This window comes from Morchella sextelata (assembly GCF_020137385.1).
Source record: "Morchella sextelata strain SCLS chromosome Unknown scls_28, whole genome shotgun sequence".
NCBI lineage: Eukaryota > Fungi > Ascomycota > Pezizomycetes > Pezizales > Morchellaceae > Morchella > Morchella sextelata.
Genome location: NW_025408643.1, coordinates 1 through 127,336, shown reverse-complemented (window position 1 = coordinate 127,336; position 127,336 = coordinate 1). Strand labels below are relative to the sequence as shown.

Sequence of the window (127,336 nt, the reverse complement as noted above, 5' to 3'; positions counted from 1 at the left end):
ATGAAGCAGAACCCCTAACCCTTCGATATCAATGCTCAGCCATCCATAGCTCGATCATATTTTTTTCATTTCGGATCATAGCCATGTGTTATTGTAGAGCACGTCTACCGAAAACTATGCCATGTCAGACTTTTTCCGTAAATAGAAAGTTAATTAATCGAGAAAGAATAATCCCTTTTAACTTCTTCTTTACTAGTTACTACTACGCAGTAAGGAGGCTTGGCCGACCACATCCCTTCGTTCGTTGTAGCAAAAACGGAGACATATTAGGCCCACGACGGTGTGGTGATATTCAGGAAACATAGCTACCTATAGACTATGGAGACACCGAAATAGGTATAGGAGGGGTCACAAAAGGTGATTTCACAGCAAAAGAGGTTCACAGAGCGAGGGTTAGGTTTACTACTGAGTAAAAGTTGCCCTCTAGCGCCCGGTCGTGAAAATACACGAAGGGATGTACTTGAGAGCATTATTATTGTCTAATTCTACAATTCCAATGCTTGTAATAGAATATCTAGTGGCCTTCTTTATTAACGGTTGCGAAGAGCGCAAGTCAAGCTGCATATATGTAGAGGTTATGATACCGAGTGATATTTCATGCACCCAAATTAGCTTTCACCAGTCATCACTCGATCAACACATGACCCTTAACATCCTCACCACCAACGTCCCATTAGCTTACGTCTTGACCATCCATCCTCATCAGTCCAACGTCGACTCCCAGCCACAATGTCTTCCCCACCAATCCAACCCACTTCTCCCAAACAAACGATCTACGAAATCCCCTCCACCGCCCCCCGCCTCTCCCTCCGCAAATGCATCGACAAGATTGCCAACTTCCTCAAAGTTCATGATATTTGCTGGGCCGGAATCGAGCTCGAACCAACCACCGCCAACGGCCAACTAAGCCCCGGGACCGGACCATCTGCCCCAGCGGGGAAGGTTCTCAGGGTCTATGCCTACGATTCTGAGGATCCGGTGGCGGTGAGCTACTTGTTCCAACAAAGCGGCTTCGTGAAGGAGCAGCTACCCGAGGGTATTGAGGTGGTTGAGTTTGTAGGGTTGAGTACTGTAAGGGATTCCAAGGAGAAGCGGGCTGGATAGGAAGCGGCCCTCATGGCAAGATTCTATGTGATTTGGATTATGGTGTTCAATTGAGTCATGATTATACTCTTTGAGAGTGCGTTTGTACGCGAGTTGACAGATCAAACTAAAATGACTGTCTTTCTTGAAGGTACCAGCCAGCAAACAATTGATACCTTCAAAACCCCTCTCACTCAAGGTTTTTTGCCGAAATTCGGATAAGTACGAGCCCATATGGTACTATTCCATAGAAATAGAACGCTATTCGACTTATGTCTCACTGAAGGTACTTGTTGGATAAGTTTCTTATATTATCACTTTCGCCCATCTTGATCATGACTGTGAGTGATATTATATGATTGAGATTTTACTTACCAGCCTACACTAGTAGATAGTTACCACATTGGGAGTTTCACAGTCCGAGAGAGACTGGGATTCCGAGTTATCAGCCGGACCCAGACCTGGCTCCAGTCCTCATGACACATTATGGACAACGATCACATTATCATGTTTGGGTACTTAATGGTGACTTTCTCTCCATACCACATTAACTGGAGAGTGAATTTCCGATAAGACGTCTAAACAAAGTGTGGCGGGAATAATCCATTGAGAGCCGATTCTTTTTGCCACTCGCTACACTAAGGAAAATATTTTTCTCTCCTAATTTGAGGGCAGAACCAAATTAAACAAATTAAGCGCCTCGCCACTTCTTATTTCAACCTCTCAACAATTCTCGGACTCCCAGCTGATGCGGGACAAATTAGATTAAACACCGGTGGAGAGGTTGTTGCTCAACACCGCATACCTTCCGGCCACACTCACATGAGCGCGGAGTCCAAAGCACCTTAGCAGGCAAGCTTAAGATCGATTATTTACTGGAATAGATCTGATCACCACGTAGAGTACTTGCACAGCTACTATGAGCTGCAAAGAAAGATATGAAAGCTTGAACCGGAAATCATGAATAACCCCAGAGTTATTAGAAGCTCCGCGCGGGAATCATGTCGACAGACTCCACAAATAAACCCGACAAATTGCAGCTCAGTGTCACCAACCAAAACACGCCTTTTTGCATTTGGGTAATTGTTGTACCATGGAGCGAACCTAACTTCATTAATTTTGTCGTTATTAGATGGTATCAGGCGCAGTCTTAGCATTGCCCACCTATTGCCTTGCCTACTACTACTTCTACACAAGGCCAGGCGGTGGTAGTTCAGTGATGTATGTAGGTATGTGTACTACTTGTCTTTTATGATTAGTAGCTCAGTAATTTTCCTTTCTTTTTTCCCTTTCCTTTTTCTCCCGTTCCTCCACTTTTCTTTCTGCTTGGCCTACCTAGCTATTATATTATTTTCCTTTCAGGCTCTTGCGGCATCTCACTCAATAAGTATCCATGTCTGATTCGAGACCAGGTTTTTTTTTCTTTCGTCTCTAGCACTTTGCTCCTGTGTCCCCGTCCGTCATGAAATAATGTGGGGAGACGTACGTCCATGCAGCTTCATGTCAACCTACATACGTCTCTCCAACTCAAATTATATTGCACTGCGTTGCGGGATATGATATGATATGATATGATACATTTATCCAGCTGGCCGCCGCCATACCATCCACAGCTTAGCTGGGAGAGTAGAGTATGGGGATGGATGGTGGGAAGGACCCTTGGTTCCGCAAAGCCGGCACCGCACACCGCACATCACAAAAGAAAAGAAAAGAAGAAACAAATCATTCACTACATATTTATTATTGTCATTTTTGTGGAGTTGAATTATATTTCTGTTTGTTTGGTTTCGTGCAACGCCCGTATGTACTCCATCTCCGGCTCTTTTTTTCGGTATGGTATTTATGTGTGTTGCTGCTGATACTTTATGTTCGCGACACCTGAAACACAAAACGTGAGCGATGCGCGATTATCATAATTAAGCCCTCTCTCTCTCTCTCTCCCTTCCTTCACCCCCCGGCACCCCCGGGAAATGGTGATCGTTACGTTAAACTAGGTCCGTGCTAAAAAATGGCACAGAGTACTTTTTTCACAAACAAGAAAAAAAAACTGACAATCCCTCCCCAAAAAAAACGCAAACCTATTTTTTGATAGAGTGCCTGGGGTTGTGGTGGTGGTTGTGGTGCAGGGGTACGGTACAGATTTCAAAAAGGGGACGGGGGGGGGGTGGAGGATGTGGGTAGGTAGAGTCACCCATCATCAGCATCATCATCTTCGATGGTTCCCTCAAAGTTTCGATGGATCGATGGTCGATGGTGCACAGCTTTTCTCTCGCTCTCTGCCCCTTCCAAAACAACCAAAGCAAAAAAAAAAAAGAATAATTCAAGATAAGCAGCCTGTCAGTACCACCTCACAGCTGTCAGTTGAGACAAAAAAGCCAGATGTTTCAGTCCCGTCCTGAATTCCTGATAAACGGAAGATTGTCTGATAGGACAGGATAGGGATAGGGGGGAGGGAGGGAGCCGGGGGCAGGGGGGGGAGTAGTAGACTACAGGACCGAAGCTGCCGATATTAATCCGATCCCCGCCGTTCTCTATGTCCGAGGCAGTAGGACAGAATTGCAAGCTGGACTGGGCTGTTACGTATGGGTACATGAGCGCTCACTCACTCACCTCAACTCACTTGAGCGTTTTAGAGTACTCAGATGGATGGATGTGCACACCTGCCTATTTGGGGAGTTGGCCTCATGGCGAAAGGGAGAAACCACGTTTCAGGAAGAAAAAAATGTCTAGATGGCTATTATTGAAAGCCTTGTTAGTCAATGTCAAACGGCGACGGCAGCGGCGACGGAAAAACTTGTTTAACAGCTACAGCTGCAGATACATCTAGATCTACTCTACTCGGGAGGTTTAACTGTTTGGGTACAGATAGCGCAACAACAACGACTACACCTTATCCCAATAGTTAAAGGAGTAGGTACATAGAGTATCTACAGTCATACGTAGGGTACCAGCAGCTTCTTCTTCGACCGGTACAGAACGTCAAGTACCAAATTGAAGACTTCGGATCGGACCCGGACCCGGCGCCGGACCCTCTGAGCAGAAGATAAGAATATGGGCTGCTGCCCGCGCCAGGTCCATGGCCATCAGATCATCAGATCAGCCAGCTGTTTGTAGGTAATCTAGTACGAGTCTATTACTATGTATAGCAGAGGTAGAGTACTTCTACTGTAGATGCTTCTAGAGTAGAGTAATATCTATCTCTCTATCTATCGGTATCTCTATCTATCTATCATACCCAGATAAAGTACATACCTAGGACACAGCGTCCCTCTTCCCCTGCCGAGATTGATTCCAGGACCAACCATCCTCCCTGGCCTACCAATTGCCCACGCGCGGTGTCTTCTGTAACTCTGCCTACATCACACGCAGAGTACGTAGAGTTATGTATCCCATGTAATGTATCTATGTGCTGTTTGAGTCCCTCCTACAGTAGGTACAGCTCTACACAGGTACAAAGAAAAGAAAAGAAAAGACGGAACGTTCCGCGCGGTGTGTATGTGTACCTGATTCGCGCACCCTGGTCACCAGCGATCCTTGCTGGCCACGGTTGGTTGGTTGGAACCGTAGTTGCAATGAGTAGAAGAAGTACAGTCAGTCAGTCAGTCAGTCAGTAGGGTGGCATATATGCACACCTATAGAGGAGTAGTTGGTAATATTGCCTTACCATACCCTACCCTACTCTGCGGCAGATATATGGCTATGGCCTGAACGTATGGAGAGCGAGAGAGTGAGAGAAGGATTATGCAAACCGTGTTTTATCGCACGCCTTATGCATGCTAGTCGCAGCCTTCTTACCTACACCCCCGTCTGTACTCTACGAGAATTTATATCAGCGACCCCAGTAGGTACCTATGTATACTCTATATCCATGGCCGAGTGAATATCTACTCTGCCTATCACTCGCGCGGGAACGGAATGCAGGGCATGGCGAGCGAGGGCATAACAGCAAACATATCGCCCGAGTCGAGTCCAAACACCCTCCTACAGCTTCATGGCTAGGGTAAGGTGTCATTAATACATACATAGAGCAGAATATAAGGATTAATAGTTACTCCGCTACTATACCATACCATATCTTTTTAATTACGGCCCGCACACCCCCAATCCACCGGCATAGCATCACATAGCATAGCATCGCATAGCATAGCATTAGGGGGTGTTTTGATAAAGTATCTTACTCTACCTTGGTTGGGCGCCTCCATGGTGTAAAAAAAAAGCTGTAAGTGTATCCGATACCGCGGTTGGGTGGTGATGATCCGCCCGCACTGCCGTCATATTGGATAATTACTTGTACCGACATATCTCTATCGCCCCCGTTGACAGATGCAAAGTGGAGGCTAGAGAGAGGGGGGGTCAGGGTTCTGGTTGTATGTGGGTAGGGCGTTCCCGGAGCCTTGCGGAGGATTTCGGGGGTTGGGTAGGGTAGGGTAGGGCGTGAGTGATAGAGGGTGAGGTGAGTGATACGGGGTGAAGAAGGGTCCAGGAGGGCTAGATACACTAGAGCTAGCTACGGTGCTGTACTCTGCGTGCTGCGGCCTACGCGCGGGCCGGGAGCGGGAATCGTATCTTGAGATTTGAGGTTTTTCGCGATTTAAATTTATATATATCTATGTAGATCCGGTCGGACCCTCCTCCCACTCTCCTCCCACTCTCCCACTCTCCCACTCTCGCTATCTTAAATTTCGCGGGTCGTGAAATCGAATCGTGAAATCGTGATCCAGCAGCGGCAGCTGGCTGTGTTTTAAAACCGCAAAAACAGAAAAAAGAAAGGGTTTTAGAAATGGCCGGGGTCGCGTATCGATATCGCTATCGGTTCCGTTATTTCACCCTCAGCCAGAATGCTGTCAACAGTACTGGCATGTAACGGTTGTTTGTTTTTCTGTTTGTTTCTCCCGCAATTGTTTACTCAAGTGCAGTGCGGTGCAGTGCAAACCCCCCCCCCCCCCCCCCCCCCCCTTAACCCCTGGCACCGATCTGAAGAATTAAAGAGCGGATTAACTGCGTTGCTGCGGGCTTTTATCGCTGTTGTTGCTGTGTCGATGTTTCCATCCTTAGCAACACAACCCCCTCCCTCCCCTCCCTTCTCCTCCCCCCGGCCGCCCGTCGATCCCATCCCATCATCATCCATCCCTCCCCATCCATCCCGGTGCGCGGCGGGAGGGGGCGATCGCACACGCAAAAAAAGAAGGGTCCCTCCCTCCCGGGAGTTTCCAGAAAAAAATGACGCGAGAGCGTGGGCTAAAAAACATCATCATCGGAGATCAAACATTCCACTCCGCACATCCACCAACGACGATCATGTTCAGTTGAAACGGAAGGGGGGCGGACCCACATCAACGATTTTTTTTTGAGGACGCGGAAAAACTTTTAGGATGGATGGATGGCGGGAAAGAGGTTAATTGGAAAGGGGAGACCAGAAAGTTGCTCAAACGGAACGCACTTGGACTTTGCATGGACTTTGGACTGAGCGCATGCTCATGTTCCTCACTCGCTCGTTGTGAGGCTTGAGGGCTTTGTTAACGTTGCCAAGGCTTCCGGAATGTTAACAGCCAGACCCAACGGAACCTGAGCCTCCATCTCCTCCCTCGTATGTAGACCTCCCTTACACTTCCAGACCTCATCAGTATCACCATGGCCACCTCTCGGAACGTACCAGCGGTGACCCTCTAAAAAAAAGTAAACAAAGAAAGACCCTCTCTTCCGCAAAATCAATATCCCGCCCCGAAATCTAGATCCCCTCCCTACCTCCTTCCTCTCGCACACACTCTCACTCTGGTTTCTCCACACTTCGGTGGTGGAGTAACCGAAAATACATTTTTTCTTTCTTTTTTGCCTTTTTTTTTTTCTTTTCCTTTTGAGTGGATGGATGGGTGCGAGGGTGGGCCATGGGAGGGAGACCATGGAAGAAGGCTAACCAAACTGACCCTCGACAATTGTGGAGATGGATGCAATGCAAGGGCTGCTCGTGCTGCTTGCTTGGTGCAACGATAGAGGAGAGCAGTCTAGCTGCTTGGGGACATGACATGCTCTATTCTTGTGCGACGACCCTGGGTTGGTAAGAAGGGTAGAGTAGGGTGCTGTAGGTACTCTACCGAACTGTAAACCCCATCTCAGCCTACAATTCATATCCGACGATAGACGCTCAAGACCTATACATACTCAAAAGAGAGGGTGAAGGTGAAAGAAAATAAAGTTCATTTTTTTATTTTCCACCACTAGGGTACGTGCGTGTATGTACTCCGCTTTCTGCATTTCTTTTCTAGCTGCAGTCAGCGCGCAGCGCAAATATGGAATTCAATGTATTGTCTTTTTGGCGCCGGTAGATATTTTGCATTTATTCTTTTGCGTTTTCTGGAGCCGTACTCCAGAAACGCAACGTAAACAGATGCGCATATCATTATGCCATGCCATGCCATGCTTCCTCCCGGCCCGGCGCCGGCGGCCTTATTTCTACTCTTTCTCCAGGCCATAGATACTCAGATGCTCTGGGGTGCTTTACACAAGGACATCTCTCACCTCACATTCCTACCTAGAGTAGAGTACCTGTACCCCAAATTGCAGAGTCTGTACGTACGTTACGGCAGATTCTCGGTAGTGTAGATATAGAGTGGAGTATCGTGAACGGAGAATCCGGAGATTCGCGAATCAAAAGCAACACAGTGCCCAAAATATGGTGCTGCCAAGCTGGCAATAAGAGCCGAGTTTTTGAAAGAGAAGGAGGAGGAGGAGGCGTTTAACATACTCACCGCAGCGCAGTTCACGATGATTATGGTATTTATGGTTTTGATGTACATATATATTACCATGGCCTGGTATGGTATCGTGTACCACATTGCAATGGCCCAATTGCAACCGGCCAGTAGGAGTGTAGGAGATGTGGCGGCGGGCGTGGTCGAATCTAGAATTCGAATTGGGGTAGATATGATGACAATTGTGAGGGAGGTGAGTGAGCGATCATGAGTAGACAGAGAGGGCACCATAAATAACACCTAAAGTAAGGATTATTCCATCGCTATCTGGCTTTTGCAACAAAGAAGGAGGAGGAGGTCGAGGGATTTCGTGAGTGTCAATGACAGATTAAGGCGCCGGTCGTGGGTCAATTGCGTTGTGTGGTGGTAGTGGGTGGTGTGTGGGGAACACACCCACCACCACCACAACACTCACAAAACCCACACCTAGACAAAAACTCACGATACCTCCCTCACCCACTCCCTCTACCTCTAGCCTAACCAGCCAGTCCAGCCAGCCAGCTGTCGGTATGAAACCAAAAGCGGTGAGTGGCATAGATTGATTTCAAAGAATTAGGGGGGGCGTAGGCGTAGCCTCTAGCTGTGCGAACACTCAAATCCCGACTTCACCCTCGGTGAATATGTTCAACACATTAATTTGTGTGCATCACTTTTTTTTCTCCTCCTTATCCCCGAACGAACAACAACACACCAAAAAAAAAACATCGTGAGATTTGCTTTTTCTTAGTCCACCCCCTCATATGGGCCACCAAATATGGAACCAAATATGGGGCCGCGAAACTGTACTCGCATATCCCCCCTCCCTTTCCTTTGGCCTTCACACCCCCGCCGCGAATTGCCACGCATGAGCTCCAGAGAGAGAAAGGGCATGGCATGGGGGTTTCTACTTACTCTAGAGTGATCTAGAGTCTAGAGTAGAAGTAGTCTACATGTACCTACCTACTGCGTTCGTATTATAGAGTACTTCTAGGCAACATGTCGACGGAGAGATAATGGATACGTGACCTACCACGTCCCCCCCCATGTTCATGGTTCGTTATACTTTTTAAATGGTTTCAGCGCACGGTATTGTGGTGGGCGGTTCGGCCGGCCGTGACCGTACGTTACTGTACGTGACGAAGAAAGGACAGCAATTGCGCTGGCTGGGCTGGTGGTCGAACTGCCGAACAAAGACAGTTCAATTGATTGATTCATGATCAACTCGGGGGTGGCCGCGCCGGGGTTGGGGGAAAGGGAAAAAGGGAAGTGGAAGGGATGGGATATTGGGAGGGGGGCACGAGAGAGGCCATTCTGGGATATTCGTAATTGCCTGTTGCCTTGGTCATTCACCGCCAACGGTTATCGTGAAAAAAAGTAAAGCAAGGTTCACGGAAAAAAAGGCGGCGGGTTTCTTTTCTTTTGGTTTGGTTTTGGAGGGGGGGGAGAGGAGCTAAGCGAAAAACACATACTCGCCCACACCCACTCGCACTCACACACACGCGCTCAGACAGTGGAGAGGTAGACCAGAGAGCAGGTATGGCGGAGTAGAGTAGACTCGTAGAGGAAGAGAGTAAATGAGAAAAAGAATGTCCGTTTCTACTCTACTGCTGCGCTGCAACTTGCAATAAGTGGTCCGATCCCTGCAGCTTGCGGCTGGAGTAGAGTGAGAGCGAGTGAAGGCAAAAGGAATTATTATTTGAGAAACAGGGCAAGGCAAGGATTGGGATTGGTTGAGAGTAGAGTACCCCGTAGAGTACTGCTACTCTACAGTAGAACTGTAGGGGGGGAACCAGACAATTGCGCATAACTGGCGAGCAAGACCTTGAATTCTCTCGGCATGAGTTTCGCGGCGGGGGGTTTCTGGTTGTGCTTTAATGCCTCCGAACCGAGACAGCTACATTCCTCCAGAAACGCCCGCCGCCGCCCCGCTGTTCTGTTCTTGCTTTTGCTCTGCTTATCCAAGAAACAGAAGCAGAAGAAGCACAAGTACATGTAGGTAGAGTAACGTTATGTACGACTCTAGATCTTTCAAGCTTGAGTGATATGCCAGCCGCCAAAACCGAGCCTCAATCGCCGAGGCGTCGCTTATAGCGGGTCGGTCTCCGAGCGGTTTTTGTTGCTTGCGTGCTGTGCGGCAACTACGCCGGCAAGCAGCTCTACAGCAAAGCTTCCATTCCGAGGAAACGGAGCGTCGAGCACCGTAAATCATAAAACCTAGTAAAATGAGCGGCACTCGGGTCTACCGCTTCCATCATAGCTAGGAGGAGGTAGAGTAATAACATGCCTACAGGTACAGGTACTCTGCCTACTCTACATGTACCTACCCAGACCTTTGCCCATCGGTGGTAGGTAGAGTAGGTAGGTAGAGTAGAGTAGTAGGTTGTAGGCCGGCCATGTATGTAGGTGGGCAACTCCATCGCTCTTGAAGGGGATCTGCGAGGGAGCTTTTTTACTTGCCTGTTGGACCAATGATGGGCGGGCATCAATTGCCAAAGGAGGACTAGAGTGGTTCCGACGAGTTATTTCGCGCATACAGCAGTGGGCAGGGGAGAGGGGGTTGTTAATGTGCAGATATCTTGGCTTGCGTGGGTGGTGTGCCCCAAACGATTTGATCGGGATTTCGCCCCCAGCGTTTCGAACCTCTTTTGCGCGCAGCAAGGAAAAGAGAGAGTGAAGGAGTGAGAGAGTTGGATTGAGAGGTGGAGGAGAGATGAGAGAGATAGAGAGATAGATAGAGACACACACACCCACTAGATATGATGCCACACACACACGCAGCACGCACGCAACGATTGAGAGGAAGGAGAGACATCGCTGACGAATGCTGAAAACGGTTGGGGAAGGGAAAAGACGCTCAACACCTCAAAGCTCACGATAATTTTTGGGAGGGGGTTGCTATCTGCGGAGAAGTACTTACTGCAAGCAAAGCAGTCTTTTGTGAAATATCTCTCTGCCGCCCGCGGGAACATAATAATATTTCCTTTGAACTAATTTTTTTCTTGTTTCACGGCTACCTTGACCTTCTTCGATCCTTCCTTCCAGAGTGAATTAAGAAGACTCGAGGCTACGTAGTTTTTCTCTTTTCTTGTTGCCACTCCACTCACACCGCTGAGGGCTTAACTTCTGAACTTATTAAGGTATCGTCGCCATCTTAATTATAACAATACCAATAGTGAGCTTTCAGTAGTTTGCTGTTGTTGTTTGTGCCTTTCTTCAACTGTATGTACTCACCCTACGGCTCTGTATTTCTATCTCTTTCTGTCTACCGAAATTGTTCACAACTGGCTGAGAGTTAATCTTGCTGTTTCTTTCTCAGTTACTTTAACTACTCATAACTTGCTTGTTCACTTTCTACCCTAGCCCGCAGATACTCCAGAAAAGAAGAACCTCTCCCCTTTGTATACATACGTCTCCACTCCCTGTATCTCTTGTTCGGGGGAAGAAGGAGAAGGGGCCCACCCCATCCACTAGCACGGCGGCTTTCCGCTTCCACTTCCACATTTTCACACATTTCAAGTCGAACACCAACGCCCGACTGACCAAAAACTCGCTTCCACAATCATCGTGAGAGTGTCTCACCCGCCACCACTCTCCTCCGCTTATTTGCCCACTCACCTACAGCTTAAACTCCGTTCCCTTTGTCTGCCCACATACTTTAACATACCTTACCTTACCTACCCACTCTATCCCGTCCTTTTCCTTGATTACCGAACTCCTCATCCTCCTGCTCTTCCTGTACAGACACACTCTTACACACACACTCACAGTACTCACACACACTCTCACACACTACTCACTCACATACATACTCATACTCTCACACCACATATTCCTCACTCACACATATTCCCTCCCACCCCCCTCAGCCCAACCTTACTACTACCATCACCACCACTCTACATACCTACTTCTCTACATCTACCTGCGTCCACTGTTCCACCGGTCGCACCAAAGCTCTGTCTCCCGTCTAGTCCGCCTCCACGGCTAACCAGCTAACCCCTCTTTCGCTTCCCCCAACCTCTATTCGTCTGATCTCTCCCCGTACACCTTCCGAATTCCATTGCCCCCCGGGAATAGAATAGAAAGGAAAAAGAAAAGAAAAGGAAACCCAGGACCCTTCTTGTAGCCCGTTCATCCCCAGGATGCCATTGACAAAAAGGGCATCACGATGAGTTCCCACATTAACAACCCCCATCATAATAACAACCATCCTCCTCTGCCTTCACAGCAGCAGCAGAATCACCATCAACAACAAAGCCATAACAACTCAACACAACCTTCATCCTCTAATACACATCATCCACAAACTGCTTCTCGGGCATGCCACGGTGAAGACAACTCGCCCTTGTATGGCACAATGGATAACTACAACTACTCAAATAACACATCCGCTGCAACATCTAGGCATACTTCTACAGCTTCTATCTGGTCACTACATAATCACATCACAGGTCACAGCCGGAATCCTACCCCCCCGACACCTGTCTCATCACCGAGTTTATACACACCGCCTCCTCCGGAGAACCCGCGGAAATATGAAAATGGCCCGCATCTACACCCTATCCAGTCCCAATACCGGCAGCAGACGACAGAATATGCACCAGCTGTCAAGGAAACACATGTGCTTGGACTTGACTTCGACCCGGTCTCCGGACGCAAGATTATTAATCACTACACGATAATAGATGAGATTGGCCGTGGAGTGCACGGCAAGGTTAAGCTTGGGACAGACATCGAAACTGGCGAGCTGGTAGCGATCAAGATCGTCGAGCGGATGCAGGGGCGTCCTCGGCTTGGCCGTCGTGGTGATGGGGAATCAGAGAAGAAAGTCCGGAGGGAAATTGCAATCTTGAAGAAATGTCGCCATGAGAATGTCGTTCGGCTCCTTGAAGTTATTGACGACCCGCAAAGCAAGAAGGTTTACCTTATTTTGGAGTACGTTCAGCTGGGCGAGATCATTTGGAGAAAGGAAGGAGATCCGGATGTTCTGAGTAGGGAACGCCGGCGGTTGCGTAGGGAATTCGCAGACACTAGGAAGTCAAGGGAGTTGGCCCAAAGAGGCGAGATGGCAGCGATTGACATTTCCAAGAAAAAGAAGCGCAGGAGAAGGAAGACAGGGCAATTCTGGTCGTTGGAGTTTGCTTCCCCCTCGGGGGATTCTGAAGAGTCCGAACAGAATTCCCCTCCCCCGATGCTACCGAAACTCCCGCCTACCTCTTCGGCCGATTTACCTCCTTTGGATTCGGAAACCGAGCAACTACCCCCTTCTGTGACCGGCTACTCCTCCGACAGTGACTCCGACAGGGATAGTGCAGATGACCAGCGTTACATTCCCGCATTGACAATCGAGCAATCTCGTAGTACATTTCGCGACACTGTACTTGGTCTTGAGTATCTGCATTACCATGGTATCATTCATCGTGATATCAAACCGGCCAACCTTCTATGGACTAAAGATCATCGTGTCAAGATTTCCGACTTTGGTGTAAGCTTCCTTGGAAGACCAATTAGGGATGATGACGATGGCGAAAGTACCGGCGCGGATGAAGAGCCTACAGGTTTGGAACAGAACGATATCGAGCTTGCCAAAACTGCTGGGACCCCGGCATTCTTCGCTCCGGAGTTGTGCCATATTGGTGCGTATAACCTTTTTTCTTGATTTGGAGTTTTTCTTTCTCTTTTTCCTTTCCAGGCAGCTATTTCTTAATTTGCAGCATCTCCTAGCTGCACGGATGGTCTTGTTATTTTCGAGTCTTATTTTACAGATATCGTCTTTTTACCTTTCTTCAGGGGTCTAACTTTGATTACTTACAGATCCCACGGGGCCACGCCCTCAAATCACAAGCGCTATTGACGTGTGGGCTCTCGGCGTCACTTTGTACTGTCTACTGTTTGCCCGCTGTCCATTTATGGCGGACAACGAGTTTCAGTTGTTAAAAGTTATCGCCAAGGAGGAATTAATGATCCCTAATCGCCGTATTCGGCCCGAGAAATTAAAACGCTCTGGAGCCCAATCATCCGCACCGTCCGCCGAAGAGCTTCTTGAGATGGAGACTGAGCCGGTTGATGAGGATTTGAAGGATTTGTTGAAACGTCTTCTCATCAAAGACCCAGCAAAGCGAATTACCTTGAAAGAGGTTAAGCGACATCCCTGGGTTCTTCATGGAATCACTGACCCCTGCGCATGGGTGGATGACACCGATCCAGAGAGGATCTCTGATGGAAACAGAATTGAGGTCACTGTTGAGGATGTCGAAAAGGCCGTGTCCAGTGCCGGTGTTCTTCACCGTGCTCGCAGTGCCATGAAAAGAGCTGGGGCATGGTACAGGGGGCTTCGCAAAAGGGCTAGCAGCACAGCCGATGCGGCTTCAACCACCTCTTTCAAGGATTCGAAGGACAAAAGGCCTGAGCGTAAATGGGACCCGGAAGATGCTCAGCAACACCTGCAAGGTTATTATGCATGGAAGGATGACGAGGAAAAGGAACTGCAATGGATGGGTGGCGCTCCGACATGGAATGAGGAGCGTCGTCCATCAATGACAACTTTTGGAAGCACTGCATCTACTGATACCGTTCAGCCGCCGGTTAGTCATGACAACAGCTCCAAAGATACACCAAACCCTAATGCGAGAACTAGCCCCGGGTATGAGGGACGCAAGCTACGGCGAAGACCATCTATCAACCTTCTCGCTACGCCTAGACGTCATGCGCATAGTGAGTCGGGATCTGGTCATCGTTCACCAAGTACAAGTTCAACTTCTCGGTTTAGTGATATCAAGGGTGAAAGTGCACCAGCTATTGCGTCGCCACAGCACGGAAGTGGGGGACTCTTTAGGGACGTGAAAAGGATTGTGGGCAGGATGAGAAGTGGTGGATTATCTTCTGAGAATGGAGATAGAATGAAGGATCCCATTAGCAGGGAAGGGAGCCCGTTGAGGGCTAGAGATGCACTTGCTGGACATTTGCGTGGCGATCATTCTTTCTATGCATATGCACATCATTCGTTGCAAGTGCAGATTCCTCAATATAGACGGCACTCATATACTTGCGAGCAAATCGAAGCCACAGTTCCACTAGACTCATCGCCTCGTTTTTCACCGGGAGGAAGCAGAATGAGCCGAGCAGAGGAAGTCAGACGTAAACTCAGTTCTTTAGCAGTAGATGATCAGCCTTGTCCTCCTAGCCCCGACGATAATGTTTCCATGGAGAGTATCTGGCGTCGGGACCAGCAGAAGCGGATGCTTCGAGTTGAAGAACGGGAAAGGTACTCGCAACCGAGCTCTGCCGTTGCACCTGGATGGACAAGAGAGAATTATTACTACTCAACCACGGATTCCCCAACACCACCTATTGCAATCGATGGTAAAGTCCGGAGCGGCTTTTTTGACGATAATGTGGCCCCATCGGTGCTACCGCACCATGGAAATCCCGATAACCATCTTGTGTCATCTTCCAGTGAGGAACAATTCGCAACAACTGCAGGTTCCAGTTTGACAAACTCGACTAGTTTCCCCTCAGTACCCAGTGTTCTTTCTGAATCCAGCTCCATCAGCAGTGATTACTACAGTCGATATTCCCGTAAAAATTCAATTGCCGGTCTAATGGAGGAAGAACCCATGAGCGAAAACGGCATATATGAATACCTACGCAGAGAGCGTCCAGGAACCCCTTATCGCGAAAACTTTAATAACTTCCCAAATTTCGATATTGATGAGGAGGCAGACGAAGCTGCTCATGAAGATGACGATGGTGGTGACGAGGGCGAGGAGAGTGACGGGGACGGGGGCTTTGTGATGCCGCCGCTTAAGGCCACCAAGCCACGTAGCGGAAGCGTCACCGTAGCTGAGCTTTCGCGGAAGCCCATTGACCGTCCCGCCGAGACTCCTCCACGTACCAGGAGGAGAAGCCGAAGCAGTAGTGGCACTGTGAAAGAGAAGAGCTCGAGAAGCGGTCAGCGAGGAAGGACCAAAGAGAAGACAGTGACCGAGTGATACGACAACATACATTTCTTTGATTTTAACATATACCGATATTTGCCTGATTCACGGGCTCGTTTTTTTTTTTTTGCTTTGCATTTGGGATTCTTTGCATCTTGGTACTATAAGGGTTTTCTTTTTATTTATTATTTTTCTGCTTTGGGGGGAAGGTGGGAAGGACTTTTTTTGTGTTATAACTGGGTATGTTTGGTGGCATTTTGTCTTATTTCTTTTTTCTCATGACGAAGGTTGATGCATTTTCATTTTTTATCTCTTCATGACAAGGACTGGATCTACTTGGACTTTCTTAGTGCATAATTCTTCTTTTCCCATCTGTCTCTGGGTGTTTTTTTTATTATGTTTGTTTTTACCTTTCATCTGGCCTATGGGTATAGGAGAAGCTTTGGTGTAGTAGGGTGCGTATGGGGTTTGTGAGGATTTGTATTTTGAATGATCATTCGCTGTAACTATTAATTTTTCCCTTCTTGTGTCATATTTTCTTTCATTTAGGGGTATATACTCGCGTGGAGTTTCTTTTTCTTGAAGGTCGAAGGAAGGGGGGGTTATTGAAAAGTGCGGGGAAGGGGGAACAAAGGTACCTTCGGCTCTTTCCAAAAAATCATGGTCCATTCTTTGCTGCATATGTCTCTGTCTGTTATGAGGAATGATTGGGATGATTAGCTTTGAATTTTGCTTTGATTGTTTTACTTGGCTAGATTTCTCACCTTCTCGAATTTCTGGGCTTTCTTCTCGAATCTCTTGGCTTTGCGGAATTTCTCTCGGGAGTATAAAATTGTGTGCTTTAATTTACCTATCTTTAGATTGGCTCTATTAATTCCATTCTTTTCTCCAGGGTTTGAAATATGCTTCATTAGGTTGGTTGGTTAAATGGGATTCGGACTGATCCCGGGATTTGACATGTCATCACAACTCATGTACTCTTACTCCAGTTACGTGGGAACTGGAATTGTGATGTCTTGGGAGGTATCAGAACCAAATAAAACTTGCTGTGCTGATAATTTTTTGTACCGAGACACCTATCCTAGCTAGGTTGTTCCAGTTCTAGGCAGCGTACAGGAGTACTGGCTGGTACTGTGCCATCTCTGCGAATTAAGTGGAGTGACGATGCGGCGATCAAAAGCAGCCACCCGCCGGGATGGCGTGGTAATGACAATCATACCATGTTTGGGGTGGCCTTCCCGATGCCTCCAGGATTAACTTTACAGTTCGAATATCGGCACTCCGTTACCGTACGAGTAATAACCTGTCCACTCAACACATCAACTCGCCGGCCGAAAATTAGAGTAAAGGAAACAATTACCGGATACGCAGAAAGGGGAAATCCTTAGCGAACCAGACAATGCTGCTTTATGACAGAACAGTCATCAATCCACACCCCCCGGCGATCCTTGATGCTGTACCTAGCGCAACTCATTGTTGATCCTGCGAGCGGGCGGATGGGATATGCCGAGTGAGTTGAAAGGAAACACCCCAACACCACCGTCATAATCCTGGAAGATGATTGCCGTTTTTATCGACGTTTCGAGACAACAAATTACTATTTGGACGGGTTAATGATTTGTTCTTCGGTTAGGATGTCCATTTCAAATATTTCCGCATATTCACCAAGACTTTGTCTTGTCTGCCTGCCTCGTAGAGTGTAGTCCCTCAATCATTGACCGGATACTCAACTCCGGTCAATTTCTAATAAACCTTCTTCTCACCCCGCTCGCCCGAGGGAGAAATGCTCATCAATGTGAAGTTCCTACAACATACGGTCATCCATAGGTCCTTAGTACCCACCACCACAAGCAGGGGATAACGCAAAAAGTATATATCGAACTACAGGCTCAGTAGTTAGCTCCTTATCACACAGATATTTTTTGGACTTTTCCACCCTACATATCTCTCAATTGCTTTTTCCCAGCGTTTCTACCAATTATCTGGCGATATATAACTCAATTCAACGATCGCTGGCATTATTTCCGTATATACTCACGATTGACGTCACAACAACGCCGTGGTGTTCTTGGTGCACACAAATTTCCAAAGGTCCTAGTAATCCACTCCCAGGATCATTGGCACACGCATTGCTAAACCATTTCTGGTCTAACTCATACGTCTCTCTTATTTGCCAAGAAATGACAAGTAATTGAGTGCATTCTTTTCTGGCCCGTTTGCCAAGAATATTTGAGCTTTCAAGCGCTCCAGCCGTTTCAGAAAGTTAGTAGATGCCAGGAGCCGGCACGGGTAAGACATCAAGGAGGAAGATGGCGTTGGTACTTGTGTAGTTTTGTGCATGATATATCACTCGACCCATAAACCTGCAGGGAATATTTAAGACAGATTATCAAACCAATCGAAAGCCACATTAATGGCGTAGAGATTATCTCTACTCTGATTGAGATGTTTGAGGAGTAGATAGGCTCGTGCTAGTTAGACCTGTGGGTGAACGGGTTCAGCCCTAGGTCCTACAGGATCGGAGTAGATGAATCAGTGAAAGTAGCGGCACTTAAATCATGCAAGGGCCTCAACGACTTTGGATCATTGGTGCACTTAACTTCATCTCTTTTAACATCCTCCTACTTATAATTTTTGGCCTTGTGTCCATCGTGCCTAGGAATTAGCTCGATATAGCAACTGTTGTTTGCCATAGGGCGCGTGGCCTTGCTCAAGCTTCTATTTCGACGAGAGTCAAAATGTGGGGAAATTACTCAGCGAAGTAATAAAAGTTTGTATGAAAGAATAGGAGATGAGGAAAGATAATTTTTCTCATACCTGTCCTCGAGGGCCCCATATTGTAATCTATCCCAACAGTTGCTCGAATGTAGAAGGTCTTGTAAGTTCACGAGCGCTGCAGAAGGGATGAAAGCAGCCAGAAAACTAGAGGCTGGAATCATCTATCTATCCTAGAGACGTCAGTGTCCGAAATAGTTTGTCCATAAAAGAAACTATGATGGTACCGAGAGGATACCTACACATAGTGCTTTGTGAAGGGACTTCATACTGTTAAAGCCAATCAATCGAAATCATCTTACTTACTGTTTATTAGATGATATCAAGATGAGTATGGGGGTAGAAATTATAACCCAGCAAGAACCGTCTCTGCTGCTCCGGTGGTGTAGAGAGATGTGATTTAACAATTGATTCAACTTCTGTACTATTAAAATTGATGTGAGTACACACTGAAGCTAGAGAGAGATAAGTGGATGAAGTACTTGATGAAAATTTGTGTTGGAAAGGAGAGAAGAAGGATGTGGGGAATAAGTGTCGGGTATAGTTGGATGGTCAAAAGAAAAAAGGTTAAGTGTAAGAAAGATGTACATGACAAGTGTAAGTAAGTACATGTACCAGCTAAAGTATCGCAAGTTTTCATTCGACATCTTTCCATAGAATTCTATCTTTTGAATGAATAACAAGCTTCACTGGTGATTAATACAAATAACCGAATCAAATTCTTTTTCAAAGTAGTTGGGTAAGAGAGAGATCTCGAATATTTCATTTAAGAAGAATGTCTATTGTAAAGATATCTTCTAACATTGCCTTTACTGCTGCCTTCATTGATCACATTCCCATAGGATTAAAGTTATCCTCTTCTCATTCTTAGTCCCTCCTGACGTAAGAGAACGGCTCGTTAATGGTGGGAACTAATACTAAGTTACACGTAACCTATCCTATCGATCCCTCAACGGGTAATGTAATAGGAATGAATTAAGGTTTACTAGCTTGCTTTCCTACGTTCAACATGGGAATTCACTTCTTTTATTCTACCAAATTATCCTTCCCCCATGCCCCATTTTCTGACTCCAACATACCTAATATTATGTCCGTCATGGCTGTTTCTACCACCTACAGCGCATACTAAAGAAATACGCCAATCAGTTACAGTCTTATATTAAGTCTTGACTTATTGCTTATCGATAGCTAGTCGAGGATATGATTAATCTATCGATTTTAGCTAGAGGATAGCAACAGTAGCGTAATAGAGTCCGTGATCGTTAACTGCAGAATTTTCGGGTGGGCTACCTAGTAAGTACTCGCGATTAATTCTGAAAAGGCATCAAGAAAGCTTTCTGTAAGTGTGTTAATTAGAAAGAAGGGATCGATAGATACATGCCTTTGCGCCTTAATTTCCCCAGACATTTTTTGTAAATGAATTATCTATTCAACGCCTTGAATTTTGTGGCCATAGCTACTTGTAGCAAATGCCTTCATTGATTCATTTTTATAACTAGCAGTCACATTCGTGAATTGAAAAGCACCCTATTAAAAGCGGGAAAACCTCCCCTCGATCTCGTAGAAATTAATCGACCAACAGCCTTTGTACATTGATCCTCAATCCTCATGCCAAGCAGGGGCGCCAAACGTCAAAACCGAGTGATAATTGATGTCTAATGGTACGACCACAACGGTTCTAGGCTAATTGTTTGATTTATTGATTGATAGTTCATTCGTGTATACGGTTCTGGGCTCTAGCCCATCCGCAAGCACTGCCCACTCAGTGGCCACTCTTACTGGAACCAGATATGCTGAACATCGCTGGCGCTCCCGATCCCAGGCTAGAAAGCAGATGTGGACCCTTTCATTTTATATCAATCCTTTTTAGCTATACTCTTAATATGAGTCCTAGAATTAAGGATCTAGCAGGTTTTATTTAACTCCTGTATATGGTTATCACATCTCAAGCCATGATATACATGCTTTCCGAGCTCCCTAGCACAAGCAAGAGATCTAGGTTGTAGATCTAGACAAGGCCAAACTGGAAGTTTGTTTATCTGTGATTCTGAACCCTTAGAACTATGAAGGACGTACATGTCTATGAAGATCTCTTGATACAAAGTTGTTCTTCCGTTGCCGAAGAAGTGTCCAGCAAAGCGCGACAGATACTATAACAATGATCTCCGTAATACCAATAATTATCTAGACTAAGGCCCAAATAGTTCTTTTCTACCACCGTTAGTACCTGCTTTTATCCTCGATTAGTGTTTTGATACGCAGGGAGGTGCCGCTTTCGTTTATGATCAAGCTCAGTCAGCCTAGAATTAATTCGAAGGTACGAATAGACTGCCTTTCACTAACGATACAACTCGACTTCTCGCTAGGATATGTCTTATTCCTCTGCTTAGATATAGACCCGCTGGACGTTTCCAACAGTGACGATATGTTTATAGGTCCATAGATCCACAGCTTTGCTGGCACGCTTAGCTATAGGCCCCAATAGTTTATAAAGGTTCAACGCTAATGTCAATTCTATAGCATAGGCCACCTAGGACAACCCAAGTCCCAACGGCATCAACGAGCGATATCGACCGTGCAAAAAGCATGCTACTGATGATTTCTATTTTGCTCAAAATTACCTGGGGCAGGATTCACCAAGAAGCAGTGCTCAGCAATTAACCGGGGAAACTATCCGCTGAAGTAGAAAGACCAGTTATCTGTTGATGAGTGAGCTAGGCCGCCTGTTTTCTGCCCTGCCGTTAACTACTCCGCCCGGTCAACTAGGGTAGAGGGCGCGCCCCAGTTCAGTCTGGATAGAAGGTGTGGTTGACGAATGGTTTGAATCTCCGTGTGGTTGGGAAAGTAGGTGATAGTTAAGGCTACCGCTGCCTGCGTGAGGGCGTTTTGCTGCTCCCTGCGTGAAGTTGCCTCGAAGTTTAGACCATAGCTGTCAACAGCCAACCCAGAGCTCACAAATGACCAAGAGATCTTATTTGCAATCAACCAAGCATAACAAGTGCAAAAACCAACTGCCGTCCCCGATGGTTGCGAACAACTGAACTCTCAAGGCGAGGGGGTTATAGTGTATCGAACTGGCGGGGAATGTGCCCGTGCTGTCTCAAGAGGTAGAGCGTGATGGGCCATGTCCTGTGTAGCATGTTGGGTCTGAAGAGCTATGGTTCCAAATGTTGCGGACAGTACGTCAACGGGGGTAGAGACAGCTTGAGCGGTTCATTAACGAGCCGGGATGATAACTAGCTCTGTTTTATAGATAGCTATCAAAGATCGATCAGACCGTTCAAGTTGATTGGCAGAGAGATGGGCTAAAGCACCCGCCAGGGTCCTGGAGATGATTCCATTAGGCTAGTCCTGCTGGAACAAGATGCCCGCTCGCTCCTGCTGGTGCATAGATAACGTCCTTAGGCGTGTCAGTAGAGTATAAATGGAGATGATCGATAGCCTAGCAGTCAAATCAGTGCAGTTTATTGGGCGTGAATATCAACTGTCGATCCGTTCAGCACTCATGGCCACGGGGGGTTATGGGCCCTTTAGTCATTGTAGGGCTCGACATAGTGACCTGGCAGACTAGCTATAGAGGTATCGGTATCGGTATATGTAGTTACTTAAGTATGGAGATCCCGGTAGCTGTCTCTTAGAATAAAGTTGTAGGCCAAGTATCCAAAAGCCCGCCTCTGACTGACTCTAAGTATGATGCCCAGCGTGTTCGGATAATGTTATTTTGTAGTCTTTTCTATCTGTCATTAATATTAGTACTGTGTCAAGGGTTGTCTTGATAAGACGTGTCTAATTACAACGTCTTTGTTCACTATAAAAGGAGCTTGTTCCTTCTGTTCTAGCTCGTTAATAATTATCAATCATACAATGCGATTCTCTTCAGTCTCTTATAAAACCGCGACGCCCTGAATAATAAGATCTATATTCTGATTAAGGTTCGTAATTAAGATTTCTCATGTAGGCAGAGATCCATCACTGACTACATGTAGGTAGCCATTTAAAAATTTTCTATGGAGTACTTGGTTGATCACCGCACTGTCAAGAAATTTCAGCCTACACAAATGACAGTATGTGGAAGGCAAGGCCCTGCAGCCAATAAGACCGCAGCATCTGTCTCACAACTCCCCATGAGCCCTGGACTCTGGAGCCTCCCCCACTCAAGCCTCAAAGCTTGGCCTGCAGCACCCGTCCAATCGACACCAGTGACAAAGGAACAGTCGCAGCACGTGATTCCAGGCTGTTGCAGGTGGACTCATATGCTGGCCGAACGAACGAAAGGTCCTGTTTCAAAGTGGATGGGCCTTGCATAAATCTAGTCACCCACACACGGCGGCGCCGGGGGGATCCCTTAGTCAGTAGCAGAGTGTATGGTTTATAAAAACCACGACTTGATGCTTTCTTCTTGTCCCCCCAGTAACCGTATCCGCAAGGACCTCTCAAGTTGACGTCAACAACAAGAAAGAATGTGTCTCGAAAATAAACACAAGCACGCGCTCGAGGATGTGTATCCGGCGCTGATGCCGATTATTGGTAATTGACTAGCTCCCCTTTGCTCGATCGATGGGGTTTATTCGAGGTTGTTGACGGGCAGGACCGTACGCGCGCACTACAGCTACGATATGGAAATGCTGCAACTGCAGCAACGAGGAAGAGATGTCGACGGTTGACTGCGAGAACTGCGACCACCAGCGGTGCGGACAATGTGCGAGGTGGTGATGGGATGGGATGGGATAGCGCTCTATAGATGGACTTCTACTCTTCTACATACTTTACTCTAGCCTCCCACCCATCGATCCCAGCTGCCTAATGTCCGGATCCATCCTCGAACGAACGACCCCTGCATGTAGGTGTAAGGATGCCCACCTGCTTGCCTGCGTTGAATATGTGGGGTCATGTAGAGAGCATGTAGGATCGATGTACGACAGGTACTTATGTATACTAATCTACTAATTCACCGGCCAACCAAGACGGAGTGATGGGCTGTGAAGAGAAGACACAGACACATGCAGCTGCCTGGATATAGATATTCATGTAGCTATGGCGATCTCTTGTCGTTGAGCCTCGGCACAACAGCCTTCACACGCTCTCTTCTCTCTGTCTCTGCCTGCGCACTTTACCGTGTGTACCGACCGTACCTTCCTTCCCCACCTTCAGCTAACCGTAAGCGACGCTTCCCGCTCCCCATGTTTCTTTTTTCACCACACTGGTCCTCACACACCCCCGCAGATTCGGATGCGGCCAACCGAGCCTGCTGCATAAATACATGGAGCTACATAGGTATTCGCTGTCTGTCCTCTTATCGTCACTGCTAGTAAGACTAAGAGTACTTAGTTATTTCATAAGATACTGAGCATCATCTCTCCCTGCTTCTTCTCTCAATCTCCAACGTACTCTCTCATATTTTCCCTATCGATATCGATATCTCTCTCTATATATACCTCTGCTGCTATCGACCTTATCAGATCTAGAGGGTATCTAGCGTTCGTTCGCACGACCATCAGTAAAATATCTACACACCTTTTACCTGTCACAATGGCTTCAGGTCCAGCTCCCGTCTATGTCCTTGGTGTGGGCATGACAAAGTTCATCAAGCCCCGTGGAAAAGTCGACTACCCAGAGCTCGGATTCGAGGCTGGCATCAAGGCCATGGTAGATGCCGGGATCAACTACGACGACGTTGACCAGGGCATTGCCTGCTACGCCTATGGCGACTCGACATGCGGCCAGCGCGTATTTTACCAATTCGGTTTGTGCCTTGCATTCCCAGAAGCCTCAGCTTCATAGTAGGCGGTGCCTAATACTGCCACACCAATGATAGGAATGACACAAATCCCCGTCTACAACGTCAACAACAACTGCTCCACCGGCTCCACGGGGCTGCACATGGCGCGGCAATTCCTTGCCTACGGCGCCGCCAATGTCGCCCTCGTCGTCGGCTTCGAAAAGATGTTCCCTGGCCCGCTGCAGAGCTTCTTCAACGACCGCGTGTCGCCGTTGGACAAGTCGTATATCATGATGCACGCCACTCGCGGGATAGAGCCCAAGAAGCCCGGTGCCGCGCAGCTGTTTGGCAATGCCGGCCGCGAGTACATGGAGAAGTACGGCGCGACAGCGGAGGACTTTGCGGAGATCGCGAGGGTCAACCATGCGCATTCGGCGAGGAACCCATATTCGCAGTTCCAGGACGTCTATACGCATGAGCAGATCATCAAGTCGCCGGAGATCTTTGCGCCGCTGACGAAGCTGCAGTGCTGCCCGACGTCGGACGGTGCGGCGGCGGCGGTGTTGGTGTCGCATAAGTGGCTCGAGGTGCATCCGGAACTGAAGGCGAGAGCGATCCTGATCGCGGGGCAGTCAATGAACACGTACGCCTAACCCACCCCTATCCACCGTATTCTTACCACGCAGTGTCCGGGCAGCACCACTAACACACAGCATGCGCAAACAGCGACGCCCCCTCCCTCTACTCAAAGTCCGCCATCGACCTCATCGGCTACGACATGACCAAGCGCGCCGGCATCACCGCGCTCGCCGAAGCCGGCGTCTCCGCCTCCTCCATCAAGCTCGTCGAGCTGCACGACTGCTTCTCCACCAACGAGCTCGTCACCATCGACGCCCTCGGCCTATGCCCGCCCGGAAAGGCCCACGAAATGGTGCGCAGCGGCGACATCACCTACGGCGGCCGCGTCGTCATTAATCCGTCCGGCGGCCTCATCTCGAAGGGACACCCGCTCGGCGCGACGGGGCTGGCGCAGTGCGCGGAGCTCGTGTGGCATCTGAGGGGCCAGGCGGGAGAGCGGAATGTGGAGGGCGTGGAGACGGCGTTGCAGCATAATTTGGGGCTGGGAGGCGCCGCCGTGGTCACGGTGTATAAGAGGGCGGATGGGGGAGCGAGTAGGAGGATGAGGGAGGGGGAGATGAGGGAGGTGGAGAGGGTGGGCGGGAGGGGGTATAATCCTGCGGTGGAGGCGAGAGGGTTGACAGAGAGCGAGGTGGAGTGCGCGAGGAGTAGGAGGGCCGCGAGTAAGTGGATGGAGGCGGAGGTGAGGAAGGAGGAGGCGAAATTGTAGATTGGGGAGTTTCTTTTTGTGCGGGAACGGGTATGGTCGTTTTTTGTATTTTTTTGTTTTGTTTTAGCAATTGGATATGGGCTGTATCAGTCACTTGTCATTGACCGGCCGGACAACACACTGCCGAACTTGCCGTCCTATTGAGGGATATTGTAGTAGTGACTTCTGTAGGGGAATTGTCACTCGACAACGCCCCCAAAACAAGTATTGGAAATGATGATGTGAATTGTTTTTATTGTAAGATATAGGTATTAAGAAGGACTTGGACGGCTGGTCTGGATTATGCTAAGGATGGTCATATTCATATACAGCTACCGCACTGCATATATAGGATGTCTTATGGGAATCTCTGGCTTCTCGTAAATTGTCCTGTAGGCAAAGTATTAGCTATGAAAACCATTCACCAAGCCTCCCAGGGCTGTTAGATTAGCAAATAATCAGGGCGGTATGTGGGTATGTACGTGTTGTTGGTTTTCGTTGAGGTCAATGATCGATTTGCGTCCAAGAACTATAGGTTTAACGCTATCCCTTGCTTGGATGGGTGAAATTCGCCTAGCGGCTTGTCTCTGGTTTGCTAGGGTGTTTGAAATTGGTGAAATAGATGCTAGATAGAAAAGAAAAAAAAAGAAGCTAACGTACTAAGACTATTCTCAGATTCCCTAGTTTTTTGTGGTTTGGTAGAATTAACCCACTAATTGAGTCATGAATGATCAATCGTAGTGATATGGTAGTGATGATGTAATACAACATTGGAAATATGGCGCCATATATCTGGAGAGGTGTCCTTTAATGGATGAGGGGTCATTTGAATGAGGGGTCAATTCAGACGAACAGATCCACGGGATGGATTATAGTAGACGTTAGGTCAGAGATATAGACAAGCTGCGTACGCATATGTTGTGAATGACACGCGCATAACCTTATTGCTTCATTCAAGAGTTGCTTAGCGGTTTAATTCTGAGTTTCTAGAAAATTCGACAAAAAAAGCCCTATATAATGTGCCTGCAGATAGGAGATGGATTGCTATCTATGTGGTATCTACAACCCGGGGGGGGGTAGTGGTAAGTCTGTTGAATGACAGTGGCCGTGGTTACAACAGTTCAGATCGCTGTCGATAGACTTACAATATCTCTATCTACCCCCGCAGTAGTACTGCTTACATGTAGGTATGTACTCGTTAAAGTCATGATGAGGGGAAAAAGTACACGTAATTACTGATAAGGTTTGATAATTAACCTGGCTAGACACAATTGCTTTATTGTGTGATCGCCACGAGTGCGCCTGTGTGCACGTGGGTTAATAAGTTAGAGCTCGAAATATTACCACAGTTACGTTTGTCTGATCTTGCAATTGTTCATGATCAGTTCATGATGGTCAAATAGTACAACGGTCATATAATTTATGTAGGAATAAAAAGCTAATCGACCTTCACCGTCGTGTTCCGTGCGCATCCCTCTCTACAATAATGGTACTTTATATATAATTATACATGTACATATATACCCCCGTGGTCTGAGCTCTGAATAAACTACATGTGCTTAATATGTGTACCTGAGTAATTGGTGTACATGTTCATGCATACATGTAGTACGTAATTATTAAGTTAGAGTTTAGTAGGGAAATATGTCATACGCAGTTACATGTAGTTAGCTTGTCTTTTGATCTTAAGAGTTCACACTAGGTAGCATGTAGCCAGAGAAGAACGCCAGAGTCGCAACTCATTGTGCCGCGCGGAAATTGCTACCAAAACTACGTCAACATCCGGCTTTAATATATACGTTGCAGGTACCGCCCTTCTAACGGTCAGTCTTATTTTCACCCCTACAGTCGAATCATATGAAGTTCAAGTACAAAATCTTTCCCTGTTAAACAATGAATTTAGCAACAACAAACAATACAGAATTACAGCTACACAACCAGAACGAAGATAAGGGACCACCTTCAAGACCAGACACATTGACTGATCTATCGCCAATTGCAATGGTTGATAGTGATAAAATTGAAGTTGGCGCCGGCGACGATTATCTTGAGCTCGGGCAAAGGCCGGCCGGCAGCGCCGGGATGACACCGGAAGATCGTGATCCTTTTGGAAACGAAGGGGGAAATGACATAAAGTTCAAGACGATGACTTGGTGGTAAGTCTTGTGTCCTTATTTGTGAGCTGTGCGGTTTTTTGTTTGTTAATGCGGGCGGAATCATCAAACAGGCAGACAGCCATGATAATGATCGCGGAAACCATATCTTTGGGAATTCTCAGTCTGCCTTCTGTTTTGAAGGCCGTTGGACTCGTACCGTAGGTGTTTCTAGGAGGATATCCTCGTCACTTAATTACGGTTTTGTTGACATAGATTCCCTGTGTTCTATCAGAGGATGTATATTGATTATCGGACTTGGTATCATTGCAACATACACTGGCTACGTTCTTGGCCAATTCAAACTGCGATATGTTTGTAACCCCCAGTGATTCAAACTCTGAGAAAGGAGACTAATATAATGGTTGTCTTTGAAGCCACAAGTTCACACTTTTGCTGAAGCCGGTGAAATTATTATGGGCAGTTTTGGTCGCGAGCTTTTTGCAACCGCCCAGGTTTTGTTCCTTGGTCTATATATCCCCTACTGAAAAAAATCTTCTTGTAATCACTGACTAATATTTTTGCAGTTTTTGTAATGGGCTCTCACATCCTCACATTTTCCATCATGCTGAACGTCGTAACCGGACATGGAGCCTGCACTATAGTATTCACTATCTGTGGCTTCTTGATATCTCTCATCTGTACTTTTCCACGCACTATGAAAAGTGTATCTTACCTTTCGATTGGAAGCTTTGCAAGCATTCTTGGCGCCGTGTTTATCACCATGATTGGTGTTGGGGTGTCAGGTAACCGGCCAACACTATTCGTGGTACCTGAAGACGGAACTCCGTTTTATTTAGCATTTGGAGCCGTTAGCAATATTATCTTTGCATATGGTACAATTACCCCTGATGGAGTGTTGGGCTTATTTAGAGTGACCACGTATTAACTGATGATGGGAATAGCGGGACATTTGGCATTCTTTAGTTTTATCTCGGAGATGAAAGACCCACGCGATTACCCAAAGGTATTGGGTTTCATGATCTTTTCACGCATTACGTTTTTCTAACTATTGTTTAGGCATTATGCGCTCTACAAATCAGCGATACCATTCTTTACCTTACCGCCGCGGTTGTGATTTACCGTTACACTGGCGAAGATGTCACCAGTCCTGCCCTTAGCTCTAGCACAAAGCTACTAGAGAAGATTGCCTATGGCATTGCGATCCCCACTATCGTGATTTCTGGGGTCATCAACGGACACGTTGCTGCTGTTTGTATCCTCTCACCCCCCCGACCTGTGGTTCTAGATGCTGATAGTATGGCGGTACGTTAGAAATACATTTACGTCCGGATATTTCGAGGATCCGATCATCTTGGAAGTCGTAGCTGGTATGCAACTTTTGTCTGGCTTGGGATTATCACGGTTCTTTGGGTGGTTGCGTGGATTATTGCGAGCGCGGTGCCGATTTTCAATAACTTGCTAGGGTTGATTGTGAGCTTCCTCTTGCATTTTTTGAATCGCAAACGATTACTAATGGGTATTATATAGAGCGCATTGTTCGTGAGTTGGTTCACTTGTGAGTAAATTCTTACCCCTTGCGATGTTTTAGGTTGCTGAACTTGCTTTAGATGGTGTAAGTGGGTGGTTTTGGATCCATATGAACAGGGGAAAGCTGTTCTTGAACAAGAAAAAAACCTTCTTGACAATTGTCAATGTGGCGATAATGTGTATGGGTGGTACTATCGTAAGTGGTTTCTTCTGCGCACACTAATAGGCCATCACTGAAAGTTGTTTAGATGGTCTGCGGTCTTTACGCTTCCGGGAAAGCAATCCACGACGATAAGAGTGGCAAGCCGTTCTCATGCGCTGATAACTCCGTATAGTCATGAATGAGTTATATTGCTGGGCTAAAGTTTGGTTGAATTTGTTTATATCTGGGCGTTTAGGTGGGGGGGATAACTCTAGAGTGCAGTTTCCTCGTGTGCTTTTTGTTACCATTGTGTAAGGGTGCCAATTGTCTTGTGTTGCTTGGACGGCAGCCATGAGTAGTGGAGGTAGAGTATTACTCTACATGTACTTATCTATATAGCTATTTAAGTTTTAGTTCGTAGTTGATTGGTGTCCACGTGTATGTGGGCAGGCCATGTAATGGTAGATGTGGTACGTACTCTACCGGAACGAGATTATTCTTGGGCAGTGAGACATCATGGCTGCGAGTTATATGTAGAGTAAAAGTACGTACACGGTGGTTGCGTATAGCCCGTCACGTTATGTATGGCGAGGGGTGGGTTCTAGAGTTAAGTAAATCAGTACTTAAACTACATATATGCGTCTCTTATAGTATACTCTATACAATTAAGGAGTAGTCAGTTTTCAGTAGACAACCATAAATGTAGGGCAAATCCTTTTCTGGGGTTGTGGGTCCATCGTTACCAGCAACGTACATGTATTTGACCAAGTACTGTTAGACTTAGCTGGCCTAGTAACAACCAAACTTAATTTTATCACAACCAAATTTGTATACCAATGACCCGTTTCCCAGTTTTACACGGTACCAGGTTAAAACGTATATCTACATGTACATGATGTAGGTCGTCAATCACTCTTCCAGCAGCGGCGGGACAACCCCTAGAACTTCATATAAAAGCAAAACATTCTGTCAAAGCATATGTGCATACCGCTTATGTAGAGGACTTCTCCTCCGTACCTCGTCCAAGGTATTTACCCAAAAAGGCACGAATAGTACTGCGAGTGAGGGGCTGTGATGGAAACATTTGCCAAGAAGAGTGTCTCGGATATCGCTGATTATTCAGCCGACACCAAGACTAGCTCATGCTTCCTCACTCAGCCACGCCCCAAACGACTGGACTGCACACACACACACACACCACACACACCACACACACATACATACAGCATACATACACTAGTACACATCATCGACACTTTCACTACCGCTGTCATCCATCTCCAGCACTCCCTTGCTGCACCACACTGCTCCTTCCGCTGTGACATCCACAAATACTCCGGTGAGATCGCTATCAGTCTCTTGCATCGCCCCTTACTGGCCCTCCCGTCGTTGGCCCCTGCCCGTCCCGTCTACGGGAGTTCTAGCTCCTCCGCTCGTCGCAAACCAATATCACACCACCGACTGCTGGCTGGTACCGTACTCTCCACCCGCGTCTCTCCCTCGACGGTGTCGTTGCCTATATCGATACACGTCGATATCTCTAAGAAGAATCATCATCATGACTACTGACGTTTCTCGACAGCTGGCTCCTGCCACGGAGACTAATGTTGTAGCTGGTAGGGTTCACTCGCTATAGACCTCACTAGTGGTAGTAACTAATGCCTGTCTCTTGTTAATAGGAAATGCTGAACGCCGCAAGGGTCGCAAGCCATTCGGCTCCCTCATGAAGCGCCTCGCTTCTCTCAAGAACCACACCAACAGTGCCTCCTCTTCCTCCCAATCACGGACCGCAAATGGTCTCTCAACTGCCTGTTCTGGCCAGTCGGGATACTCTGCAAACTATCCTTACAAGGGCGGAAAGTCTGCGAGCGGACCCCCCTCTACATCTGCCTCTGCAGTGGCTCCCTCTCATATCTCTTTCGGCCCAAACCATCACGGGTCTACTCACTCTTTGTCTAGCACGGCATCGGTCTCTTCTAGCACATCCGGAGATCACTCGCTCACGCAAACCCCCTCGGAGAAGTCCCGCGGCCGCCCCGCACCATCCGCGATAACTGCGACAACAGCAACTACGTCTGCGTTTTCCTCCCCGACACCGTCTGTCCGCTCACTCACCACAACACTCACGACAATCCAGTCTACCGCGCCAGGCTCCATGCTCGATCCGTACCCGCATTACAACCCGCATCCATCCCACCATCATAATCCAAATGCCCCGCCAATGCTGTTCCAGCACCAGTTTCCCTCGTCTCCTAATGGCAATCCGCCAACAAGCCCAGGACCAGTGATGGCCATGAATAATGGCTCACTCCACCCTCTCAACTACTCCACTGCTACAGCAGGTGGTCTCCTGACTGATAATGCTTCAATTCTTACTTTGGCCTCCTCATCCAAAAGACAGCGCCGCCACTCCCTGGATACCGATGCATCGGTGCGCGCCCTTGCGCCATCCTCGCTCTGGGGTGGGTCGCGTGAGTCGCTCCCACTATCGGTGTTGTCGGGAAACTTCGACACTGGGAGGAGTATAGCTGGAGACAGGGGAAGCATTTACGGATCCACGTCTTTCACCACTGCAAGGGGAGGGGATGCAGCGAGTATGAGTTATGCAGGGAGCATGAGGGATTATGCTGGCGGGAGCGGAAGCATCATGGGCGAAATCTCGGGAGCAAACCCGTTGTGTACCAGCCCTCACGCGGGAATGACAATTATTGGAAACAGGGAGAGCGTCAATTTGGGAAGGAGCAGCAGAAGAAATAGTGCTTGGGTTAGGGGCGAGGAGGAAGAGGAGGAGGAGGATGAAGATGACGATGCAACAAATAGGAGGAGGAGCATGAGCGCAAACGGAGATGCGGATGACGGCGAAGGAAGAGGAGGGGATGGGGCAAGCATGCGAGATGGTAGTAGCAGTGTGGGTATCTGGCATGGTGTTTATGGGAAGCGTGAAGATACGCGGGAGAAAGGTAGAAAGGATATGGAGAAGAACTAACGGGCTGTATTGGGCGATTGCCAGGGGTGAAAGTCGGTAGTAGCAGTGGTAGTAACAGCAGTGCTGGTCTTAATAGGGCCAAATTATTTGGGTAGAAGGAGTGAATTTTCACAAGTATCTTTTTTCCGTTCTTCTTTTCCTTTGCTCTTTCTTTTCTTTTTCGCAGGAAGCATCGTAACTCTCTAACTATTTATCTAACTCTTTATTCGTTTTTCTTGCGCGGTTTTTTTTCTTACTTCTTTACTGGCCTGGCTTGCTTTAACTGTTTTTTTTTTTTTTTGGTTTCGTTCTTGGCTGCGTTCGGCGGGTGGGCTTTGCTTTTCTCTCTTTTTATCTTTCTCTTTTTCTTTTCATGTTTATGGAATCGAGCTGTGTTGAATTTCATGATCGAATGGTACGTTTTATTTTTAGTTTAGCTGCGGACTTTTTTCTTTCTCAATCTTTTTTTTTTTCCCCAGAGGGAGTGCTTGGTGGCTTGGTGCATGGGAAGTATTGTGAGCTCTAAGTTCAATTGCGCTTGGATTCTGTTCTCATACCCTTTTTTTTCTTCCGCAATCGGTTATACATGATGTTATATTAGCTGCGCTTAGTGCCTTTTTTTTTTCTTTCTTGAGGGGGCTGGCTGTGGTTTGGTGCTGGCTAGTGGGGTTTGCAATTGGGATCGAATAAGAGTTGGCTTATTTTTCCTTCTGTGCATGTAGTTTTGCGGTGTGAGAGTCGGTGAGACGTGCTTCTATGTGTGGGCCGTAGTTACATGCAGGTGATTATATATATATTATTTCTTGCTATATAATAGAAGAAGGGCCCGGGAAGAGCCAGTGCCATTAGTTGAAAAGGTTTGGTGTAGGTTGATACTGATCGCGCCAGCTGTGGTTGGTACTTTGATGGGTTGTTGCCTGGGCAACGAGTCATGGTTTATCACTCGCTATCTGGATGAGTTCTTCTGAACCGCAAAATATAGTGGACTTGATGGGTTGGATTTGTATATGTGAATGGGTACCAAATCGGCTTTCACACTAGCTACGCCCTCCATGAAGTGGTACATACAGTTATACTTGGAGTGCGCTTGTGCTTGCTTCATGGCTTCTCACTCGACGCAATGTTCGTTAGAGGCTTTGCAGCGTTGAGATCAGTCTTGATGTGTACGTGTTTCTCGAGATACAGTGATTGTAAAAATAAATAGAAAAACCCCACATTCCTCCGGTCAACCCCCCAAAAATCCCGTGCAATTAATCTTGGAAATAAAAAAATGAAATAAAATCGAATGCTTCAACAGATATATATCGACGAAACCCCAATTCAGACTGCGTCCGGATGCACTGAGCCTACTTATATGTTACCCAATTAGCTCTTAGTTAGGACCGAGAGGGCTACAGCGGATTCTATAAGGGGGAACTGACATGGCGTGATCACTCCGAAAGGCTTTCTTCGTCTGAGGTTTGCTCTGTTTCCGAAAGGCTTTCTTCTTCTGAGGTTTGCTGTGTTTCCGAAAGGCTTTCTTCGTCTGAGGTTTGCGGTGTTTCTGAAGATTGGGTAAGCACCTATCTATTACTTATACGGATGGGGAAAGAGGACGATCTTACCATGTTCATTAGATATTGCCCCTCTGGCCAGCAGCATCTCCACGATCTTTTCGTATTTACTACGGGTCGCTGCCTGTAGTGCATTACGATAGAGACCACCCTGAGCGTTTACATCTGCCCCTCTGTCCAGCAGCATCTGCACGACCTTCTCACGCCCCAAGGAGGCCGCTGCCTGTAGTGTATTGCCATAGAGACCACCCTGAGCGTTTACATCTGCCCCTCTGTCCAGCAGCATCTGCACGATCTTCTCATGCCCGTTGTAGGCCGCTGCCTGTAGTGCATTGCCATAGCGACCACCCTGAGCGTTTACATCTACCCCTCTTTCCAGTAAGATATATGTGACATCTTTGTGCCCATATTCTGATGCTAAATAGAGGAGTGATATATGAAGCGGATTTTTAAATTCAGGGTCTATATCTTTATCATCCCATAAATCCTTTATATTCACTCCGAATCCAAATATCGAGGCGGCACAGGATGGAAGAGGTAAAATATCCTTAATCCTTTGACTATCTCTGTATCTCCCCCCACGCAGTGACGGAATTGTAATGCGATCCTGGTAAACTATAGTACTCATAAGATTATCGAAAACCTCTATCCAGCAAGTATACGCCGCACTGGGTTTCTGGAGTGGCCCAAAGAAAACGCGCAGCAAGTCCCAAATCTTATTCTCGGGACTTTGCTTGGAGCATCGTTGAAAATGAACCATCCAGTAAAATGTTGGATATTCCTTTGTGTGTTGGATGGATTTATCCAAATCGCTCAATATAGAAAGAGATGCCTCTGCAACCATGGTATTGGCCTCAAGTAGAGTAAAGAAAGTTTCCTTTTCAAGAAATTCCTGGACAGACAGGTGAAAGAACCGTATGACATTGAGTTGTTGATCCAATTTTAAGAAGTTGTGGCACATGTCCAACAAAACATCGATGTCGATCGTGGGAATGTTTGATTGTAGGGAAATCATGGCAGTTAATTCTTCTGGCGAAAGTGGCCGACAGGAGCACAGAACCCACATGAGTGCGATTTTGCGATCTTGGGAGCGGTCCCCTTCTTGCGCTGTATACGCTCATAGATATCTTTATATGTTTCTTCGAGGGAGCTTGGAAAGTTGTCCAACATTTCCCTGACGTCTTTCTCGAGACTCAGAGCACAAAGTTCTTTAATCTGCAGCTCTACCCACAAGAACCTATATAGATAGTATTTAGTAAATATAAACCTCCTGGTATATAGATGGCCTTTCTGGGGTAAAATACATTCCGCGAGCCTTCTCGAGCAATTTGGAGATTATAAGCTCCTTTAAAGAGCCCTCAACTTTACCTCGCAACAACCTCCCACCTGCAATGCACCCACTCAGCTCTTCATTGATGTACCGTCTAATATCCATGGCGTTATCCGTCTCCTCTATATAGATATTCGGCGCACTTTCAAACCGAATTTTGATGTCGTCGTCGTTTCTACTAGAAATGAAGATTTTGACTAAGCTTGAGGAGTCATCAAGTATCTTTTTTAATCCGTTGAATAATTCATATCGGCTCTCGATATCACACTCATCTAAAGCATCAATGACGATAGTGGTATGTAGATTCGAATTGATGAGAGTGACGATCAAACTGACGCATTTTTAATTCCTGGTCCATCATCAAGGGTCTTTCCAGCTGTGCTCTTCTTATATTCTGCAACTACAGGTTCCTGTAAAGCATTTTCGGGGCCTTTGAAAGACAATTGTCTTAATATGGATCGCATGATTTCTGTTGGGTCATTTAACAAACCCTCGCCTCGTTTGCAATAGAAGTAGGCAAGGTTTTCATCGCTTCTCGACAAATTTTGTTTTTGATCTATGGTGTCTACCACCATTGAGCTACAATTATGTCTTAGTATGAATCATAGGTGATTGGGAGTTAGAATCGGAGAATTTACGTGAGTGGTGTTTTCCCCGCACCAGCTAGAGACAGAATCGGATTAGATATCAGATATCAAAGAGATTTCCGTAGGATATATCTTACGATCACCACGTAGCCACAGAAGACCCGAGGCACTTGAAGACTACCATTGGTCGAATCTATCGCTCTCGAGAAGCCACTCACAAGTTCCTTCCGTCCGATTTTTTTTTGCAGTTCGATGATATTTTGTATATGGAGTTTTCGATATCCAATCGAGTATCGCTTTTCGTTTGGAAACTTGTTGGACATAACGTATTCGAGTCAGAGAATTAGTTGAAGATTCCGTATCTTATAACTAGAACAGCGAGATTTACCTTCCAATCCATCGACAAGAATTTCCAGATCTCTTTCGATCCTTACAATAGGCATTTTGAATTCATTCAGTAGCATCTGAAGTTCTTTGTACCTTTCTAAAAAATAAAAAATAGTAAGAATATTGATTGCCACAGACCAATCTCGATCCTGAGTATAATATAGAACCTTCAGCTATCATGTTTGCAGCGCTCTGATCTGTGTAGCAATGCTCTCTTGTTAGCGCCACTATGCTTATATGAGATCGTCAATCAGTAGCTTATTTCTAGGTCAGGAAGTTTACTTTTGGCTCCCGCGAGATGTGACTCCTCAAAGACTTTAGACTCTTTTGCCTGAAGTGCTGTCAAAGCTTCTGCTGGTCCATCGGTATCTAAAACACCCCATGCAATGCGGACTGTTACGTAACTTAGATATGGGCCGGGATTTGAATATTTCTTTGTAAGAGGCTCAAAGAAATCTTACCGATAGTATTTTCGGCATAGTAATGCTTAGCGTTGATCATATAAGTCAACATATCGGCATATAGCGCAACCAAGGCTTCTTCTACCCGTTGTGCAGTATCGAAGCTAGTCCCGAGATATAACTCCTCGTATATGGCACATCTTCCCATAAGGTTCGTAATTACCTCGATCCCCACTAACATCTCGCCCATCTTTTGGTGGTCCTTGATAATAAACTATCATGTCATCAGTTTCTTCGTCTGATTATGAGGGTAGCGATCATGGAGGAACAGGATATATTATTGAATACAATCATTTCAAACATCGAGCTCAAATCTCAAGTTATTGGCAGGCTAGGAACACATGTATTTAATTCAGAATCATGAAAATCTTGATTCTTTATTAACATCGGCTGCCAAGAGTTCAAAACTTGAGCTTGAGATTTGAAAAGAGTGTGGCCAATGCATGTATAAATCATTGAACAAACCTCTATGAGATATCTAACTGGTACCCAGGGTATCGCAGCATGAACTGGATCGCCTTGAGCAATGACATTTCCCAGTGTCTTGAATTTATTGACCCATTCAATTGTCTTGTCCGCGATATCTCGGAGGACAATATTCTTTCCTTTCCACGAAATTTTCCACATTTTCTCCTGGCAGGTCTCTCTCGCTGTGTTAGTAGCTTTCAAAACATCATCAAGGACCTTGAGAAGACCATCCGAATTATGAAAGTCGAACTCTTTTTGACTTTGGGCGGGCAGTTTTTCGATTGCTTTTTCCCATGGCGAGGGCTTATTACTATATTCCATGTAAGTTCCTCGTACGGTCTCAGTATTTAAAAATACTATGGGACTCTTACGGGGGTTTAGAAGGGCTTATAGATATGGTATCTGGACTGGTAACTTTGGTGATTACTGGACCGGTACCCGTAAGGGGTAATTTCAGTATGCTACGCTAATTTCTAGAGTCCTTCGCAGACAGCACAATACTGGGAGCAGTTTGTGTATTTGTATCATTGAGGATTTTAGGATTTGCCGCGGGCATAGTAACACGCACGTTCGAGGGTCCTGCTACAACTGGGGAGGATTGCTCATCTGGTACAGTTTGTGATGAATTTATAGGGTTTGGCGATATTGACCGAGCAATGCCACTCCCCCATGCGCTTAGTTTGTTGCGGAATCTGGATCTTCTTGACGTATCTAATTGACTTCTGTATAAGCTACGCCTGAACACTTAGACAGCCCACGCTATGAAAGACCATGCCCGATTTTTTGGTCGGGTCCTTTCCACCGGAAGACGACATGTTTATCCAGGACTATGATATTAGTTAACACACAAGAACCCCGGGACTAGACGTATGAGTACTGAATGTATTATATAGGGCCAGGTAAATTGGCTAGTCAATAAAGCTTCAAACTCGCGCGCTAGCGCGCGTACGGTAGTGTTTGTATATTGCAGTGATATTGTAGTGGGAACCCCGCTCTTTACTGTATGGTACTACATACATGTACCTACTCGTTAACCCCCCCGGTACATAGTGTGTTACCCGGCTTCCAATTCACCCACATAGTGGCTAGCTAGCTAGCCACAAAGCATTCACGCCCAACGTCTCGCATCGAATTATAACACCAAGACACCAGATCCCATCGCAACTTAATATGTCCGGCCGAGCTCTCCGCAAGGCTCTCCGCCAACGCGAGCTTGCAGCACTCTCACAGAAGCCCGAGGATACGACCCAAGACGAAGAAGAACAGGACGATGACGCACCCCCGCCACAGAAACCAAGCCTATTTGCCCTCCTTGACGGAGAAGACGAGCCAGAGGACGAGCCAGAGGACGAAGACGAAGAAGAGGAAGTAGCGGTGGAAAAACCAATAATACCGAAGCAGGAAGGGGCGAGTGCATCCTCAAAGAAGAAGAAGAAGAAGAAGAAGGGTAAGTCCAAATCTGCACCACTGGTGCAGGAAGCAGGCGAGGATGAGATCGACGCCGCACTCAGGATATTGAATCTTCAGCGCAAAAACTCTGGGGAGACGCCGGATGTTCGTGTCGAGGAGAGTAAGCGGTTATCAGAGATCCTACGGGTGGATCCAAGGAATTTTGACGCTGCAAATGAAATGCGGCGGCTTTTTGGCCGGGTGGCATTAGATGGAGCGGAAGAACATGGGGCAGGTGGACGTAAGAGAGCTGCTGTTCCTGCGAGAGGGCTAACAGGGAGGAAGAACACCTTCGTTCAGGCCAAGGAAGAGTGGCCGGTTGCTAGCAGTGGAGGGTTAGGGATGGAGACGGTATCGACAGACGGCGACAATGTTACAGAATTCAGGTTTGTACACTCTAGAGCATATCAAGACGTACAAAAACAGTTTATGATGTGTGTTGCATCAATGGGTATGTTCTTCTTTATAAAAAGGCACCTCAGAAATTATTCTGACAGAAGGCCCAACAAGACCCGAACCGTCTGATACAATTAATGCAACACAATCCTTATCATGTCTCTACTCTACTACAAGCGTCAGAAATCTTTGCCCAGCAACGAGACCACACAATCTCCGGCGACCTTCTTGAGCGCGCCCTCTTCACATTCGGCCGTTCTCTCCACTCCACATTTCAGTCGAAGATATCCGAAGGAAACGCCCGTCTCTCGTTTCTCTACCCTGAGAACCGTGAGTTCTGGCTTTGCTCATGGCGTTATCTGCGGAATCTTCAGATGCGCGGGACCTGGCGTACCGCCGAAGAATTCGCACGCTTACTCCTAGCTTTGGATCCGGAGGGAGATCCATATCAGATGAGATTATGCATCGACTTTATTTCCTTGAAGGCTCGCCAGCCCGAGCATCTCCTCGCTCTCGTTGAGCATCCCATGTTCAGAGAGCTGTATACTAATCTCCCTAACATGGCTTACTCCACCGCGTTGGCATATAAGCAACTCAACCAGGACACTGCGGCAAGGGAGTATCTGGCGAAAGCAATGACGAAATTCCCATGGGTTGTTACCCGCCTATACGCTGAATTGAACATTGAGACCGATATCCCACCTGCCCTCTGGGGGGCACTGCCACCAGAGGGAGATAAACTGCAGCCTCTACTGGCGGAGCTATACGTCTCCCGCTCGCAGGATCTCTGGAAAGAGTCGGGAGCAAAACGCTTACTTACAGACGTCGCAAGCACCATCTACAACCTCCCCAAAAAGTCCCTCCTGAAACCACAGAAAACAGAAGAACAGGAGATCATCGAGGGCGTATCGCTGGATATTGCGCGACATGTCCTCATTGCGGATATCCCAGGTGTTACTGCGCTGTTGCCACGAGGGTTTACAAGCCATGGAAGCCGGGGGTATGATCTATTGCCGCCGCCCGGCGATATCAGGAGTTACTCGGTGGATATACCGGATACTGCGCCCGGTGCAATAGAAGGCCACAGTGCCGTGGGGGCTGCGGGATTGTTTAGAGAGCTTCTGAGAAGCTTGTTCCCACATTTGGACCACGCTGCGGGGCAGCAGCCGTCGGATCAGGAGGTTTTGGCCGCGTTGAGGGAGAGAGGGATTGATATTGAGCAGGAGGGGTTGGGGGTCTGGATGCCTGATCAGGAGGAGGAAAGAGACGGGCCCGAGCGGTGATCGTCAACCAGTTTTATTTTGTGATAATTGTTAAACTACATATATTGTGAGTGTTTAATTCACATGGTGTGATAGTCGTTAAGTCCAGGTCGAGTGATGACTCGTGAATCAATCTGAAGCGATCAGTGCTTATAAACATGTATATAGAAGATCAGTTTCTTGTGGCTCTCTACTACGAGGATTAATGAATCAGGGAAAATCGCCCTTTTTTTAATCAGCGTAATGTGTAATGTAAATGCAGGCCTCAAATGTATCAAGTAATGAACCACTTCGATTTATAAATTTAGAGAATTTGTATGTCGAATGCATCGGGGAACGAATCGGGAAATAAGCTTTTTATGCATCAGGCAATGTGTGGCAGAATGTATGAGGGAACGTATGAGGGAATGCATGAGGAGATGAATCGGGTAATGAATCGGGTAATGAATCAAGAAGTGTAAAGGCATCGCAAAACGAATCATGTTTATTGAGAAAAGAAAAATTAAAGTCACCGGGAGTTGAACCTATGACTGATGATATGTTTTTTGCCCTTATTCATCTGTGTTAGTAAACTGTACCTAAAATTAAAAAGTCGGTTTATTTCGTTGGGTAATGTGTTCTCCAAATTGTATCCTATATTGTATTAAAAGTCGTAGAGGGCAATAGTGTATTCAATTGGATCAATTGATTCATTTACAACAAGTCTCGACGGTAATTGCATCAATCGGGGCCCTCTACACCACCGGCCTGTGTGGCTAATGTGCTTATTGATGCATTACCTCCCGTAGCAGAGGCTCAATGCCTTGATGTTTAGAATAAACACATGTATATACTTGTAATAGTTAGATCTAGAGCCTTTCTATGCAGTACGTAAGTATAATATGAAGGTGCAATATATGAGGCTCAATGACTCTCTTTTCAAACCGGGCACCTGATAGAATAGCATACTTTGTAAAAGCAGGATGTAGGTATGGAATATCATATGCTCGGGGTATTTGCCCGGGCCTATGATCTTTATGATCTTGCGGGAAGATCGATGCATAGAGCATCCCGGTATTACCTCGACGCAGGTTGGTTCTGCAGGGAGCCGAAAAAAAGCACTGCAACGGAGAAGGCCGAGTTGAGGAAGGAGGAAGGGCGATGCTTAGGTTCCAGTCGATACTTTCTCTACTCTACGCACGTGCACACGGACGCGGGGGTGCTGCGGGACCTGGCGGGTGCGGGTGGTGCGGGGGAGGCACTAGCGAAGGCGCGGCGGTTGGTGGGGGAGACCCAGGCGGGGCTGATACATCTGAATATGAGGTGGATGGGCGGCGTGGCGTAGACATAGGCGTCGCACCTGTATTTGCCGGGGGTGCTGGTGACGACGCAGCCGCATGGGCGGGTGCGGAAGGAGGCGTGGGGTGGGGGGCACGACGTTCACGAGGGTGCTGAGGAGCTGCGAGTCGCGGGAGCTGGTGGCGGAGTTGGTGGAGGGGGATGGCAGGGAGGGGTGTGGGTTGTGGGCGGGTGGGCGTGGGATGGGATGGTGCTGCTGGAGGGGTGTGTGGTTAGTGCGATGAGGGTTGCGAGGGACTTTGGGGTTGAGGTGGAGTGGTGAGGGGAGAGGAGAGGATGGAATGATACCCCCGGCGGTCTGTGTAAATATTGTAGTGGTAATTAAACATATGGTCTGCAATTAATACACGGCATAACGAATAGAAACAGTAACTAAACTACATAAAACAACTACTTGGAAAGTGTTCTGGATGGAATCCATACGCCAAGTCGATCGCGCGTGGGGGCCGAGTGAGCGAGTGTGAGTTACTGGGTGAGTGATATCTGGTGCTCCAGCACATCCATGGCCATACATCCATATCCCTGGACAAGGCAGACTACTGTACATATACTTCACATGGATCATCCCAACGGCGATCACTGCAAATAGTAATCCACACACATCTAATTAGCATAGCTATCGCTCGGGCGGATGAATTTTGTGCACCACTTAGTAAGGGAATTACATAACCTTGCTCTTTCCAGTTGCTAACAACAGCAGAGCCAATCACGAAGTTACAATAATTACCACAGAAGGCTAGTGAGGGAAGTCGCGAATTTGACAACAGTCATCCGCCCGATCGAGCGATACCGAGTATGCAATGTGTATTGTATTTTAAAGGTTTCGATTGGCTGTGTTTTGGATGTTTTCTTTTTCTCGAGCTACTTATTGATATTTAGGCCGGTGGTGAGTCAGCTAAAAAGAAAACGTTATGTTGGAGGTTATGTTATGTTAGGTTACCGTTTCTTTTTGTTTGTTATTGATTCTGCTATTCGGTGGTTTTGATATGTTTTGTGTTTTGTGATTTGAGATGTTTGGGATTATGATATGTTTTGGGATTGTGATATATCAACGGTATACCACTTTAGCAGAGCAGAGCAGAGGCAGCACACCTCTCTGGTGACACTCTTCACTATTCTTTATTTCATTATCCTCACCGGCCAAAGGCCGGAACCGGCTTGTACTCTATATACGCTTTGGAAGTCGCTTCACAAGCAAAATATAGGCAATTGAAAATGTAATGGGTAGAGACGCTTCATGGCATCTGACTCGGTCGGTCAGTTTGCGCCGGGTCAGAGTTGATGATGATGATAATTCATTACCGAGTCAGAGCTGGTGTCTGGTGGGTGAAGGTATGTAGGTGTTTATATACAGAAGCATCAACTACCACCCTCTTCACCAGACAATATCTAAAGCCCATAGATCTGAACCGAGAGTCGTCTAGCAAGCCCACGTCCCATATCCCACATCCCACATCCCACATCCCGCCCCAGTACAAAACCAAAGCAAAGCAAAACACCCAACAACAACAACCCTCTATTCTCCTCGTTCTATATACATATCTACACCACCTTCCCCGCCTCCCCTGGCGCAGCCCCAGCAGCGTCCCCGACCGCATACGGACTCACAGGCTTACACGCCTTGATCTCCTCCGGCCGCGGCATCACCACCGAGAGTACCACGTTCTGCACCAGCGAGTATGCAGCCGACGTGGCCCAGTAGAGCGTCAATGCCTGTTTGCGTCTTCGTTAGCCATCCGTCCATCTCTCCCCACACAGAAACAAAAGTAGAACAGAGCCATACCGCTGGCATATCCAAGATCAGCGGCAGCGCCACCAGCGGCACCACCCGCAGCGTATTCGTGAGCACCCGCTGCGTGCGCGTGGCCGGCGGGTGCAGCGCGCTCTGCATCTCGATGTTGGCAAACATCAGGAACGAGAACGCCATCGGCAGGATAAACAGCGGGTCTGCGTCCAGCAGGTCCGGGAACCAGAGCGCGCCTTCGGTGCCGAAGCTCGGTTCGACGGGGATTAGTCTTTCTGCCGCAGTGACGGTGTCGGTATCGAGAGTGCCGGCGGTGTCGGGGGCGAGGGCGTCGGGGGAGGCAGCCTTCCCGCGCCACCACTCCGGCAGCCCGTCCCTCCCCGTCATTCCACGCAGCGTGACCGACGCCGCAACCCACACGGGCAGCTGCAACAGCGGTGCGGCGAACGCCTTCCAGCGCTGGCAGCCATGGCGCTTTAGGATCTCGGAGCGCTTGGCGCGCAGGGCTTTCCGTGTCGCGGCTTCCCACTGCTGCGGGGTTGTTGTGGTCGCTTTTGCGGCGCGCGCGAGCGGGTGCTGCCAGGCGGAGACGAGGGGCTGCAGGTCGAGGGTCTTGAAGGCGCGCTGCCGCGAGTAGATGGTGGTGGGCGTGGTGATGAGCGCGCGCAGGAGGATGGCGCTGAGGGGGATGAGCGTGCACCAGGGGAGGGCGGTGGTGGTGTGCAGTGTTGTGAGGAGGGTGTGTGTGGCGGTTAGGGCGGGTTCGATGAAGGGCCGGGCGGGGGTTGCGTGGAATGAGCGGTGGCCATTGGCAATGCGGGGGCGGGCGAGGCGGGGGAGGAGGTGCGCGCGGGGGAGGGGGAGGGGCATGGTGGGCGTGCGTGCGGCATGGCGGGGGTGCGGTTGTGGTTGTGGTTGCGGTTGCTGTGTGCGTGGTTGCGTGATTGCTGGTGCGTGTGTGTTGTGTGTGTGCAGCATGTGTGCCGGGTGATTTCCTGTGAGTTGATTTTGTGCAGCCTTGTACTCTAATTGTTGTCTGTCCCATCCATGCCAGATCAATCAAGCTGCACTCTCACAGCAGCTTCTCTCCCTGTGTCCAATTGGAGTTGGATACAAGCGAGGGAAGTGTCGCCATCAACGCCTCAACGCAACTAATGGCTGTTACAGACCGCTACCTGTAGCAAGGTGTCTGTGCAAATCTCTGTCCTGCAGCCCAAAGCCTTCTTAATTTTGCGAGTAAACGGGCAGCCTGCAGATCCTGCCATATGGCATAGCGAGATCGTAAATAGAACTGTACATATTCCAGGGCAGTACTAGATCGAATACTAATCACAAATGCACTCAAGCCATGGCACCCGACTTGGACTACAGCTGCTGCTTGCTTGCTAGTAGAGTAAAACCAGACCCTCAGGGGGCCGGTGAGGAAAGTATCTTGGTATTTTCATCATTGCAGCATCGGAATATTGCAAGGCGACCAGAAATACTTTGAACAGGGGTTCTGATTGGTGGATATTATATATAATTATGGTTAGCTGAGTATTTGAGATGCAGCATATATTGTAGCGGATTGGTGTACTTTGTAGGCCCTGAGGAGCCATGTGCGGTAGATTGGAATTGTGGCCCTTTAAATTTTGTGAGCACGAGAAAGTTCACCTTATGTGTAATTGCGGTGAGTGATGGAAGAAGTGATCTAGACCTTTGGCATCTGATATCATAATATCGTAATGCCGAGTACGTTGAGCTGGCCACGGTTCAAGAGTGCATATAGCTAGGCATCATGTAGCGAATAGTTGATAGATGATTCGTAAAGCCTACCAGTAGTACTGTGAACAGACGATGGCCGGGGGATCCGGACCGTTGCCCAAATCAGTGGAGGGGAGATGTAGACAGATCCTCTAAATCTAGCTAGCACCATCAAAGACTTCCATACATACAACCTACATGTACGTATACTTGCATCGTAAGGAGAGATTACAAGACTCGCTACTTACGGATGAGGGTTACTTGTCAATAGTTAGTAACCTGTCTTCACAGCTACTAACTACGCGCAGAGAGAACACTCAGCTGCACAAGCAGAACAGATATGCCAGAATGGCTGGTATATCTTCGCGGCGAGAGGAACCACAACCAATCAAATCTTTTTACATTGCAGCCAGCACAGTGCGACTTTCAGACACCCACGAATTGACTCCCGCCCTGGCTCACTCTTGGTGTTTAAATTCTTCACCGACTTGCTCGCCCTGGATTTGGTACAATTAATTGCAAGGGTGTGTACAGACAGACATCTGTCTTCCATTGAATCCCCTCATACCCGCTAACAGAGGTCTAGGTAGAGTAGCAAGCTACATGTAGCTAGCTTAGTGCATCCACCGTCATTGGATACATCTAACCACTACACACACCCCAACACATGCCTCTGTCTGCCTTGACCTTGGTACCCGCCATATATCCCCCCCACGACCCTGGTCATGCTCCCGCACCGGATGTGCTTCTAGCTAGCACATAGGTATTACCGGCCAATACGTTGATATTGATGTGCGGCTCAAGTGCAAGTGCTTGTACTATACTCTACCTACAGCACACACTCCCGCCGTTAGCAATTAACCCCCCTACAAGGGTGAGCGACTGATGAGCTGAGCCGAATCGAATCGATGAGAGGTGAGGGAGAAAGAAGAAAAAGAAAGAACTACATACATACATTGCATAGCTAGGTCCCATATCACACACGTGCACGTGCACTCACAATGTACTAATTCTGAAGGCCCTCGATATTACAGTAGGTATTCTACATCAGGTACTCCAGATCGTTGTATGTAGCCAGTCTATTTTTGAACCCTGCTCTACCAATTGGTGGTAAGTATAGCCGATGCTGATGCTGTTGTGCGGTGATAGGCTGGCGGCACCACACTCTGACCGTTCTTTCTTTGGCGGATATACTTTACATATACTCTATAATACGAAGTCATCTTTCGGGGTTGCGACCATAAACAGCGGTCTGATGAAAATACCCGAGAGTTGGCAAGAGACAACGTCAGACACCGAGTTTTTAGCACCATCTGTTCCTCTGCTGCCCAAGGATGTTGTAATCAATTGGGAGAAAATGCCAAGCGCGCTCTAAATACCCTACACAGGATACTCAAGTCTGGGTATTGGCGGTTCTAGAAGGGCGAGTGACGGGTCATGTTACCTCCAATTGGGAATGGTGCAAATGCGATCTAACTACATGTGATTTGATTCTGGCATGCATGGGGTATTGATAAAGCCAGGAACACCCCTTGGACCTCTTATCAATTGGTATCGCATTCTCTCAAGTAAACCAAACTACATGTAGCTGCGCCCCGCGCGCTACAGTGCTACTCTACTGAAGCACGAATTCGGATAATTGATTCTGTCTTTAAATAAAGTGCCGGGAGAATCGAAACAGATGCCGAGGTGCTCTCTCTTCTCTACGTATGCATGCATGCATGCAATATAGTATATTCTAGCAAGGCTGACAAAATTTAAAAAATAACCCTAGGTAGAGTAGGAATGGTGCAAGGCTGCGGGTTTCGGGCCCTTGCATTATACATATAATTATTGCTTACCCACATCACGTTCAGGGGTAAGATCTGCTATCTACAGATTCTAGAATGGTGCTGGATATATACTGACCGACGTATTACTCTGCTCAAGATGATTAGGTTCGTCATGTTTAGTGCAGTAGCCGTCCGCCCCATTGGAATGCGGGGTATATTGGAGTCGATGCAATGGAAACAGATGCTTTTGTGTCTTGACGGGTTACGCATGGTACATGTACCGCCAAAACTCGAGAAATTGGCTATGCATGCAAGATCAAAATTACTACTAATGGTCACTTCTGAGGCTGATCAATAGCGTTCAACCAATCGTTAAAGAGATAATCCCTGGCCGGAGATAGCCAATTTATCGAGTTTTGGCGGTATGTATGATATGCAACCCTTCGACACCCTAGCACTGCTATCTCATGTTACACTGTTTGGCAAATTATTTGTCTCTGACAGACGTTATCGAAATCTAAACAGGAATATCATCTGGACCAATCAATAGCTGCTTTCATGTCGCGCTGCATGATATTTTATGATACTGCTGCTGCTGATAACTCGTGGGGCTGTGTCAGAATAATGCATTGTCGGGGTACCCCGTTCTTCACAGACAGACAGAAAGATCCTTTCGAGTCATTTGTCGATGCGTCCTTTGGCTGCTGTAGCTACGTGTCCAGCTTGATGGAAAGAGGAAAAGTAACTGTGTTTTGAAGATAAATCATCAACTGGCGCCTTTACATATATAAACAGGGTTTCGCTCGCTGCAATTCGCCAGTCTGGCTTGGCTCATCATATACATATATCTTCCATATATACCTGCAACAAACCCCACCAACAGTTCTAGCTTCAACGATACTCTGTATCTAATGACACTTACCCGCCCAAGATGGTGAACTTCACCGCCTGCAAAATCGCCTTCGAAACCAACGCCACAAACCTAGAACTCTACAGCTACACCGGCCTCACCCCCAACCTCCCCCTCGGCCCCGGCAGGTCATACCTCATCAGCGAGCACGGATGCCGCACCCTCTGCGGAACAGGCGCGGAGATTTACCCATGGGCGACGGCGGCTAACACCATCACGACATGGGTCCTCCCGATCATTGGCCTCTTGCTGCAGGCACCCTTCGAGAGTAACCAGGTCGCAAAGACATTCCTGGCGACGTGCCGATGGATCGGGGCGCCCATAGCCTCGTTGTCGTATATTTTCTGGAACATCAAGATCACGGGCAAGTGCGCGATCACGGTCGATATGGCGGTCGACTACAATGCCTTCCCGGGGCCGGGATCGGAGTTTAGTCAGTTACGTGACTCGTTCTATATCCTCAGCGTGATGAACCAGTATGCGCTGAGCGCTGAGCTGGATCGTGCGGGCCCGAGTTCGACGGAGCGGTTTCTGCGCGTGGCGCTGTTTGATAATGATTTGGCGTTGGCGAATCCGAGAAAGGGGATGGTGCATAGGAGGGAGAAGTTGGCGTGGTCGTTGAGGAGCGGGAGGAAGAGGGGGGTGGTGCCGATTTTTATATCAACGTTGTGGTTTTTGTTGTCGTTGGCTATTTCGATACATGCAGGTATGTGGGGTTTCTGGTTATATCTATCATTACTATTTTCATATATACTGTCTATTTACACATATCCCACACACGAGCTCTACTGACTATGGTATGTCAACCAGCCTTCGGCAGCCTCGGAGTCAATGCCACCGCCCATAACCTAGCCATCGGGCTACTACTCGGCTGGCTACCGGTTCTGACCCTCAGCAGCATCACCGACCGCAGCCCGGGCTCCGCCGACGACGTCCGCCGCAAACTCAACCGCTTCCTCGCCCACATCCACCAAGGCCTGCAGGCCGACACCACCAACCCACGCTACAAAGGCATCCAGCTCCCCTCGTCCTCCGACAACCACGACTACTTCACCTCCTTCTGTGGCCAGGCGCGCTCGCGCTGGCACTACGGCATCGCGCACGCCATCCTCACCGGCACCGAAGACGCCTTCGCCGCCGCCCACGGCCGCAACTGGACCGCCCACCACAACGCCCGCACCATCCTCATCTGCGCGCCCCCCGCAACGCGCCACAACAACATCTGGTTCGACTTCCGCGAGCTCTGGCAGATCATGGGCGCCACCGCGCTCGTCGGCTGCTCCGTCTTCGGCTCCTTCATCATCTCGTACTTCACGCCCACCGTCGGCCTCGGCTGCCGCAGCGGCGGCTACCTCATCTTCTTCATCATCACGCTGGCGCACTTCCTCGCCGAGTCGGCCGTGTGGTGGGTCTTCCCGCGGCCGTCGCGCACCCGCGACAGGATCGGCTGGGCGTTTACGCTGATGGAGATGGCGAATACCGTGTGGCTTATCTACATTCTCAGCGCGCAGACGTTCGGGCTGTACCAGACGTGCGCGTGCTGGTCCAGCTCGTGGGGCAGCGGGAGCGGCGGCGGGTATATCAATTTCGGCACGTCGGCGTACTATAAGGCGCACATCATCGCTGTGTATTGGACCACGGGGACGATATTGTCGTCGCTGGCGATGGGCGCAGGGTTTCTGTATGTGGTGGCTGAGTGGTGCACGCAGAGCCACATGTGGACGGAGGACTATGGGGATGCGATGGCGGGCCTGAAGGCTACGAGGAGGTTTAAGAAATATACGAGCTGGTTTCGGTGTGTGCCGGATTGGGTTATTGTCAAGTTTAAGACTCACAGGCCACGGTGTTTGGGGGAGAAGAAGGGGAGGAGGAGCTTGGTGTGGAGGTGGAAGACGTTGCCGACGTAGCTACAATTACATGAGCTGGTAGTTGCATCTTGGGAGAGCTGATTTTGGTTTTGGTTTTGGATGGCGTCTTTTTTTCATGGTTTAGAGATTTGGAAGCAGGTTTTCTTTTCTTCTTTTGGTTATTGATTGATCTCGCTACAGGTTTAGTTTTTTATTTTATTTTATTTTTTATCTGTAATATTAGAGTATCTCCCAGCATAGCAAAATATCATGCCTCAACAAGCAACACCCAGTCGTTATCAGTAGTCCCAGTACTTGGTGGTCGAAACGTGACATTCATGCGCCGTTCTACAGGACCTGAAATAGCAGTATATGTGCCATTCCTTGGATCATACCAACTCGCCGCCAACCTCCCAGAGGCCACCAGCTTTGTCGTGTCCGCCATGAACGGAACACCTCTGGGACTGTACACGGCCAGCCACTTCCCACCAGAGTCTCTTGTACCGCTGACACGATCGACGCTGTCCCAGTCGTACGAAGTAACGATTGACTGATCTGGAACCCGGGTGAAATACGTGCTGCGGTCCTCAATGAACCTTCGTACATGACCCATCTGTCCGGCACCATCGAAGCTTAATGCTGTCTGCCAGTCCCTCGTCGGCTTTGCACCCCGATAGCTTGCATTGCGTGCTGGGTCGTAGAACTGCCACATGGGATGGCATCCATAACTGGTGATCGATATATCACAGTCACTGATAATCAGCATTACTCGCATATTGCAATTAAGTGTAACATATCGTACATTAGGTTCCGTCAATGCCGAACCATATATTTCCAAATGCATGGAACGCTGCAGAAGAAGGCAGAATCACTTACACATGTCCCGCTGCCCCCGCAAACACCGCATGCCAAGCACCGTTCCTAACCAGGCTGGCGTTCCACCGCTGCCCGTTGATCCCCGGCCAGTCCTCGTAGTGGTTCTCCAGATCAATGACTGGTCGCGCGGGGACACGGGAATACATGATTTCCACCGGCTCGTAGTTTTTCATGGCCACCCAGCTACCTGCGGGAGGTGTGGTCACGACGTAGGTGTCGTGGCCGATGTTGTGGCCGGACTGCACGGCGTCCATGGTGAGCCAGGGCTCATGGCCGAAGAAGGAGGATGCGAGGGCGGAGGGCGTGCCGGCAAGCCATGTGACGGTGCTGTGGTAGGTTAGGAAGGCGGCGGGGCCTTCGTGTGTGCGGATTCCGTTGGCAAGCGCGGACCAGACGGCGCCTGTGTCGGTCATCGCCACCATGGATATGTCTTGGTCGAGGGTCGGTTTTGCGTGGGAGGACAGCTCGAGCCAGGGGCCCCAGTATCTGGTTTGTGATGTTAGGATACATGATTCGCAGTGTGTGCGCGCGGGGTTAGAGGATTAGGTATATACCGATTCGAGTCTCCTCCTAATATCTTTGGTAGTCCTGCATAACGCTTCCCGATATATTCACCAAACACCTTCGCATTATCCTCATCGAATATCACCGGCGGTCCATGATATCCTTCAATCTCCCGCCAAAGTTATATATCCGATCAGTACACATACTCTATTGCCCATGAACAAACCCTGATTAGACCTCTATAGATATTGTACTCACCTTCGCTGACATACCTCCCCCAGGTTGGCACCAACGCAACTCTCATCCCTAGCGCCCACGCCTTATCCACCACCTCATCTATATAGTCAAAATACGCCTCCACGGGCCTCGTCGGGTCCGCATCTACCAGTGGCAGATCTCCATTGCGGTTCGGGACCACTAATCCGTCATTTTCCGCGATTGCGACAGCCTGGATAACGGTGTAGCCCTTTGATGCGCGGTCGGAAAGATAGGTGTCGACCTGTTTCATAGGTTAACATGTGAAGAATCTTTATGAAAATGGTTACGTATATACTTCACTAGAGTTAAGAGCATGGAAAAGCTCCCAGGCGGTGTCGGCGAGCCAAAAGAAGGGCGCGCCGGTATTGTCCACGAGAAAACGGTTGTTGGGGCTTGGGTGTAGGGCGAGGTCATGCCAGCGGGAAGACGAAGAGAGGGCAGTCGTGCTCGACATGCATATTGCTAACGAGCATATGAGTGCGCGTAGTGACATCTTTAATAGCTATTTCCCGGTATGTCCAATTTATTTAGTACTGATATGGATGCTGTGCTACTTATATAGTAGCGAATCATATCCTTGACCCGGACACCAATTTATACCGAACCTTGTCCAAAGAGCGTTAATTCTATGCCACTCTGCGGGGACTGTGGGGAAACTCGGTAGGAGTAATGATCGTGCCGAGGCCGGATAAGCTCCGGCGAATAAAGAGTAACTCCGGTGCACTGAGCTACTCTACAGCACTGCTCTGCTATGATATGCCCTACTGCAGATATCGTAGAAGAATGTACTCTATTGGTTGGTAGATGCAGGCGCAATGGAACCTACCCATGTCAGTACTGCAGTTCACTGCAGAGCCGAATTGGGCTATCGAATCAAATAATTGAGGGACCTGCGTAGATAATATCCATTTTTAAGGTAATAGAGACAGCTCGGTTATCTTGGCGCCAAGAATTAGTAACATTTAGCAATCGAGTGAGAAATGGTGCGGATAAGAGCTGGTTGAACAAACTGGTACTAGTTGAGGTTCAGCGAGCTGCAATTAGTGTTCCAATACGTAACACCGAACTAATTAACGATAGAATAGTAGAGGTACCGAATATATCCGCTATCGGCAGACAGGGTGTGCTACGGTTGGAGAGAGTTGGTGCTGTTCTATCTCGCTCCTATCGATACTGGCATGAGATCGAAGGTAGATAGGAGGTTGACAAAATCGGGAGGAACGGTTATTTGGGCGTGATTAAGATAGTAAGCTGCTTGTGGGTGAGATACAGTTGTTAGGGGAGGAGCGACGTAGGGAGTTCTTCCCTAAGAAACAGTAGAAAAATATATTAATACTAAATAAGTTCCTGTGGGCTCGAGTCATTACACGTACTTGTGACCGGTGGGCAGATTACTGGAACTGATAACTCCTAAATCTGTTACTGAGGGTATCACAGGGGCAGCCATCGAGAGAAATGCTATGATGATATTCAAATGAAAGGATAACCCGATAAGTGACGGAAAAGAAAAAGAATGCAGGCAGATCTACGTATAAATTGGGGTGAACATGAGGGCACAATGGCATCTTTCAGGACGTGTGACTGACTTGTGGCCACTAATTAGCTCCCTCCTATCGAGAATGCTGCCGCCACCATTCCGGGCAGGCGCTTGTGTTCAAGCAACGTAATGTCGTAGACATATATATCCAGTTTGAATCGCGAGTGCCTCATTTCTCCAATGTCCTTATCGTGAATCTCCTGCTTGCATGCCCCTGTGTCAACTTCACCGCTCCGTCTTATCTACGCCGAGTCTATCAAATCTTGGTAAATATATGTTATCTAGATGAGCGGCCAATTTTTATCCTTAGCAGATTTTTCTTCCTGCTATAAATACCGATAAATCTCCACTCCACTCTTTCTCTCTTTTACAAAACATACTTGCGCGCATGCTTGCGTTCTTGCTCTAGCAAGCAGGCAGGAGAGGTTTTCCCTCCTGTTTGCTAGCTAAAGTAAGAACTGAGCTGCAACCATCTATCTTCGTGGCCCTCTGTGCACCTAGTTCTCTTTTGAACTGGGAACATGGCCTTATTACCGGTTTCCCCGTTTAAATCTTTTTTTAAACGGGAACCGCGAAGCTACGGATGCAGCATTCCTTGGTGGGTTAGGGTTACTTTTTTGTGCTTGTTTTTTTGTATGTAGTTCATTTGTGTTTTTATATAATTAATTCACTTTTTTGGTTAAAAAACCATTTTCCGAAGTATTTAGCTATATTGGTTTTTACTTCGTACCAATGATTTGTAGGATTTGTTTCTATTCTCCACATCCTAAGGCATTTAGCCCAGCACGAGATTCCAGGACCGTGATGTCGTAAACGGCTCTTAAGGCATAGATTATGCAGCAACCTTCGAAGTTCACAATATGAGCCTGATTTTCTTGGGAATAGCTGAACGAAGCCCTTCATTTGAATGAACGTATACGCGTAGCGGAAGAGAATCTCGAAAATCGCGAAGAGACTTGGTAGGGAAGATATTACTCTTGATAAGTACATGTAGTTGACATATATTGTAAGTTCAATCCCATGACTAAGTACATCGTTCCACAGAAAATCGATGATACAAAATAAAAGGCTTTCTACACTAATACATGTTTGATATAGATAATATGATACAGGCACTAAACAGCCTGTAATCATCCTACTTGTACGGGATGTGTCGTTAGATTCTCTAACAGAGGGCGAAAGTCGCATCTTGATAAGAAAAGAAGCCAAATAAGAAATTCGTAAAAATGAAACAAGCAGACATCTAAAAAGGTAAGAAAATAAGGAGAGACATGAAATCAATCCACCGTCACAACGTTCTTCAAACCATCTCCTCTGAGATGAATGTCTAATCTCGGAAGCCTAGGTTCGCCCTTACCATACGGCTGCTCCGCATCCTCACGATACATATCTGTGACCCACTTTGCGTTCGGTTTCATTTTATCTCCCTTCGCTAGTTTCACTGCTAGATATAGCCAGCAAGCAGCATTACCAACTGTGCTTACCTCATCGCTCACAGATACTTTTGCAAACTCGCTCAGCCGTTTATATAATCCTCTATCGGTGTAGAGATTATATAGATGTTTTGCAACAGCGGTGGAGTCGCCAACTTCGACGAGATACCCGTTTTTGCCATGCTGGACCTGAAGTGGGATTCCACCAGCCCGAGTTGCAATTATGGGCTTACTTTTGTGGATCGCTTCGGAGACCTTGACTTCGAAGCCCTCGCGGGTAGAAAGCTGTACGACGAGTTTGGCGCAGGAAAGGATGGCATTGAGGACTATGTGTGATGTGTTAGTGCCATTGAGACTCGTATATAAAGGTCTGAGGGGTTATACTTTGATCACTTGGCCCAATTCTCATGACCACGACATCTTGCCTAATTTCGTCATAGCAAGGCTCATCGAGTTGCTTCATTGTCAGGTCGTAAATGATGGATGCATCTGGGTCATCAATGGCTCCATGCCCGCAGCTAGGATAAAAGTTTCAGCATTTCATTCCTTCACGAAGCCAGGGAACGCGGGGATTTCATACATCAGTAGTTGAGGAGTGACCATCCCAGGGGCCTTTTCTTCCAGCATTTCGCGGAGTTTTCTATATGATTCGATGACGTCTGGAATTCCCTTACTGGGATCGAAACGGGCAACCTGGGTGACGTATTCACGGACTGGATACTGTAGCATGTTCCTAGAAAACAGGATTATTATTAGAGCCTGTAAAGTGACCACGGTCATTTCTAATGGATCACCTACATTCCAATATCTGCGCATGCGTTCCTCAGGTTGTGATGGTAATATCTTAAATCCCAGTCTCTAAGGTCCTTGTTCAAGCCGTCCAGCCTAATATCACTCGTTAACACATTCAATCAAACAGGATAGGAGAAACGAAACATACCAATCGGTACAAGCTGGCATCAAACCGACCATGGACATCGGAACCTGAGCTGGCACAAACCTATCCACGGGATGACTGATAAATACATCCGCAAGTTTAATTCTATCCCATAGGAATTTCCACACCTCCGCCTGAGGACTTCCTTCAACTCCGATAAGATCGCTTCTGAGCTCGATATGGCTTCGGTAGATGACTTTAACGTCCGGTCTATGTGCTTTGATAAGTGGGATGAGACCAGGCATTTGTGGGTCGTCAATGACGACAACGTCTGCACCACCCCTTGCCAATGGACCACCCTCACCAAGCCAGTAACGGTTGGCATTATATGAGATCCACTCCTCCATCATGCGTTGTCTCTCCTCATCCAGTCTTTCGAAGGGATCAGCGACACCTTGAAGGATGTTGTGATTTGTTTTCGTGATCCTAAACACCTTTGGATTTGGCTTGGGAATATACCTAGATGACCAATATCAGAAAAAGTTCAAGCAGAATCATGAGGATTTTTGCACAAACCATTGTACATTAACACCCAAAAGCCGATAAAATCTGATTAGAGCATGCCTCATGAGCGCTACCCCTCCGCCCTGTGGCGTCGCCGAAAAGAAAGCGACCTTAGTCTTGCATTTCTTAAGTTCATTGGCGTACTTTAAAACGCTGTTCCAGGTCCCTTCATGGACTGTCTTCTGGTAGCTTTCCAAGCATGTTACAAGCTCGATCCTCCCGCCAATATCTGGCTCAACCCTATTTCTGAATCCAATAGACAAAGAGGGATTGTTTCCAGGGCCGAAATTCCTGATACATTTCCTTACTGCGGAATCCGCCTGCTCGTCGACGTCGATAGGGATTGTTTCCGTCGACTCGCCCTTTATACCGTCCGAGAATTCGAACTTTGGGAACTCCGTTTTTACTTTGAACCTCATTACGACAATGTCAAGCTCGCTCCATAGAAACGAAGGCATATCCGGGCAGAGGCTCGCGAGAGATTCCGTGATACCACATCCAACAAATTTTGCATGGTGTTCTTTTGAGTATTTGTTAATGGTCCCAATGGCATCTCCTTTAAGGGCATCGGCGACGTTCTCGCCAGGGGAGATATGGAGAGTGTGTACGCAGAAGTCAACGGAATATACGCCATCGTGGATAGAGATTCCGACTTCAATAGTGTTTTCGTCGATCATTTTTGCTGCCGCGCCGACGTATAGTATCTAATTTGTTGATATTAGAAAAAGTCTCCGAGTATACCGGGCAGGCAAGTAGCTATTTTACTTACTGTTAATGCAATACCGGCCCAATTCACTGCCTCGTCTACGATGCTGATTGAGCGTTTTCGTTCACTTCCGCAAAGGGAGTGGAAGCCATGCGGACAATCGATTGCATGTGGCGCCATGGTTGAATGGTTATAGTCGTAGTAGGTTTCGTTCTTTGTATTCAATCTGCGATGAAATATTGTTTAGTATGCAATTGGAAGTACTGAAATTGAAGTAGACGATTGACGATGAAAGGCACATTATATACCAATTTTATCCCCCCAATTCTTTAAACTTGATTTCGGCACACCTGGTTGATGGGGTCACAATGTAGGGGGTTTCTATTCTATCTTTCGAGTTCTATCGTTAGCTTTTACTTCTTCGAGCCGGGCTGAATGAAAGAATAATACGGCAAACAAGGGTTAAGCTTCTAAAAAGAAGGAAGCTGATGATGAATTCCATAAAGACGTACGACACCCAAATACTGCCCTATCCCGACGGATGTCTCACATGTCAGGCATTCGGGCAAGATCATGGCCAGACTGATCATAAGATCCCGAATGAAGGCGATCCAGTCAAAGTCTTCCTCGGTGCCGCACGAACAATTTCAACGGGAACTTAAAGAAAAGGAAGTGAACAAGCAAATAACAAGGATTGTAATGCGCGCAGGATTAATTTGATATTAATGAAATGGAAATACACACATAGCTTGGTATATCTATGAAGACAAAGTATGAAGCGAAGGGTCAGTAGTATCGTCCATCAACAAATGCGCAGGACGAAGCAAGCTGGCCAAGTTGAGATCCATCTTGTTCAAATAGTGTTGGTCCTTCAGATTCCGGGTAAGGAATTCAGCTTCCCGAGGTTGAAAACAGTGAAAACGGGTTCCCATCAACATGACGCTCTCATGTCGTCACCTGAGGATACTTGCATGCTTCTCTGGCCGGCCAAAGACAAACAAAGAGTAGCGAGACGGAGATCCACTGGGGAAGACGTGTGCCTGGACCCCTTTATTTCTTTCTTTGCAAACCCGTTCTGTCAATGAATTGAGCCCCAGTCACGCGTTGCAAGCCGCTGGACAGTGGCCATTATGACGACAGAATCGAATCTCCCGTGTAACAAGTGTAACCTGCGCAGCATACGGGCCTGTATTTTTCTTGGCACGGACGCAGAGCCAATGATAACTGCTGCAACATCAGAAGTTTAGGCCTCATTAATTCGAGAAAATCTTGTTTCCAAATAACTGCAACGTTAAACCATAGTCTTCTACTACCGGAAAACAGAAACAACGGCGGTAAACAGTGATGCGTGACTGCCGAGTGAGAGGCAATGAAGGAAACTAGCTACATCAATAGCTCTAAAACCAAGGGTTAGGGTTCGGAAAAGAACAATTCCACAGCACCAAGAAATGGCCAATGACCTTCTCCTCCTCCGAATGATTTTTAATACGAAGAAAAGCCCCTTGCTCTGCCGGATGGTCAATTCCGTTGCATGGGATGTCATCGAGCTGAGGTCGGGTGCCGTTGCGCCCGACGATCCGTGGCATCATCGTCATCATCCTCACAGTAAGCTCGACAAAGCCATAAACAATCACACGACCGTGAAGAACCATACAAACGAACGAGAGGCGAGTGGAGCAAGAAGAAATAGCGCCTCCTAGCCGCCACGATGTCACTCTTTTCACTACTTTTCACCGCGACGGTAGGGCTGGCCTCCATAGCCGCGTTGTTCTACCTCGTCCTGGGCAAACTCGTGTTTCGTGCCCTAGGCAAGACCCTGCGATCGCGCACGGCGGTCAAGAGGGGGATAGTATTGTCGACCTTATCTGAGGGGTCTACGGATGAAGGCATTATAGTTGGATTTTTTCATCCCTTTTGGTATGTAGTCTTGACATGTGAAGGGGGTGATGGTGGGCTGGAGCGTTAGCTGATCGAGGTGGGTGATGATGGTAGCAATGCTGGAGGAGGAGGTGAACGAGTTCTATGGGCGGCCATTAGAGCTACTCAGAAGAAGTATCCGAATGCCATGTGCGTAGTTTACACTGGCGATCACGATGCTGATAAAGCTACTATTCTCTCCCGAGTCGAGGTTCGAACTCCCCCTTCTCTTGACTCATTACAGCTCCTTAATCTTAACCCCTCGATAGAACCGTTTTGACATACGCCTCGAGCCAACCCGCGTTCTCTTCCTCTACCTTACAACTCGTCATTGGATCGCCGCCTCCACATGGCCCCACTTCACTCTGCTCGGGCAGTCCCTGGGGTCCCTCGTGCTTGCGTGGGACGCATTCACGCTACTGGTACCTGACATCTTCATTGACACAATGGGATATGGCTTCACGCTCCCCTTTGCAAAACTACTGTTCGGCATCCCGACTGGCGCATACGTCCACTACCCCACAATCTCTACCGATATGCTCGGCTCCCTCCCCTCAGGCAGCACCACCTCACTCCGAATCAGCGCTAAACGCGCCTACTGGAAGCTCTTCGCCGCCCTTTACTCCCAATGTGGCACCAGCATTGACACAATCCTGTGCAACTCCACATGGACTGCCACACATCTCCGGTACCTCTGGCCATCCCGCGCATCCTCTATAACCGTTGTATTCCCTCCCTGTGCCGTATCCGCGGTCGCAGACGCAATCCCGCTCTCTAAAAATGGTCCTGGGATGTCCCGTGAAAAGGTTATCCTTTGTATCGCGCAGTTCCGCCCAGAGAAGAAGCATGATCTGATCATTCACTCCTTTGCACGCTACTGCGCTCTCTGCCCAGACGACAAAGAAACAAAGCTAGTCCTGATCGGATCTGTCCGTCACAGTGAAGACAAAACCCGTGTCTACGATCTTCGCCTCCTTGCTCACGAGAAGGGCGTCAAGGAGCGTGTCGTTTTTGTGTGTGACGCATCCTGGCCTGAGATTCTCGATTGGCTCGCGCGCGCATGGGTTGGTGTTAACGCCATGTGGAATGAGCACTTTGGTATTGGGGTCGTCGAGTACCAGGCTGCGGGGCTTATCAGCGTTGTGCATGACAGTGGCGGGCCAAAGTTGGATATCGTGGTTGGAGAGGGAAGCACGGGATGGCACGCGGAAACGCCGGAGCAGTTTGCGGAGGGATACAGGAAGGCGCTTGAGCTCCCGGCGGGAGAGGTACTGGCGATGAGGAGTAGAGCGAGGGAGAGTGCGCAACGGTTCTCGGAAGAGGTATTTGCAGAGAGATGGCTGGTGGGATTGGAGGAGCTTGTGGGGTTGCACATGACAGGGAAGTAAGCATCTAGTGGTGAGTAGAGTGTTTACAGCGAACAGTCTTTTGTGTGCTTTTTGTCGATTTACTCGTAATATAATCGGATCAAAAGCTAGAACAAAATGTTTTTAGAATAGATAGCATCAATTTCATCCATTTATACATAAACCTGCAGTCTTGGAACCATCAAACCAATTTTCAACTGAACAAGACGAAAGGTACTTGAAGTAATCATGTCGACGGGAAACTCTTTGTTTATTAATATGAAGAGATGTAAAGCTACACGTATACATGTAGTTGTCGAGTGTCTACGATCTGGGACATGTCAAGAGAGGATATTACCCTCCCTATAACGGCTTGGCAAGTACATGTACGTAAAGAGACCGCAGGCGGATATGGACTCAGATCATGAGGCTCACAAGACGCTGGATCGCCCGTGGACAATGCCGTATTTATAGAGAACGGTTTTATCATTAATGCCGACTAAAGCCGACTTTCTGCGGCTGCCTTGACAAACACAGCCCCGAATTTGACTCGCCCTGTCGAATGAAAGCGCCAGTAATAATATCTTCACAACAGCGGTCCAACCCGTTGCCAAGTAACTATTCACACCTCTCCAACTTACTAGGATAATATAGTGCGCTGAGCACATAGACGAGACGTCGAGAATTAGCTAGCTCTCGAGATCTCAAGACTCAGTTTCCCCGCGGGATTTACCGCCATGCTTCACTATGATCCGGAATATATTTCAGTTATGAAATTTACTCCCAAAAGATTGGGCTGTGAGCTTTTACCGCGAAAGTTCTTGATTGCACCACTAGTACGCACGGAGGCATAGCATCTCTAGTCCCCTGATAGTTGCCGCCTAATAAATAAACTTGGTGTACGTTTTCTACTACTAAACTCTCTATAAATCCAGTTAAGAAATAAAATCTAGTCCGGATTCCCGTGAATCTTCTTAAACCTAATATGGACGACCGACTATTCAGGTAGCTAGGTATTGACGATATATCGATATCGTTAATGTGAAATCACAGGATATCACTCGTATGGTGCGCCCAGTCTTAAAGGTGACACGCCGCATATGGAAGTGGAACAATCATGGCTGCAATCTGACTCCAAAGGCCAATAAGAGGGTCCATTTCTAGCCAGCTTGGTGCCTCACTGCCACGGCTCAGGCAGGTTTGCTTTTTGAGGGGTATAAATGGGTATAATACTGTTCCACTCCGTTCACTCTTGGCGCTTTTTCCATACAAAAACAGCCAATTTCAATCCCTTATAACTTCATAACCATGGTAGATATCAAAAATGTGTCAAGATAATCTCTTCTTCTTCACTACTATTTCTAGCCTTTCTCTTGACAGAATTTTGATATCTATTGTGGTGGTGAAGTTATAAGGGATTGAAATTTTGTTACCTTTAAGATCGGGGGCACCATACGTCGCCCAACGGCGCTCTCGGCATATTTCGGTACTTTTTTTTTCCTGAGATTATCCCTCCAATGATTCATTAATCGATATATCCCAAATTTCAAATATGTGTGCACGCCTCACATGCTCAGGACTGAACTTCGATCACGCCCGTACGTCAAGCTAGGTAAGACAGTATACATATTGCTAACTTCGTAGATCAATATGCCTAGCTACATGTATATAGCGCGCCTATACAGGGTCCTAAAGTGTAGAAGAGCGCGCCATCATGCATGTGCGCACTAGCTGTGTGACTGTACTATTTGCAGACGAATTGTCATATATCTACATGTACTAATATATTAATGGGTTTCATGAACCCAGCATGGTTCTTTTTTAAAATTCTTGACGTGAGCTCAACATCGTCCTTGGAATACGTATTTATATGAAAACGGTGCTATATAAGGACAGATAACTCGCTACGTATCGCATTCTCCAGTCTATACATTCTACAAGCCTTATAAAATCAGAACCAGAGCTAGAGCACACCCGAGAAACATCTTTGAACTAGTAACTGTCAAGCCATTATATCCTTCTCCCCTTAGAATCACAATGCCCGAAACTTTACACCCTCGCGATGCATATGGCCAAGTCAACGGGTTGAGCAATGCCGCATATATAGTCTTTGGGTCAATCAGTGTTCTGATAGCTATTCTCGGCTTATGGAAGGACTGGTATATATAGAGGAAAGAGAATCTTGACGTATGTAATCCGGTAAACAACAATTCATTCATTATAATTGAGCTGATATCAGTTCTGGCAGACGTCGACGCGATCAAAAGATCTGGAGAATGGTGGTAAATCTGATGTCCCACCAGTAGATGTACCCATCGACAATAGCACAACAATCAACAATAATGGTGTGAAGATCACCGGGAAAGAAATACATATATATATCAAATATCTTCATCCATTTTGGTATCAGTCAGACAGACAAGTTCAGGTGTCATCACCTACCCATTAGTCGTCAAAATAGTGCCGTCCCGACGTTGAGCATGAGCTCAGGTCTGTATTATTTTAGCCCGGGTATGGCGCTGTTTAACATGGCCCGGCGTGGGGCCGGCACCGGAAGATTGCGCAATTTGTATCTTTCTTTATTTTCTGCTTTTCATTATTCTTACGCTGGCCATGGTAGGATGTGTTGTTTTGCCGCCTTGATTCTATACCGCGGCCTCGGCTGTCTGCGTCCGATTATCAGTCGCCGGGGTATTTCTTTTTCTCCTTTGGATGTTTCTATGGCCGGGCCTGCAGAGGGCCTGATGAAGGTCCAGTGATTTTGAAGGGTTCGGACAAGTTACGGATTAAAACCCTGTGTTTAATAGTTGTTATTAATTAAACAATTTCAACATTTGCAGCTTTATAGAAGGTCTAGCCAGACTTATCTGCAATGTTTTTACTCCCAATATTGACGGGCATATCTTCCCTTGGCTGGCCTCATGTTCACGTGTAAATTAGAAGACAATCAGAAGTGACGTTAATTGGAAGTTGAGCATGGGTGTGTATACATACATAACTGAATAGTTTTGGCAATTAATAGCTACATGTAAGACTACCACTTTGCTATATGCACTAGAGATTAAAGTCTAAGGAAACGTTTAATCATGCTTGGCGGAAGAGAGATTTTAGGGAATCCGAAGAATGAGGATGATCAGAAACAGAGCATCTTTCTATAGAGCTAAGAGAAAAGTTGGCTAAATAGATCTTAATGACGGGGTTATCCGTAAAGCTACAGATTAGGTTCGATATTATTCGATCTAGCTAGATAATAGATCTCTGTTCAACATACGATGCGATCTTCGTAGGTACATATTATGAACATACGTCATGTAGGTTCCAGCTGTGCATCTGCAGGTACAGTCGAGGTACAAAGATTTTTGGTAATTAACACACACACCTTTTACAGCCAAATTAAGTCCCATGTTTATAATTTATAAGCTAGATGTACGTACCCCAGCCTTGGACGAAAGTTTTCTCGTCTTGTAAGACCATTATACCTATTCAGGTGTGTGAATCTTTTTGAAAATGGTGGTTTGAGTATTACCGATTTCTATGGCGTCCCAATACGGCCGCGGCCGGGCCTTCATGCGTTCCCAGTAAATTAATATACATACATACGTACACACCCCTCATGATCAGGGACGCAGAGTTAGAGTCTTGGCAACAATTATCAGTGCGCGTCCCAACATATGTAGTCTTCCAGGTCTATGCCAGAATAAAAACCTATGTATTGAATGTTATAATTGACGATACGACAGAGCTAGAGGTACGGGGGAAAAGGCCATTACAGCCTAGTGTTCCTACCGGTTACATGCAACTTCATGATAGTAGGTTTATTAACACTCTCACCTGCTATTTGATCATTGAAGGATGGTTTCTCTACTTCCCAGCGCAGCCTGGTTCATACTCTAATTTATTGAGTGAATAGTAGTTTAAGTATATATATACCCACCATAAAGTACAATGGACGATCCCGTCCGAAGAAGGCCCAAGCTACATATTATATATATGTGTACTTGTTTTCGTATCAGTGATGCTCCTTTCGATCACCACAACCGCTCTGTATCAATATCATCCCATCAATCAAAATCTCAATAAATACACTCACAATCCTGGCCCAACAGCCGCGGCCCCAAACCACGAGCATAGTCTTGTCAAGAGGAAGGGAGGGAAAGGGAAATTTGGTGGGGAAAAGTCTTCAGGAGGAGGTGGTGGAAGTAGAGGGTGCAATTCGACGAGCGTTGGGACAGTTTCCGGGATTAATAAATGTCGGCATGTAGTGGCTACTGTAGCTTTGCTTTGCGTATTTATATACTATTTATAGTAAACCTAAGGTTGGTCACTCATTACCCTTAGCTACGCACATACTCATGCAGCGGAACCTAATTAAAGTTCGTACGTCAGGTGTTCGCTTCAGCAGTTTGTTACCAACATATGTCAGGAAAAGGGAGGAGTGTACGAAGTTAATTCTTTGGATATCAGGGCAGACTCTACTGCGAAGCTTCCAGGGTGTCATTTGTATTGAATCTTTGATTTTTTCCATAATATTGCACATTATTCTATTCACCCTCAGCCACCCGGACAGAGCCTGTCCGGGTTCTTTGGATAAAAAGAAGAATATCAATAGCTAACTAAGTTGTTAGTTCTCGATCTTAGAGTGTACGGACTTTGGAATTTGCCGGCTAAACTACTATACGAACTTTAGTACTCGGGGACTTGTCAGGTTGTACCGTACGGATACTTTCTGTTGACAAAAAACGTGGCTGTACGAACTTAATTAGGTGGTCGCTACAGTATATAGAAATATTGGCCAACGCAGGTTTCCTTTTCATAAAGTTTCAAGCACCCGGGCCCCAACGGCCTACGACAAGTCCTGACAAATTCAAATCTATCCTCTGTGTACATGTACAATAATCTGTATAAAATTATCAAATCGTAAAATAACTTGTTTTTTCAAAGCACAAGGAGATAATTACATGTATATATGTATTGCTTCATGATCAATTATTAGAGATTTTGGCAACGCGGGTACATAGTACATACATGTATGTATATATGGCCTAGTTGAGAAAAGTACATGTATGCCTTGTATGCACCCTGTCGAAACCGAGTGTCCTATGCTTGAGATTCGGGGAGGATGGCTACTTAGCTATAGTATAAGACGGGTGAGCAGGGGTGAAGAGGACGTCAAGTGCGGGTCATACTTACTAGGGTCGTGGTCAACGACCTCTCTTATGTCTTTCCCTTTTCTCTCTTACTTTTTGTATTATATCATCGAACAAGCCAATCAAGCAATTCAACCATCGTTCTTAACATATTCCAACCTGCCCAAATACTCGTAATACTGCATGCAATTGAAAGTGTATAATTATAATAGCAGTTACAATCATGATCATCTAGCTAGCTACCCTGCGTATATTGCTATACGTACGTACTCCAAATATACCGTCAAAGGAACAAGAAAACCAGGTTAGGCTGTTGTAGCCCATTTTCAATGTTCAGCTCTATTTATTCCATCGTCAAGCCCAAACAATTCATCCCGCAAGTGTCGGGGTAAAATTTGGTACGGACGGATGGACTATCTAGCTCGATTAGAGTAGATATAGATACTGTGTTAGCATATAGTTCGAGTTACCAAAATTTCTAATGGTCAAAGGTGGCTGGGATATATACTTCTTGAGGTCCGACTGACCGACCATATCCAACCAATTGGCCAATTAACATCCGCACACATCGACTAGATCCTGAAATCCCGGCATATCCCAATAACCTGATTGTTCAGAGAAATCGGTGCCGGAATCAAAGTCACTGTCGGGCTGCGGGTCCGCATGCGCATGGTTTAAAACCTCCCAAGCCCCAATCCTCATGCTCGCGTCAATCACCGCGGAGCTGTAGTTTCTACGAGAGCTGTAATTATATATAATATGGCGGATAGTACTGACAGGCGGCATTGGCAACCCCAATTCCACATCTTTGTCGCCGTTATTACCCTAGAAAATCAAACAACGTTATAATTTGTAGATGCATATGACCACGAGTAGCGGCTTTGACCTTATTTTGTCCCTTGAAAAATTTCCACTGAAATCCAAGGATTAAGGGCACAATGAGTGAGGCCGAACCTAGAGAAACCATAGCGATCTCATAGGCGCTCAAACTAGCCATGTACTTGTGATTTCTATATTCGTTTATTTCCCGTCTTTATAAACTGCTAGGGTTGAGTAGGCAAATCGCGATGAATAACGGTATCATAGCAATGATTTTGATATGAAATCACGGGGTGGGTTCTTTGGGTGATACGTACATACGTATGGTGAGGTATGTTGGCTTCGCACTACTAGTGAGATTAACGTTTTCAATTCGTCTTTCAGTTTTGTGTCGAGCCTCAAATAGCTATAGATCCCGAGGATCAAATTTTTGTAAACTTAGCACGTTGGAGGTTATTGAAAAACAGATTTATGGGGTTTGAAATATAACTCAAGTGTATGATATTGTGAGCTATTTAAAGGGTCTCCTCTGTATCTAGTTATCTTCACGTTATTTGTCAATGATTTGTCAAGGACGCTGGTGTTATAATTTACTAGTAGTAGATTTCGGCGTCCATGCTAATCTGATCATAGACCCCCGGATCCCACCTCAAACTTTAATGAGCGCATGTATGTACAGGTAGATGCAGTTTGCCTTATTCCTGGCTGAGACGCGGCTAGACAGCGCTAAAGCGGCTGACTAGTAAGATGGGCCCTAGGAGATGTAGGTACATACGTCGAAAACATCTGAAATTTAAATTTTGGGTAGGAAGTTTGAGTCGCGAATTAGATCCTGCGATACTCTAGGAATGGAGTTTTACCATTTCGCTATTCCGGATTTTAGTATTCCCTTAAGCTTCCATCGCTCAGTTCGAAGTTCTTAGAAGGCGATCCGACATATCGATTTGCTGTTGATACATGTCTGTTGTTTCAGTTCTGCACTACGATCGCGATCGTGCGAAGCTACATAGCTAGCTACATAGCTGTCCGTGCCATGCATCTAGGTGCCGCGGAATTATTTCACCCACATTATCGATGTTCCTGCGTCCCGGTGCATGGGTGCGCAGAACTACATCATAATCATGATGCCAGGGGTTTCAAGGCCCAGTCGCGATACTGAGTGAGAGAGTGTGTGTGCGAAAATACATATCGCCTCTTACGCGCCAAGATAAAACGTTACTATGGGCGGCCATGCACGGATATAATGTACGCGGTCAAGACTATCTGGTCTCTTCGGAACATTCCAACCTTCGATACACATGAAGAGAATGAACCAGTTTCAACATTCAAACCAACTAGTTCACCCAGACTCTGCTCGAACCATCCAGTAATACAAGCATTTAAACATCAACAAATATAAAACTCAGCCTCTTAGTCATTGGAGTTTGTATTTGACTTATCTACACATCTACCCGGCCCGCCACTATCACAACTACCACTGCGCAGGCTTTCTACAAACACATCAAGTACATTAAAATGTCAGCCTCAGGAAGTACAAGTTCTCAAAATGGAGAACATCCCAGACCTGAAAGCTCCGAGACAGAAAGCTCCGGGACAGAAAGCTTAAGCTCCAGAAGCTCGAGAGAGCCCCTCCCAAAACCAGAAGTGAGTAGGATTAAGACCACGGATAAAAGGTCTACCTCGTCACCACCCCCATCGTCCCCGAGGCCATCTTTGCCACCTTCGAAATCAACTCCGTCGCCCCCAAAACCAAGTGCCCCATCTTCAAAATCAAGTTACCCACCGCCAAAACCAGCTCCCCCGCCCCCCCCTCAAGGTAAACAAAAGACTATAGAGTGTGAAGCTGGCATCAAGTTCTGCGCTGTGGACTGGGGAGGCGGAAATAAGGATCTCTATATTTACAGAGAGCAAAAAAAGAAAAATAAGAAGGAAGGTAGGGGCGGAAGCTCTTTTCTATCCCTATTCAAGCCAAGAAAAAGAGCGTCAAAGAGAGAGAAAACGGAGATTCAGAAAAAATAGAGAAAGGTGAAAGAAAGAAGGAAAGGAGTAGGACTTCAAAGGGAGTAGGAAAATAAGGCGGAGTATAGTCCAAGGTTGGGACGTACCCAGCCACCATAATACACAGCGTACTGCGGGTAGGCTCTGTGAAAGGTCAGATGGAAAGAGAGGTACATGATATATTGATTTATATATGTACCCGCGCGGTGACTCGAAATTTCACTAGGAGCTACGACAAAGCTCTATACCTTGCACACTACATTTATTTTCTTTTGTCTTTTCTTGGGTTATTCTATAGATTATATCCGTAATTTTTGCATTTAGGATAGTTTGTAATATAGTAAATTAATATAAGTATCCTTTAATTTTCAAGTTTGGTTACTATTTAATTTGATAGTTGATCATGTCCCATCACTCGGTAGAGCAGCCTATTAGTGAAGCCAAGCTACGTTCACCATTTAAGAATATTATTACATACAAGAAAACTGAAAATCCAATTTGGTACCAAGATTTAAAGAGCTTTTTAATGATTATTGAATTCTAGAAAACCGGTTTGGGCCGTTAATCAAGCGGTTCAATTTGGAATCACCAAATAAGAACTGTTTAAGAGAAAACCGAGCCAACCAAGCCCCCTACAGCGCCGAAAGGTATCCAACGCACTCGAGTATATTAAATAATTAATTAATTAAGGTTGCATTGATGTTGGTTGGTTTAAAGATTAGAAATCGGTAAGGGCACAGATAGGTAACTGCGTTGTGAGAAAGACTGATTGGCTAAGATCAGCTAGATTAATCCTTCGAGGAATATGATACCAGTGAATAGAACCATTTCAATACTAAATAATTAAAAGATATTATTACCACTTTTTACCCAATGTCAGGGTTAGGGAACTAGCCAGTCCACGAATCGCTTAGATCATTCCCGTTAGCTAGGACGCCAGAACTTTGAAAACAAACGCGGACTAATTATAAGCAGACCTATTAGACCCCGGCGTCCTGGTCTAATCCTCGCCAGTGACGTGATTGTGGGAAATATAACGCTGATGGTCCAAGGGGTTTGAGATCGCAGCCTTGTGCCATATGCGCACGCGCACAACTGCATGTAAGCTAGGCTGCATATTCTGGTCCTTCTAGAATATTTCTCTTGTTAGTGCGCGCCCGGCAGAGTCCAGACAACACATTTAAATCAAGGCACGCCCAAATACAGCGATTCAGCTCTCAAGAGAGTTCTGTTTTGAATTCTGTTTCAGGACTCTAGTGCTCGTAGCCTCCTAAGGCTGAATATCGTCGGGAGCGCAAATCTTTGCTCCTTAGCTCTCATGATCATGCGTACGCATAGAAGAAAGATGTTGTAGTAAAGCTCAGTAAAGAAGTAGTAGCCTAGATAGTTCAATATCGGGATATTAGCTACATGTAACTCTTGGGTATAGTGCTTGACCAAGCCACGGCCCACCAGAGCTATATAAGCCCACTGGGCTCCAGTTTAGTCCTCACTAGAAATTAGTACATAGCTTGAATTAACGATAAGTACTTCAGTCAAGTAAGATACTAAAACCCACAAATAATAATGCCGTGCTGATATGATCCTCTAGCCACTCGTATTGCAATCACGGCCCCACAACTCAACGTCCCTATAATCAATGAATCAATGAAAACCGTACATAAAACCGTCGCATTGGAAAAGATGTACCACACCACAAATATCCATAATGGAAGGAAGTCCTAAGGATTCTCCATACACCAGCGTCCCCAAATCTTCCGGTGTAATAGATGGGCACGCTTTCGATTTCCTGATTTTGAAAATAAGGTTCATCATGGCTGGAATTATCCTTGAATCAAGTGAATCGTGTGCTAGCCATAAAGATCATTCCTATTATTGACATATTACTAACAGGATAACTTGTATAACGAACGCCGGACGCCCGACTCATCGACGGCAATATCAGGATCCTGTTATCACAAGAAATTTTATCGCGACGAGGCAAAGGGTCTCAAAATCTTTTTCTGAGGGGATTTAAGACACGAAAACTTTATCTTGAAACCGTTTGATCAGGGTCAGGCTAGGTCTCGAGATGTCTCGAACGAGAAAGCCTGCAAGAAACTTTTAGAACTTGAAATCTCATGAATCGGGTACTATTGCCAGTTACCATGACTAAGCCAGCAGTTATTGGTATAAAACTGATAATATAGGCCGTATATTTCTATCGCAATTGGAAATATCTTTCAAATGGGGTTATGAAATCTGTAATGGTTTTTAGAATGTGGTGTAACTGTGACCAGATTGGGGTAATTAACCTTTATTCTAGGGCCCAAAGATATTGCGAATAACAAATCTTATGTCCCGGATTTGGACTATTCTAAAGTGCCGGTTTAATGATAACTACCTCCTAGACATTGAGCGGCCTAGAAAGTCCTGACACTCACACACTTCTCAGTGATAGTATACTTTGAGGAACTTGAGCGAGGAAGTGGATTAGATTTACCTTGCGGGGGAATTTCCATTCAATCTATTCTCCTATCCTAGATATCGATTCTTCCTGATCAACTTAGGCCTTATGAGTACACTGGAGGGCTAGGATAAAAATGGTTTCTGAACATTTTCCCTTCTCGGCGTACCCTTATATAATTATCCCAGGTATTAAAGCCGAATATTCGGTTACAATCTTGATATCTTATGATACTATTATGAGCCCAGCTACATGCCAGCATCCATATAATTAGATAACTCTTGGCCACAAAGAATCATTTTGAGAGATCGATTCAATCATTCACTTCAACCCCCACCCGACGATACTATATTACTACGTCATCAGCGTCCTTTTCCTTTCCTATAAATTGGAATGTGATATCCCTAGCAGAGACTTCAAAGATCTTCGTAACACGCATCATCAACAACAAGCAGCAAATTAAACACCGACAAGCTCAAAATCTTACCTTTATTCTCAAGTACACACCACAAAATACCAGCACGCTCAACATGTCGACCCACAGAAATAGTCAAAGGTTAAAGCTACCCAACACTAAAGACTCCTCATTATTGCATAGACTTGCTGTTGGAATGGTTTTGAAGCTAGGAAGCCCCAGTGTACGGGATCCACCACCGGGGAAGGCGAAGAAACCGCCTATAACTCATGTTCATATCCCCCTCACTAAAGAAAAGGACCCGAACGCTAGAGAAGCATTCATATGCACGACCGTTGGGCAGGATGGGAAAAAAGGGACTACATATATCGTTAGAACCAACGAAACCAAGAAGGAGAAGCTGGCCAGATTGAGCAAAAAGTTAGATAAAGAGAGAAACAAGGACAAGCAGCAGCTACTTATCAAAAGGATAGAGAAGGCAAAAAACGCCCACACTGATAGGATGTCTCACACACTCAGAGATTATACATTCGCACCTTTTGAATCAAAATTTGAGCCAGGAACACCGGAGTGGATAGAAGAGCTTGAGCAGTCGGCAAGGGATGAACAGTCAATTGCTGGATCAGTCAGGGGAAACGGGAGTGTACATATTCAGTTGCCAGAGGAGCCGGAGCATCGTGCAGAAGCAGCCTCTAACTCTGGACGCAGTGAAACAGGGCACTCTGCCCGCCATGTAGCGGTGGACTCTAGCTCAGGACCCAGCGCAACAGGCCAGGCTGTACACCATGCAGAAGTTGACGAGCATTTCGTGGAACATGATGAGTATTATGAGCCTTACGTAGAGCATCAAGGCGCCTCAGGGCCGTCCCATGAGCCTGTCCACCAAGCTCACGAGCCAGAAGAGCATCAAGGGGCCCCAGAGCCGTCACATGAACCGGTCCACCAGGCTCATGAGTCAGAAGTTCATGAACAGGCCCGTAATCAGAAACTTGAACGTCATTCAAATTCAGAAACGAGTTCGGACGTCCATCATCGTTCTCGAACACTATTACTAGTACGCCGTACGCGTCCGCGCGGTCAACGACCAGATATTAATTCAGACGACTCGGATTCAGACGATGAGGGCCCCTCATTGCTCACCGCCTCTGGCTCAACAATAACGTTTAGTATCTAATCAATTATACTTGGTGTCACATTCTTTACTTTCTTTCTATCTTTAACAATATTTCCGCGTTCAATGGAGCCTCATGTCACATATACACCGGATACAGAGTTGGTCGCACCATACCATGCATGGATCACGGATAATCACTCGCATCAGGCTATGATGCGTGATACGAATTACATGTAGCTTAATCCATTCTTTCTTTTGATCTTGTTTCGAGATATTTTACTTGTCCTTCTTCTTTTGTTTGTTACGTATATATATTGGCTCTTTTAGAATGCTTTAATATATTGAAGTTTCTATCATTATTTTCGGCCATTGTGACATATGTTTAACTACATGTACATGTACATGTAGTGCTAGAGAACTACCTACATTACATACATACATACCAATGAAATGATTCCCTTATATTTCCCCCATTCTACTCGCCAGGGCCTAGAAGCTGGCTACTCCCATTACTCTCGCTACGAGACACACTCCATTCTACCATCGCCTCAGTCGGCACCTCCTGCCAAGACAACTGTATCCTCAGTATCATTTCTGTAGAAACTTTCGATTCGCTTATGGTGCGCGGAGGAGCTCATTGAGATTATGCGGCCTTTTGAAATCGCCGATTATGATAGCAATGGTGGGTAGGTGAAAGAGATACGTACGTGGGAGGATAAAGGTAGGCCTAAGTCTTTGTAGATCTAAGCTTGAATTCGATCTGACAGATCCAAATGGTGGGGGAAAGATGGTAATAGATCTAGACCGGATAGCAATGAGTCAATTGAATTAAAAGAGGTGAAATCTGAGTGATAGATCAAGTTGTACAAGCTCAGATGAATGCAGATTCTTCCAACACATCTCAATAAAATTGAGGTATAAGAAGACCCCCACTGGCCCGGGGATCCAACTAAAAATAATGCTTCCATAAATTTGTCAAACACCATATATTATAACGTATAACCCCCACGTCCATCCCCATTCTCGTATTAAATAAAAATAGCGATACCGTTTCATCACATGCAATACACAATATAACTGCTCTTGGTAGAATGTCTACATGTTTTCTTTAAGGCTCTGGGTCCAAATACTATTCCGTTCCCTACTTGGGGTGGAACGATGATCATGAAATATCACTCGAATTTACAGTCAGGTTGACACTGATTTTCGAGTGATAGATAGTGATTTTATTTAATTGATAGATAATTGCTTGATAATTCATTTATTGAGCGTGAAATGCATGTTTGCGGTATATATTAGTTAGATGACTTTACACCAGTATTTCTCAAGTTCCCTCTCCGCCGCCCTTGATGATACTTGGGGTGGCGGTTGGTTCTCATCCCCCCCTCGCACTCACTGCATCCTCCTGGTTGGATGAGAGACAACTTTTTTGTTGGTTTTTTGGATATTCCCTTTGGGGGCGAGGAATGACGTAGTTTTATTCTCACCTTCTTACAACCGAGTTCCCTATCTGCTAGGGTTCATCTTACCCCAACCCCCTTCTTTTCCTCTAACCTTCTTATGCTTGCATCTCATTAACCAAAGTGTGACGTCACCACGAAAGTGCCCTTTAATTTGTGAGTTCTCACTCTCTAAACTTCTATGTGTCTTCCTCCTTCGCATCTCTCTCGGCACCGGCAATAGTTAGAATGGCCTAGTCTTTACCATAGCATCTATGTTCTTGCCCTTCGAAGCTTCCCCAGCCTTTAATACTAAGCCCAAGGTAGACTGATCAATCAACACGGCACGTGGACCTCCACCCTATAGACACGCGGAGCGCGGGCAGCGTATTCTACTTGCTAAAATTGATATAAAAAGCTGGCAGCGCAGTTTCAACTTTCGCAACCACAACTACATTAGATATTGTAACAGGTTTTCTAAAGCAGAGTAGATACATGTATACCTAGCGGGCTCTACTGCTACGAACTGCTACAGTTGAAGTTGAGATTTCCTCCTTCTATAACCTCATTTGGTTAGGCGGATCCAGTTACTAAATGGACTGCCGGCCTAAGGGATACAATGTCTGTTGTATCCGGGTATACCTTTGCCGAATAGATTGACAGGCGTCTGGCTCGATCTTTTATCATCTAATCCGAGCTTTAGGCATCCGGCACCACGACCATAGTTCTTCCGTTTTCTTTGAAGTTGCCCATGAAAAGAGGCACCAAAGGAGGTTGATGGATATGGGTAGCGATTCCCCGGGAACTAATTTGGCGGACTACCATCCACGGTTTCAGGGGAAATCTGAGGATGAGGATTTCCAGGGATGGTTTGGGCAGCGATTCCTCGAGAACCAATATTGCAAGCTGCCATCCATGGTTCCAGGAGAAGCTGGAGGACGAGAGTTTCAGGGAGGGTTTGGCCTATAGCTAGGTAGGTTAGTATTTTGTGTGATAATTTGATTTAACGGTTATAGAGAGAATTAACTACCAGACCATAAACCACTATAGGCTGGTTCCCGTTGACTGCTGGAGCCTAGAAGCTAAGGGCCCGTTTGGAGGAAGTAAAGTTTAGAAACTGTGTTAAGCAACAATCCCGTTAGCAACCGGCAAACAGAGAAATCCTTAAATGGAGTTTGGTTTGCCAAACATGGATACCGTTTGGTGGGTTTAGCGCATGTATTTTGGTGAGGATGTGCATTGCAACATGGAAAAGCGAGTCAAACCTACTTTTTCAAAACTCTGTTAAAATTATCAAAATTGCACTTAAAAGTGGCATGCCAAACACATCAACTTTTCTCATAACGGGATTTTCAGTTTTAACGAAGTTTTTAGACTTTTTAACTCCGTTTAGGCCGTTGCCAAACGCGCCCTAAATATGATGTAGCAGGCTTAGTCGACAGCAATTAACGTCGTCTCTTTAGAGATAGACGAAGAGTCGATGTTTATTGTTGCAATCCTAGATCTAGAAGCACTTAGTTAATTGTCTAACTATCGAAAAGATCTAGAGAGAGAAGCAACACAAAACATACCAGCCATGATATTCCCGGCACAGGGGGCCCAAAAATATTATTTCGCTGAGCTCTCCTCATTCCCAGGCAGCAATAATGCTGAAGTAGACAGGAGCGTACAAAGCCCGAGAGATCCTAGAGCTCCCTCTCGTCCACGGAACAATATCTGAGCTGGCAGAAGCAGCTCTAAAGCAATGGCCTTGCCTGGTGCTCCCCATCCGTAGCTTTGAACGGCCACCCTACAAAAGCGTTCGTGATTCTCCATGAGACATCACATATGTATATATTGGGAGATCTGTAGAAAAGTCGACGGTTAACCTCCATGAAAGGAGAGGAAACACCCGATGCCTGGATGAATTAGTTATTTGAGTAATCCCTTCGTCCGTTTTGACCAGAAACGCTATTGGGGTGTTTAACCTGTTCCAGCGACTTTTATCTCTAGCACACCTAACACACACTCCGCGAACCTCTTTAGGCTTGAAGTCACAGTTTGTGACCTTTTTTTCAACAGATCTTTCCACTCCTATAGGATATCCACTCCCTGTAGCAGTTAGTATTTTGAATATCAACTCAGCTTTTTCTTGCGAAAACTAAGCACGAACGAAGAGATGAGTAGCTAGTGGAGAGAATACATAGGTTAGGGATGAATTACCGGAATATGCGTAGACCACGAGGGAACCCCGGATTGGATGGACTGCTGGTAGTTGCTCCTCCAACCGGAACTATGTATGTAGCATGGGCAGCGGGGAGAGACCAAAAGGTTTCAAAGTCTCCGGTTAACCTCCGTGGTATGATTGATGGTGATGTATCGATGGTAGGTGTGCAAGAGCAGAGAGATAGTACTAGTGATGCTCAGTGGTGTTAGCAACCAACTAAATTTTAATCTAGTAATAATACTGGACTGAACAGTCGTACCTTGAAAACTCAGGAAGAACAGAGACATCAGCAAAGGGTATCAAAGTCACCGGTTGACCTCCATGGCATCTGATGTGGTACGTCCCAAATCCTGATAGTTGATATGGTAATATACATACATGTATGTACATGTAGTGATAAGAGAAGAAGGATGGACGCGACATCATATACTCTACAGCTAGCTACAATGCAAATAAACACCGTAGTACAGGATCTAAAATACAATAAACAACGGTAACTAATAGGCACCCCTAGCCCCCTGACCTGCTGTCCGTGCCGGCTCGGATACAGACGACGAGTGATACACCATGATCCGCGCCTAGCTGAGCCATAACCTTAAAACCACCAACCAACCAAATACCCGACAAGTTTAAGCCTGCATTTACGTACATCCATTTATAATTATCCGAAGAACAAGCTTCCAAGCCGTGAATGCCGCAACTGCCGATCTTCCAGTGCCCCGGTATCACGGGATTATCGGCAAGCCTAGGGGGCGCTAGTATAGTGGTATTTCTGGCTACAGAAGCTAGCTGTCACGTCAACATATCTGTATCTCTATTCTAGGTTGACGTTGCTGTATGACCTGGATGGGCGCTTCATTAAGTTACTTTATTTTGTTTCTCCAACCGGATGCGTGGGTTTGAGGAAACGGGGTTTCGAGGGATATATCGATGGCGGTGCACAAATTAAATCTCGCATCCCGCAGCCCAGCGCAAAACTGGTTGGAGTGTCCGATCTGCTTTGGGGGTAGAGTACGAACACAACTACATGTAGAGTACGTACTGCCTGACTAGACGGGTTTCTGTAGTAGAGCGGCGAGTACACTGCAGCGCTTGTAGGGCTACATCTCTACAGACATGTGTACATACGATAGGTCATGGCTTGCCATGAGTGCATTCATGTATGTTCTTATTAAGGAGGTATCCTCTGAAGCTTCTGTGCATCGTCTTTATGCAGAGTATCCGTTGAACCGGCCTGTGCGGCCGGTTCAGTCCAGACCGCCCCATGGGCTGTGCTGGTATATTGGGTTTTGATGGTCATTTTCACATCACGGGCTGCTTCTACATACAACATTTGGAATGGTCCGCATCTCTTGTCTAGCTCGCTAACAGACAGTCGGGCTAGTTGTATGTACATACATACATGTATGTAGGTACATCGATCGCGGCCGCACGGGCTCAGCGACTTAGAGAGTCAATTGCAACCTGGTTAGCTTCTATCGCGTTAATTCAGGCGCAAAAGATAGTGGGATGATGTAGGTGTTATTTGTGGTTTTGTTATTTTGTTTGGATGTGGCTCTAATTAACTACCTGTACTTTGTCTTGAGAACAAATTGTTCTATAACTGTGGTTATAAAAGGGAGCTTTCCCCTATCCCATTTCAGTTGTTACACACAATCAACTGTGTTCGAATCTCCTCCGCCCTAAATTTATACACAACCACCCGTTGCCGCTAGCAAGTACTGGACAAAGAGAACCAGGAAACCCCACCGCATGCTTGACGCTCGTCTAAGACATTCCCGAACATCGTCACGTCATCCAGTGCTTGTGCTCTTCTTGGTCTGGGGTTGAGACAGGCAGGATCTACACTGCACAGCTGGTAGGTGATGCATTTGTTCCAGTTCTGTCGCTTCCCTTTTAATTTTGTGTATTTGCTCCGCGGTGGGGTATTCGAATGCTAGAGTACGAGGTAGATACCAGAGTACATGACTTCACCGCCTGGCTTCGAGTGGGATGATAGATGTATATAATGGAGGTACACTGCCCGCCCTCGGGGGCGGTGCCGTTATTGCTACTCTGCTCTAGGAATTGTATGTATGTAATCAAGGCAAGACAAGGCGCCGCGCGCAGTTATGTGCGGTTCCTATGAGGAATCTGCAAGAAGGAAGCACCCGCATCTTTGAGCGGTTTAAGCACCTCTACTCTAGACAACCAACCAAACCCCACACAATTAACGTTAAAATCGGTGCCTGCATGCACCGCTGATCGTGCATAGCGAGCTTACGAGGCCTCCACCTGCTGCCAAGATCTCTCCGTGGCACAAATAAGCTCTGCCAATAACTACAAGCATTTTGGGCACAAGGGGGAGGCTCTGCGGTGGTGCTATGGGAGGTTCCGGGGAAAGTTCCACAGGGTGAGGTGAAACTTCATCTTTTTTTTCCTTTTGTTGTCCATACAGGAGGCGGGGGGGCTGAGTACACATACATACATGTAGATACAAACTGCTATTCTGGCAAGGCAAAGGTTTTGTTGTATGAGGGAGAGGTACGTACTACTGACTCTCCTCCCGCCCGAATCCCAATGGAGGGTTTGAACCCCATCCATGGACGGTACGCACACGAACAGCACAGACAGAGCCCGAGGGATGGGACGAGTAATCATACGCACGGGGAAGAGAACGAGGTAAAAGGTAAAAGTATTTGGATTGTTGACATATATGTGGTTGGATGAACCCACCCCCGTATAACCTACCTACATACATGTACATACGTTACAAAGCCGCTTTTCCGGGTGGCTTGATCGAATCCTAAAGCATTCCTTTCAGCCGTCAGGGGTTGACGATACGATGCTGTTGGCTGGAGTTGTGGGATCGATGAGGTGTTTGTATGTGGGTAGTACATGTAGTTGCCTTCCTGTCCGCGCTTGAGTATTACATGCCTACATTGTACTCGGGGCAGGCAAGAAGAACCTGAACATGAGATATGCAGGCAGGGATTCAATTTGCAGTTAGTTCAAAATATGCGCGAACCAGAGACCGTTACCGCCAACACATGTTCAGGTTCTTCATACCTGCCCAGAGTACCTTTACAGGGTCCCCTTATAGAGCAGAATAGAGTAGAGTAACAGTAGGGAAATGTAGTGATATAGAGTAACACACCCACCCCTGTACAGCACCTCCTCGGCTACAATAGCGATCCATTCTTGGCGATCTGGACTGAGTTTCCCTGGGAAGAAGGGCCCTGATTGGCAGCGAGGACTGCTATTTAAAGGGTCAGAAACACGGGTGTCTAGTTGAGAATAAAATGCTTGGCTCGCCCGCTGTAAACGATTCTTTTACAAGTTTTTAGCAGGGGTGGTTATATGTTACGGCAGGGTCAGGTTAGGGGCTGTGATTACTTTATGTGGGCTGTCAGAGATTATATACATATCACCATTCTCTCTCACCTTCTCCCTCTCCTTCTCTGTATCATCGTCAGTACAGTACTAGTAATTAATTCATAGTTCCCATTGCCCTCCCCCCCCCCCCCCCCACGCCAAAAAATGCTCGTCCTCTTAGAGCTCCCGCTGCTCGTCCTCTTCAGCGCCCTGATACCCGCTGTTGTGGTAACAGCAGCAGACTCAACGCCCTCATGTGATTGCTACGAGACAGATGCGGACAGTGTCTTTACGCAGCACGAGTTCCACGACTTCCGCACAATCACGCCAGTTGCGAGTGCGCCGCCGCTCCCGTCCGTCTTACCGCAGGAATTAGACCCTACGCCGGATAACTACACCACCGAGCCGGGCATCGGGAATGCGCAGGCCGGGTGGATCCAGAGCAATGATTGGACAGACTACTGGGCTACCATGGATTGGGGCAAGCTGCCAACGGGGGATTTCCCGATCCGCATGCAGAATAGTTTGGCGAATGTTTATATATGTTAGTGTGGTTTTTTTGATCATTGGCACTTTGCTCGTTGGGTTGGCATTGCGGGACGGTTTTGCTGATTTTTGGGGTGCAGCGGGCTCCGATGTGGATACGGATGCGACGTCGAAGTTGGTGTTGAGGACTCATAGGTTTTCGAATTTTCAGTCGGCGGCGGAGGTCGAGTCGCTGTAAGTCAATCCAGTCTCGCTCATCCCGTGGGCAATCCGATAGAATCCTAATAAGCTTTCTTTTACAGTCACAAGAACCTTCTATACGCCTCCATTCGGATCCGCGCACGAGTCACCGGTGCATCCGGCGCCGTGGCTGGCCTCTTCATCTACCAGAACGGGCAAAACGAATCCGACATTGAGATCCTGACGAGGGACAACAACAACGAGATCCGCTACTCTAACCAGCCTGTTGTTGACGATCAAGGTAACGAAATTTCTGGTGCATCGACATCAGTAGACATGGCGACGGGCACGGAGATCGATGGGACGAATGAGCCGGACAAGAAGATCAAGAGGGCCAGGCAGAAGTATGGTGATGTCAAGTGGGATGACTGGCATACGCATAGGATCGATTGGACAGAGGGGAAGAGTAGTTGGTATGTGGATGGGGAGCATTATCTCGATAAGGAGTATGGTGTGCCGACGGTTGCAAGTTATTTCGTTATGGTGGGTTTCGATTCTGGCTGCTTTGGAAGGTGTAGGGATTGTTTTGACTGACTGAGGCATTGGTGTAGAATATGTGGTCCGATGGAGGCGTTTGGTCAGGGAATATGACGGTGGGTGACACGGCGTACATGGAGATTGAGTGGGTTGAAATGGCGTTCAACACATCGGGCCCGGACGACCTTAGTGCGCGGGATCTTCACAAGCGGGCCGACAAGCCGGCATGCCAGACCATGTGTACGATTGATGGCGTGCAGGTTGTTGGTAACCCTGAGATTGCCGCTGCCGCATCTGTTGCTGTGAAATATACCATGCTGTTTGGTGGTGTTGTTCTCGCGATGCTGGGGATGGGCATATTGTAGTAGCGGCCAAAGGTGTGTATGATGAGCACGAAGATATCTTTTTTTTTTCCTTTGCTGTCTTTTGTTTTGGGTAGGAGTTGGAGGCGGTGATTACGCTGATGACATCTATATGTATCTTAACTCTTTTTCTCTTTATAACCGGACGTCTCTAATCTTGAGCTTTTTACTTTGTTGGCTTTTTTACCTACATGACATCAGTTCACTGTGTCTTACTCAGTGATCAATAATAGTGGAAAGTTAGATGTACTTAGAAAAAGTTTTTAATTTCATGATGAGGTAGCACAGTTTCAGAATTCCTGCGTCGATGCATATAGGAGAGAAGACGCCTATACACCACGCGCCACATTCTTCTATTCTACTCGGGTCTGATATACAGCGGTAGGTAATAAGTGATGGGACAGGCTGAGACACAGTGATACCTGTTTTGGGTAAAACTCCACTAACTTACGGTGTTTGAAGGTATAACTGTATTTCAGGGCGTTTCATCACTTATTACCTGTCGCTGTACATGATGCTAGCCATGACTTCTAAGTTCTTTACTGTCTTCCATGCCTATTAATTGTGCTTTTTATAATTTAGAGTATTATTCAAGCAAAAGCTGATTCCTGATTTCTGGATTTGATGTAGGGGCTCAACTCGAGAAGATTAAGAAAAGATTAACGCGCGAGTCAAACTTCTCTTTTGCGAGATGGTTTGTTATAAAAACTGTACATGGTCGCTTTGTCGAGGCCACCGGCCTAGCTATTAGCTACATGTATGTGGACCGCTACATATGGCTACATGTAGTCATATTCTCTTAGGAGCATCCTGTCGATAGTCCCAAGTTGTCTGTCCTGGTCGCAGTGAGGATGATGCTATAAGAGAGATAGATGAGATGCCAATATCTGTACTTGAGGGTCTATAGTAAGGAACAGATATGTTATCTCGCTTGCTTAAACAGCATTGTGTCCTCAAGTAGTATTCGAGGGGAATTTTACTACTCTTCTTCTCCTCTGGGTGTTCATTTTCCTTCCCTCTTATTGTCTCCCTTTCTGTAGCCAATCTCCCACAGCCAGATATCCATCTCCTTAAGCTCTAACTGGAGCCACACTCTACCATAAATCATTAATACAGCGTTCCCTTCTGCATTAACACGTCGGTGTGAGGTTAAGTTTTGTGGTGAGTCCGTCCCCTCCACCCACCATGGCCGCCTACAAACTAGAAGGCATCAAAGGATGGCTGCTGAGATTTTAATACGATTGATGCATATGGTTATCTTTGACTTCCGGACAGCCGCTACAACTTTCCAGGGGACGTTGTCTGTGGTAGAGCGGGTAATCAAATTAAGTGTTCGGTATTTTCTCCCTGCTAACCAACCACAACGTTAACTCCTACACCTACAAAATGCCAAACCCTCCGTTTTAGAGCCCCGCTAATCACAGTTCCTTGACACTTAAGTCCTAGCTGGCTCCCCTTACTGATATACTAAGCTCGCACTACCATCGGCCGCAGATATATACAAAGCCCGTGCACGTGCACCGGGGTCTGATTTCTTCTGCTGGTACGACCACGGAAATACGAACTGAACAGAATTTATCTTGTTTCTGCTCATCTGCGCGTCATATAGCATGTCACTACAACTCCTCTGTCCGGCCACAATCCACCCTCATATAAGCGGACAATAGGTTATATACATCGTCCCGCGCTCCGCCCTCATGCTCCTGGTAGATATAGTGGAGAATGCCAGGGTTCATGGAATCCAGCGCCTTTATAGTGCTTTTCAGTCTTATTCTATCACGAACCTCAATTTTCAGAGCCTTTCACTCGCTCGTTACATACAACAGGCAGCCTCTGGCTCGAAATATACCTTGAACGCCGCAAGACACGCCGGCCTGTGTGTTTGACGGACGTTACTCAGTGGAGCAGGGTTCACAACTCATCATCTCATTCAACTATCCAAACCCCCTCAGTGAATAGGCTTTCATAAGGCGTTCTATGATATAGTGAAAAACAGAATGTTCAGGAATTATCCTCTGGGAAAATTAATGTTGCTTGGCTATTTGCGGTCATAATATATCACTCGGCCAATGTTAGCCAGACCGCCCTGCCAAGACAGCTCTCCAGTCCAACCGTGAACGCGGCCTAAGACCCCAGAAATTTTCCTAGCTAGGCTAGCTGAGCAGACCAATATACCAAGAGGTGAGAATAAAAGGCCACCTATGTTGCTAGTGCAATAATTATGAGTCCATTCGTGAATGGAAGCTAGTATATAACACAGTTTGACCATCAGGGTCCGACTAGAAAGAACAGGACCTCTTGAGAATTACTTATGGGCTGTGATCAAAAGCTACTGTCTAGAGAACAAGGTAGTCACTGGGCACAAGAAAATCATTTCTAATAATAATAAGCAATATATCTTAAGCGCAACCAGCCAATAGACGTCTAGTTATTGGAATATATACAAGGAAAACTAACTCCCATCTCACAGCTCACTCATCAACTGTATCCCGTACAATTAAACTAACTCATAATCACATCCGCTTAAACAAAGTAAGTTCCCCTCCTGTGTCTGCCGGTAGCAGTGCACTCGGGCCTGCGCTCAGTGACAGTAACGGTCTCGATGGCTGACGCAGTGAAGGTCAAGATGACGGTCTTCTCAACGGTTGAGGTCTGAGTCTCGGTGACAGTGGTCGCGGGAGCAGAGGTAGTAGCGGGAGCAGTCACGTAGACGATCTCAGTGGTAAAATCGACGGGGTCGGTCTCCTGAACTGGGAGAACACTGACTGTGTGGGTGGCGTCAAGGAGAGCACTGGAAGTGGGGCCACGGCTGCGGGTGATGGTGCGGGTGCTGTTGGAGAACGGGGGCCTGACGGATGGGACGTAGGTAGGGAGACTGGCGGGGCCGGTTCCAACGAAGCCGGTGCCAATGAAGGTTGAGCTGGCCAACACAGTGGTAGGAATAGCGGCGACTGAGGTGGTTTCAGCAACTGAGGTGGCAGCAACTTCAGAAGTGGCAGCAATCTCGGTGGCAGCGACTGATGTAGCAGCAGCAGCAGAGGTGGTGGCAGCAACAGAGGTGGAAGCGCTAGCTCCACCAGGAACATACACGGCCGGGCCGGGGATGGTGTAGCTAGTTGGGACGGGGTAGTAGATGTTGATCAGGATACCCGGGTCACTAGAAGTGTATCCACCTGGGAACTTGACGGTGTCCGAAGGAACAGCACTGCCAGAACCAGTGACGATCAAGTTGGCACACATGGGGTAGAACTGAGCACCGTTGGTGTTCTCTGCCGCGTGGAGGGCCAAAAGCTCATGGCGCATCAAGTACGGGCCAGACGCAATGTCCGACGGGATGGTGACAGTCCAGGTGTTGTTGTTGGCAATGAGGGTGTCGGACGCCCAGGTGCCGTCACTGTTGAGGCCCGCTTCGTCGATCTTGAACCAATCGAGAGTGGTGGGGTCCGCAGTGGTGCAGTCAGTGCCCGGGCACTTTGCGAGGTAGGTCATGGTAGGACCCTTGTGAGATTCAGGCCAGACAGTCCAGAAGAACTTGACATCTGAGCCAGCCGCGGTAGTCGCGCTGAGGGCACCAGCAGTGGAGCCAGTGTTGCAGGCAATGCCGGCGGTGGAGACATCCTATGAGAGAGATGTTAGTATAAGGGTTATACGACTGGGTTATATAGGCCAACTCTTACCTCAACGGGCCCGTTGCTCTCAGTAGTCCAACCAATGCGCTCCACGGCAGGGTTCAAATAAGGATCAACATAGGGCGAGTAGTTATCATAAAGGGTACCCCCAATCTCAATCTGAGAAACGAGTCCGTGGCCAAGCACAACAGTGGCAGAGCCAAGAGCAGAAAGAACAGCAGAGTACTTCATTTTTGTCGATTTGGGGTTTTCAAAAGAGTGAAACGCTCAGCGAATTGTTAATGAGTGTGGAGTAAGGTCGCGATTGGGCGTCAAGCCACAAAAAACAAAAATACAGAAGAGCGGGAGAGAACGACAAAGAGTGTGAAGGAGCTAGTCCGATGGTGATGGTGAGAAAGTAGAACGGGGAGGAAGGGCAGAGGAGAGTTGATTTATACAAACATGTCAGTGCAATTAATTGTCCTTTGACTTTGGTCAGTACCTACTTCTCCTGACTATCATGATGAGTAGGGATCGTGCCTAGTACATGGTACCCTTGGATTATGTACCTTCTGTATAGTGCAGCGCATTCAATATCACAAGAAGGGGACGGTTCGTACAAACCGATGGGGAAGGCAGGCGGGATCCCTGCAGCTAGGGTATGTAAGCTACCCTACGTCGTAGCCCACTTTGGGGCTCCGTTAATATATTTCCCATTTCTCTCCCGCGTGCAAAGAAATTGGTTACTGGGTCTCCTAGCATACTGGTAATAATTGCCAGCTCCGACTCATAGTAGTAGGTAATTCGAATTCATATTGATGCCCAATGCACCAACCTACAACTACGATATCTTTCGACAAACATATCCCTCCCTCACTCGTTCGGTAAAAATATTAGGAAATACCAAGCTTTCTCTATCTACTTCCCCTTCCCTCCCCGCCTCGCCAAGTGAAACGATCATGGTTTCATGGTTTCAAGAAATATTGTACAATACGGACAGAAAGTACCGCAACCCCGCCTACGGAAATTCTTCCAGTATGTATGCAGGGCATCTGGTACCGTGCGCGCGGCTCGTCGGGTAAATTAGAGTACCTAAATGTACTTGCAGTACATAAGGACACTGGTAGAGAAGGGTTGCCTGGTAAAGAAGATTGAAGACGAAGACTCAAGTGTCAAGGGTTATATTACATAACTGCCCTCCGCTAGGGTCTCTAATAACTCAGTACCTGCAGCAAATACTCTCCCTAACTAATTCTAGAATAACTAACCCGTGCAGTACCTTCATGTACTCTAGCAAGTCCCGATAAACCGGGTCCGCTCCGTTCTTCTGCCCTTCTGGTTCTGCTCCCGCGATGCCATGGAAGCTTCTCGGAATGACTGTTCTCGTTCGTGGTCATCGACTAGATTACCCGAAGCGAGATTTAAGGTGAGGCGCGCTAGTTGATGTTCCATGTAGAGGTTGCTAAGCGACTAGAGCACAAAGACTGCTGCTGCCTCTTCTTTCCTTCTTCCTCCATCCCACAGCTCGGGGAAATCATCAGCTTATCGCGCGGCTGGTAACGTGTTTTTGGTTTGTTATTGTTTGGAGTTATGGGGGATGGGCAATATATATTAGGGGATCGGGAACCCCCCCCCCCCCCAAGCTGCAGGGTCTGTCGGAGGTTAGTGTGTGTGGGGGTGAGCGGTGGGAATTAAGATGCCCAACCCACGCACATCTCCGGATGGGTGAGTTTTGACAGGAAACGGACGGACAGACAGGTTCATGACGTATCGAGCTCTAGCTCTTCTGGAAGCACTATCTACATCCTTCTAGCGGTCAATTCTTCCTCGCTCGCTCGCTCTACGGAGCTTGTTTTGTTGTTTTGCGGAGGAACTATACTTTGTAGTCGGAGCTGGCTGCACAGACACTACCCACCTCCTATCCAATCCAATCCAACCAGCCCGCTAGCCTAGCCTGTTAATTCATGTAATATTATAGTAATATATTCCCACTATATTGTACCTATGCACTTGATTGCATGGAATGGAACGCGCCGCGCCCATGGGATGGAATGATACTCTCTATTTACTATAGATTGTATTCACAATACCTGCATTGGATTAATATGGTGATGCCGACATCCGGTCCGCACAACTCCTCTCTCACTTTCTCCCTTTTTCTCTCGGGAGGTCGGAGTTGCCACCAGTACATACGTTGGTACGAGTGAGGAGCTGTGATCGATGAGGATGAGATGAGGTGTGATGCCCGTGGGGGTGCTGTGCCGGTGGGTTTTGCTTTTTTTCTTTCTTTTTTCCTCTTTCGCGTCGGGGAGGTGATTTTTTTTTTGTTTGCTTTTTAGCAAATGCGGGGTTTCTGTCGGGCCCGGTTTTTTTTTTTTTTTCGCTTGCTTGCTGCGGGGTCATCTTTGGGTCTCCGGAGAGTTTTTGATGTGGAAGCGGGGAGATTTTTCTTTTGAGGTCTGTAGGTATATGTATATACTGGTACCGGTACCGGGTTACGGGGTCGGTCTGTCGGTCTGAATGTTAAAGAGTTTGTTTGAGGAGAGGAAAAAGATCACAGGCCTATGGATAGAACAGGTCGCTCAGTAGTGCCGCTTATTGAGACTTTGGTCTTGAGTTTGATGGTTAATTACAGATGTAGAGGTCCGGAGGGACGTAGAGGTACAAGCTCTACAATGTCGACTCTTGAGACCAAAGTAACGACAACGGAACCGGGACCTCTTCACCTTCTCTTTTCTATTTACTTTGATATCAGCGACAACTGAGTAACTCCTATCCGCCTTCCCTGCAAACATTGCGGGTAAAGGATCAACAATAGGACAGGACGTGACGCATTCGACCTCAGGATGAAAAACCGAGTGATAGCACATGCATACATCCAACCCACCATCGCCGACTCACGGTCACGTCATCATCCAGTCACTGGCAATCAAACAATAGCCCATCCGCATACAATCCGCACCCAAAGATACAGCACAGCCCCCCCTTCTACTCACAAGGCAAGAAAATTTTCTGCGATTACTCTTATTACAAGCTGTGTATGAGCGATAGGTACTTATGATGTATGTATAATATGTGCCGACTTTCTATATTCCGCGAGGCTGGAGGGGGGAGGGCGCGCAACGAACGAAAAACTGGGCCGTGTTGTAGATAGTTAAGATGGGAGGTGAAGAGGAAGTAAGGTGAAGAAAAAGAACCCGTAGTAGTATGTATATTGTTACAGCAATAGTACGCAACCCCCTATTTCCATTCCACTCGACTCCGGCTCAGGTTCAACAGATGAAGATATATGGAAAAGAAGTGGGAGGAAAAAAAAGCCAAAGAATACAAAAAAGACAAAACAAAAAAACACAAGACACCAGTATCCGACCAGAACCAGAACCAACACGGTACAGAAGAAAAAAGACAACAGGGATGAAGAAGAAAGAAAGCATGGAAAGAGAATGGGGGCAGATATAAAAGGAAGCGGCGCTGCAAGAAAAAAAAGTACATGTAGTCGCTCGAGATGACACAAATAAGCCCAGGTATAAGCAGTACAAATATTACCGACTCCCCAGCCCCCACTCTCTGATCCGATGCTTAGAGGATAAAGATATATGAAAAAAAAGAAAAAAACACCTGCGAAATAAAGGACTTCCCCGGAGACATGATTCTTTTTGTTTTGGAAAAGAGAAATTTAACTTTGCATACTAATCGTTCGTGGGGAAGGAGGATCGATGATTCGCTAGCCTGCATACTTGGTACACAAGACTTAAGGTCCCAGCCTGGACAATCCTCCATATTGTGATATCGAATATTTTCTCCTAAGTCTTTTTTTTTATTTTGCTTTGGCTGCGCCGATTAAGCGCGGCAACGTCCCCAGGCTAGTTGAAGACAAAGGGTTAGCAATATGGCCAGCGAATAACGAAGGGAAGATACATACTTGGCAACCCGCATCCCATCCCAACAAAAAGATAGATCAAGAAGATGACCACAAAGACCAGTAGTATCATCAACTTGGTGTTCTTCCACCACATTCTCCTCCTCAAACCCCTACTCCTGACTCTGAACTCCATAGCTCCCGTCTGCAGGCCGGCAGTCTTGTCGACCAACAAGTTTATCCCCTCTCCCCTCTCCAATACCCGCTCAATGTTCTCAGTCATGATTCCCCTTGCGCTATCGATTTCTCTTTGTGCCTTCTGCACAACATCCTCGTTCTCTCCGCCCTGAGCAAACTGGTTCATTGTTGATTTGAGTACCGAATTGAATTCGGCACATCCGTAAGGTGGTGCATCGCCGATCGTGGAGCCAGGGTATCGCGAGGTAAAAAGACGCTGGATTTCAAGCAAGAAGCCGAATGGGACTTTGCGACCGAATGTGGCCGACGATATCACCAGGAAGGTTAATCCCTGCGGGATAGTGGACGACGACGCCGTCGAGATGTAGTGGATGTTGTGGGCGCCATGAGTGTAAGTGAGCTTCTGGGCGGAAGCGTGGGTGATCTTTGGAAGAATCAAAGAAGCGAGAGAAGAGGCATTTGTGGATGCAGTCCCTGGAGGGGAGTGCTCGGAAAGGATTGTGGTGCCATGAGCAACGCAAGAGCTGGAGATATTATTAGCACGTTACGGCCGAGAAGAGGAAAAAAGAAGAGCGAGAGATGGCGTACTAGAGAAGTGGGCCTGATGAAGCCGAAGAAGACATGGCGGTTTATTGAAGTTGTTTACGTGTTTGAGAGCGATGTGATAGTGGTGATGTCAAGTGAACGAAGGTTGGAGAGCTGTTGAGCTGAGAGGAACAGGGGCAATGAGCAGGTTGAGAGGCGATGACGATTTATGCCAAGGCACATCTTACCTAAGCTAGGGTGAGTTGCTGACTGAGAGCGAGTGATCAGATGTGAATATTGCTTGAGTAACATTGAGACCGGAACGGGTTTCCACTTGAAACTTGTTAGTTTCATGTCTAACGGCTATGAATACGCGGTTTGTAGACTTTCTTTATCGCTCAATTGTTGAATTCAACGCTGCCTTTCATCTTCTAGCAAAAAGTGATATCACATCTTCTAGGAACACGAGGCCAGTTATATTGCTGGTGAAAGATCTCACCATAGAAATACCCGAAGGCTTCTCGGAGATCTCTGCGCATGCACATGCCACTGGATGATCTGACAATGGTGCCGCTTATGAGAAAGTGAATTATCGCCCGATGGGCCCAACGTTCTATTCGCCGAGCCCTAACCCTGAGGTGTCTAGACATCAGAGAAGACTGATGTGCGCACCTGCATGGGCTTCGAACGTTGAGGCACAGCATCTAGAAGGAGTCCAGGCCTATTATATGAGCCGTAAGGTGTGACTTAGCCTCGTTTTCAAATCATACTTTTGCCAAATCACACTAAGTGGAGCTATGTACATGTATGCATAAGCAACGTGGCCCACAGGGCTAAGCTTAACTCCTTCATGTCTCACCCCGAAGAAGTTCAAGACAGATGTATAGACCTCGACCAAGCATCTACCTCTTGTCTTTAGGCATTTCCGAAAAACTTGAAGCACGCCCTGGCTGAACAGGACTCAGGGCAGCCCGAAGCCTACGCTTGCAAGGGCTCTTTATATCCACACAGATGACATTGGGATCTTGGTATCCCTTCGCCATAAGGTAAGCATGCAACAGTCTTCCTACCTCTCAGCCCAGCACTTAACCAGGTTGCTAACGTTATAGTCACACGCGTTCGCGAAGCTTCTACATGTAGTTACCGAAGATCAGTCCATCGTGTCACTGGACCGCGCGTGGGGGCTGTAGAAAGGTAAAGAATATTAACACGATAGAATGTTCATTACTCTAGTGCTAAGAACCGGTGTTAATGCCCCGACCGAAATAATACACTGAGATATAGTTCGAGGACGGGATGATATGCATGTATCTCCGGTATCTCAGCGGGTTTAAAGATCCACACCTGAGGAAATGATCTATAACGTAAATTAATTCTTAAATCATAGAGAGAAATGACGGTAGCTGATGAGGCAGAAAAATGTGCGAGGCAGAAAATGGTGCGCCCTACATGCATATTAGTATCATAAATTATACTCCCAGTTGCTTCATACGGCCAGTAAAAACGGTCATGCATCACTTCTATAAAAGTCCTCATGGGGTATATAGGCCAAGCAAGAACCTTGCCTTATAATATAAGTCCATTCCCGATACAGGCACATATCGCTAGCCCGCGATAGATAAATTGGGGAGGCTGTTGTATCAATTTTTGAAAGAGATCGCCAACTCACACAAAATACAAGGTCGTCTTAATAGCTTTGAGGTGTCACGTCAAAGTTTGTTAAAAGTACGTACTCTCATACGTATAACAGCTGTTTTTTTTTCGAAACTGACATGCGTTTATAGGTATCTTAGGCCACATCGATGTCTACTCACGCAAGTGAAATGAGCTGTGCAAAACACAAATTGCATCAACATGCATATATTAACATATCCCTGTCTTCCCTAGGGCTGACTGGTCTTGGGTAGATCTGCGGAAAGGAGGATCAACATGAAATATGTGTGGGGTGACTTTTCAGCCCTACTCATATCACCTTGGCGAAGTCTCCCATTGGTCCCTGACAGCCGAAATCTGGTTTTACAGATATCAGCAGTTTCGATGAGGCTCCACACTTATATTGGAACTTTAATACTATTAGTTTCGACGAGATTCCACGACTGCCCTACAGTTACCAGCAGTTTCTCGGTACTTGGGGATAAGTGGGATCGAGAGCCTCCGCACGCGGGTGTCTTCTTTTAATCTAAATATGCTGCGAAGCCTCTGGTTATTCCACTGCCGCCTGTATATACTGACTTTCCCACACCCCAAAGTATCTACTAGTAATACTACGAAGATAGGAATACGACATGAGTAGAATGTGGCGGTGCATTATCTACTCGTCAGCGGTTAGTATAAGTAATTCTCATACAATCTCCTTACCTAGAGTACATGTAGTACTCGATTACAATTATTTAAATATGTTTCAACTACTACGACTTTTGGTAGGTACTATTGGGATTTAACTATGTAGCTACCGACATACCCTCAATTCATTTACACTCGCAAACAACACTATGAGTAGCTGTATACATACTAACCCTTTGGTATCAAAGTACACTTAAGTGTCAACCTCGGCAAAAGGAGTCAAGAAATGCACGTATGGAGAATGATACCACTCCATGTGTTTTCCTGGTTTTCTAAGCACACGTCAGAAATGAAGCGCAAGTATCTACTTCGGGAGTGTACCTTAGTACAAGTGGCTCATGTGCAATGCCCGCATGTGCACAGGAAATTAACCCCCTGTTTTCAAACCTGGCCCACATCAAGCACTCTAGCTAGTAGGTACATAGCAGTTCGGATGTAAAATTGATATCTTCTAGACTCTGGGCTCAATGCTCGATCATTATTGGGGAAGAATAACTACATGTGTCTCTCTGCCATATCCTCCATGAAATGTCCCCATCTGACTATTACTAAACAGTGTCTTCATTCCTCATATGTCTCTGCCCTCTCATGCTCGGATAAATGCTTGATATCACTTTCTTGAAAGGAATAAGCCTTGTCTATGTATGTACATGTATCCTTCAACTCGCCCAATTACTTGGTTTTGGCCACTCCAAACAGTACTTGCTACATGATTAGTACTTTCTTCTAAATATTTATGTATGGCGGAAACATTGGAAATACCAGTACGTAGAGTATGGGTCTGGATACTAAAATCGTTGGAGTAGTAGGTATTCCAGTTCTCTAGGCTGATTGGTTGATTCCTTCAGAAAGGATGAAGTTTATACTCACCCCCTCCCCATATTTCTTAAGCCGTAAATTAAAATGTGCCACTATCATAGCTTGAGTATAATAACTCCTACAAAACCAGTCGCCGGTCGATGACTCATCATGCAGATACGGTTCGTGTACTATGGTGGTCGAGATTTTACTCGTAAATTCCTGACGTTTCTGAACACGACTGCTATTGCATACCATACAAAAAAGCGCCAAATCCACCTTTTTGTATGTCATGCAATATTGGTCGTGTTCGGAAACGCTATGAAATTACTAGTAGTTGCCACTGCAGCTGAGAAGATTAATAAAAAAAAAACTGCAGCTGAGAAACGAAATTAGCTGACGTAGAGTTGGAGTACATCCTTTTCCCTTTTTTATCTGTGCAGGTGATCCTGCTTGTGTGGCTCCGCTCATTCTTTTGTCTTTTTACCCTTGTAGGTCATCTCGCTGGTGTGGCTCATTTTCACCATGTTGCAGTTTTTCCGGCGTTTCCGGACTGGACTGGGTCTGCATACCACCAAAATATGGTTGTCAAGCACGGTTTACGCCCATATGCAGACCCAGTCCAGTCCGGAAACGTCAAAAAACTACGAGTACTCTAAAGTAGTGTGGCTTGCTCAGGCGCTCCGCCTACCCGCCGTTGTGATTGGTTTTCAGGGTTCTAGAATTCTGGCCAGGTAGCATTGAGTACCAGGTAACAGTGATCTATCACTGTATGCCAGCCTGCAAGGAATCATCTGGAAAATGGCCTGATCTGAAGAGTAGGTCAAGATCTGGGGAAGTGAAGATCTTGCAGCTGCCTCAGACCAGACGTGCAGACAACGTACAATAAGTTACTTAGAACCGGAGCTCCGAGGCTGCATATCTCTGACCAACTTCACAGGCATTTCGAGGTCGGTCACTGCAGGACTAGTGACAGTTTGGCACGTGCATAATATCTAAAACCCCAATTTTTTGCCCTTTACCATTCTTTCAAGGCCAATCAAATACCGAGTGGCATTTCAGCACAAATTATCACGGAATTCTAGGTCCGAATGAAGATAGAAACCATGTTACCATGCAAATGGAATAACCTTGCTCCTTATAATAGGGTTGAAAGGCGCTATTTAAATATTTTTCGCGTAATTATAATTATCTCCCACCATATCGGAGTAGATGATTTGAGCATTGATGCTATACAAAACTGATATTAGGGGGCAAGATATCGAGAGTGAAGGTAGATGGCCCTTTATCTTTTGACTGGCCAATATTGTACAACTCACAATATATGCCCTATACACCATGTTATCTACTCCGATTATTACACTCGACCCATTCACCCCACCGGGAGTTGGTAAGTTATAATCGTTTGGAAAAGTGGGGCAGGGCAGTTAGGACATATATTTACTAGTGGGTGCGCAAATTCGCACATCTCGAAAGACGAACATGTAGGGGAAGGCAACAACACCAAAGAATGGCAACGTCAATAATACACTGACAAAATAGTATAAATGGCCAGCCATCCCCTCTCCCCTCTTCAAGTCGGCCCCTTAGAACTCCGACTCTCAAAAACAACGGACCGCGCAAAGAACACTCAGCATCTCATCTCCAAGTTATTTCAGTTTCAAAAAGTCAGTATCAACCCACCTGTCAAGAGCTTCAAATCCTACCGCAGAAACAAAAGCTACACAAAACAAGAACACACTGGCTAACTTGGCTGGTTACAGCCGTACAATTCGAATATGGAAGACCATTTCCCATACGATCAACCTTTTAATTTCTCCGAACCCGATATAATCAATGAGCTCTTAAATGAACTGAGTGCTCCTTCTGCTAGAGCAGAGCAAAACGACGCCATTTCGAACCCAGGCATAGACATTTTTAATATTGAGGCTCCGGCTTTTGATATTGAAGACTTTTTCCCGTGGGGGTTTGAAGCGTGGGACAGGGTGGAACAGGCCAATGACGGCTCTCGTTTCGGATTCCCACTTCCTACGTCGATGATTGGTGCCAATCTGCCCGAGTATGAAGCTCAAAACGTTCAACAACAAGGATCTTCGGACTCTTCTGTTTACGCAACTCGTAACGGTAGATTTGATCTTGTGGTTGAATCAGAGCCTGGCCCATCTTGTCTTCCAGCTTGTCGACCGCTATACAACTATACTGGACAACATAACTCACATTCCGGTCATACGGAGCTTCACAGCGACGTCAACCCTCTTGATATCCCTATGTTCCCATCCGATCTCGTCTTCATGACACCCCCTCCCGAACCCAACGAGAACGGAAAACAACGAAAGAGGGAAGAAGCTCTTTCGGGCAACAACAATCCAGTGCCGGCGGGTTCAATAATTGGTGCCAAGTTCAGATGCACCCATCCCGAATGCAAACGGACGAAAGGTTTCACGAGAAAACACAATCTTACCCAGCACCGAAGACTAGTTCATAAAGAGCCCATTCCAATCGTAAGATATAGATGGGGAATTCCGCCGGAGGGAGATTCGGGAAGGAAGACACAGCGGAGAAGAGGGGCAACGGCAGGTGGGGACGAGTAAGCTGCGAGGCTCTGCAAGTTGTTTTTCGCCACCCACTACATAATCCCGAGCCTTGGTTACACAGAAACCGTGTGCATCATCCTATGTAGATCACCGCTATTCGGCCCCCACACGATGCATGCAGGGCCCACCACGCGCCCCCCTTCCCTCGGGAAAAGAAGTTTCCAGACCCACGTTTTCTTGGTAGTTCTATAAACACCAATAAACCATCCACTAATAGAGGCTGGATCCATGGAGGTGGCTGTATATAACAAATCAATTTTTTCTTTTCTGGCTAAGGAGGTATTTATTAGAGTGCTATTGTACTCAGGTGCCAGTGGCTAGTTGCATGTATGGAGACATATTTATCTGTATTATTAGTGCTATTTTTCAGGGTGGAATAATACAATATTATCTTTTGTTGGGAGATTAATTATGTCCGCACTTGATCACTCTGCGCACGGTGGCCATCAAAAGTATTTTATCTCAGAAGGCCGCGTTTTAGATCCAATTGTATATATCCAATTATTTATGAAAGATCTATTATAAGATGTAGACTTACGGTTAGCACTAGGAGATTAGAGTGCTATCTAAAGGTTTGAGTCAATGATCGGGTGGATATTTTCCACCTCACTCGGTCTCAAAAGCAGGGCATGACAACTTGTCGTTAGGTCGATGAAACCTACTTGTAACAAATAACCCTGAGTTGATGATCGCCCTGAAGTGACGTCTCTAGTCAGAACTTGAAATACGTAGATCATTTCCACGAAGGTCAGCCCATAAGCCTAGACTCATTCTAGAGTGAAAATTGTGAAAAGACTCCAGTTCAAAATCCTGATTATCTGATTGGCCGATGGGAGAATCTACACCAATCAGATTACCGGAAAATTGAGCTGGAGTCTTTTGAATAAACCCAACCTAGAGGATTAGCTACATATATATCTCCGAAGAGGGGGGGGGAGTAGTCAAATAAGCAGCTGGAATCCTCAGCTCAAAGCCGCGAGGCAACTATGACGCTTGCATCTCCTTTGGTTATCTGTGTCGTACAGAGTGGCGATTTTTATTTACAGGGATCTGTTATATATAGGGGGAAACAGAACGGCGTGAGCTAGTATCAATAGCAGCAGATCATACAGGCACAGACGGACTATAATAAGTTTGGATACGTTTTTACTGACAAACTGTTAGTATTCGGCTTGGAGACAGCCGTGCCGGCGTTCTTAATGAGAAAGCTCAAGGCTCTGTCTGCCTCGGATTACCGAGTGATAATCTATGATTGCGTATGTTAACATTGAGGAATTGTGTTCACAATCATTTATTTGAGTACTACTTATGTAGTTCATTCCTCAATTATTTCATCAGCACCTGTATGCACCTGACTTGCAAACCCTCATTTTTTGGCTCTGTTAACCAGTCCTTTCACCACGTTGTGACAGTCAACGCTGTATTTGAATGAAGCAAATGTAGTGTCAAAAGTTCTTGGCATGTCTTACTCTTGCCAAGAACATAAACTCGACTAACCATCCCAGGGTTTGAAAAAGGTCTTAGTCCTTCCTAGCTAGACACAACACTACAACCAATCATATAACGAATGAAACCAAAGATTTTGTGCCGAGTGCAAATCCTCGGCGCCTGAAAAATCCATCAACCAAAAATTCTATGGATCACATACTATCACTCGGCCCATCAACCAGTGCGAAAAAAAGAGCCAACTTTCAAGATAGCCAGGATTCTGTAGCGTAGTGGAAGCGCGTCTGCTTTACAGAAAATCGCAGAAGGCCGCAGGTTCGAACCCTGCCAGAATCATGAAATCTCGCCCGTTACCTGACTATCACCAGCATCTGAAAGGGTGTGTGGGATTGAAGGTGTCGTACCACTTTTTGTTTTGGTAAGCGGGTGTTGGGTTGAGTTGCTGCCATCTGGCGGGGCAGGCCAAGTATTCTCCGAGGAAGGAATAGTGCGCCATGCCGGTATGCAGGGAATACAGTACAATCTCGTTATAAGGATATTTTCTATAAGGATATTTTCTATAAGGATATTTTCTATAAGGATATTTTCTATAAGGATATTTTCTATAAGGATATTCGGCCTATAAGGATACAAGCATTTTCCGGCCTTTGGCCGGAGTAGGAACTGTTATGGCTTAAACAATATCAGTTTACCAACGCTTAAGATCACTGAAACCCCAAGATGCCCTGTGCACATATCTGATATACTATTTGGTTGACTCAAGGTATGTTGGAACCAATATCTACTGGCTGACTCAAACATATTTGATAGAATATCTACTAACTCCAACATATTTGATAGAATATCTACTTACTGACAAACATATTTGATAGAGAAAAAGAAAACCCCTCAAACCTGGCCAATCAAAACCTTTAAATAACACATTGCATATCGGTATATCTATATACTTATTAGATATGTATGATTCAACTTTGGTCCCGACAGGGATTTTGTGGGTGAGCTGGGCACTTCTTATAAGGATAAATCGCCTATAAGGATATTTTTGGATGCAAAATTGTCACATCTCCATATCCTTATAGCGAGATTGTACTGTAAGAGCATTCTAGTCTCATCAAAATAACCTTACAGTCGTTCACCGTCGCTTGACGAATACTGCCAGTTGACGAACAGGGGACTTTGGGCCAATAGAAATTAAATGAACTGGAGATCACGCAGCTTGGCTGTTGCTTGACTATTTCTTGCCATAATTGGAACCCCTGCTTGTCAAGTAGCAGTATTCGTGAACGACTGTTCACTTAACTGATCTCCAAGGGCTTTTCCGCTATAATCCATCCCACCCGTGAACCCTCGGTCGAGTTCTTTTTATAGGTATATGACGATCTATTCGGCGTTAGAAGCTTGTACCATCGGATATTAGTCCAGCTTCAGCACTGTCCAGTTCAGCCCCAACCAAAAGTCCGAAAACACGACCACCAGTCACAGTGCCTACATGTAGTTAGAGCAACAGTAGATTCTACATAGATTCGGTATCTCGATTCGTCCATGGTCTTTATCCATCCGGGGAAACATGGTATTTCCTCGGCGGTTAGGCCAGATTGTCAGGTTACCTGAACCGGACATATATATACACAAGCATATCGAATTTCTTGGAGGCCACGAAGAGATGTTTTACAGTGCTGTAGCGTTTTTATATCATACCTTCTAGAAGGTTAACATGGCGACTCCAATCCGGGCTGACCGTTTAGTGATGCCAAGACCGCCAAGACTGGTAATGATACTTCTGCCGCTTTTGGGGATTAGGGCTGGTGTGGTGAAAGTTGTGGGTGGGGCGGCGTCAGGGTTTGTTAATGAATTGTATGTGTATTTTGGATTTTTCGGACTAGACTATAATTAAATACATTGATAGTGACTGACTGGGTGGTGAATAATATAAAGACAGACACCTTGGTGAATGATATTAAACAAAAAAGGGTGCAAGTATAGGTCTGGAGCTCTTGAGCCTGATACGTTTTTTTTTTTGTTTGTTTAATTCATTAATTAGCCTGATACGTTGGAAGGTAAGAGTTGGGAAATTAAAGGAGAAACATGTCAAACAATCATTTCCAGAGAGTTTTACCCAACCCCAATCCCAATCCCAACCCCATTCCAGTTCCCGTTTTCTGCTGGGGTAAGTAGATCGACAAGTTCTGGAATATAAAGTATATATGCATGCATATAATAAGTCCCTCACCCCCCCATATTCCTATCACTCGTTCACTAGTTCATATTCTCCGTCCCCCACAACTCCATCTCAACCCCCAGCCTCGTAAGCGGCACTAAAACCTTCTCCATCACCTCCCTATTCGCCAACATCTCCGCCACGCTCCACATCCCACACATCCGCCACACCATCTCCGTATTCTTACCTTTTTCCTTGTTCTGGCTCCTCTCGATCTCACTAGGCACCGTCGCCAACACCACCCGCTTCCCGTCTTCAATCAGGTCCACCACCGGCCGCTCATCATCGCGACTACTACCACCGATCCGGACAATGCCAGGGGGGGAGCTGGAGCTCCACGTCCGCGTCGAAGAAGTCTTAATTCCCAGGTCGGGAAACACCAGAAAAAAGTTGCGATTATCGACGAAGCGCCCATTCGTGACGCTCCCCGCATAGGTCACCCCGTACCGGTGTTTCTCGAGCGACACGTCCACGCTCACGCCTCCGCCCGCGGCATCGACAGCGCTCCACACCCGCTCACTCGATAACCACGGCACCGCACTGGCATGGAAGAAGTCCAGGTCGCGACTCTCCTGTACCGTCGGCGTGAGCTGTAGGCCGAGCACGTCGTCCTTATTGTGCGTAGACACGATTGTGATATTGCTGGCGCCGTGGTCTACCTCGATGCTTGCCGTGATGGTGGCGCCGAAGCCCCGTGCCGCGCATGTGGGCCACTGCGCGGGGTTAGCGCTGTGCATTCGCGTGGAGATCAAGTCCCAGCAGGATACAAAGATGATGCAGAAAGCGAAGATGGTGCAGAGGACGGCGGCCGTTGGGACGGGTCTCTTGCTGTTTGCGCCCACGCCGACGCTGACGACCATGAGACCACCGTTGGCAACAGCGGTGAATACGCAGAGGACGACTGTTGTGTATTTGAATTTGGGGCGTAGGAGCTCGTGGTAGAGCACAGAGGAGGGGAAGGCGGTGGTGGTGACGGTGTCGATGATTATGAGTGAGAGGAAGGGGGCGTTGCAGATGAGGGCGATCCAGAAGAAGGGTGAGTGGAAGAGTATGTGGATTTTTGCCCTGATACGGGAGATGACGGAGGCGAGTGGGAGGTAGCGGGCAGCGGCGGGAAGTGGGGCGGAGGAGTGCGCGCGAGAGAGCGGCGGGCGGTGGTGGGAGGGCGCAGGGTCGGCGAAGGGGTCGGAGATATCGCTGTAGTAGCCGGGGGTGGAGGACCCCTGGCCAGTGTACGCTGGAGGCGGGTACACCTGGAGCTGGACGGGTTTGGGGGCGGCCATTGTGCGGTTAGGGATACTTGGAGGAAGAGGAGACTTATACGAGGGAGTGAGATTCTTTATACTCCTCTCCTCTATTCCTATTCTCAAACCTTCGCGGGGGGTATTCTAACCATAATAAGCGATCGGTCATCAGGGCGTCATATATTCTTGGGTTTGCAGCTTTGGGAATCTTCTTCGAGGAGATTCTGTTTTGTAAGGGGAAAGAAGGAAGGGGGCGTTGTCTCCGGCCATGGCCACCTAGTGAAAACCCTTAGAAGAACGCGGAGAAGGGTATCGTGAGATCGAGGAGAGTAACTCCTCTCTGGCAAAGACAAATGTATACTATCGATACCTATGTAGAGTGGCTAGCTGCAGAACATGAATGCCCTAGTATCAATCCGTTAGTATGTAGTCTCACTACATATGATAGGGGATAGAGAAAACCACCAGCCTCTGCTCACTCTAAATTCTAGATATGCATTCGTCGAGGCAAAAACAATAATAGGCCTCAAGGTGCCAGACCTCCCGCTGCCGCAACCGAGCGTGAACAATTCAGTTATGTAGCGACCCGGTGGTCTTCCCAAAAACTTGGGACGGTTTCACAAAAACTCTACAACTCGTACGTATGTACCCGCTACACCTTGAAATCCTGAAAGAAGAGTAATAACGAAAATAATTACATTGTCAAATGGTTTTGTGAGGAAGTCTTAGGGCTTGTTTGGTTGAAACGAAAGTCAATCCATGGATCGCAAAAAAAATAAACCGAATTATTGCCATTCCATGGGTTGCAAGTAAAACTGGTGATGTTTGGTTGGGCACTATTTTTCTCTCCATTAATCCTCATTATAATCAACTTTATAACTCTATCGGTATCACTCCAATTTCTATTTTTTCATGAGATATGACATCTAGTGATAGGAAAGATCATAGCCATATAAGAATTGAGATTTTAGAAATTGTTGTGGTGGTGGCTTTGGGTGTGGTGTTTCTTAATTCATGCGGAACTATCTGAACTTTACCTCTGGAGGCGAAGTTCAGATTATGGCCTTTCTGTGGTTTCGCTCGGTTTCAGATGGTAACAGTTGTTGTTGCCAAACACTTCAAATATTTATTCCATGGATTGGGCTCAATCCATAGATTGAGCCGATAATCGTTGCAACCAAACGGGCCCTTAGTTATACATATCAAGTGAACGTGATCGGTGCATTGAACACATAAATCCCCTTGTCAGTCTAGGTCCAATAGATGGCTCCCAAGAAGGTTATACCCCCACACGGATGTATGTACCTCCAGGGATCTATATCTAGTGATGGTCTATGACAGGCCAACACCAATTGCAAGCCCTAGCCCAGCTAACGCTTAAAACCGGTTCCAAAAGTAACAGAATCACTCCAAAGACACCAGCTGTAACTAGGCTATGTCAGCCAAAAACAAGCCACAGTCCCAGACCGCGTATACCAAAAAGTGCGACTCACAAAGTCCACTTCCATCAAGAGAGGTCAAGAGGAGGCGCCGCAAACCAAAAGTTCTGGCTGGGCATGAGTGGCAAAAAGAATACGCAGGGATAGGTACACATGTTGTCACAGGGAGCCAACCCAACGTGCGACGCCCAAACATCCAGTTCTATTCCCTGGGGGAAATAATGATAGTGCTGCTGCCATTTCCTCATCTGCACTTCCGCCGCCTTCTTCCTCCGGGGTTGAGATAAGGTGTGGCGAATGCGCGGGAGTGGTTGCTTGCGTGGGAATCAGATGGGTCGTCGGCCGATTACATAACAAAGGAATAGGAATAGAACGAGTTATTATTTTAAATCTAGCGCGCTAGTCCATATCTGGGAGATCGAGGGGCGTACTCATGCAGTTGCCTTGGGGTATCAAGTTCTGATACGGGGTTGAAACAGGCGCGACTGGCCATGGAGGGGTTGAAACAAGCGTGATGATTGCCGTCACGGAGGAGCCTCCATACGCACGCATGCCGATTCTATATCAACTAATCGCCAACATCCCGCTGTAGTTGGGACCTCAAGCGTGCGCAATTATCCGCAACGGGAAGTATGTACACGATTTGGTCATTGTCGCTAATTAGCTATTGGTCTTCCGAGTCACGTCAATGGCGCTAGTTAGTTGCGTTTTTGACACTTTTGACATCAAGAGGAGAGTTCATGTTATGCGCTCTCTCATGAAAAGAAAAACCCCCCTAGGCGGCCACGGAGAGCTGTCGAATCCAGATATTACGCAGGGAGGAAGAGTGATACCACACGAGTATGTTGCCTCCCCGCGCAAAGCACGGTTGAGTAACGCTATTAGTATCTCTAAAAAAAACACCATATGATCATTCCATAAGATGTGTTATTATTGGCCCCGGCCGGGCCGTTCAGTACCGTCACCAGACTTAGTGGCCATTTCCAGGGTCAAGTATTAGTTTGATTAAGATCAATGCGAGGTTTGAAGCAGCCTTCTTTTTTTCTGTATATACGTACAGTGATGGGGAGAATTATTGCGAAAGTGGGTTTTCCGTGACCCGAGAGTCCCATTGGCTCTTGAAAGGACTTTTGCTGTGAGCACGAACCAAGAAACCCACTCCTTTAGCGCTGACTTTCGCATTAATTCTCCCAGACCCTGTACATATGTACCCCTACTAGCCGGTTCTCATCGACTGAGTAAGGTATCCTATTGATGGCAATGGGATGGATATTAAACTCATGGCCAGCTGGCTAGGAACATTCTGCGGGCCTTGCTTAGATGACTTCCCCGTACTGACCCTGGGCCTTCTGGAAGAGGGGGCGGTCTAGCGTAGTCCGGATCATCTTCTTACAGTTTCCGGTAGAATTATTGCGAAAGTCAGAGCTAAAAGAGTGGATTTTGTTGGTCTGTGCTCGTAGCAAAAATCTTTTAAGGGCCAATAGGACTATCGGGTCACGGAGAACCCACTTTCGCAATAATTCTACCGGAATCTGTAGTTGCGGGATTCCTATTCTCAGTTGGGCGGATTTTTTGAGTGGGATTCGGGACGCTGTTGCGCCTTGAAGTCCCGGGGAGGCCTAGAACACTTAGGTCTTATAACTCAGATAGCCCGATTACCTGGACCATTGGCAGCAATCCAATGGGTTGTTGCCGTGTGTATTACTGTAATTGTTTACTTTAGGCTGTTCGTGCAACTAGGTGGTGATCCGGCTTCCTGAAAATGAACCACCACCTCGGGGGGCGATTATTTCCACACAACGCTCACAGATATCCCAATCAACATACTTTTTGATGGTTGCTTATTTTGTTTTAGGGTACATTGAGCCTTCGACTTACCTCAATGTGATGTGTGGCCGTATTATTGCGGGGGTTTATCAATGAACCTGCGGAATCGTTATGTAGTGTCGCTACGTGTAGTCCAATCCAGCCAGTAACCAACCCGAAACAAACGCTTATGACGGATGTTGTAAGTACATACTAAACAGACCTCCCCCCTGAAACCGGAGATCTGTTAAAAAAAGGCCAAGCTTTTCTTTCTTTTTTTCATTCCTTCCGGTCGTTGATTTCTCATCAATCCCACCAACAGTATTGACTGTGACCTGCTTGGTTCAAAGCATTCCGCGCGTATGTGCGGCATCGCTCAACTATGGTACCGGAAAAAATGAGCGCGAAGAGTAAAGCCGAGAGAGCTCACGTTTTTTTTTTCTGCCCTACGGGGGTGCGCACTGGTACGGGTCCCCCCACTATGCATCTACACGCGTGGATCCATATGGATTGATGAGCCGTTGATAGCGTACGACACTTCCAACGGCCTGCAGGAGGTCGGATACTTTGGGGCTTCTCAATTAGGTAGCTCAATAGTACCTATTATATTTAGGATGCGACAACGGAAAGTATCTAGCAGTCAATCAATATGTATTCATAATAGGCCCTTTGCGCAGAGGACTTCCCAAACCCCTACTGACGAGGGTCTAAGGTCCGGAGGCTCTTTTTCCTTTGCGCTGGATTTTTGGTAGTGATGTCAAGGCAACAACCCAACAGAAATCCGCCTCTTCAATTAACAACCTACTCGACTCTTCAGAGATCAAAGATATTTCTTTGAAAGTGACTTTAGATAGAGTAAAAGGCTGGCTTTCCACTGATTTAAAAATTATCCAAATCGGACATGAACTGACAGATCCATGAGGAATTTGCGTGGAAGAGCCAAATATCACAGCTCCGCCGAAGTCAAATTAGAGCCGGAGGCTTCGATCGGGTCTTGATGAGTAAAATACCTATTGGATGTTTTATGTAGTTACATGTAGGTACTTATGCGGTAAGTCCTGAGTAGCACCGGTCGTCTTCTCTTCCCTGCAGTGAGCTGGCATGTGTTGGTCAGTCGACTCGCTATCACATTGAGAATGGGAGGTTACTGTTTTTATCCCTCGGCCTTTGTTTTCGACACTTCTTTTTTCACGAATGATTCACAAACAAAAGAGGTACATGCCCAATCAAAGTTGTGATGGAGAGGGAAATAGAAAGAGGCATTATGATGAAAGTGCTGATCGACAGGCGGTGTTGACGAGCTTCGCTGGTTGGCTTAAATCTCTTTACTTACGTGATCGTGAGTAATCTTAACTCGCTTCCATCCTCGTGGGTCTCTGAAGGCTTATCTAGCCTATTGTGCTCACTTTGGTATCCTCGCAAATCTTCTCGCAAATCTCATGATTAGGCGAGAAGAGGTAATTCGATAAGGTTGAGTATGTGGGGTTCAAGGATTAGCATTCTATCATGCTGTGTAGAGTGTAATGTCACTCATCAAACAACCTACCTAGTTTATTAGAGCGATAAAGTAATAGCTTTATTGCTGTATTAACTTGACTACATACACATAGACGTACGTAGTTACTTCCTGAAAAGGAAGTCACGTTGAGATACAAAGTGCACTTCACCAAGTGCCTGCAATTAAAGCCTCGCCGATACCCGGTACAGCAGAGATCGTGAGTACTTCTACTTCCACAGCCTCGGTATCGTGAAGGAATTCTGTAACCTCTGCAACTCTCAGCATATCATTATGTAGTACCCCATGTCATAAATGTATTACCTATTATGGTATGTCCTTAGTACATAACTAAGGATTCCTTCTTGCCAAGACTGAGTATGCGGTCTGTTCCTCCACAGCTCTGCACTGCCCCCGGTACAGTGACCTACTGTTCATGGATATTTTGCTGAACATGAACAATTACATACATCGGAGAAACCGCGGAACATAATCGGGTAATATCAGTCCGGTCCTTCGTTCGCGACCGGAGTTACAACTTGACTAATCGACATAAACAAACGCGTTCTGGAGCATAGGCGCACAGACGGTTCTTCCTTGAACGTTCTCAGCATGTTCCCTGACCCCGGAAAATCAGCGGTCTCAAAAAAGCGAAGGGCATGAGCAAGGTCCCTAACTGCACTTCTTTTCGGTCCGGACCTGAATTAAATTTTGTCCTTCCGCCTTCACAACTTACGGACTATTCAGAATCGCGCCTCATTGTCATGAGTTCTGGGGGCTTAGGATGTCAAAGTACCTACGTACTAGTAACCAACCTTTGGAAATGTGCGAAGTACTAGGCCAACCAAAAACAAGGCAAAGAATTATTACTGCTGGTTACCTATCGAAAATGGATCAAGCAAAGTATATAATAAATCGAAAAGCCTTCACGCTCAGAGATTCCTTCTACAGCCCAGGAACGCACTGCACTGCATTGCACTGTAATTCCCACTTCAACACTACTTGGGGTTCGCCGGCAGCCTCAAGATATATTCCCCATTATTCAACATCTGTATGAAGAGAAGGGCTTCAGGCGAAATCACAGAAGACGAAGCCGCATTGTCGAACCCAAGGGAAACCGGCCATGCCGGTTGGAAGAATAGACAAGCGTCCGCGTCTGAGGAGGAGAAGATACCTTCGATTACAGAAGATCTCCTGGGGGACCTATACCACTCTCCTCTCAGCAGTGGTCAGGATGGCGTCCATTTCAACTCGGGCGTGATCTATGCCGGTTTTTACCCAAATGCCAGTTTTTACCTAACTGTAGATTCTCCCCAGTTCGTTCCTTTATCTTGCATGGGACATGAAAATCTGCGTATCAACGGCGCCAGTGTTCAAGGTCAAGAGTTGGGCTTCGAAAATTATACTGCGCTGCAAACTTGGGATGGAAGTCAACTAGTATCAAATCGTCATCACACGCTCCTAGCTGCTGATATATCTCAAGCTTCTGCTGCTGTTCACGCCGCTGCTCCTACTCCTGCTGCTGGTTCACCCTTCTATGGACCTCATGTTACCCAACAAAACTTCCAAGGGTATCATCCGCGGTACGATTTTGGTGACGACCCTGTGAATTATCTACTTGGGCCTGTTTTCCCCCGCCAAAGCGAAGTGCATCAATACGGAAACCATAGATTTCAACCCGGGCTCAGCTTTACGGATTTTCTCAACTCAGATGAGCCCATTCTTGTGGCCGAAGCCACTCCTGCGCCCAAAGCCATTCCTACAGCCACTTCTGTACCCCAAGCCACTCCCCCGCCTAAAGCCATTCCTACAGCCAACCCCCCTAAGAAGCAGAAGAGAAAGAAAAAGGAAGAAAAAAGATCCTTCCTTCGGTCAATGTCAACAATAATGACAACAATCCGGCGCCAGCGGCTCCCGGGGTTTTTTGGTGCGTTTGGCCCGACTGCAAGCATAAGACACCCTTCTCGAAACGGCACAACCTTCTTCAACACAGAAGACAGGTTCACAAGGAGGACATACCCATTCGAAAATTCCGATTTGGGCCTCCACCACCGGACGACCCGACTAGACGGACGCAGCGGCATGGGAAGAGAGGAGTAGAGACGGCGGCGGCAGGAGAGGAATAAGCGACGAGAGCGACGCGGCAAGAGGTCTTGCCTAGAGAGATGAATTGGTTTCCTAAAGTTTATTCTCTGGCGTTATTATGGTTTCTCTTCCAAAGAGGCGGTCTAAGGAGTGGATATAACGATGATACTTCTTTCCCACACCCATACAACACCACACCGAAATCATCCCCGGGACCTTTTGGACGCCCTGCAGCGGCTATCAGGCTGATAGGAGGCTGGGGAATAGGTGTCGGTTTTTGTGGGCACTGCTGTCAGGCTTTTTTTTTCTCTTTTTTCCTTTTTTTTTTTCCTTTCTTTTTTATTTCCCTTTTCGCTAGTTGCCCTTTAACACATCGATGGTCCGGCGTGTTAATTTAGTACCCTTTCCCTGCTCTCTTCTTTTTGTTCTTTCCTCTTTTTTTTTTTTTTTTTTTTTGCCCTTTCGTCATGGTTCGCCTCTTATTCCGGTTCGGCGTGGTTAATTTTTCTCTCGATAAATCTATAAAAAAAAAGAAACGGTGTTTGGGTTTCCTGTGAGGGTTTGGTTTAATGTATGAGTATTGAAGTAATGTTTTTTTTTCCCTTTATTTCTTTCTTTCTTTCTTTTCCGGGAGGGTCTGTATCTTTTGTGTTACTAGTTATATAGATATGTCCACCATGCTATTCACGTCATCGGATACGAAGGATACCTGTAATTGTATTCCATATTCCTTATGTTAAGAGGCTGAGCTGTTTGTTTCACTGCAGCTGGTTGTGTTGGCCATGCTGCACAGTCGATCACTCGGCTATGTAATTGTCACTGAGTGTAGCGCCGTACTTGTAACAAACAGAACAGAATTCGAACCCTTCACGAGCTCTCGCTCAAGGCAGTCTTGTTCTCGAAGGCTAGGCAGCGGTGGGCGGTGGCTGTGCAAGAAGTTCTCGTTCCAGGCGGCTAATCTGCATCTTCATTCTGCTGCCCTGGGAGCGAGTGTAGTCACCACCACCGCCAAGACTGCGGCTCCTCGAGTCAACCTTATTCAGCCCACCGAGCATCATTGCTGCCTGAAGAAAGCTCCGAAGATAACAGTCCCCAATCGCCAATAGTGGTGCAGAGAAGTTAGGTTGGGGGTGGGGTACAGCAGCCAAATGTGCTTTACCGGACTTTGAGATGGCAGCCTTGTATGCACGCCCAATCAATGCAAGGCCAGGGTGCTTCTGAGTGGTGCCCGCGTACATACTTGTAGTTACACCCGCTGCAGATGCTTGAGTAGAGTCATACTCAATGCCAGTTGTTTTTTACTCATTCTACCCGTTGGTGGTGGGGGGACAAAAAAAAGGCTACCATGATTTTTATAAGTACTAACATACCGCGCAGAAACTTGTAGCGAGAGAGAGATTTCCCCGTTTTTTTTCCTTCTTTTCGCGGAGTTCTGCCCTCTAGCTGCGTTCTTTGCGAGTCTTGATCAGGGCCTGGCCAGCCAGCTAGCTACGAATGTCGACAACAATCACTACCGTTACCACAGGCGGAGGAGGAGGAGAGAGTATCTTTTCTCCGCTCACGCTCGTGACGCCAGACTCCTCCGCACAAGCGCCGAAAGACATACCCGCGCTGGAAATCTGCCCCACGGGCGACATATCATATCCTCACGCCCGAGGCCGCCGCACCCGCACCCGCCAACGATGCCAGCACCACACGAAACCCACGCCGCTGCGCTTCCGTGTGTCGTCGTCGGTGCTGTGCGCTGCATCCCCGGTTTTTCAATGCCATGCTCGGCCCCACCAGCAGTTTCGCGGAGGCCGTTTCGCTGCGCACAGCGGCGAGGGCGCCAGAATCCTCCCCGATCAAGCCGTCAGCGCCCCTCGTGCAACATGTGCAGCCACTCTATGACGACAACGGCACGGCTCTCGCCGTGATCCTGTATGCGCTGCACCTACAGACGCACAAGGTGCCGCGCACGGTGACGTTTCCGCAGCTGAAGCAGCTGGCGGTGGTGTGTGACAAGTATGCCTGTGTGGGGGCGGTACGGCTGTGGGCGGAGGTGTGGATGGAGCCGTTTCGGAACTATGTGACGACGGTGGGGTTCGAGGACTGGCTGTTCATCGCGTGGGTGTTTAGTAGTCGCAAGTTCTTTGGGCGGGTAAGCAAGAGTCTTGTGCCGAGGGTTGTGGTGGGCGAGGATGAGGCGGGCAGGAGGGTGGTGAGCTGGGCGGCGCACAAGGGGCGGGGGAGGGACCGGTTGAGGCAGTTTGATGCGTATGTGCCGGAGGTGATTCTGAGTAGGTTGATTCCTGGCTGTTTAATTTCTGGTGTTTGGCGGTGGGGTTTGCCTGGTGGGAGTGTGGCTGATGAGGTATAACTATGTAGATGCGCTGTTGAAGCAACGGAACACCATCGTGAAGGAGATCGTGACGCTGTGCTCGTCCACATTCACAAGTACGCATCCGGCGCAATCCCGCTGTGCAAACACACACCCAACGACCCCCGGTGCGACACATATCTGCTGGGCGCGCTGTACAAGGCCTTTGCGGGCATTGGGATGTTGGGCTTCGACATGAAGACGGTGGACACTTACTCGATCGAGGAGCTGGTGGATGCGGTGAGGGGAATCCGCATCAAGCACCTGGACTACGACGGGTGGGGTGAGATAGCGGTGGAGGAGGAGGAGGAGGAGGAGGAGGAGGGTGTGTAAATGGGCCCAATGTGCTGATAGATGATGAGCCGCCGCCGCCTCCGCGCCGGTGGTAGACGCTGGCGCGGATGTGGTGGCGGATGTGGTGGCGGATGCGGGGGCGGACGCTAACGCGGAAGCTAACGCCAACGCCAACGCCAACGCCAACGCCAACGCCAATGCCGACGCTAATGTGAATGCAGATCCGGCGGTGATGCTAATGCTAATGCTAATGCCAATGCCGAGCCTAACGATGCCAATGCCGTTTAATTAATGTAGCTGCAGATGCAGTTGCAGATGCGGATGTCGAACCAAATGCTGATGCAAATACGGTCCAACGCGGATGCTGTTGCAGCGGCAGACACAGTGGTCAATGACAACGCTGAGCCAAACGCGATGCTAATGCTGTCGTCGTGGATGGCAATTCAATGCTGAACCAAACACCGACGCAAATGCTTATGTCGTTGTGGATATCAATCCCAATACTGAAGTAAACGGAGATGCTGCGGTGCCAGTTGCAAATGATGAGCCTGTTGCAAATGTTTGAACCAGTTGCAAATGCTGAGCCAAATACTGATGCCAACGCCGACATTGATGCTGAAGTAAATGGCGATGCTAATGCAATAACACTGCCAACGCAGATGCAGTTGTGGCTGAAAATGCTGCAAAGGCAAATGCGGATGCGGATGACAATGCCGACGTAAATGTCAACGCCGATGCAAACAACGCGGATGCCAATGTGAACGCTGACGCAAAACCCCGATGCCAACGCCGTAGCCAACGACATCGCCATCGCCGCAGCCGCCACTCAAGATCTAGAAGACGCCGAAGAAGCGAAGTCCCTGTCCCGCCCGCTGCCCCCGTGCAGATGCCGAGACTCCCGCACCCCCGCCCCCGCCCGCAGAAGAGCCCAAACCAAAGATGGGCCACATCCGGCACGAGCCACAGCAGCACGTGTAACCCCATGAAGCAGCTCGTCGAGCTTGTCGAGGAGGAGGCTGCAAAGGTGAGGAGTCTGTAATCTGAGCCAGTTGTCCGCGGCTGGAAGCGGAAGAAGATCGAGAAGGAAGGTGGCAGCTGGGCGAAACTGACTGAGGAGCTGCAGATCGCTATGGTGGGGGTGTAGAAGAAGAAGAGGGGGCTGGGCTTCTTCTTTTGCTTTTTTTATTATTATTATTGTGCTTTGGTTTCCGTTTTTGGTTTTCTTTTTTTTTTTTTTTTTGTACGGGGGCGGTGTATAGCTGGGCTTTCTCTCTCTTCCTCTTTCTTCCTTTTTTCTTTTTCTTACTTCTTTCTTTCCCTTTTCTTTCTCGTCGGCATAGCTGTTCTTCTTAGTGTCTAGCATAACCATTTTTTTCTTCTTCGGAGCAAGGGATACAATACCTACATCAGATTCTCATGATAGCTATCTCCCGTTTCATATGCAACACAGACTACATTACTAGAATCAACAATCATTAGCCCTACCATAAAATTCCCATCAGAAGCACCGCCCGGCCGACATGGCATGATGTGAAGGTAAAAAAGCTCCGCTTCGCACCTTCCCGTCGATCCGCTCACCTTTTCGGCTTGATTCACGGGGCCCCCGCCGCGCCGGCTGAGCATGCTGAGCATGCTGAGCAATGAATTGCGAACATGGAAATACTAGCACCCAAGCTAACGGTCCCGATCATGAATACATGTATGGGCCGGCCGGATCAGGTCAGGTCGAGTTAGGTCCTGTGCGCAGCGCCGCAGCCGGGTCACAGCTAGCTAGCTGTAAATACTTGTATATATAAAGTACATACAAAACTGCAAAGCCCGTGGTGGCTATGCTCGTTATGAAAGCTGGTGATTAATGTTTCACATGTGTGGAACTGATCCGAGGAGGGTGTGCGTCACTCGGTCCGGTTACAATAACTCAACTCTGCGTCATCGCCAGTACAGTAGCTTGCTCCTTCGATGTGGATCATGAGATATCACTCGGATGGCTTGGCGTGGTGTATTCAGCACTGAAGTGTGCGCTCGGCGGGATTGGTATTTTTTTTTTTTTTTTTTTTTTTTGTTTAATTCATTAATTTCGGCGGGATGGTAGTCTATGGTATATCAGCACGATGGTTGCGGCATGCCTTTTTGGAGTATAAGGGCACAAGTACCCGCTCGTTAACCAAGTCATGAGAAATTTTGTGAGGCTGTACAGTCAGGAATTCTTAGGTTATTTAATTAACGCATGAATACCATGTTGAAAAACCTATGTCTTTAAACCCTTAGGGAGCATTGAAGTCGGGAGTGCTAGCTGAAGAAGCGTGGCGGGGCGCAATAGCAAGATCATGGTGTGGGAAAGCTGGTCGTTAGTGTATATACGTGAGAGGGGGGTACAATAACAGTTATCCCAGATCCACCCACTCGCGAGAAAAAGAAAACACCTTTGTGGAGCTTGATCCAGAGTAGGGCAAACCGACACCATATGGCCGATGAGCCGTCTTTGCCCCTCCTGGATAGCCCTGTGGTACAAATCTGCGTGGTTAAAACAAACTACGTTCTTAAACCACATGGTTGTTTGCTTAAACGGTAAAATAAATAATAATAAAATAAAACCCCATATAAAGTTTAAACCACGTTAAACCATGTTAAACCACACTACACCACACTAAACCACACTACACCACAGTAAACCACAGTAAACCACAAGGTGGCCGCCCTACTATTTCGTCAGTGCTGGTGCAAAAAATACAACAATGAGATTTGAACTCATAACCTTCTAGATGGTAGAAGCTATCACAGAAGATTAAACTCTTACACTAAAAGAGTAGTTGGTAGTTCTTCTTAAAAACTATACATAACCCAGCATAATTTTCGAAAATTGCTCCATTACGCTGAGAATTATCAGGACAAAGGGTGAATTATAAGCAAATTGAAAATAATTAGTGGAATTAATAAGAACTATTAAAATAAATTGGCGTGGGTTGTTCAAACCATAGTTCATGGTTTATCTAAACTATATAAATGGGGGTGTGGAAATTTAAATAAAATATTTTATTTTTTAAAATTCTTAAATTCCAGGTGTGGTGTATAATCAAACCACATATTTAAAACAGCGTTTAATCAAAACGAATTCGGATATAATTAAACCACCATGTAGTCTGTTTTAAACAACGTACGGCGGAAAAACCATAGGGATAGATTCCCTTGGTAAAAGATGTGGATATCGATATCCCTGGAGGATATGTTATTTGATGTACCTCTTGGTTTTCTTGTGGAGACCCTCTGCGGATCTACCTCCTCATCCTGATAAGTATAATCTAGGTGTGGATGGTGCTGAGGTGTGGGTTTGAGGGTTAATACGCCCCCGTATGCGATCAGGACTCAGTAGGCGCCAATAATGCTCGTTCTATGCAATGATGAACCTCCAAATCAGGACTATAATTCATACTTGTTCTCTTCAAAGACTTGATGATATAAGAAAACTCACCAGTATTACGGACGTTCAAGACAACTCTAGTCTCTCTTAGAATACTACTACAAATATTAGATATATAATATATGTCTAAATGCTCATGAGGACTTACTTATCGCTGTCACTCTTACACTCTCTTCCATGGATCCATATTGTGGATGGAATGGATGTACACAGTCTCAAAGGTTTATTAGTCTCGTTCTAGACAGGAGTTCTGACACGAGGCAAGTGCATGTAGGTCAGCTTGGTGATTGGTTATGGTGTCTGAGAACATATTTTTTCGACGTAGACGATACAGTTCTTCCCGAGACTTGATACGTATCCTTTAAGCCCATGACAAAAAGAACCAAGCATATGCGTACCGCAAAAACCGGGTATATTCGACGGAACTAAAATCATCTACTATACGTGACGAGGGAATGATCATACCAATAAATTACCGCAGTCAGAGCTAGTACCTCCCAGTAGCTAGAGCTAGGGAATCGTTTTAGCCTCGTCGAATATACCCAGTTTTTTACGGTATAAAGAAATGTAGGATAACTTGATAATCCTTATGGAATGGATAGTGAGTACGAACGACGTCTTGGACGAATAGAAACAGGAGACGGGAGAAGATGGAGTAAGGTTACGGCGATACTGTACGACGTAACTTCATTGAGTACATTAGTAATCACTGTGAGTTGAATCTTATCTTGCATGATGTATCGGGCGTTCATTAAATGGTCGGATATGTTGCAACCAAAATCCCTACTAAGAATTCCGACCATTTAATAAACGCATGAGTACACCCGCAGGAAAAAAGTGAGGAAACAACGAATGCAACCAATCCGAACCCCAATGAAAAAGTGAAAATAGAATGAATAGAGTAATAGAACTACACAATGAGATACGAATAGATACTACGGCCTCTGAACCATATTTACCACTTTTTATGACTTCCCTTATTCTTTACTACTGCTGCAATTCTCTGTGGTATGCTGTCAATGAAGTTATATACATTTTTCAATCTGGCCTTCCCACTCTTCCCTAGCTTGGGTCAATAATTTTATGTTTCATTCAGAGTAGCTCTTTCGCTTGGATTTTCAAAGGGCATGGCTAGTGAATACTCGTGGGGGTGTATTGGGTGCGGGGCGGGTCGGTACGTTGTGCACGCTACTACATTGTTTCCTACATTTTTTTACCTGAGGGTGTACATACGTCATGAATAGTACTCCCGCGGCACAAGTGTGAGTGTCATGTGGGATTAAAGTACATGCACTAATGCACCTCTGATCATGATATTCCGAACGACTTTTTGAGGATTGACAGGAAATATCAGATTCAAACGAACAATTGAGGGAAAAATCGATCCTATATATCTTTTTTATGCTGCTGCTAGCTACATGGTACATTTGAGAGGTTGTCGTCGTAGAGTAGAATTGCATTGGTATTACCCTTGGAGCGCAAGTTGGTGATTAGATGAAAGCATACTAGAATTCAGACTTACGCATAAGTACCGATACGCGTACGCCAACAGAGAAGAAATCTCTTATTACTTCCTCTTAAGTTAATTAGAAGCGAGATGGTATCTAGGTACCATGACATAAAGTACAATTAGCTGCTCATAAAAGGACTCACTATGTCCGCAGGCTCGTAAGAGAAAAAAAAAGCAAAATAATCCGTGAAATAAGGGATGTATCTTGAATTCCCAAATGCACAAATTCAAAGTCTGTTCAGAAGCACCACCAAGCAAAACCTTTACTCCGAGCGCAACCAATAAACCCATTCTCCCCACTCCCGTCGCATCAGCAACTTTTGCGAGCAAAGCGTCGATGCTGTCCAGTTCCTTTGCAATCCTTCCTCTAACGCTCTTAATAAGGGCCATTCGAGTTCCTCCCTTTCCGTGTAGCCCATTTTTGTTCGTAGACCCTTAACCACCGCAACCTCCTCATTAAAACCTCTTCCGGTGCAGGCCCTTGTTCCCAGGGCTTTGAACTCGCCTATCGTTGTCGAATCTTCGGGATTATTCAATCGATCGCCCACCAGTACCTGGTACATCCTTTCCCTCGCGGCGTGGTGGGTCTCGTCGGCGTCGAGAATAGGCGCGGGGAGTTCTTCACCGAGGCTTATAGTAATACGACAGTCGTATAAAGACACCGACGCCATGGATTTATTGGTACGGCTGAGCAGATTGTATTGCGAAGCGCGGGGATAAACTTTGTAGTTCTTGTAGGCCTTTGAGTATAGACGTTAGGAGAGAGACGAGGACATTGCTGTATGCTGATTCGTATCGTTCGAGTGTCAGGGTGAGCGTTTGAGGGTCCATATTTTGTTGGTCTTGCGAGTGATGAAACGACGGGTGGTTCAATGGGAGAGAAGGACATGCTTCATGCTTTGTGATGGTGTGGGGTATCCATTTTAGATGAAATAGCTTTAGGTATTGATGTTGCAATTGATAATATTGTGTATCCTTGGGGTTGATTTTGCTGTGCACGACGATTATTGCAGTATTCATTGCTAGACGACGTGACGCATATATGTCTATTTATTGACATAAAAGAAGACGGGGAAATACTATATTTCTTCCAGTATTGTGCATAGAATCTTTAGCGCGATAACTGGAGATAGAATACATGGAAGTGTAAAAAATAATATAAACTACAATAAAACTGTAAGTTCAATAGAAATAAAAAATTGTTCTTGGGGGCTTTACCCTAGTTTAGGACACGACAGGCGCTGATGTAATTAAGCATTCATCTATCTCTGCCACTAGAGGTGTGCTGTCCTCGGGCATGAACGACTGGGACGTCACGCGTCATATAGAAAATTTATCAAGCTAAGTAAAATATATAAATACCGAAAAAAAAAATACCATTTCCTCAACTCTCTCATTAATTTCTCTCAACATACTTCTATTTCTCAGAGCATCCAGTAACTTTTTATCAAAGCAGAACCCTCAATCCCGAATAAAGATCATGCATGTCCGCGTCCGCCTCCACCCCGACACCATGTGTCCAACGCTTACTATGGTCATCGGTCCTTTCGGCTACGAGGATTGGAACCCAGCTCTAGAAAAAGTCTGGCGAGAACAGCAAGCAACAATTCTCGATGAGCCCCTCTCGAGGTCACTTTTATTATGAGAGCTAAGGACGCGGCTCTCCCCGCGTCATCGTCGAATGGCCCGACCGCGGCTACCGTTATGCTCTGTACGTAGATAATGGAATTGCACAGTGGGTTTGGATTAGCGACCATCCTGGAAACCCTCCTGGAATCCAACTTCACTCACACCACTTCACTGGCGGGGACAGCTCGTGTCTATCACCAACAAGACTCTACGCATGATCGAGCATTTGCGGCAATTTATGCTCCTCGTGTGGGTTGTCATTACCTTCCTGCCAAAGCCATGGGCACTGCGTGATCAATTTGTGGTTGAAATTTAACATTCACTCCGACTCGTCGGAGGTGAGAGAATATATGACTTTGACGGCGTGCGATAATGCGACTATCAAAGACGTGTTTAGGAAGATTTCTGGGATCAAGGCGGCAGCTGAGAGGTTCTGCTCTGCTTCCTATCAATTGGGTAATGGGGTTCTCGTAAAGGGAAGCCCAGTTTCGTATCAAAACGCCATTGACAATGGGATCATAGTCAACGATTTGGGGTGGGGAGAGGAGGTGTGGTTATGGCCGTGTGGCACCAAAGGACGAGCTCATTTCATATGACGGATGTTGGCAGTTCGAAGATCTGTTGGGGTTCCCGTTTTACGCAGAGGTTCTCGAAGAGTGCAAGAAGAGAAACCGATGATAGCAGGTACAGCAGCAACGAATGGTGTATGATTAAAATGGGCGAAGTTTCTATGAAGAACATACATGAGGGAGTGATCGGATGTGTAAATGGCTCCATCATCTAGATGGGCGGGATGTGGATGGAGAAGGTTCTGATCAGGATGAAAAAAAGAAAACAATAGCTATTGACTTAAAAAAGAAAAAAACATGGGGGACAGAGATAAACATGCATGTAGTGTTCGAAGGAAGCAGATGTATGGGAATGCCAAGGCCGAGCGAAGCCAAATCTTGTAACTAAAGGGGCAATCCTTGTTGGTTTGGTTTTATAAGAATACTACATGTACAAGAAATTCCCACGACTTGGGTTCTTTAAAGAACTTCCTAATATCATGAGCTGTCTCTAAATTTAGTATAAACGTCTGGCTGCCTTAACACCAGGCTTTGTGACAATTTTTCGTGGATTGCACATATATGTATACACATGTACTCAAGCTCTACATGCTGTCTTGCGCCCAGCATTCTTCTGATTGGTCACGCAGAGGTTTTGATAGGCCAGCCAGGGCCCGAAACAGGTTTGGACTGGCCCAAGCCCACCAAACAAAACCGGGCCCGGCCTGGCCCATATAAACGGTCTTAAGCCCGGGCCTTTTCGTTAATTCATATACATGTAGTTCTAAAGTATATGTATATGACTGTTTATTGGTGCTAAAATCTCTTACTATTCGAAGATGTTTTTTAAAGAGTCAAATGCGATATGGAATCTAGATCTGATAGATGTGTTAAAATACACACCTATTTCGGCCCAAATATACATAAACCACCCATAAAGCCTGGGCCGAAATTTTCTTAGGACCAAGTCTGGCCATGGCCCAACATCGGATACCCTTGCCGAAGCCCGGGCCGGCCCATATAACCTCAGGCCTATCAAAACCTTCGGATTGTTGACATTTTAGTAGACTAATTCTGGGATGTATGTTCCTACTCTATAGTAGAAGCCCCTAAAACAGGAGGAGGAAAAAGTGATCAAAGTACATGTAGTCGATCGTTGAAAAACAGACACTGCCAAGTAGGTCAATGTCAAAATACGTGGTTCTTTCACTGCAAGATTTGTTTTAGTGCCTTTGATTTCTGAGATCTGGTCTGAGCGACATATCAACGTGTATAACCAGAGTGCCATCTAACTCCCAGACTACATCCAAGTCGAATCCCCAAAAGCTCGACGTCTCGTGTGCCTGCATTCACACTGTCTTAAAGTAATCCCTGTCTGAAACATTAAAGCCTTGGCAAAGATTATTAGACCTGGCTGATCCCGGTCTCCGGTGCCTCTCACTAAACTCAATAAAATAAGTTTATGTATGCCGTGTACAGCATCGCAAAACATCGCCCGGTTAGCTCGGGTAGAGCGTGTGGCTTTTATCGGCACCTCAATGTCGCGGGTTCGACCCCGCATCGGGCTCAAATTCAGATTCTCACTTTCCTCTGGAAAGTGGTTGTTTAAAGTTTTGTTGAGTAGTGTATGGTGTGTGTTTTTGCCTTGGAAGTCTCTGTAGCGGTTTTTTGCTACTGATTTTTATGGTACACTAAAGCCTTATACATGCATGTACTTGAATTGCCCGAATTGCGCTTTGATCGAGATTGATATAATAAACTAGGTTGTTATTTCAATTATATCACTGTTTATCAAATACAAGAGCCTCTGCTATTCTGATTAGTACTCTGCTAGAAACTTATTGATTCATTTGGTATCACAAACATTCACTCCCCTAGAAAATCCATAGTAGCAAACCTGTAGAACAAAATAAATGATATGGAAACCTTATTTCGGCGCCTTCCACCCAGGAATTAAGAGGTTATTCTTGAGCGAGTCTTTATCCAGCACCTTCCTTGCTGATTCCGCTCCCATAACTGGCAACAACTTCGGATCGAGCAGGCCGATCTGCACAAGCACTGTAGCTTGATCCCTATTTCAAATTAGCCTTCCTTATGTATTAAGAGGAATATTACGGGCCTCACCAGTAAATATGCTCACTCACAAGCTTCCCCCACGCAGCCGGGCAACTACGACCAACGCCACCTCCACCTCCCTCCCGTCGGTGGCACCCCGGCAACATCCAGTCCATGACCTGATCATGCCTAAAAGTCGCAACCAGCTCATCAACACCCTCTCAGCGCCCACTGTCCTCGATAGGCTTCATCCGTAGGCTCGGCGGGTTCCGCGGTATGAAATGCTCGGTATAGAAGGGCACAGTGCAACTTATACCCGATCCCTCCCGTACCCGTCGGAACGTGAGTTACGTACGGCTCGTCAATCATTGTGGACAGCGTCTTGTCAGCGTCCCGCTCGACAAACTCGGCGATTAGATGACGCTCCCAAACGTCGTCATGATCGACACAATGGGGCCGATGGTGCGGCGGAGGAGCTCAAGCGTGCGGGTGTAGGCGATGCTAGAGGCGATGGCGTCGTAGGTGGGGGATGAGGGCTCGGCGAATCCGGAGGGGGATTGGTAGGATTTGATGAGGACGTGCGGGGGTTTGCTGGCGGGGGAGAAGGGCGTGTCCACCGGGAGGTGGATGAGGGCTTGGATGGTGGGGGGTGTACTTTGAAGGAGGGAGGGAGAGTAGGTGGATAGTAGGCGATTACACAGGCGAGGGGAGTGAATGCTGGAGGAGGTGGCCAGTGAGAGAGTGCGTGTGTTGCAGCTTTGCCAAAGGCAATGATGGCATACTTCAGGTGAGGCTCGATGTTATCGGTTGCGTCTTCGAGGTCGCGCTGGGTGGCGCGGGGGATATGCGTGGTGGTGTAGCCTTCTTGCTCGAAGGGCGTGGTGTTGAAGTAGGCGTTTTCTGTTGCGATGATGAGGATTGGAGACTCCATTGTGCGAATTGGGGAAGTTGGGGAAGTTGGGGAAGCTGTGCACTGGTGTTGTTGTGAGGGTCTGCTGATGTAAAGGGTTTGGTCCAAGTTGTTGTTGAAAGTTGAGAGTGCAGGGGGGGTTAGCTGTTTAGTAGTAGAAGCGGCCGCGCGCGGTGGCTTGGTCCGCGGACGGTCTTGTGGCTGACGATCGATGCTGCATTGGATTAATTGCGTATAACTCTCCTATTATTAACTCTATTCTAGGCGCAATTATAAAAGCGCCCAAGGGTCAATGATAGTTCACCCACAAATCCTTAAGTATAGTTTACCGGGATGAACTGTTTCAGATCCCGGCTCTTGGCAATTGGAATGTTTGCTGAAACATTAGAAGGACTGCCAGGGTGTGACTGTTACAACGGAAAACGGGTGATAATTGATGACCCCAGTAGTACATCAAATCTTAAGTGTCATATGTTGGGATACTTAGTCGTAGCTGCCATGTAGGTACACGGACGTAATTTCGGGAGGAGAAAAATAGGTCCAGGGAGTACTAGGAGCGTCCTACAGCTAAATTCTGCCGCTCTCTAAACCTACATGTACCCTCCGTCTCATGGTAGTACAGACGCAACTTTATTAACGGCATCGCATGGTACCAGAACGGCACAATAGAAACAACCTTGTAGCCGATCCTAATGTAGGCAATGCCTTCTTTTACTTTCACACGTCGTACACGACATATCACTCTATTACCGGACATCTGCCATGCCGAGCTGGGGATAAGCATTACTTCCTCCTCGTTTCTTCTGGCCATCTCCAGGATCATCATATCCGTTTTACCAGGGATACCACAGTAGAAGTTACATTAGGATAAAACCTAGGTTCTCCTAATTCTCCAATATACCAACAAGGCATCATATTTACCGCCTCCTCGAGCGAGCTTCAAGACGTTGTCTGATTGCAGAGAATTGCAGTCTCTGTTCTTTATCTCCGAGGCTTTTGAGAGCAGTCCGCCGACCTTCAATATTAGTGGGGCCTCCTCTCTCTGATCTCCTACCATAACTTAGGAGTTCGGAGTATCAGCTGGATGGTTTTAATTCTCCATAGACTTGACTTGAACCTCATGGTGATGGTCATGGCTTTCTGCTTTCCTTTTATTGCTGGAACAGCGAGGAATTTGGTTATCTTCGTCCCCAGAATTCGGCGGAGCACATGAGGTATGCGCTCGATGGAAACTTAAATAAGTACCGAGTCATCGGCTAATATCTCGTTCCTAGAAAACTGTTCGGAGGACCTGGGAGGTAATTGTCTGGGGCAGCTTGGTCCTTGCATTAATTGCAGATGGTTCAGTAAGCGCTTACTTTCTTGTCATTCTTATTCGGTATTTACTAAGAGGATCAAACATAGATCTACTTAGGGCGCGTTTGGCAACGGCCTACCTAACGGAGTTAAAAGGTCCAAAACTCCGTTAAAACTGAAAATCCGTTATGAGAAAAGTTGATGTGTTTGGCATGCCACTTTTAAGTGCAGTTTGATGATTTTAACGGAGTTTTGAAAAAGTAGGTTGACTTGCTTTTCCATGCTGCAACGCACATCCTCACCAAAATACATGCGCTAAACCCACCCCACAGTATCCATGTTTGGCAAACCAAACTGCGTTTAAGGATTTCTCTGTTTGCCGGTTGATAACGGGATTGTTGCTTAACGCAGTTTCTAAACTTTACTTCCTCCAAACGGGCCCTTAACTGTGAGATGTCAACTATTCAAGGAGTCTTACTCGCATCCCAGATCATTGGTGCTGTGGAGCGAGTCCCAGTAAAAGCCCAATCGTGATAGCCGGGGGACCTCCGAGGATTGTTATCTACCATAGGAGCCTTGGAAGAGAAGCAGAGTCGGTCGAGTAAAGCCGATTGCGTGGGGCTCCTCCTGCTGTATCCCTAGGATATCTGCGTATGTATTTCTCTGCTTATAGACTCAGTGATATGCTAATATGACATTTCCAGGCTCTATATACTTGAAATATGGTCCTAGGTTCAATCAACCAGATACCAATGATCGACCTCTGGTTATTCGAGTATATTGCTTGAGTCAATATTCTCTCCATCATCATCATGGCACCCACTCCAGATCCAACTCCAACTCCTGGTGGCCAAGGGGCCCTTGTGGTAGTCTGTTACAATGGTATTGTGGCAGGAGTACGAGTATACTATGTACAAGTAGACAAGAGCTTAGACGCTTGTCACGAGAGACAAGATAATAGGGAGAGACTTCTCTCTCCCTGAGAAAATCATCATCACAGAAGTTACATCGTTATTAAGGCACTTCAGCCCTCCACTCCTGCCCGTGCTCAGCTTGACCTTCCTCTCCGCCAGACCCCCAACCCAGAGTGGTAACCTCGTTTTGTATAAGACGTTCGATTGTGAGTACCTCTCTATATAGTGTATTAACAATATTTAATACTAACACACTTTACGGCATCTAAGGCATATAAATATGGTCCAGTGTTCAATTCGCTCTTGACCAGGTGCTGGCGACTTACCCTGAAGTTGTCGTTTTCGGGGGTGTATACGTACTTGGCGCTTAAAGCTCGTTCATCCAAGAGATATAATTATGGTCCCGGGTTCAATAAGATCAACCAGATTGTACGATGATTGGGACTTCTACACTATTTTTCTCTGAACGCGCTCGGTCCCCAACACGTTCGTCACAAACAAGATAAAAATATGGTACTGGGTTCAATCCACTCTTTTAACAAGAGTAAAAGGAAAACCACTTACATATCCCAAGTATGTAGCATTCTTTGATCCTAGACCAGAGTTACTGTATGTACATTGATAGCGGCTGCAAAAACCGAAGCTGATTTGTCTAGGTCGCTGCCAGTTCTCTCCTTGGTCCCACGCCCAGCCTTCCTCAGGACTTAGCCACAAACACGTCTCAGCACCTCCTATGCAATCCTAAACATAAAATTCTTGTGGTACTCTGCAAATTTGTTGTGGATCCAATGTCACCAAATCCCTTCGTCTGTTCCCGGTAATCACACAATATGTTAGGCCCACGACGGCGCCGTGATGGACACAATTTTAACGAAAAAAAGTATCCTCCACTACCTTTTAGAGCAATTTTGCACCGCCAGCCGACGTTTACAGTTAGCTTCAACAATTTGTATGGTGAGCTACTAATCACTACATGTCGTGAAGACACACGAAGGGATGGGCATGTCAAAGATATGGTGCTGGTTCTTGAGGGCAGATGTACTGCTGTACAACTACGCCGTTTTCATGGTTGAGTTTTCATGCGCTGACCTACAGTGGCAAATGGATTGGTACAGATTTCCTGAAACTGGGGCCCTCGACATTATCTTTGTGGCCTTTGGACTTTCATTAACAGACGGTGGAGGGGTCGTTGATGGCAACGAGATTGGTGGAGCTATAGGCACACCCTTAGCGTTTGGACTGAGAGGCTGGGAATTTCTACATCTGCTGGGGTTTCTTCGCTCTGGTACTTTAGGCAGTTTGTAAGCAGATGTATCCGATCCAAGCATAGACTAGTAGTCAAAATAATATCACAATTCATAATACTCCTCATGTCCAACCTATTGCAAATTGGCTGGAGTTATATTGTGCAAGCTGGACGCAACGCAGGACAGTTGGTGCCAACCAGTCAGTTTGTGATAGGATCTTTGGTCGTACGTGCCCATCAGTACTCTTTAACCCTGGTCCAGTAGGGGGGTTTTTTTATTCGGGGGGAGACACCATTGTCTCTAACCCTAACCCAAATGCCAAGACGCCCTTCAGAATACTACTCGAGCGCTATCAACCGGCCTTCCGCTCCGGCTACTCACTTGTATTGAAGAAGATGAGGCTGCCAAGGGCCAGAGAGGAGAGCTCAACATATTTTGCGATTCTCTCTCCGAGCAGAGCGATGGTGTATCACACGATAAAATAAAACGGTAGAACTGCGTGGTGTTGAGTGGCTCAGTTACTCAAACGGCATAGCATAAAGGACCCCCCACGCCTTGTCAATGCTTAAAACACCGTCCGGATCCTCCATTCGGGGCAGTCCAGCGCAGCGCCCTTATGTAGGTAGTAGTCTATGCGGGTACCAATCGAACCCAGGCAACAAGTCTACGCGGCGGAGAAAAAACCTGTTCCCCTCCCTTCTTCACAAGTCCCGAGATCTTGACGTGGATGAGGAGGCATGCAGTGTGCGTGTGATGGAGTGCTACATGAACCCTAGCCCATAGCGCTTATCTACCTTGTTATCATGGGGAGCTCCAGCAGGGAAGGGCAAGTGCAAAACATAGTCATTAGGCATTTTAGGTGTTTTTAGGTAGCAGCTGAGGAGAGAGCGAAAGAGTCACTTGAGGAGAGTGTGAAACCGGTGTCAACTACACGTAGTTACGGGGAGGAGGAGGAGAGGAGGAGAAGGTGGAGGAAAGTGTTTTTGTGGGATGTGATAGAATTCTGTATGCACGGAGGAGAAGCTGTGACGGATATGTAGATTAAAGGACGGAAGCTGTTTTGATAGGTTTTTGGACGTGAATCTGTGCGGAAAAGTGTTGAGACTGTTGCGGCTCTCTCAACAACTGGCTACGTCACCCCCTTTGATATTATTATTATTATTGTGTCGCCTCCTCTCTCTTCCATCTTCCACCAGTGCACTTACTCTCCTCCTCCGTCTTCCAGAAGTGTCCTTTGAATTATAGCCTTGTGTTTCCTCAAGCTGCTAATCTTATCTGTTCTTCTCCCACCCTTCCACTTATCCAGCACAGAGCACCTCAAGCACAAATAGCTCTATGGTAAAGCTTCAAGTTAAGTAAGGCTCGAGCAGCCTCCCCCTAGCTAGCAAGCTTCCACCCGCTTCATATAGAGCTCAAGCACCTAGAAACATGACTACTCGCGGCGTCTCACCCTCTCCGCCCCCGCCAATCAATTCGTACTGTTTACTCCTCCCCGTTCCCTCTCGATGATCCCCTTGCGCCGTTTCCGATTCCCACCGCCCACAGCTCAGACGAAAATACCCACCACGTCCCTTTGCACGCTACGACTCCCTCGCCCTCGAAGCGGTATCAGGACCACCTCCAGACACAACGCGCCGAGAAGCAGAGCGAGGCAGGGCTGCAGCAGCACTGTCGTCAATCTTTCGTGGAACCTCGCCGAAAGCTATTGGGAGAAGGGCATCCAATGAGACAAGCACTAGTACAGCTACGATACGGGAAGTCGCGAAGGAGGGCCATTGCAGTTCAAGGAAGGGGAGTCTAGCGAGGTAGCTATTGAGATTACGGACGAGATGGGCACTGGTCGTGAGAATAGTTGGGAGGAAAAATCGTTGCGCAAGGGGTCGCCGTCCCCCCTACGGCATCTGTATTCTGGGTCGCGAGCTCTAGCTCGCCGGTGAGTACAGGGTTGGGTACAAGCCCCGGTTATGGTGGGCTGGGTACTTCCCCGAATACTAGGAGCGGTACCACGAGAACCCGTTTATTCGCTCGTTAACGCAGTCAAGGGCAATGACTATGCCAAACACGACGAGCAGGTCTTCCTCGACGTCGCGGAGATCTAGTATGAAGAAGGCCTCACCGCCACCGACACCACCAATACAGACAGAGATACCGGTTGGAATACAAAGACTCCATCAGGTCTTACTCCCGAGCTTTGTTATGACACCGATATATTGGAGCCCGTTACAGGATGTGGCTTCGGTTATGCGGGGAACTTGGTTCTATAAAGATACAATGCTTCCGGTTGAAGCTAATATTGCAAACCGGCTTGAGGCTGGGGTGGGAGGAAGTTAGGGCATGGACGGAAGAATGGGAAATGGAGCTCTCAAGTGCGTTGAGGTTGGCCGCGAAGGCGAGGAGAAAGTAAGGTGGCAATTGTTGACAAGAGTACTGCTTCTGCCCGCCAACACGCCCGGGACTTCACTCGGTGAAGGGCACCAGGAAGGGGGAATGAGCAGCTTCGAGACAGAGCATCCGATCAACTCTGCAACTCTGAAGTCAGGCGTGGCCGGTAGTGTAACACCGGGGCAAACGACGGCAAATGAAGCCGATTGGGTCTTATTTGCCAATGCAGTTGATGCGTATATCTGCCGTGATACTATGTTGAGTTTCGGAAATAAAAGACCACTGGCGAATATCAGGAAGGGGAAAGTTGTCGGGACACATGTAGTCCGCGGATTTCAGCAAGATGTGTGGGAACGCCTCATCCATCCAGCAAGAAAGAAGGTTGCGGCGTCTGGCACTGCGACTAGAAAGACGAGATCAACATCTACCTCCGGTGTAGTACGCCCACCGAAGCACGGAAAGAGAAAAAAGACGAAGTACGACCGTAGTGCAGAGGCACCGAAGGAAGATTTGAGACATTGTCATTAGAGGGCCTAGGACCCATGATGAGGAAAGGATAGAAGTCACGGATCTATTTTGGTGATTCATGGGATTGGACAGAAACTGAGTGAAGGGTCGAGAGTTTCCATTTCACGCATGCGATAAATTCTTTTAGACGACATATAAACGTGGAACTTAGAGATCCAGCTGTGAGACCACTCCTTCGGGATGACGGAAAAGTCGGGATGATGGTGCTACCTGTAAGCTCAACTGACTACCCTGTTGCTGTCTTCACACAAGGTGCACAGATAAATGGCGTCACAATCTCTCATTCGATGAAGAAGGTCTCTCCAACGGAATTCCAACAACAGCGAAAACGATTTCTCTCTTGAAGATATTACTCCCCCGTCAATCCCAGCTGTGCGTAACTTGATTGGTGATGTCATGCTCGACATCCCTTACTACCTCTCCCACCACAAACAAAAAATGATTGGCGCGGTTGTGAAGGAAGCAAACCGAGTGTATGGTCTATGGCGGCAAAACAAACCCAGACTTGAAAAGAATGGCGGTCGAGTTCACATTATCGCACACTCACTTGAACGGCAATGCAATGGATATCCTCTCTAGTCAGCCTACCCTGTCCCCCAAGATATGAAGAGGGAAACAAGAGATACCAATTCGATTTTGATACCAAAAATGTCTTTTTTGTTGGATCTCCAGCTGCATTTTTCTTACTACTCAACAGCGAAACCTTGCTGCCCGGCGTGGAAGGGACAAGAAGGAATGCGACTCATCAGACACTGATCCACATGTCACCGGTTTGGCGGGAACCTACGGCTGTATGGCCGCCGACAACATCTATAATGTCTTCATTACTCAGACCCTATCGCGTACCGTTTAATCCTACTGTCGACGCATCGTATGCAGCCTCTTTGCGCACTGTATACGTTCCTAGCACTGCAACAACATTCCTCGATACTCTCATCCGAACTGTCTATCCATCATCATCGGCAAACGTGCACAACACTCCATTCTCGCGTCTACCATCAACTATAGAGCTTGAAACACACGATTTTTCGCGCGAAGAGCTCGCTGAAAAGAGGTTGTATTATTGAACGACAACGGGCAGATTGACTACTTTTTGCAAAGCTCGGGGGCCTTGGAGAATCAATATCTGAATATTCTAGGCGCTCATAGTTCATATGGGAGAGCAGGGACTTTATTCGCTTTTGCGTTGTGGAGGCCGGAAGAAAGGAGGGTAGAAGCGGATGTGTTCGGGGCATGGGCGTGAGGAAGAAGAGAGGATGGAAATAAAGACATTTCCTTGGACTTGGCCTGAGTTGCTTGATGAAGCGATTCACACTCATACCAGAGTAATGTAGGGTACACTCGGTGTAGGGCTCTTTTTATATTTTCTTTCTCCCTTCACCCTTTTGTTCTCTTTTCGTTCTCGTATTTAGGGGAGTTGACATTTTTGTGTGGCGTTTGTTTATTTGATCACTTTTTGCCTGTATTATATTCCACTGGGCGTTTGTTTATTGTACGTTTCTGCTCCACTGTCGTGTACGTTAGCGTTGGACAGGATCATAACATCATGAGCATTGGTTGCTGTTTAAAATTGTAGTTGTAGTCTAGATACCAAATGATTTTCCCACTGTGAGGGCAAAAATGGGGCGGGAATACATGCCTCGCTAGCTCAATCGGTAGAGCGTGAGACTCTTAAGCGGAATCTCAAGGTTGCGGGTTCGACCCCGCGTGGGGCTTTCATATGAAAGCATCATGATAGTGTGATATCTTTTGTTTCGTTTTACTTTACAATGTTCTTGGTCACTGGCAGATTTTTTTTCGGTTACCGGCGGAAAGATTTTTTTTCGTGGTGAGCCTGGATCACGTGAGATGTGTGTGACGAGTGATACCTTATGCTTAAATCCGTTATTCGCTTCTTTTTTTTTTTTTGTTTAATTCATTAATTGCCGTTATTCGCTTCTGTCGGAGCGGCCCGCACGTATGCGAATTGGTGTAATCCTATGTAGTCGGTAATAGGAAGCCACATAAATCGTGGTGGGGAAGAAATTAAAATTTAAAAAATCGAGGTTACGTTTAACTTTTCCTAGGTTGAAACATCTTCGCGAGAACAGGAGACCTCAGGTATATGTAGTTGGGCGCTGCGGCAGTAAGCGCAAGTTCAGTTTGGGGGAAGGGAGTAATTAGGTCTTGGGATCATTATCTGCTCGGGATTGGGGTGCGACGAGCTTGAAAAACGACGAGAAGGCAATAAAATGAACAAATAGTAGGGTAGGGGAGAAATGCATACATTGTAGTTCAAAGCCAGTACTGTCAGCTACATGTACCTGGAAAACTGTGATCTATGGATCGTGATCGTGAATATATGTACATACAGTTGATACATAAACTTCAGACGATATCATATATATGCCTCCTGCTTAACACTACATGTAGCCCCATACCCCTACTAAGTAGCCTCATCCGCGATCCGACGGTATCAGCATGTCTGCCAGGGTGCCTTTGTGGGCTATGATACAAATTT

General features: G+C 46.9%; 35 protein-coding genes across 35 annotated transcripts; 21 read left to right on the top strand and 14 right to left on the bottom strand.

Annotated features, from left to right (window-relative positions):
• Positions 1–729: 729 nt before the first annotated feature.
• Positions 730–1,104, top strand: H6S33_008735 (uncharacterized protein; the record flags this gene model as incomplete). The annotated part of the gene is made up of 1 exon (XM_044840190.1): positions 730–1,104. One exon carries the CDS (start codon positions 730–732, stop codon positions 1,102–1,104), a length of 375 nt encoding a protein of 124 aa, XP_044687591.1.
• A 6,783-nt stretch (positions 1,105–7,887) lies between these two features.
• Positions 7,888–8,202, top strand: H6S33_008734 (uncharacterized protein; the record flags this gene model as incomplete). Its single annotated transcript, XM_044840189.1, has 2 exons — positions 7,888–8,025; positions 8,083–8,202. 2 exons carry the CDS (start codon positions 7,888–7,890, stop codon positions 8,200–8,202), a joined length of 258 nt encoding a protein of 85 aa, XP_044687590.1.
• A 3,777-nt stretch (positions 8,203–11,979) lies between these two features.
• Positions 11,980–15,802, top strand: H6S33_008733 (uncharacterized protein; the record flags this gene model as incomplete). The annotated part of the gene is made up of 6 exons (XM_044840188.1): positions 11,980–13,447; positions 13,626–13,787; positions 13,848–14,395; positions 14,449–14,454; positions 14,512–14,525; positions 14,581–15,802. The coding sequence occupies 6 exons, from the start codon at positions 11,980–11,982 to the stop codon at positions 15,800–15,802; spliced, it is 3,420 nt and encodes a 1,139-aa protein (XP_044687589.1).
• A 1,488-nt stretch (positions 15,803–17,290) lies between these two features.
• On the bottom strand, positions 17,291–19,178 carry H6S33_008732 (uncharacterized protein; the record flags this gene model as incomplete). The annotated part of the gene is made up of 10 exons (XM_044840187.1): positions 17,291–17,345; positions 17,414–17,473; positions 17,591–17,629; positions 17,690–17,730; positions 17,787–17,982; positions 18,071–18,184; positions 18,374–18,466; positions 18,566–18,670; positions 18,888–18,947; positions 19,006–19,178. The coding sequence occupies 10 exons, from the start codon at positions 19,176–19,178 to the stop codon at positions 17,291–17,293; spliced, it is 936 nt and encodes a 311-aa protein (XP_044687588.1).
• Positions 19,179–24,052: 4,874 nt separating this feature from the next.
• Positions 24,053–25,590, top strand: H6S33_008731 (uncharacterized protein; the record flags this gene model as incomplete). Its single annotated transcript, XM_044840186.1, has 3 exons — positions 24,053–24,266; positions 24,339–24,885; positions 24,969–25,590. 3 exons carry the CDS (start codon positions 24,053–24,055, stop codon positions 25,588–25,590), a joined length of 1,383 nt encoding a protein of 460 aa, XP_044687587.1.
• Positions 25,591–27,462: 1,872 nt separating this feature from the next.
• H6S33_008730 (uncharacterized protein) lies at positions 27,463–27,729 on the top strand (the record flags this gene model as incomplete). Its single annotated transcript, XM_044840185.1, has 1 exon — positions 27,463–27,729. One exon carries the CDS (start codon positions 27,463–27,465, stop codon positions 27,727–27,729), a length of 267 nt encoding a protein of 88 aa, XP_044687586.1.
• Positions 27,730–28,662: 933 nt separating this feature from the next.
• On the top strand, positions 28,663–29,548 carry H6S33_008729 (uncharacterized protein; the record flags this gene model as incomplete). Its single annotated transcript, XM_044840183.1, has 6 exons — positions 28,663–28,689; positions 28,743–28,934; positions 28,998–29,156; positions 29,214–29,241; positions 29,294–29,409; positions 29,462–29,548. 6 exons carry the CDS (start codon positions 28,663–28,665, stop codon positions 29,546–29,548), a joined length of 609 nt encoding a protein of 202 aa, XP_044687585.1.
• A 1,365-nt stretch (positions 29,549–30,913) lies between these two features.
• On the top strand, positions 30,914–32,341 carry H6S33_008728 (uncharacterized protein; the record flags this gene model as incomplete). Its single annotated transcript, XM_044840182.1, has 2 exons — positions 30,914–30,971; positions 31,035–32,341. 2 exons carry the CDS (start codon positions 30,914–30,916, stop codon positions 32,339–32,341), a joined length of 1,365 nt encoding a protein of 454 aa, XP_044687584.1.
• A 1,409-nt stretch (positions 32,342–33,750) lies between these two features.
• On the bottom strand, positions 33,751–37,427 carry H6S33_008727 (uncharacterized protein; the record flags this gene model as incomplete). Its single annotated transcript, XM_044840181.1, has 13 exons — positions 33,751–33,863; positions 33,925–34,236; positions 34,938–35,110; positions 35,178–35,381; positions 35,540–35,782; positions 35,842–35,866; positions 35,928–35,959; positions 36,005–36,101; positions 36,179–36,274; positions 36,345–36,374; positions 36,460–36,570; positions 36,639–36,852; positions 37,128–37,427. The coding sequence occupies 13 exons, from the start codon at positions 37,425–37,427 to the stop codon at positions 33,751–33,753; spliced, it is 1,950 nt and encodes a 649-aa protein (XP_044687583.1).
• Positions 37,428–38,276: 849 nt separating this feature from the next.
• H6S33_008726 (uncharacterized protein) lies at positions 38,277–40,234 on the top strand (the record flags this gene model as incomplete). The annotated part of the gene is made up of 2 exons (XM_044840180.1): positions 38,277–39,006; positions 39,066–40,234. The coding sequence occupies 2 exons, from the start codon at positions 38,277–38,279 to the stop codon at positions 40,232–40,234; spliced, it is 1,899 nt and encodes a 632-aa protein (XP_044687582.1).
• Positions 40,235–41,195: 961 nt separating this feature from the next.
• Positions 41,196–41,813, top strand: H6S33_008725 (uncharacterized protein; the record flags this gene model as incomplete). The annotated part of the gene is made up of 2 exons (XM_044840179.1): positions 41,196–41,474; positions 41,544–41,813. The coding sequence occupies 2 exons, from the start codon at positions 41,196–41,198 to the stop codon at positions 41,811–41,813; spliced, it is 549 nt and encodes a 182-aa protein (XP_044687581.1).
• A 1,280-nt stretch (positions 41,814–43,093) lies between these two features.
• Positions 43,094–44,165, bottom strand: H6S33_008724 (uncharacterized protein; the record flags this gene model as incomplete). The annotated part of the gene is made up of 2 exons (XM_044840178.1): positions 43,094–43,264; positions 43,335–44,165. The coding sequence occupies 2 exons, from the start codon at positions 44,163–44,165 to the stop codon at positions 43,094–43,096; spliced, it is 1,002 nt and encodes a 333-aa protein (XP_044687580.1).
• Positions 44,166–47,741: 3,576 nt separating this feature from the next.
• On the top strand, positions 47,742–49,627 carry H6S33_008723 (uncharacterized protein; the record flags this gene model as incomplete). Its single annotated transcript, XM_044840177.1, has 2 exons — positions 47,742–48,426; positions 48,531–49,627. The coding sequence occupies 2 exons, from the start codon at positions 47,742–47,744 to the stop codon at positions 49,625–49,627; spliced, it is 1,782 nt and encodes a 593-aa protein (XP_044687579.1).
• A 208-nt stretch (positions 49,628–49,835) lies between these two features.
• On the bottom strand, positions 49,836–51,659 carry H6S33_008722 (uncharacterized protein; the record flags this gene model as incomplete). The annotated part of the gene is made up of 5 exons (XM_044840176.1): positions 49,836–50,295; positions 50,444–50,929; positions 50,998–51,109; positions 51,206–51,446; positions 51,501–51,659. 5 exons carry the CDS (start codon positions 51,657–51,659, stop codon positions 49,836–49,838), a joined length of 1,458 nt encoding a protein of 485 aa, XP_044687578.1.
• Positions 51,660–54,019: 2,360 nt separating this feature from the next.
• On the bottom strand, positions 54,020–56,502 carry H6S33_008721 (uncharacterized protein; the record flags this gene model as incomplete). Its single annotated transcript, XM_044840175.1, has 7 exons — positions 54,020–54,501; positions 54,560–54,693; positions 54,756–54,908; positions 54,974–55,060; positions 55,116–55,571; positions 55,629–56,320; positions 56,386–56,502. The coding sequence occupies 7 exons, from the start codon at positions 56,500–56,502 to the stop codon at positions 54,020–54,022; spliced, it is 2,121 nt and encodes a 706-aa protein (XP_044687577.1).
• A 1,528-nt stretch (positions 56,503–58,030) lies between these two features.
• Positions 58,031–59,627, top strand: H6S33_008720 (uncharacterized protein; the record flags this gene model as incomplete). Its single annotated transcript, XM_044840174.1, has 3 exons — positions 58,031–58,239; positions 58,315–58,450; positions 58,509–59,627. 3 exons carry the CDS (start codon positions 58,031–58,033, stop codon positions 59,625–59,627), a joined length of 1,464 nt encoding a protein of 487 aa, XP_044687576.1.
• An 8,599-nt stretch (positions 59,628–68,226) lies between these two features.
• H6S33_008719 (uncharacterized protein) lies at positions 68,227–68,650 on the bottom strand (the record flags this gene model as incomplete). Its single annotated transcript, XM_044840172.1, has 3 exons — positions 68,227–68,314; positions 68,410–68,458; positions 68,527–68,650. The coding sequence occupies 3 exons, from the start codon at positions 68,648–68,650 to the stop codon at positions 68,227–68,229; spliced, it is 261 nt and encodes an 86-aa protein (XP_044687575.1).
• A 356-nt stretch (positions 68,651–69,006) lies between these two features.
• H6S33_008718 (uncharacterized protein) lies at positions 69,007–69,364 on the bottom strand (the record flags this gene model as incomplete). Its single annotated transcript, XM_044840171.1, has 3 exons — positions 69,007–69,041; positions 69,108–69,179; positions 69,244–69,364. The coding sequence occupies 3 exons, from the start codon at positions 69,362–69,364 to the stop codon at positions 69,007–69,009; spliced, it is 228 nt and encodes a 75-aa protein (XP_044687574.1).
• Positions 69,365–70,525: 1,161 nt separating this feature from the next.
• On the top strand, positions 70,526–71,584 carry H6S33_008717 (uncharacterized protein; the record flags this gene model as incomplete). The annotated part of the gene is made up of 1 exon (XM_044840170.1): positions 70,526–71,584. One exon carries the CDS (start codon positions 70,526–70,528, stop codon positions 71,582–71,584), a length of 1,059 nt encoding a protein of 352 aa, XP_044687573.1.
• Positions 71,585–78,688: 7,104 nt separating this feature from the next.
• On the top strand, positions 78,689–80,091 carry H6S33_008716 (uncharacterized protein; the record flags this gene model as incomplete). Its single annotated transcript, XM_044840169.1, has 4 exons — positions 78,689–79,067; positions 79,150–79,243; positions 79,312–79,732; positions 79,801–80,091. 4 exons carry the CDS (start codon positions 78,689–78,691, stop codon positions 80,089–80,091), a joined length of 1,185 nt encoding a protein of 394 aa, XP_044687572.1.
• A 2,520-nt stretch (positions 80,092–82,611) lies between these two features.
• H6S33_008715 (uncharacterized protein) lies at positions 82,612–83,948 on the bottom strand (the record flags this gene model as incomplete). The annotated part of the gene is made up of 2 exons (XM_044840168.1): positions 82,612–83,706; positions 83,766–83,948. 2 exons carry the CDS (start codon positions 83,946–83,948, stop codon positions 82,612–82,614), a joined length of 1,278 nt encoding a protein of 425 aa, XP_044687571.1.
• A 3,588-nt stretch (positions 83,949–87,536) lies between these two features.
• Positions 87,537–88,376, bottom strand: H6S33_008714 (uncharacterized protein; the record flags this gene model as incomplete). The annotated part of the gene is made up of 3 exons (XM_044840167.1): positions 87,537–87,559; positions 87,619–88,277; positions 88,342–88,376. The coding sequence occupies 3 exons, from the start codon at positions 88,374–88,376 to the stop codon at positions 87,537–87,539; spliced, it is 717 nt and encodes a 238-aa protein (XP_044687570.1).
• Positions 88,377–93,197: 4,821 nt separating this feature from the next.
• H6S33_008713 (uncharacterized protein) lies at positions 93,198–94,010 on the top strand (the record flags this gene model as incomplete). The annotated part of the gene is made up of 1 exon (XM_044840166.1): positions 93,198–94,010. The coding sequence occupies one exon, from the start codon at positions 93,198–93,200 to the stop codon at positions 94,008–94,010; it is 813 nt and encodes a 270-aa protein (XP_044687569.1).
• Positions 94,011–97,715: 3,705 nt separating this feature from the next.
• H6S33_008712 (uncharacterized protein) lies at positions 97,716–98,960 on the bottom strand (the record flags this gene model as incomplete). The annotated part of the gene is made up of 1 exon (XM_044840162.1): positions 97,716–98,960. The coding sequence occupies one exon, from the start codon at positions 98,958–98,960 to the stop codon at positions 97,716–97,718; it is 1,245 nt and encodes a 414-aa protein (XP_044687568.1).
• Positions 98,961–104,714: 5,754 nt separating this feature from the next.
• H6S33_008711 (uncharacterized protein) lies at positions 104,715–105,787 on the top strand (the record flags this gene model as incomplete). Its single annotated transcript, XM_044840151.1, has 2 exons — positions 104,715–105,532; positions 105,655–105,787. The coding sequence occupies 2 exons, from the start codon at positions 104,715–104,717 to the stop codon at positions 105,785–105,787; spliced, it is 951 nt and encodes a 316-aa protein (XP_044687567.1).
• Positions 105,788–106,651: 864 nt separating this feature from the next.
• Positions 106,652–106,984, bottom strand: H6S33_008710 (uncharacterized protein; the record flags this gene model as incomplete). Its single annotated transcript, XM_044840140.1, has 1 exon — positions 106,652–106,984. One exon carries the CDS (start codon positions 106,982–106,984, stop codon positions 106,652–106,654), a length of 333 nt encoding a protein of 110 aa, XP_044687566.1.
• A 256-nt stretch (positions 106,985–107,240) lies between these two features.
• On the top strand, positions 107,241–108,852 carry H6S33_008709 (uncharacterized protein; the record flags this gene model as incomplete). Its single annotated transcript, XM_044840250.1, has 5 exons — positions 107,241–107,261; positions 107,323–108,002; positions 108,114–108,430; positions 108,468–108,628; positions 108,697–108,852. The coding sequence occupies 5 exons, from the start codon at positions 107,241–107,243 to the stop codon at positions 108,850–108,852; spliced, it is 1,335 nt and encodes a 444-aa protein (XP_044687565.1).
• Positions 108,853–108,917: 65 nt separating this feature from the next.
• On the top strand, positions 108,918–109,438 carry H6S33_008708 (uncharacterized protein; the record flags this gene model as incomplete). The annotated part of the gene is made up of 2 exons (XM_044840239.1): positions 108,918–109,019; positions 109,088–109,438. The coding sequence occupies 2 exons, from the start codon at positions 108,918–108,920 to the stop codon at positions 109,436–109,438; spliced, it is 453 nt and encodes a 150-aa protein (XP_044687564.1).
• A 4,152-nt stretch (positions 109,439–113,590) lies between these two features.
• H6S33_008707 (uncharacterized protein) lies at positions 113,591–113,998 on the bottom strand (the record flags this gene model as incomplete). The annotated part of the gene is made up of 1 exon (XM_044840228.1): positions 113,591–113,998. One exon carries the CDS (start codon positions 113,996–113,998, stop codon positions 113,591–113,593), a length of 408 nt encoding a protein of 135 aa, XP_044687563.1.
• Positions 113,999–114,807: 809 nt separating this feature from the next.
• Positions 114,808–115,250, top strand: H6S33_008706 (uncharacterized protein; the record flags this gene model as incomplete). The annotated part of the gene is made up of 2 exons (XM_044840217.1): positions 114,808–114,956; positions 115,064–115,250. The coding sequence occupies 2 exons, from the start codon at positions 114,808–114,810 to the stop codon at positions 115,248–115,250; spliced, it is 336 nt and encodes a 111-aa protein (XP_044687562.1).
• A 56-nt stretch (positions 115,251–115,306) lies between these two features.
• On the top strand, positions 115,307–115,740 carry H6S33_008705 (uncharacterized protein; the record flags this gene model as incomplete). The annotated part of the gene is made up of 2 exons (XM_044840206.1): positions 115,307–115,491; positions 115,566–115,740. The coding sequence occupies 2 exons, from the start codon at positions 115,307–115,309 to the stop codon at positions 115,738–115,740; spliced, it is 360 nt and encodes a 119-aa protein (XP_044687561.1).
• A 1,691-nt stretch (positions 115,741–117,431) lies between these two features.
• H6S33_008704 (uncharacterized protein) lies at positions 117,432–117,735 on the bottom strand (the record flags this gene model as incomplete). The annotated part of the gene is made up of 2 exons (XM_044840195.1): positions 117,432–117,576; positions 117,629–117,735. 2 exons carry the CDS (start codon positions 117,733–117,735, stop codon positions 117,432–117,434), a joined length of 252 nt encoding a protein of 83 aa, XP_044687560.1.
• Positions 117,736–117,972: 237 nt separating this feature from the next.
• Positions 117,973–118,490, bottom strand: H6S33_008703 (uncharacterized protein; the record flags this gene model as incomplete). Its single annotated transcript, XM_044840184.1, has 2 exons — positions 117,973–118,276; positions 118,342–118,490. 2 exons carry the CDS (start codon positions 118,488–118,490, stop codon positions 117,973–117,975), a joined length of 453 nt encoding a protein of 150 aa, XP_044687559.1.
• A 5,770-nt stretch (positions 118,491–124,260) lies between these two features.
• On the top strand, positions 124,261–124,836 carry H6S33_008702 (uncharacterized protein; the record flags this gene model as incomplete). The annotated part of the gene is made up of 1 exon (XM_044840173.1): positions 124,261–124,836. One exon carries the CDS (start codon positions 124,261–124,263, stop codon positions 124,834–124,836), a length of 576 nt encoding a protein of 191 aa, XP_044687558.1.
• Positions 124,837–125,597: 761 nt separating this feature from the next.
• On the top strand, positions 125,598–125,890 carry H6S33_008701 (uncharacterized protein; the record flags this gene model as incomplete). The annotated part of the gene is made up of 1 exon (XM_044840139.1): positions 125,598–125,890. A coding segment is annotated over one exon (293 nt), but the record flags the coding sequence as incomplete, so codon positions are not given.
• Positions 125,891–127,336: the final 1,446 nt, after the last annotated feature.